At 34.6% G+C, this 124,527-nt stretch overlaps 3 protein-coding genes across 11 annotated transcripts; 1 reads left to right on the plus strand and 2 right to left on the minus strand.

Moving 5' to 3' along the window:
- Positions 1-231: 231 nt before the first annotated feature.
- Positions 232-21,229, plus strand: LOC123549418 (borealin-like). Its single transcript, XM_045337500.2, has 10 exons — positions 232-382; positions 2,460-2,617; positions 4,349-4,443; positions 7,450-7,483; positions 8,027-8,132; positions 8,635-8,716; positions 9,477-9,556; positions 11,337-11,420; positions 12,007-12,109; positions 13,650-21,229. The coding sequence occupies exons 2-10, from the start codon at positions 2,476-2,478 to the stop codon at positions 13,767-13,769; spliced, it is 846 nt and encodes a 281-aa protein (XP_045193435.1). The 5' UTR covers positions 232-382; positions 2,460-2,475; the 3' UTR covers positions 13,770-21,229.
- Positions 21,230-26,195: 4,966 nt separating this feature from the next.
- On the minus strand, positions 26,196-90,951 carry LOC123549417 (b(0,+)-type amino acid transporter 1-like). Of its 8 annotated transcripts, none has more exons than XM_045337491.2 (14): positions 90,861-90,951; positions 78,226-78,315; positions 64,336-64,608; positions 50,368-50,469; positions 41,064-41,327; positions 40,403-40,528; positions 38,733-38,832; positions 38,395-38,439; positions 36,724-36,847; positions 34,555-34,658; positions 33,859-33,955; positions 33,024-33,173; positions 32,331-32,499; positions 26,196-31,378 (listed from the first exon to the last, which is right to left on the minus strand). In XM_045337491.2, exons 1-14 carry the CDS (start codon positions 90,934-90,936, stop codon positions 31,311-31,313), a joined length of 1,788 nt encoding a protein of 595 aa, XP_045193426.2. In that variant the 5' UTR covers positions 90,937-90,951; the 3' UTR covers positions 26,196-31,310. The 8 variants fall into 8 exon arrangements, with proteins under 8 accessions (XP_045193426.2, XP_053401373.1, XP_045193430.1 ...); XM_053545398.1 differs by lacking the exon at positions 90,861-90,951 and adding an exon at positions 90,692-90,816 and having other exon boundaries at positions 78,226-78,317; XM_045337495.2 differs by lacking the exon at positions 90,861-90,951 and adding an exon at positions 90,078-90,262.
- On the minus strand, positions 59,620-61,582 carry LOC128557640 (uncharacterized). Of its 2 annotated transcripts, none has more exons than XM_053545400.1 (2): positions 61,075-61,582; positions 59,620-60,796 (listed from the first exon to the last, which is right to left on the minus strand). In XM_053545400.1, exons 1-2 carry the CDS (start codon positions 61,164-61,166, stop codon positions 60,187-60,189), a joined length of 702 nt encoding a protein of 233 aa, XP_053401375.1. In that variant the 5' UTR covers positions 61,167-61,582; the 3' UTR covers positions 59,620-60,186. The 2 variants fall into 2 exon arrangements, with proteins under 2 accessions (XP_053401375.1, XP_053401374.1); XM_053545399.1 differs by having other exon boundaries at positions 61,322-61,579.
- Positions 90,952-124,527: the final 33,576 nt, after the last annotated feature.

Raw genomic sequence — 124,527 nt, forward strand, 5'->3', positions numbered from 1 at the left:
TGTACAAATTTCTGGCCGCGATAAACCATTTGACTTGTTACTTTCTTTGTAGGGGAGGGCCGATCGCTAATGTTGTAAGAACTTGGGCCCAACCATTTTGCTTTTCAATGTTTCGTAAAGGTTTTGTTTTTCTGTATATACATGTATATATAAGCAATAAAATATTATTAAACATTACTCTCAACATGTTAAATATATCTAATAATGATCAACGTTACACATGTATTAATATGTAGTATCTAACGTGTGGAAGAGTCTAAGGTCGACAATGTTTGCAACATTTCGTCCCATTTCAGATCATTTCGGTACTCATCTGGAAACCAAACATCCTGGACGCTTTATATTTTTTCAAGCGTTTGTTCGTTAGGCGGCTTGTTCAAATGTAAATATTTGGAAATATTTTATTGACCTGAATATATCTTATAATCAGCGGGAAAAGTTAACTAATTTGATAACGTGTTTGAAGAAAACTTTTTTATACTGCCGAAGAATGTGTTAATGCCCAAATACTCTTTAAGTGTTTCGGTATGTTTCCCATATTTACGGACCGGGTGGGGTAAAATCTTGAGAAATCCAGGGACTGAGGGAGCAAAAGAGCTGTCAGGAACATAGCACAGGCACGAGGATCGGACCTGGGATGAAAAAAATATAGCCAGACAGATAACAAAAACCCAGTTTTCATCCTAAATCAAGCCAAAATGAAAAAATATGAGGATTTATCCCTTATTCTAACACAATCAGATTCACTTTCCTATAATTTAAACAAAGAAGGCTGAAAACAGTGAATTATTATACAACAATTCACTGTTCTGATGTCACAATCATTACGTCATGGCATCAAATGGCATAGCGGCACGCCGGAAAAGAAACCGATTGAAAACGGGCAAGCATTTAATGAATGCTGTCAAGGATGTACTTTAAAGGGGTGCGACACCTTATGTACCAGTCACTTTATGTACCAGACACTTTATGTACCACTTTGACACTTAGTGTACCACCTATATATTATATAGTAATTGTATCTTATTGTGTAGCACTGTCAATATGTGATAATTACCTGTGAAAACAACTTTGATTTAATCAGCTCAAGTCCATAGAATGTTGTTAACATTTCTATGTGCATATAATTTTACCTTATTAATTATGACAATTAACATTTAAATTTAGTAAAAAAACATTTCAAGTAACATAAAATAAAACATTTTTATCAAATCAAAACAAAAATGATCATCCACTATATAATATATATGTGGTACATAAGGTGTCCAAAGCGGTACATAAAGTGCTGGTACATAAAGTGTCTGGTACATAAAGTGACACATTCACTTTAAAGTCGCTGATAACGTGTTCGAATCGAAATAATATATATATCTCATTTAGTGATTTGCTCTTGAATAAAATCATTGTCGTTCAGATGCGTATTATTATATCACTCGGGCTGCACCCTCGTGATATAATTCCTTCGCATCTGAACTCCAAACAATGATTTATTCAGTGACAAATCACTAAATGAGATATATTATTTCTTAAACAACGTTATTAGTGTCGGCCTAAGGATCATGAGGTCTCGGGTTTGAGTCCCAGTAGGGTCTTTGTTATTTTCTGTCCCAGGGCAAAGAGCTATAAAAATAAAGAGATCGGCAACTTGAAAGGCATATATATATATATAGAGCAAATCTCGCCAACATCATGCGAGAACTGAATGAGATCTCGTTTTACCGGTGTATGAAACAGACCGCAGAAGGATAAAAATTTGTGTCGTGGAAAACTTTCTATCAGATCGTTTGTTTATAATGATAATGGTGTTATTAGCATTAACATTTTCTACACAGGGAAGGAATGAATTTATGATTAGAAGTCTGAGAAATCAACAGTTGGTGTTTGAAAATTGGACCCGATTCGGTTTATTACGTGCCGGCTGTATCGCCAACTGGTGTAATAATTTGATAAGCGTCTGTTGATTTGATCACGAGTGATCAAGTCGGCAAACGTTTCAGTAAGAGAACGCGGTGACACGAGCTTATGCAAGATTATTTCCTGTTGCTATTCTGTGTATTTTACACTTCTTTGCCCAGGGTTCACTTTAATGGTGTCAGAAGTGTTTTATAGACTTGTATGGTGGGCATGGAGTCAAGTTTCATTCTAGAGAGCTGGTGAGTTCCGAAAAGTAAAGTGGGAAAAGTGTGGTGATAGTAGGTTTATAGGCCACTTCCAACAGCCTTGCTTTTTGATTAATCCTTCAGTGCCATCTATCTTACTGTTCATCTAAGCACCGCAATTAGTCTGGTGCCCTACATGAAGTGGTTATCAATCTGTAACGAGTCTCAAACCTTGTATTCACCCACATACATCTATAAACCTATAACTTACAGCCTTGTCAATTATGTTGCATGATTACAGAAATTGCCTTATTTTTGTACATCTACAGTAAGCAAGTGCATTCAATTATTCAATTTCAGTTGTACTATATTAACCATGCCACGAAAAAGACCAACACGTGCTAAGACTACACGTGCAAAGCCAAAGTTAAATGACACAGATGAAGTTGTTAATGGCATGACAGCTGAAGAAAGAAAAGCAAAACTTGCAAGCATTACCAAGGACTTTGACTATAATGGTACGTAAAAAGATGAGATTTCCTGTGTATTTTAATACATAACACCATGTCGTAGGCTTATCATAATATAACAATAGTGAACTTGTGCATCAACATATCGATTTGTTATCAGTTCATATTTAAGAATGTTTGTCATTGACTCATTTACATACTGCTAATTTGTTAAATGAGAGTATTTATTATACTCGGTAGTTAGTAAGTTACAAAATGCCTTGTTGCTAACTTATAAATTTCATTGAATTTGCTCATTATAATATTACGGTACTTGTCATAGCAACTTGTATCTTCATGTCCCTTGATTTTGTTCATATAAACCCCCCGAGTGCTCACATGCATGCTTGTAGCCCTATCCAGTATGGTGTGTAATGCAACAAGTTATCATACTTTAATACATTCTTTCACCTGTAATACATAATATGTATATGCACCTCTTTTTCGATATTGTAACAGTGCTGATTTGAAAAGGCTTTAAAAGTACTAGCACACTTCTTACTACAAGCCTAATATTCTGTTACAGTTTATTCCATCAGTATCTGATGTCCTTTGACAAGCGCAACCTATTAAGACTGTAGTATACCCACAGTCATGGTTCAACACTGGGTATCCAATCTATAGCGTTATGTTTTACGGAAAATGAAGTAACAGTTTGTTGATAATGCTCCCTAATATAACAGATACTTCTATCTGGATAACTACTGGGGTGAACCAAGATGTCCATGTTATGAATCACTATTTGCTAATCATCCCTCCACTGTCTTCTTCACTTATTGCTCAGTACCTCAGCAAGATACCTGAGCTCAGGCTTATCCAGATATAACAAATTATGTTCATTCACTACTTAAATCATTCACTGTAAATTCTCATATATAACTATATGATTATAAACCAATCATTATTTAGGAGTCGTTAAATACTACATGTATGTAACATCATATTTTGTTGAGATTATGCACATATTAAAACAACAAACCCACACCATGTTTAAATACAGAGTTAGTGGCTTTGGTGGGATACTAATTTTCTCATTCTAAGGCACAAGTTCCACAATGATTAACAGAGCAGCATTGGCTCTCCCTTGCAAGTGCTCAGTATATGACAGAATTACTAATTTTCTCTGAGCACTGTTGTATAAAGCAGCATTTTCTTTAAAAGTACAACCAGCTGTGAAGCTTGATTTCTAAATAATGTAAATCAGGGTTCAGATTTAGCAATATTTTCTACAAGTTAAAATTAGCTATTGCCTTTTTTGTTGCTAGAGCTAAAGTTAAACAATTATATTTAGTTATTTTATAAATATTTTACTGGCCGAAACTTACATTAGATCAAAACAGATTCCCCTCATGAACACCACACCTTCATTTTTACTCATGGCAAATATTGCAATTATATGGTGTGTTAAGTATTCAAAGAAATTTTTATCATAGACTGAAACAAAGCATTATCATGTATTAATTAGACAAGTTAAAACTCGGTGTTTATTTCCACTGATTGCGGACTGGTGCCAGGGCCTTTACAGTTGGGGAAAAAAAGCATTGTAAAATTTCTAAATTAGGAATTGTTAAAATGATACATTTAAAGAAAAAAATAGTCATAGATGCATAGATACATATAGTTAGCATATTACCTTGTGTTTCAAATGTTTAAGCTTTCATATGTACAGTCTTGGCTGAAACATCAGTCTGAAGGCTTATTTATTGCCACTAACTTACTGGTATTGTCTGTTTTCTACAGTGGAAAATATCTGCACCCAGTATGATGAAGAGCTTGAAGCTTTACAGTCAGAAATTGAGAAACATTTCTACCACATACGTTGTAAACTCTCATCTGTAAGTAAACTATTATATTCTTGTGTTAGCTTGTACTTATTTACAAACAGCAGGTCAATGAACATTACGTTCTTTATGTTACCTTACAGGGGTTTTTTTTATAAACAAAAGTATGTTGCTTTGAAATTGAGCATATAAGCATAAAGATGCTGACAACACAAAGTTATCCCATAATTAGTCTTGAAAAAGTTCTGTAAGAATGACTAAGATGTTGAGAGTGTTGTCTGGGTCACAAATGCCAGCATCACTGTTCCAAATGTTGGCAGACCTTTAAGTAATTTGAGTAACAAAAGTTTTTCATGTCCTTTAAATCTTAGAAGGCAGATCAATATAAGTAGATATGAAAGCTGCATGAATCTTGTACACTTTGAGATTTTGTTTGATGTTTTTCGATGTACTGGACAGAACACGTACTCGTGGGTTATATAACTTAAGGATGTCTGTAATGGAATCCTAAATACAGTAATGTTGTAATCATAGTGATCAGCATTTTCATAATTTTTAGCTCGACTATTCGAAGAATAAGTAGAGCTATCCTACTCACCACGGCGTCGGCGTCACACCTTGGGTTAAGTTTTTCTTACCAGTCCACATTTTGACAAAGTCTTTTGAGATAAAGCTTTGAAACTTTCAACACTTGTTTACCATCATCATGGCCAGTTATAGGCAAGAGCACATAACTCCATGAAGGATTTTGACTGAATTATGGCCCCTTTTGACTTAGAAATCATGGTTAAGTTTTTTGTACCAGTTCATATTTTGACAAAGTCTTTTGAGATAAAGCTTTGAAACTTTCAACACTTGTTTACCATCACCATGTCCAGTTATAGGCAAGAGCACATAACTCCATCAAGGATTTTGGCTGAATTATGGCCCTTTTTGACTTAGAAATCTGGGTTAATATTTCGTACCAGTCCACATCTTGACAAAGTCTTTTGAGATAAAGCTTTGAAACTTTCAACACTTGTTTACCATCACCATGTCCAGTTATAGGCAAGAGCACATAACTCCATCAAGGATTTTGACTGAATTATGGCCCCTTTTGACTTAGAAATCTGGGTTAATATTTCGTACCAGTTCATATTTTGACAAAGTCTTTTGAGATAAAGCTTTGAAACTTTCAACACTTGGTTACCATCACCATGTCCAGTTATAGGCAAGAGTACATAACTCCATCAAGGATTTTGGCTGAATTATGGCCCTTTTTGACTTAGAAATCTGGGATAATATTTCGTACCAGTTCATATTTTGACAAAGTCTTTTGAGATAAAGCTTTGAAACTTTCAACATCTGTTTACCATCACCATGTCCAGTTATAGGCAAGAGTACATAACTCCATCAAGGATTTTGGCTGAATTATGGCCCTTTTTGACTGAGAAATCTTGGTTAAGTTTTTCGTACCAGTTCATATTTTTTGTAAAGTGTTTGACATATGGCTTTGAAACTTTTATCACTTGTTTAGTATAATAGTCTCTATCTGTAGGAAAGAGAACATAACTCTGTCATCTATTTTGGCTGAATTATGGCCCATTTTGGACTTTGAAATTGGTTCTGTTTCCATACAAGTCCATGTTTTGTCAAAACTATTTGACATATGGCTTTTAAACTTTGAACACTTGTTTATCATTATGATTTCCATCTGTAGGCAAGAGTACATAACTATTTTGACTGAATTATGGCCCTTTTTAGCTCATCTGATTTTTTGAAAAAAAAATGATGAGTTATTGTCATCACTTGAGCGGTTGTCGGCGTCGGCGTCGGCGTCGGCGTTGCTTGGTTAAGTTTTATGTTTAGGTCAGCTTTTCTCCTAAACTATCAAAGCTATTGCTTTGAAACTTGGAATACTTGTTCACCATCATAAGCTGACCCTGTATAGCAAGAAACATAACTCCATCTTGCATTTTGCAAGATTTATGGCCCCTTTTGTACTTAGAAAATATCAGATTTCTTGGTTAAGTTTTATGTTTAGGTCAACTTTTCTCCTAAACTATCAAAGCTATTGCTTTGAAACTTGGAATACTTGTTCACCATCATAAGCAGACCCTGTACATCAAGAAACATAACTCCATCTTGCTTTTTGCAAGAATTATTGCCCCTTTTGGACTTAGAAAATCAGTTTTCTTGGTTAAATTTTATGTTTAGGTCAACTTTTATCCTAAACTATCAAAGCTATTGCTTTAAAACTTGCAACAGTTTTTCACCATCATAAGTGGACCCTGTACAGCAAGAAACATAACTCCATCCTGCTTTTTGCAAGAATGATGGCCCCTTTTGGACTTAGAAAATATCAGATTTCTTGGTTAAGTTTTATGTTTAGGTCAACTTTTTCTATTAAACCATCAAAGCTATTGCTTTAAAACTTGCAACTGTTGTTCACCATCATAAGCTGACCCTGTAAAGCAAGCAACATAACTCCATCCTGCTTTTTGCAATAATTATTGCCCCTTTCGGACTTAGAAAAATCATTTTCTTGGTTGAATATTATGTTTAAGTCAACTTTTCTCATAAACTATCAAAGCTATTGCTTTAAAACTTGCAACAGTTTTCACCATCATAAGTGGACACTGTACATCAAGAAACATAACTTTATCCTGCTTTTTGCAAGAATGATGGCCCTTTTTAGACTTAGAAAATCACGGGTAGGACAATATTTCTATTATACAAAAAAAATCAGATGAGCGTCAGCACCCGCAAGGCGGTGCTCTTGTTGGACTTTGAAATTGGCTCATATATTGCCATTTAGTGCAAGACTTATCGATCAAAGTAATACAGGAACATTGTTTGTCTAATCTATTTATTTCTTTTGTCTGAATATCCGTAGAAATATTTTGACACCATTCTTCAATCAATTCTTCGAATAGTCGAGCGCGCTGTCATCAGACAGCTCTTGTTAGACAAAGTCTTACTTTAATGACTTTACCAGCCTTCATTGTATGTACTCCAGTATGCTGTTGTAATGTAAAATGTAACCATTTTTAAATTAACAAGTATTTTTTTACCATTCAGATGGAGCTACAGCTAACTGTAGAGAAGTACATAGGTATAACAAGAATTAATTAATAATTCTTTTTTATAATCTCTCCTATTACTTTTAAGCTTAATTTTTTATACTGATGAGCATTCTTTTCCCAAGTAATCATCTTAATGAATATTTGAGCCATGCCATGGGAAAAGCAACATAGTGGCTTTGCGACCAGCATGGATCCAGACCAGCCTGCGCATCCGCGCAGTCTGGTCAGGCTCCATGCTGTTCGCTAACAGTTTCTCCAATTCCAATAGACTTTAAAAGCGAACAGCATGGAGCCTGACCAGACTGCGCGGATGCGCAGGCTGGTCTGGATCCATGCTGGTCGCAAACCCACTATGTTGGTTTTCTCATGGCACGGCTCATTTTATGTTTTTAAATTAATGAGAATTCTATTTAGATTTTAATACGATACTTTGTAAACAAACTTAACAGCTAACTTTTGATAGTGTTGCTGTTATTACGAAATTGAAATATCAATAAAAATGTATGTTAAAACTAATGGTGAGGCTACTAGATATATAAAACAATGTTATCTTTGAAGTCATTATTCTTCAGAATTCACGCTTTCCGAGGAAGAGGAGAAGCAAGACACAGTTACCATGCCGATGAGTAGAACAACAGCTAATATACCATCATCATTACAAAATAGTAAAAATGCACTGTAAGTTTTTGAATTCTAATAGTAAAGATAAACTGTCTGTGTTTGAAAATAAATTATAGATATACACTGTAACTTTTTGAAAACTGAAAGTAAGAATATACTGTAAGTTTTTGATACTGAATTTAAAACTGTACAGAAAGTTTTTGAAAACTAATAGTAGAACTACGCTGTAAGTTCTTGAAAATTAGGCTTGTTTCCTCTTTTTTGATGAATGCAAGTTAATAAAAGCAGATATTTATGGCTTTATTGAAAAAGTTTTAAAAAATCTGGGTTTAATCAAATTCTACATTGTAGAAAAAAATATAATCCGAACGTGCAAAACTGCCTTAATTAAAAAATTTAAGAAGTCTATTTGAAAATACTGATATTTCAAGAATGATAGAAAATTATGAAATGTTTAGTTTTAGTTGTCCCTTTTTTTCTAAAGAATATAAAGTTATGAAATACAATATTTCCAATTTATGATATTTACATGTGTATTTCTGCTATAACATATGTACAGGAGTAAATACAAGTCCCGACAGATGATCGAGACTATACCAGAGGAGGGAGGTTCAGGTGGACAACAAACTACTACTAAACGGGTAAAATAAAACATTTGAGCCGTGCCATGAGAAAACCAACATAGTGGGTTTGCGACCAGCATGGATCCAGACCAGCCTGCGCATCTGCGCAGTCTGGTCAGGATCCATGCTGTTCGCTAACAGTTTCTCTAATTGTTATAGGCTTTGAAAGCGAACAGCATGGATCCTGACCAGACTGCGCAGATGCGCAGGCTGGTCTGGATCCATGCTGGTCGCAAACCCACTATGCTGGTTTTCTTATGGCACGGCTCATTTAGACATTACACATATTCTATAAGGACCAGTAATTACATTTCCTGTAGGCGCCATGGAACTTTTTTTATGAAAATAAATAATGTACACAGTACTGTTGTGTATATAAAACAGCATTTTCTCGAAAAGTACATCCATCTGTGAAGCTGGATTTATTATTAATGAAAATATGGCTGTTCTTGAAGTGTAATAGAATGAATAAATGCCGACAGTTTAACAGAATGAGTTACTGTAGAGTAAGTGTCAGCATTAGATAGAACATGTAGATTCTCAACAGCGTAACAAACAGAGTGTCAGCTTGCAGCCTAACAGAACTAGTAACTAGTCTCCTTTACGCTATACTGAAGTATAATTTCTAGACATTACTTGACTCACGCTTGATAAGACTAACCTAAATGGCAATATTTTTGCATTAAAATAACTCGTTACTGGTAAGCAAATAGGTGAAGCATCCAGTGTTATAGATTTGTTTTGTTTTAGTTAATCTATATATGTGATTGTTTTACAGCAAGGAAGAAAAAGAGTTGCAGCAAATAAAGGACAGGGAGTTACCTTCAATGCTGAACCTTTATCTTCAGCTCAGAACAAGTAAGTAATACAATAATTGTTGTCAGATTTCACTGTAAGTATTACAGTAATTGTGGTCGTATTTCACAGTATTTCATTAATTGCTGTCAAATTTCACAATATTACAGTAATTGCTGTCAGATTTCACAGTAAGTATTACAGTAATTGCAGTCTGATTTCACAGTAAATATTACAGTAATTGCTGCCAAATTTCACAGTAAATATTACAGTTGTTGCTGTCAGATTTCATAGTAAGTAATTCAGTAATCGCTGTTGTATTTCACAGTAAGTAATACAGTAATTGCTGCCATATGATATTTCACAGTAAGTACAGAAATTGCGGTCTGATTTCACAATAAGTATTACAGTAATTGCTCTCAGATTTTACAGTAAGTATTACAACAACTTCTGTTGTAATTCACAGTAAGTATTACAGTAGTTAATGTTATATTTCACAGGAAGTATTATAAAAATTGCTGCCCTATTTCACAGTAAGTATTACAGTAAATACTGTCAGTTTCACAGCAAGTATTATAGTTGTTGTCAGATTTCATGGTAAGTGTTACAGTAGTTGCTGTCAGATTTCACAGTTAGTGTTACAGTAATTGCTGTCAGATTTCACAGTATAACAGTAATTGCTGTTGTATTTCAGTTAGTATAACAGTAATTGCTGTCAGATTTCACATTAGTATAACAGTAATTGCTGTCAGATTTCACAGTAAGTATAACAGTAACTGCTGTCAGATTTCACAGTAAGTATTACAGCAATTGCTGTCAGACTTTACAGTATTAAAAGTTTCATGTTATGTGATATCAATGTTGTTTGTAACATGTGTGTCAAGCGAGTATATATCTTGAAATTAAAGGAGCATACCAAGTCTAAGTTTTTAATGGCAATATCATTTTTTTTCTTTAAACATACTGGTACTCATCATCAGTGTTACCATACCAGCATATAATACCCATTTTGTAGTAGTAGCAAGAGAAGCTCATTATAACAGAAACACTTGGTAGCAAACAAACAAAAAAGTCTTACTTATATTACACTGTTGAACTACTAATATAATATAAATACACATTTACAATTTAGAATATTTCTTTTTTGTCCTTAGTCTCTCATTCAGTGTGATACATTTGTAGTTAAAACTTAATTTTACAACTGTACATAGTTGTCTGTCCTTAATCTATCACTCATGTGGTAAATCTAAAGTAAAAGTTAAATTAGCGACATCTTTACATAGTAGTTAATCCACCATCTCTCATTTGTGAGGTAATTTATAGTAAGCGTAACTTCACAACAAACTTTATTTTCAATTGTACATAGTAGTTTGTCCTATATATCGCATTTATGTAGCAAATTTATAGTAAAACTTAACTTTGCATAGTAGGTTGTTCTTTGTCTCTCCTTTTTGTGATAAATTTTGTGGTAAAACTTAACTTTTCAGCAACTTTACATAGAAGTTTGTTCTCAGTCTCTCATTTGCTTGGTAAATTTATAGTAAAACTTAACTTTGCATAGTAGTTTGTTTCAGTCTCTCATTTGTTTGGTAAATTTATAGTAAAACTTAACTTTGCATAGTAGTTTGTTTCAGTCTCTCATTTGTTTGGTAAATTTATAGTAAAACTTAACTTTGCACATAGAAGTTTGTTCTTAATCTCTAATTTGTTTGGTAAATTTATAGTAAAACTTAACTTTGCATATAGTAGTTTGTTCTTAATCTCTAATTTGTTTGGTAAAATTATAGTAAAACTTGTAACAACTTTGCATAGTAGTCATTAATGCAAAGCATGTTATTTTCAGTTTCATCACCCCAGCAGCACAGAGAAACTTTGCAACCACAGGTTGGGGAGCTACTCCACTAGTCACACCAAAGTTTGATCCCAGGTAAATCTTAAAAGCTTTCTAATTTTTTCTGAAAAAAGAAACCAGATTCAAATTTCTGTATTTGCATAAATTATATGGGATAAAGGGCACTTGTATAACAGGGCTTCTCTACTCGTAGATTATTTCTACACTTCCAGTAACAATATGGTTTCTTTTTTTCACAGTTTATGTCAGAAAAGACTGAGAAAATAACCAGAAAATTATATATTTGTATATGCTTATGTATGGAACAATCTGTTTTAGTTATAAAAAGTTTCGTCATACAGAGTTAGAACACAAATGAGATAAAAAAAAAAAAAGACATTTTTACCATAGTGTTATTAATGATAAATGAAAAAGACTTGCATTGAGTAGGTTCCTTTTTTTTATTATTCTGCTAGTTTCGACCTTAAATGGTCTTTATAGAAAATATGAACTACAGTTACTGATGTACAAAATAAGTTTTTATTCACTTATTCAAACATTTTGGTTTTGATTGGGAAGAAAACTAATTTCAAGGTCATAAAATCAGTGTAAATGTTTAATGTGTAGATCTGCATTGAGCTTACATTACAAAATATACACTTCTTAATGTAATATGTTACAGGTTGCCAATCACTCCAGCCAATTCACGCAAAGTGAAACCAGGTGAAGTGGCCATGTCTCTTGCAGGCAGCCCTCTCAATGTAGAAAGCACTGGCAGAAGTAAGGTATGTATTATCTTTGAAAGTATACATAGTAGATCTTTAGATTGCTTTTGATGCCATTGTCTAGGTAAGTGAAGCTTTTGATGTAAGGTCTTGGTTTTAACTTTTACCATGCTAAATTCTAAAATCGACCGGTCGATCATTCAATTTGGGCAGTACCACTTATTATTTGAAGGGATGGTCACTGAAAATTTACTGACTGACTGAATAGCGATCAGTGCAGACCATGATCAGCCTGCACGGACGTGCAAGCTGATCTTGGTCTGCACTGGTCGCAATGGCAGAATCACTTGCCGGCAGCAGGCTAAAGGTTAAATTTCATTGCTCCTCGGGTTATATGTTACATACCCTGCCAATGCTATTGATTTTGCTTTCAATAAACAAGCTTGGTAAGGCTTCCAAATGACTGAATGATAAACCATGGTGAATCAGACAAAAAGCCGCAAGAAGGCGTTGGTTGCCTAAATTCTAATATGCTCATTGAAATACTATGATGAAATTTGTTCACAAATTTATTTATCCTAGTAGTATTGAAGACCTTGCATGGTTATATGACATCAATGTTTTGTTTCTGCTCTGTGCGTCAACCAGTGTTTTATTGCAGAATACACAATGCTTTACCTTCTTTATTTAAATTACAAATGAATTGAAACGTTAGAATATTCAATTTACAATTGACATAAGTGTTTTGCTGTTTTCATAACTGGAAGGGCGATATAAAAGTAATCAAACGGTATGTCAGTCACTGCTTTACTTGGCCAGAGTGTAGCATGAAAAACATGCAAGTGATTCACGTCAGACATGAAATGAGCCACGCCATGAGAAAATCAACATAGTGGCTTTGCGATCAGCATGGATCCAGACCAGGCTGCGCATCTGCGCAGTCTGGTCAGGTTCCATGCTGTTCGCTAATGGTTTCTCCAATTCCAATAGGCTTTAAAAGCGAACAGCATGGATCCTGACCAGACTGCGCGGATGCGCAGGCTGGTCTGGGTCCATGCTGGTCACAAACCCACAATGTTGGTTTTCTCATGGCATGGATCAAATATATTTAGGTGGCAATGAGGAGGAGTGCAGTGCTTAAATATGACGCTTACGTCACTTATTGGTGACCAGTGCCCGTTTTCAATTTTCTTTATACTTTGGAGCATGACTTGAGAACTATGTAAGGGATTGATTTCAAACTTGGAATATAGGTAGATGGTAATGAGGAATACTGCAGTACGCAATAATCATAACTGAAACACTGTATTTCTTTTAGTAATGTGCCTTCTTCATATTTCCTTGTCCACCCATTTTTCAATTATTAATTGATACATAGGTAGCTTATGAGAAGATTAATATTAAAAGGGAAATGTCCTGTTCAAACAAAAATTTGGGTAATTTCCTCTATGTTGGAATGTAAGAAGGTTGCGATAGACCTATTCTGTATCATGGATACACCAGAATCGTATATTAATACTGTTAGAAGTATTAGAAAAGAATAAGAAGCAGAAGAATAATTTTCAGTTTAAAAAAAAAAGAATAATTTTGTTAATTTCAGACCCTGGTGTTAAACAATGGAGAAGAGATAGACATAGAAATTCCAGATCGTGCCAACATTAACAGTCTCATGTCAACCCTGAGAGATATCATGAAGAAAGGACAGGATGCACAAACATAATTTATATACATGTCTTACTGCATTCAATTCATTGTTTATATGTACAGAATGACTTTTATTTTATTCTAATATGTGATACTTAGGGGAGAAAAAAGAGATATAGCATATGGCATGGAACATTATCCATGAAATTTCATGTAACAAAATGTTCAGCTAAGAGCATTTCTGCTTAAGTTAGTAAAAGTGTTTTCCATGAATTTCTGTATATGGTGATAAATAAAAATACTTCTAGAATATGGGTTAAGAAAATCAAGAGTATAACTAAGAATACTGCAGATGATGCAGTTTATCCCCTATGTAAGCGAAAACTTCATTTGCAAAGATCTTTTTTTTTCTGTTACTTTTTTTGTAATGGCTGGTTGGAAAGCCTGAACCAGTGGTAATCATGATTTGTATTGATTGCTTCTACTTGATACAACTGTCATAATAACATTGTGCCGCCTTATTGGTAATGACGTTGCCTATAATCATAGATGAATAATGTTCATATTAGGGATGGGAACGAATATTCGAATATTCGAAAATCGGTCGAATATTCGAATATGAAAATCAGATTCGAATATTCGTAAATTATTGTATTTTTTTTTCCAAAAAAAGTATCATTGATTTTGGGCAATATGAGCATGCTAATTCTACAGAATAAAACCATGTCATGTTTGTTTATCGAGTATCAAAAGATGTCCAATTAAGAAGAAAATAGTTGGCAGGGCCATCGTTACGGATTAACAGTTTACAACAGGCGTCAATGTGTCAGATGCATGTCAAAAGATGTCCAGTTAACAAGACAATTACCTGGGTTCATCGCTACAGATTAACAGTTTGTATTAGGCGTGAATGTGATATCTTTTTTATCTTTTGTTCATTTTTATTGGCGCCTGTTTTATGTAACAAGTTGTAGAATTTTTTTTTTCGAAAACAATACCAAACTTGTAGATATTGCCGATCTTTTCACAATATTTTGTACGACGTTTCAGACCATCCGCAGAATCGGTTTTCATCCGCAATCGGCCGTATTCGAATTAAATTTTGAAGTACTTTATAATAAAATCAAGACATAGCATATGATTGATGCATTAGTTCATGTTGAAGGAGGTTTAAGTCTGCCTTACTTGCTTTTTACACGACGATTTTTACACGCCGATTGAAAAATTTCAAAATGGCGGCGGTAATACAACAGTGCGTCACGTGTTTAAATGGGACGACCTGCTATTTTTAAATAAAATTGCGACGGTCTAAATTATAACCGTTTTGATATTTTTGTATCATTTTGAAGCTAAAACACCGAATTAGTTAAATATGTTCATGATTATACTGACAGAATCGTGAAATAAAACGCTAGGATCGGCGGGTTTTGCTAGGTAGGATCGGGTTACCCGAAACAAACATTTGTTGGTCTTATTACGTACGATGATCCACGCTTTAAACAAATGAATACGTTGTGTATATGCCAATCACTTAATAAGAATTTAAAGCTTCCATTAAAATAAACCGAATATTCGAATATATTCGAATAAGGCAAACCGAATATTCGAATATTGATTTCAGTATTCGTTCCCATCCCTAGTTCATATACCTGTACTGAAATCTTTTGTTTGAGCAGCACCATGAGAAAACCAACATAGTGCGTTTGTGACCAGCATGGATCCAGACCAGCCTGCGCATCTGCGCAGTCTGGTGAGGATCCATGCTGTTCGCTTTCAAAGCCTGTTGCAATTAGAGAAACCGTTAGCGAACAGCATGGATCCTGACCAGACTGCGCGGATGCGCAGGCTGGTCTGGATCCAACCTGGTCGCAAATGCACTATGTTGGTTTTCTCATGGTGCGGCTCATTTCAGTATTTACATTCAGTATGTCCTTATCTGTCATATTTTCATATTACAGCAAAGTAGGGTCAGAAATAAAGATATTAGAGCACTTTTCCGGGTATTTATTGACCGCTCCTCGTAGATTCAGGTAATGACATGGTACCTTAACTGATACTTTTATTACTTGTCCTGTAGCAATGTAATGTGAACTTATTAGCTCATCTGATTTTTTGAAAAAAAATGATGAGTTATTGTCATCACTTGAGCGGTTGTCGGCGTCGGCGTCGGCATTGCCTGGTTAAGTTTTATGTTTAGGTCAGCTTTTCTCCTAAACTATCAAAGCTATTGCTTTGAAACTTGGAATACTTGTTCACCATCATAAGCTGACCCTGTATAGCAAGAAACATAACTCCATCTTGCTTTTTGCAAGATTTATGGCCCCTTTTGTACTTAGAAAATGTCAGATTTCTTGGTTAAGTTTTATGTTTAGGTCAACTTTTCTCCTAAACTATCAAAGCTTTTGCTTTGAAACTTGGAATACTTGTTCACCATCATAAGCAGACCCTGTACATCAAGAAACATAACTCCATCTTGCTTTTTGCAAGAATTATTGCCCCTTTTGGACTTAGAAAATCAGTTTTCTTGGTTAAGTTTTATGTTTAGGTCAGCTTTTATCCTAAACTATCAAAGCTATTCCTTTAAAACTTGCAACACTTGTTCACCATCATAAGCTGACCCTGTACAGCAAGAAACATAACTCCATCCTGCTTTTTGCAAGATTTATGGCCCCTTTTGGACTTAGAAAATATCAGATTTCTTGGTTAAGTTTTATGTTTAGGTCAACTTTTTCTCTTAAACTATCAAAGCTATTGCTTTAAAACTTGCAACTCTTGTTCACCATCATAAGCTGACCCTGTACAGCAAGCAACATAACTCCATCCTGCTTTTTGCAATAATTATTGCCCCTTTTGGACTTAGAAAAATGGTTGAATATTATGTTTAAGTCAACTTTTCTCATAAACTATCAAAGCTATTGCTTTAAAACTTGCAACAGTTTTTCACCATCATAAGTGGACACTGTACATCAAGAAACATAACTCTATCCTGCTTTTTGCAAGAGTGATGGCCCTTTTTAGACTTAGAAAATCATGGGTAGGACAATATTTCTATTACACAAAAAAAATCAGATGAGCGTCAGCACCCGCAAGGCGGTGCTCTGGTTTTACAATGTCATTGGCTGCATAACAGTTACTGTTTGTTTTGTTCAGGTTGCTTTGTCTGAAAACTACATTAAATATGTAAGAATAATGTACTACCTAACTGCTTTTCATCATTAGATGGGCCTTAATGGGGATTTAAAAGAAAAGATTGAAAAAAAAAAACAGCATTGGAAAAGTATTAAAGTCAAAACCAAATAGTTATAATTTAGACCACAGCTTTTAAAATAAAACACTTATGAATGATGTTTGCAATCATAGAAACATTTCTTCCTGAAAGTATTTAAGAATTAGATAATACCAGAAGCAAACATTGTTATAAAACAAAGTTGATGTGTTTTTAACAGCATTTTGATATTAAGTGCAATTCTTCTCATTGTTACTATGTGTTATGGCAATTAGGAAAAATGACTTGTGTCAAGTTATTTTTAGCTCGACTGAGGAATGGTGAGAGCTATTCTATGTTGACAACACAACTTGTTTGAAGTTTTGCATGCAAGAACATATGTTCATAACTGTTGCATGTATTGGATTGAAACGCTTAACTGAATAGTTGAGCTGTCTGTCTAATTGGCAGCTTTTGTTTAATATTGTTTCTCAGCAAATGTATATGTTTTGTTGGCCAGTCTTTTCATAATATGTATCAGCTCAGATATCAGATTTTCAAAACTCAAAATCACACTATACTTAAAAGATATTATTTTTGTCTGAACCCTAAGGTCATAATGCAGTGACTATATACATGTATGTAACAATTTTGAAACATGTCATGGAAACAACATGATTTTCATGAATATGATCAAATGTAAATAATAGTTTTTATCCTGTTTGATATTAAGTAATTTTAACTGAATTTTTAAAGTAAAGAAACTGTTTTATTCTGATTCATTTACTGTTGTCAGATATAGTTACAGTTATACAAAAGCCTTTTAGTTTTAGCTCACCTGTCACGAAGTGACAAGGTGAGCTATTGTGACCGCTTGATGTCCGTCGTGCATCGTCAGTCGTGCTTCATCCGTCAAAAATTTCTAAAAAAATCTTCTTGAAAACCACTGTGCAGAATTACACCAAACTTCATAGGAATGATCCTTGGGAGGCCCCCTTTCAAAATTGTTCAAAGAATTGAATTCCATGCAGAACTCTGGTTGCCATGACAACCGAAAGGAAAAACTTTAAAAATCTTCTTGTCCAAAACCACAGGGCCTATAGCTTAGATATTTGGTGTGAAGCATTGCCTAGTGGACCTCTACCAATTTTTTTCAAATCATGACCCCGGGATCAAAATTGACTCCGCCCCAGGGGTCACTTGATTTTACATAGGAAAATCTTAAAAAATCTTCTCAAAAACCAGAAACCCTAGAGCTTCGATATTTGACATGTAGCATTGACTAGTGGACTTCTACTAAAGTTCAAATCATGACCCAGGGGGCTCTTGATTTTACATAGATTTCTATAGGAAAATCTTCAAAAGTTTTTAAAAAATAAACCAGAAGGCCTAGAGCTTAGATATTTGACATGTAGCATTGCCTAGTGGACCTCTACAAAATTTGTTCAAATCATGACCCCCGGGGTCAAAATTGACCCTGCCCCAGGGGTCACTTGATTTTACATAGGAAAATCTTCAAAAAATTTCTAAAAATAAACCAGAAGGCCTAGAGCTTTGATATTTAACATGTAGTATTGCCTAGTGGACCTCTACAAAATTTGTTCAAATCATGACCCCCGGGGTCAGAATTGACCCGCCGCAGGGGTCACTTGATTTTACGTAGGAAAATCTTCAAAAAATTTCTAAAAATAAACCAGAAGGCCTAGGTCTTAGATATTTGACATGTAGCATTGCCTAGTAGACTTCTACAAAATTTATTCAAATCTTGACACCCAGGGTCAAATTGACCCTGCCCCATGGGGTTACTTGATTGTATATAGAAAAATCTTCAAAATTTGCTAAAAATAAACCAGAAGGCTTAGATCTTAGATATGTAACATTGCCTAGTAGATGTCTGCAAACTTAGTTCAAATCATGACCCCCGGGGTAAAATTGGCCCCGCCCCAGGGGTTACTTGATTGTATATCGGAAAATCTTCCAAAAAATTTCTAAAAATCATCAGTTTGACATTTGAAACATGTAGCTCATATTACTCAGGTGAGCGATCCAGGGTCATCATGACCCTCTTGTTTGTTTTAATACAGAGAAAAAAATGGTAGAAACTATGGCAAAAATTTGCCAGACAGGCAACAAGCCTTTATACATTCAGTAGATGTGCTTTGTTGAGGTAAAAACCTTGTGTGGAATCTTTTTACAGCTATTTGCAATAGATACTGTTAAACCATTTAATTTCGTGGGCATAAAATTTCGTGGTTTTGGTCAAAACGGCAATTTTGTGGGGATGTGAATTCGTGGATTTCAACTTTTGAACATAAAATAAATGGGAATTTTACTTGTTCGGATTTAATTTCTTGGATTGACTCAACCACGAAATCCACGAAAATTAATCCCCCAAGAATATTAATGATTTCACAGTATGGTAAAAAAAAACAAAAACTTTTTGTTCATTGTTTTGCATAATTGTCAACTTATTGAAATACCAGTTATGTCATTCACTGCATGTAATTTCGTATTTAGTGTTTATGCCAGGTTGTCACTATTTTCTGTATTGAAATAATACATAATTCCTGTAGCACATTGTATCTGTGCTTCTATATGTTTAACACTTGCTCTTTTGTATTGATTTACTGCAGGTCACTGGTTATCATTGCTTGTTTTACTAAATTATTTTAAGAAATTACTTCTGGATTTCTGCTGCATGTTAATGAAGGATGGGCCAAACTTGTTGCTAGTGTACACAAGTCCTAAGGGGTGAAAAATGGATTTGAAACTATTTTGGCACCATTTCTCCTAAACCAGTAATCTTACTTGTTTCCTGTTTACCTGCTGTCTTAGAATTTTGCACACTGTTAGTTAGAGTGAGAGGCAAGCAAGCCATATTGTTGATGTCAACTACACTGCTCCGAGGTAGGGGGATTGATACAAGTTTGATCAGGAGACCTCGTGGGACCAGTATTGGTTTCTGGGTATAAATTCAAGTTTGAACGCAAGTCTCTTAGAATGCAGTTTTGCTAGTTGTCAAAATCCTGCTTGGAAGCAACCAAAGTTGGGTGCTTTTAAATTGTCAGCTTTATAGCCGGGGTCATCAGTTTTTCCAGAAAGAAGACTCCAAGTACCTTAGTACCTAAAGTTTATTTAAAAATACCTTTGTATATAACAATACTTAGACAATGGAAGTAATAGAAGGGGTAATGTGATAGAAATTTGGTGATATTTGCTGAAACTAAGAATATTTTAGACATTTTGATTTAAATTGAGATGTAGGAATATCAGCATAATATATGCCTATTTGAATGACCGTCATTGATTGCCTACAAGATATATCACAATTTATTTTAAAGGAAAGAATACTTGTATGTGAACTGTAAAGCATTTTACTTCACATTGTAATTCTTACTCTTTCTTTTTTCACGAGCCGTAATCTGTTATTAAAGCCATTAAAAACACAAGCTTTTTTGTAAGAAATTATAGAACCGTGTTTTAATATGCCTGCAGAATAATTTTAAGGGAGTGTGCTTAAAGTGATTCTAGGTGACTGGAAACTAGTTTGTTTTGAATATATTAGAACAGGTTTCTGCTATATATCATTTCCTCTGTGTGTCTTTTTATATTAAAAAGAAGGATAAAATAAGAAAGCATTTTTTCCTAGCACACATGGTGCAAAATATTAGGTCAATATGTTATTGTTTTAATATCAAGACACAGCAACAAGGTTAGATGTCCCAAGGTATGATTTTGGGACTGTGTAAATGTCTAGTAAATTATTTTTTGTGCCTAAAAACCAATTTACAGTTAATTGTAACACCGCACTTTCATATTTACTTAATTCTATACCACTTTGATATAGGATTTCGATGATGAAATTTTATCAATATGAAATAGAAGATCAGATATGCTAGCAGTATTTCTCAGTGCAACATTAACTTTGCTATGATTTAATGAAAATAAACATTATTTCTTATATAAGAATTTGCTGCATTTCATTTCCTATGTGTAAAACATTTAATTCACATGTCAACAATTAATAAAACTCTAGAATTATTTAGTTTTCATTATTTAATAATTTGATCGAATATGGATGTAAAACAGTTTGGAATAATTTACTTTTATATACCTGTTCAATTTTTAATGTAACATTCAACTTGTACTTGAATGATAATAAGTGTATATTGCCTGTTTAACTAAATTGTACAAGTTACTGTCCAAGTATTTATTTCACTCGTAGAAAAAAAAACATTTTCTGGTTATGAAAGAAATATTAAATCTTTTTACCAGTACATACATAAACATTTTAGAAATAAAACAGTAACATGATTAAATAAAGACTCAAACAGTATTTTGTTGTACCTATTCCCCCATTCTTGCACATTGTGTTAGTGCTGTTTGGACATTAAACAGTAAGAAGAGGCATATACTTGTTTTTCAGTGGATTAAAAAAAAGCATCGAGGCCTCTCAAACACTGTAAAAAATATAATTATTAAGGAATTTTTCTAACCTGCATACTGGTTGCTTGTTAGGTGGGTTCAGCACAATTGGCTATATTCGTTTTCAGTTTAAAGTAGGCAAAGGTTTTGAACTCTTTTTTTTGCCCCACCAATAAAAATGGGAGTTGGGGGCATAAATTATGTTGTTACTCTGTTTGTGTGTCTACCGGTATCTACGTTTGTTATGCATTGCGAGGTCAAAGATTTAGATGTTTGTATGCGCACAAAATCTTGTCCGGCTTATAACTTAGTTGTGTGCTGTTGGGATTTTGAAGTAACTTGCGACAAATAACCAACAAAATAAGATGTTGTGTCACATGTAAATCCAGAACCCTAGCTCAAAGGTCACACTAAAGATTGAAGATTTTAGATGCTCTGTAACTGTTCCATGCACGGATATTCTAATAACTTAACATAAATATTTAGCATAGGACATGTTGCACTCATACCTCTATTCTAAAAGTCAAGGTCACACTTAAAGGTAAAAGAAATTACATGGATGAATGTTCAAGTAATTAAGCAGAAACATTCAACATAACTAGACAATTTGTTATATGCAGGACCTACCAGAAGACCCCAACCTCGAGGTCACCCATTAAAAGCCAAAAGTTTTACGTAGACCCCTAGCTCAAAGGTCAAGGTCACACTTTCAGGTAAAAAATTTTACTTAATACTGTAAACCTAGAAATGGTTTCACTCTATTTAAGATAGTGAATTTCACAATCGGTGCTTCTCCGCAAAGGTTTGTAGTTGCAAATCTACCAGCTACCATGTAAACGCAAAAGATTGTAGTTTTCACTGGCAGTCAATTGCAGAGCTACTTCCTGATACACGCATGTGTGTTATATAATTACTGAAAAAAAGGTTTTATCATGTATAATAATTTCATTTAGATTTGTAGGTTTTATAGTTGTTAAATAAATCCCATAAGGTTTTATATATATAAATAAAAAACAGCAGCAGTAGATAATTCTGATTGACAGGTGAAAACCAAACTTATGGCATATCTAAAAGTAGCTATCGGAAAGTCGGACAGGTTTTGCAATTTTAGCTCTTGTCTTGCTGTAAATGTACATATTTCTTTTTCACTTTTACGCCTGACTTTGCAGAATGGATTGAAGCGTCGGTTTCACTTGTTGACGGTTTATATGATCAATAGGATCGTCTTTTGCACTACTTAGCTTTTCATCCATTTTTGTCGGCATAACAAAATTCCGTATAGACATATTGGACTGATTTCATGTACTAGTATACAGTGATTTGTGATTGCCAACAGCGTATTTTGGAACATGAATTTCACTCACAATCAGAGCGTAGTAGATTGAAAAATGTGTTCAGGATAACTGACCAGTTATTTGTGCCTTACCTATAATTTTGCCTGCGACTGTTTGTTAAGTAAAGCTATTAAGTTTTCAAGTATTTCGTATCCAATGTATTCGGCAAATATTTGTAGCTGCTAAATTGTCTGTCGTCCTAAAAACACAAAAATAGTATTCGCGAACGTATCTAGGGTTACAGTATTTCTTTTTCAGTTTTTAACTTTTGAATTTTTGTCAAGCCCGCTTGCGGTAAGCTTGATATAGTCGTCACTTTTGGCGGGTCGGTGTATGTGCGTGTGTCCGTCGGTCTGATTTTGTCCGGACCATAACTTTGACATCCATGGACCAATCTTGTTTATATTTGGCATGAATGTTTACCTCAATGAGAAGGCGTGTCGTGCGCAAACCTCATGTTCCTATTTCAAAGGTCAAGGTCACAGTTGGAGGTCAAAGGTCAAATTGAAGTTTGTCTAGAGCATTTCTTCTTCATGCATGGTGGGATTTTGATGTAACTTGGTATGAATGTTCACCATTATGAGGCGGAGTGTCATGCACAAGAACCAGGTCCTTAGGTCTAAGGTCTAGGTCACACTTGACAGCTGGTGGACTCGACATTCTGCCCGTGGGCATACTTGTTTTACACATAGATGAATATTCAAATAACTTAGTACATTTACAATAATAATAGGATGTGTCGAGTGCAAGACCCATAACACAAAGGTCAAAGATACTGTCTTCTTTCTTGTATGACCTGTAACTTTTATATGCATATAAGGATTTTCAGATAACTTAATACAAACTTTCACCATAACAAGACTTAATCAATTAAAGGTGAAATTAATGTGTACTGGTATATTTCTTTTCCAGTCCATAACATCAATATACATGTTCTATTATCAAAATGCCATCTTCCTAGCCCTGATGTAGAATATTGGGGCATCTGTACCTTATGGATGCATTTTTAGTCAAAAGATATATTGGCGACTCAAAGCAGCCAAAGAACATTTGTATCAGGCTTTTACCGTTGAAATAGCCAGTTTATTTTGCAGATATCTTTGCAATCATATGAACATTAAGTTGTGTCTTAAGACATAGTTTAGCACCACCACTACCCATCCATATCCCCCCATTTCAACTGCAGATTCTTCCACTTTACAACAGAATCTGATGTTACCCTAAGATCCCTTCATCTTGTCAAGAGAGTTTCAAAGTTACGGCAAAGCCAACTTAATGCACCAGTGTTTAAAATATGAAGTATATCTAAACAAGGCTTTAGTAGTTGACTTAAAAGTCCAGTTTAATTTGAATTGTACCCTCATTACACAGACAAGGGGCATGCTCGATTTGGTGTTCAGAACAGAATCCTGTAGTATTATGTTCCACTTCCATAAATCAAGAGAAATTGGAAAAATGTTCTGCTCTTTAAAAATTAATCGGGTGTAGTAAAACGTAACAATGATCTCAGCTTATCTAGCTCTGATGGAGGGGCAAGTATATATCTTGTTATACCAACATTAATTTTGTATTACGCTGTACAATTCTACAGTTTTCCATCTTGCTGGATTAATAATCGGGCAAAGAACAGGAGCTCATATATGTATATGAAATACACTACTAGAAAAGGGACATTTACCAGTAACCAAAAACAGAAATCAAATTTTATGGCCACTTTCCAATGGGAAGTGCATAATTATACAGTTATGCCACCGAGAGGACACTTGCATATTCCAAACAAGAGGACCATGATGGTCCTGAATCGCTCACCTATCCCCACATGACCCAGTGTTGAACTGAGTATGACGTCGTTATTTCTATTATTTGTCATAGTGACCTAGGTTTTGAGCATATGTGACCTAGATATCATCAAGATAAAAAATTCTGACCAATTTTCATGAACTCCATTGAAAAATATGACCTCTAGAGAGGTCACAAGGTTTTTCTATTATTTGACCTAATGACCTAGTTTTTGAAGGCACGTGACCCACTTTTAAACTTGACCTAGATATCATCAAGGTGAACAATCTCACCGATTTTCATGAAGATCTCGTGAAAAATATGGCCTCTAGAGAGGTCACAAGGTTTTTCTATTTTTCAACCTACTGACCTAGTTTTTGACCACACATGACCCAGTTACGAACTTGACCTAGATATCATCAAGCTGAACATTCTCATTAATTTTCATGAAGATCCATTGAGAAATATGGCCTCTAGAAAGGTCACAAGGTTTTTCTATTTTTAGACCTACTGACCTAGTTTTTGACCGCACATGACCCAGTTTCAAATTTGATCTAGATATCATCAAGGTGAACATTCTGACCTATTTCCATGAAGATCTCTTGAAAAATATGGCCTCTAAAGAGGTCACAAGGTTTTTCTATTTTTAGATCTACTGACCTAGTTATTGACCGCACATGACCCAGTTTCGAACCTGACCTAGATATCATCAAGGTGAACATTCTGACCAATTTTCATAAAGATCCCGCGAAAAATATGGCCTCTAGAGAGGTCACAAATTTTTTTCTATTTTCAGACCTACTGACCTAGTTTTTGACCGCACGTGACCCAGTTTCAAACTTGATCTAGAGATCATCAAGGTGAACATTCTGACCAATTTCTATGAAGATCCATTGAGAAATATGGCCTCTAGAGAGGTCACAAGGTTTTTCTATTTTTAGACCTACTGACCTAGTTTTTGACCCCACGTGACCCAGATTCGAACTTGACCTAGATATCATCAAGGTAAACATTCTGACCAATATTCATGAAGATCTCTTGAAAAACATGGCCTCTAGAGAGGTCACAATGTTTTTCTATTTTTAGATCTACTGACCTAGTTTTTGACCCCACGTGACCCAGTTTCGAACTTGACCTAGATATCATCAAGATGAACATTCTGACCAATTTTCATGAAGATCCATTGAGAAATATGGCCTCTAAAGAGGTCACAAGGTTTTTCTATTTTTAGACCTACTGACCTAGTTTTTGACCCCACGTGACCCAGTTTCGAACTTGACCTAGATATCATCAAGGTGAACATTCTGACCAATTTTCATGAAGATCTCATGAAAAATATGGCCTCTAGAGAGGTCACAAGGTTTTTCTATTTTTAGATCTACTGACCTAGTTTTTGACCGCACGTGACCCAGTTTCGAACTTGACCTAGATATCATCAAGATGAACATTCTGACCAACTTTCATAAAGATCCCATGAAAAATGTGACCTCTAGAGTGGTCACAAGCAAAAGTTTACGGACTGACGGACGGACGCACGGACGACAGACGCCACGCGATCACAAAAGCTCACCTTGTCACTTTGTGACAGGTGAGCTAAAAACTTGCATGCCAAGCTTTGTTCTAAAATATCTGAGACTTTGACAGTGAAGTACCTAAAACAATACTACTTTTTTACCGCATCCCTGACCTAGTTTAATCTCATTTTAAAGTGGAAAACTTCAATGAAAGGGAAAAATGGACATAATAAGCAAAGAAAAAATTCAATATGAAACAATTTTATTTTTTCTATTTAAAACAAGCAAATGTGGAAAATTACTTGTGACAACAGAATTAACATGAAGGCCATGATGGCACTGTAACGCTCACCAGAGTCAAGTAAGTTAACAAGAAACAAGAAAGCCACACACTAGTCCCGCCCACAGTTTGAAAGCCACACACTAGTCCCGCCCACAGTTGTCACTATTTTGTTGACAAATTGAGATGCTTTATAACAATTTTAGCACCCCAAGGAACACGACTGGTTTAGGGGATAGCATCTGAAGATTGTTCTGTTTTTAGCTCTGAAGGCTGTCTTACGATGTATCAGAATTATTTAAACAAACTTCTTAAAAATATCTTCCAAGGAACAGTTCTGTAAAACTATTTTAAAATCAGGCAAGCAGTTTCTGACTAGATTTTCTGAAGTTTCATTACATATATATATTTAAAAATGGATAATCTTGGTAGCAGGTCACCAAAAGAACATAGCTGTAATTTTTTTTTTTTAAGACATTGCATCTGCAGTTTAGAAGACATTTCAATATTTTCTATTTTTCCCTTTGGCAGCCCTTGAAAGAGGACCATCCAAGCAACATCTTGGGTAAGTTTCATCAACTTCCACAACACGGTTCTTTTAGAGATGTTGCTTCAAGAAAATAGTTACAGACCGACAGTGAGTGACCACAATTTAATAGCTCACCAAGAGCACACTGTGCTCCAGTGAGCTAAAAACAGCAACAAATTGTCAAACACAAAGACTGTGAAGAAAATAAACAGACTTACATTCATATGCAAATAAATAAAACTGTACACTGTATGAACTGAATACTGTTAGCAAATATACATGGCGTAAATAAGATGATTCAATGATTCACACATATATAAACATATTCACAATTTAAAGCCATCGTTTTGATTACCAGTCAAAACATGAATGATCTTGGATAAATATGGTAGCAATCTTGTCACTGGTTTGTAGGAAGTTATATTTTAAAGTAAGCCGCTGATACATTCAAAAGCTCATTAATATAAAGTAGGCTCAGATTGTGATACCATTTCGTTGCAATGATACAGTTTTGGTTTATAGTCCCAAACAGATGTATCATGGGGACATGAACTGATTGGTTTCATTTCGTAGTGAATTTCATCATTGCTTTAGGATTTATAGACATGATAAAACCATGAAAATGAATTCTAAAGATAAAACATGTAATAATTTCTGGTATATATCTGAAATTACAGCCATTTGCTTGACCAATCAATGGTATCACATTTAACAATCAGTTTTACAACTGCAAGTTTCACAATCTTAATGGTTACACTCCAGAAAGGGAAATCATCCGATATTGTAAAATATTCTGTCATCTCTTGAAAAACATTACATTCTGACTTGGCATAATATATTATTTCATTCCCATATTTATCCAAGATCAACATATTGGTATATGGTTTTATTTTTAGCACCAAAAAGACCTTTTTAATGCTATTTATTTGGCAAGTGACAACAGAAAAGTCAGATGATTCATTTCACAGCGCATGCATACTGGTACCTTTCACATCTCCTCAGTTAATATGTGTAAACAATATGTATGTCATCTCAGTGAATCTATGCAAATTACATGGCATCTCAGTCAGTCCATTTAATTTACGTATCATCTCAGTAAATTTGTGTAAATACAAGTTGTCTCAGTAAATTTGTGTTAATACAGGTCATCTTAGTAAATTTGTGTAAATTACATGTCATCTCAGCAACTTTGTATAAATTACAATTCAACTTGGTAAATCTTTGAAAATTACATGTCATCTCATTTAATCTATGTAAATAACATGATTGTCATCTGGGTTTATTTGCGTAATTACATGTCATCTCTGCAAAACTGTGTAATTACATGTCATCTCAGTAAATTACATGTCATCTCTAAATTTGTGTTACTACATGTTATCTCAGTAAATTTGTGTAAATTACTTGTCATCTCTGCAACTTTGTATAAATTACAGTTCAACTTGGTAAACCTTTGAAAATTACATGTCATCCCATTTAATATTGATTAATATCTATGTAAATAACATGATTGTCATCTGGGTTTATTTGTGTAAATTACATGTCACCTTGGTAAATCATGTCAATTCAGAGAATTTATGTAAATAAAACTCAGATTTTCTGTGTAATTACATGTCATCCCAGTAAATTTGTGTTATAACATGTCATCTCAGTAAATTTGTGTAAATTACATGTCACCTTGGTTAATCATGTCAGTTCAGAGAATTTGTGTAAATAAAACTCAGATTTGCTGTGTTATTACATGTCATCTCAGTAAATTTGTGTTATTACCCGTCATCTCAGTAAATTTATGTAAATTACATCTCGTCTCTGCAAATCTGTAAATTACAGGTCACTTCAGTAAACCTGTGTAAATAAGTAACCGAGAACAGAAGAATCTGCCTCTAATGTACTGAATATTTATATGTACCAAATGTAGCTCCAGGTAAAACTATTATCGCTTGATCACATACTTGGGCTTGGCATCAATACAATGTTCTTTTATTGTACTAAAGAGATAAAGTAAAGCTTCCCCTGTCATTAGGAATGTATAAAAGGATTGAGAACTAGATATAAAACTATCATTATCTTAATAAATACAGCATGTATTAAACATCAAAGCCTTTATAAGGAAATCACCGAGTTCTACATGTGGTGAATAAACTGTTTCCATGGCAATATCAATATACCAAACTATACATATATACAGAGAAAGTTCACATATACAATTATTTTTCCTGTAAGAGCAGCAATATTAGCATGATCAGGGAAAACATACTAGTATAATTAACTTGTGATTTTATTATGAAATGAAGTATGAACAAAATAAAGAAATGCTGAGGATATCAACATACACGGAAATCAAATGAAAGACATTTATACAGCACTGTTTATGATTGGCACTGCTAATGTTCTTTTACACCGGCACATTTTAGGTATCACAGATATATACCTGTACAACAACATTTATCAATATTTACATATATTTTCAATCAATCATCACCATGTGAATGCATATGTACATACATATGAGAAAACAAATCAATTTCTCAAATGATAAATCATATTGATTGCACAGAAGAAAATCTTGTACAAACATACAACATGTATAATATACAACTGTCATTTTTGTTTATTTTATGGTTTTACATCACACCGGTACAGTTCAGGTCAGACGGTCACTGTCCAGCTTTAACTTGTTGATGAAGACTGTAGGTGCCCCTCCAGGCATTGTTGTCACCTGGGTAGAACCACCAGGCCTCCACAAGCCATCTTGATGGCTTCCTTGCAAGAGGACATGGGCTGTAATTGAACTCTTAGTGGCAAGTGATTCCAAGTTAACCGAGCACTAGTCCCTGTTTATGAAACACATATACAAACACACTTTATGACCAGAACATTATGAAAAAGTTCACTAGTCTACAAATATGTACACATAATTACTACCGGTTCACCTCTTATGATTAATTCTCATACCTGCACACTATATGATCGCCTCGTGTTATCATTGTACAAAATACGCTCTTTCTTAACATTACGACTCCAGTTTTTCTTTGAACTGAATAATGCTTATTTAGCATCACTAAAATGAATATCACAGAATAAATATCTTTAATGGCAACCTAGAAAAGCATCACACCTAAATGACATTAGATTATGGTGCACAAACTCTAGCACCAATAACGCCCATCACACACCGCAACAACAGGTTTATTTTACATCTCACTTGAACATTTATTCCGCAAACATATGATATACAAATTAAGATATGCCTGTAAATATGACGTCTCATAGGACATGAAAATAAAATATGACTGGAAATATGTACTCCAATATAACTTTAAAATACAACTGGAAATATGAATTGAGATGTAACTGGAAAATATAACTGGAAAAATGACTGGAAATATGAATTGAGATGTAACTGGTTAATATGACTGGAAATATGGACTGACATGTAACTGGAAAATATTACTTAGAATAACTAGAAATATGGTTCCAAATGCGACTTAGCAAAAAAAATTGTTAAATCTTATTGGAAAATAATAGGTATGTTGTATGTGATACCACTTGAAATGACTGGAATAATGGATGAAATATCTGGAAAAATCTTACTGGAGATATATCTGGAAAATCTTATTGCAAAACGACTGAAAATGTAGACTGATACATGACTTGAAAATATGATTTGAGAAATGACTGGGAAATATGAGATATGACTGCCAAATATACTTAAAGATATGACTAGGAAATATGACTTCTAGTGACAAGCAGGTCACTATTAGCACAATATAACCAAAATAACCTGTAAACCAGGTAATGACTGATACATAATATACATACAAAAAAATTTCATATCTCTTGTGTGTACATATACAGTACAACCTCTCCAGAGCGGCCCTCTCTTAAGCAAAAACCTCTCTTATAACAACATCATCAAAATTTTCCTAAGCTGAAATATACTATCAAATTTACCTCTCCAGAACAACAACCTCTACATAAAAGTCAATATTTGTATCTCCAAAAGGGTGTTGCTCTACAGAGTTTGTACTGTACAGATAAAAGTAGCAGAACCCTGTCATCTTTTAAACCCAATCTTATACAAAGTATATGATTTCTGTGTAACATACATCAGTTCAAAGTACTGACGTCATGTTTCTGATGATCAATGGCATTTTTGACATACATGAATAGAATGCATAGAATTTTCTATCAGTGAAAAAAGAAAAATAAACAAAATTATAAAAGAAAAACAGCCTATAAAACTTAACAACAATAGAATGGCAATGAAATATATCAATAAATATGGTAACCTGACATCAATTCAAGAGTCAGCAGTCAAATAAAAAACAATTATTATACATGTGGCAAATACACTGGTTTAATTCTGGTGATCTAACTCTCTCTCTTTGGAATAGGTTGACCGCTGATTTCACCTGACCTGCGCAGCAAGTTTCCTCCCTGAAATGTCTGCTGCCATTTCTTGGTGGGGAAATGCTGAACTATATGATTTTTAGCTTTGAGATCTCGTCTTCATTATCAGAATATAAATGTCTAAGATGACGAGGCTTTTTATCATTCGGCAGGTACAAACTTGCTTGGCGCAACCATTAACACAACTTGCAAGAAGTAAGTAACTTTATCTGGAAAAAAGAAAGAAAAAAAGATTAAAGATTGTCTTCTATACGTTGTACAGGATAGCTAAATATTTACAGTGAGAATAAGAATAAATCTGAACTTTCATATATAATCTTGACATAAATCAAATCTAAATTTCTAACTACTATGAATTTGTTAAGATTTTATACTATCCAGTACCTATAATTTTAACCTGGGAAAAGTATCCAGAAAGGTCATATTCTAATGGTTATTGTTTGTTTTGGGTTTTACACCATTTTTCATTAGTAACAGTTGGCAGCTTACCTATCTAGTGATTCTGGACCAGTTCTTACCTGTTCTCCATAAGTAGCTGCCGACTTCTCCACATGAATCAGAGGTGGAGGACAAATGATTTCAGACATGATGTCTTTTATATAATGGTCAGAGAACAAACGCCTAACCCGAGGATCAAACTCACGACCCTGTGATCCATAGATCCATCTGTGCTTTCCCTAATGAGCTAAGATGGCGGATCTACTAAAGGTAAAGCTCTAGAATCACTTCATCAGAGAAGTTGTCCATTTTATATGGAGAACATGCTAATACTGTTTACCACGATGAAAAAAATACATATCATAAACATGAATCTATGGCTAACAAAAACATTTCCATAAAACATCCCAAATCATTTGAGCCGTGCCATGAGAAAATCAACATAGTGGGTTTGCGACCAGCATGGATCCAGACCAGCCTGCGCATCCGCGCAGTCTGGTCAGGATCCATGCTGTTCGCTAACAGGTTCTCTAATTGCAATAGGCTTTGAAAGCGAACAGCATGGATCCTGACCAGACTGCACGGATGCGCAGGCTGGTCTGGATCCATGCTGGTCGCAAACCAACTATGTTGGTTTTCTCATGGCACGGCTCATTTTCTTTTTTGTTCTTGGAAATCCTTTAATAAACTAATGGGATGAAAAAACTTTCAAAGCACACTTACCCATACCAGGCAACCGTTTTTTGTATACCACAAAAGGAATATAGAACACAAGTCCACTAACTGAGAATAAGAAGGCATATAAGAATTCTATTCGTGGATCTTGAATGATTGGAGCTACCACCAGATACACTGAGCACAGAAATACCAATATAGGTACAGCTAGAGGAACCTGAAATTTCCAAAAAAAATTTAACTTGAGATTATCGAGTTTGTGGCTAAAATCATTTGTGAATCATTGTGAAATATGTGAGCTATATTTGGAGTAATAATGCGGATTTAACTATTTAACAAACTCCTTAATTTAGTAGACATTCACTTGTTTGACATAAATTTAACTAGAACTAGGACACTTGTGCCCCATGCCCGTCACTGTACGCGCATTTTTGACTAAGTCAAAGGCCATTTGCTGGTCTGGCTGTGTGAAATCCCAATTTAAACACCAGGTGCACAATTTCATATGCTGAATAACAATCCTGTGAGGTATGATGACCCAAGGTCAGCAAATCGAATGGAAGAACAGATGGGCACATAAAGGAAACCTAAGTGCCCCCTCAAAAATCTGGGGGGGGGGGGGGGGATGGGTGGGGTCACAAAATGTTTATAGCTTTAATAATACTGAATCATTGCAACAAGTTGTATAAGCTCACAGAATGATGTCTGTCTAAAAGCTGAAATAGAAATTGTTTTTTTTACCTTATATGGTCTTTTCCTTTCTTTTTGTGTACATCGTAGAACAATCAATGACAACATTGTCAGGCCATAGAAAAACCAGGCAGTAAAACTAAAGAAATCTATCAAAGCAAATATTTCTCCAAATAGCACCATGGCTGCCGCCAAAATTACCTAAAAATGGACAAAAATTACAACCCATTACTTTTCATTACCATCTTAATCAGTCTTACAAATGGGGAAAAGAAAACTAATCTATTTCTGTGTGTAATTAATTTGCTTCTACGTCTATTCAACTGATTAGAAATGACACAGCACTGAAACAATCGACTGCAGGAAATGATTAGTCTGCAGGTTTGTTATGCCACAATGACTATTTCTTTTGTTTGTTTCAGCGAGATAATAAAATACATCACTGATAAAAAACTGATTCTTTCACCATTCTTAAGTACCGAAAATTTCACATTTATTTTTGGCTGGTATGGAAGTAAATTTCACCGTGAAAGAACATAGTTATAAGTACACTTCAGTGAAAACACAGATGTATATAAATACTTACACATAGAAAACCTCTACCATATCAAAATGAAAAAGAAATTTAGAAATCTTACAGAATCCTTTAATTTTTCAATACAGATAATGTGACATCATGACAGTGTGACCTCATGACGCAATGTATGTGACATTTTTCATTGAACTGTAGCAATAATACTGAAAATATTCAAAATTTGCACGAAACAAATAGCTTTTAACTGGAGTTTAACACAAAATGGTCTTTGCTTGCAAAGCACTATATCTCTTCAGCGGGTTCGGTTGAAAAACAACTATTTGCCGAATATCAAAATAAGTTTATACTTACAGACACGACAAGTGAGGGTAAAGGAGTATATTGTTTAACATGGATATATGAGAACACTTCAGGCAAATGCCCCTCCCTGGCTGCTACATACATTACTCTGTAAAGAAAACATGAAAAAACTCAGCTGTTTTGAATCATAAATTGACAAAATCCCAGCTGCCACGTCTGGTTGGTAAGCTAACAGCAGTTTAGGAACAGTTACCAACTGCCTGCCTGCTGCTTGAACTTAAATGAGAGATTTCGGTTAAAGGTAAATGTGTACAAGACAAAATGTTCGCTGCCCTTCAAAAAGGGGTGAAACTATAATAAACAGCTAGTTTACCTTCTCGCATAGAAATTATCTCTTGTAGCCTGTTTCATAAATGATGTAATTCCACTTTGTTGTCGATAATTAACAACTGGTAATGTAACTTTAATTAATAATTCATTAAGTTTGTTCATTAAGAGGTACATATTCACTTCCTTATGTCAATGAGTCCACACCACTTTCTCAACAATAATTAAGCTTAATGTTTAAACCACATTAATTCATACCATGTGTCAAAACATTCCTTCATCTAACATCAACCTCTTCAACCTTCTTGTGTTTAAATTACAACATGAAAACCTCTACAAACCACTAACATTTACAGATCTACTTCACCAGTTACAGTATAATTTTCTCACCATGTATAGAAGCAATAAGCATAGACTTACCTTCCACCTGTAAAGCAGGTACCGTTAGCACCACCAAAAGCTGACATAATTACTGATATAGGTATAATTATAGCTGCTGCTCCTAGCACAAACTCTCCCCAGGTCTGTAATGTAACAAGAACATTTGAGCCGTGCCATGAGAAAACCAATGTAGTGGGTTTGCAACCAGCATGGATCCAGACCAGTCTGCGCATCCACGCAGTCTTGTCAGGATCCATGCTGTTCGCTTTCAAAGCCTATTGCAATTAGAGAAACTGTTAGCGAACAGCATGGGTCCTGACCAGACTGCGCGGATGCGCAGGCTGGTCTGGATCCATGCTGGTCGCAAAGCCTCTATGTTGGTTTTTTCCATGGCGAGGCTCATTTATAGAGTTAAATAAGACCACTATGCATGCACGTTGCACAGTGATATTACAATTGTGTCGTTGACATAACCATTAGGCTGAATCTGGATTGTGAAAATTGGAAATCTAATGTGAGTTTACAAAACTTAGTGTAAAATCACTCAACCTGTGAAAGTTTGAACCCATTTTACCCAGTAAATAAAAAGAGTGAAACATATATAATATTCTGGATTGATATAAAAGACCAATTTTGTATGTCCCTCATTCTGACAAGGCATAACAAGAGTGTCACAAAATATGGCCTTCATCGAACTTGGCCTTTTTCAAGGGGCATAATCCAAGAGTGCCTGGGGCGATCTGGGTGGTTATCGTACTTGGCCGAGATATTATGCCCACAAACATTGTCACCAACTTTGGTGAAGATCGGATGATAACTGACTTAGAGTGCGGACAAGGCTAAATTCGCTGTTTTTTGAGTAATTCAAGGGCCATAATCCAAGAGTGCCTGGAGCAATTTGGCTGGTTATCAAACTTGGCCGAGATATTATGCCTGCAAACATTGTCAGCAAGTTTGGTGAAGATCCGATGAAAACTGTTTGACTTAGAGAGCGGACATGCTTTGTACGCCGACTGCCCAGCTGCTGCCACGGGTGTTCACATAATACGCCCCGCTCTTTCAGAGAGGGGTGTATTAAAATGACCAACCAATGAAATTTTGTACCCATTTCACCCAATGATTAAAAGGCTCTGGATCTAAAAATAAGAACAATTCTGGATGTCCCCAAATTCGGACAGGACATAAAAATGTTTAATGGCAAAGTATTTACTATACTGCAAAACTTGTATATACAGTGCATTCGCGATGCTACAAATCGCAATTTAACGAAATACTGGTATACTACGAAAAGGTGTTGTGGTCCCGGCTGCTTTTCTTCTTATTTCTATGTTACAAAGTTGCGGTTTTACGAAAATCCGCTCCTACGAATGTATTGTTATGCCCTTAAAGCCTGTTTTCAACTTGTTTTAGTTGCGATTTTACGAATACCTGTATTGTCTAAGTTTTCACACCTTCCATAACGGCGTGAAAACACTTTAGAATGGAAAGTGTCCCTATCATTTAGCTGGGCGTAAACAGTTATTAAACTGTGAAAACGTAGTAATTAAATTCGAAACACATACGCTGTACACTATGACACAAGTTAGTGGTTAATTCTTTCTCCTATAACTATCAGATCGGATCGCATGCCAGTCACACTTGCTTCGATACCTATACGTCTCAAACAATCACTGAATAAAGAAAATAAAAAATACTCAAGTCCTGATCGTCTATATATTGTCACAAACCCTTGGCTTTTGGATCGCGATTGTACTGTATATATAAAGACTTAGCTTGGGAGAATCAAAAAGTGGTTTTCATGGTACTAAGCCTGTATTCAAACTTTAAAATACATTGCAATGTTTAAATACGAAATGAAGCCAGTGATCCTTAAAGCCAGTCTTTGTTCACTTGTGGTCTTTATTCCAGGTTTGACTGTATAAATTAACCCTTATCATGCTGGACATGACTGATTCTGCCATTGCGACCAGTGCAGATCATGATCAGACTGCATGGATGTGCAGGTTGATCAGTGCAGTGCAGATCATGATCAGCCTGCACATCCATGCAGTATGATCATGATCTGCACTGTTCGCCATTCAGTCAGTATCTTTTTGGTATGCACCCCTTTTAACTGTTAATGGTACTGGCCAAATTGAAAGATGGACAAGTTCATTATAGAAATTTAGCAGGGTCAGGGTTAATTAGGTAACAGAAACATGAACTTACTGAGGCTACAGCAGTAGAAATGAGGATGTCCTGTTTTGATAGAACTGTGAAGTATGATATATTGATGAGGATATAACATACTGTCACTAGGGGTATACCAATCATAATTGCTCGAGGTAAATTTCTGAAATAGACAAAATTACTATATCAAGATGTATGTACAGTACAGTCTTGGTGTCACTGTGAGCAAGATGAGTTAACAAAGCAGTCACACTAACAGTCGTCACAGAAAACATTCAGCTGCATACACAGACTCAAAGTTGTTACTTTATCACGACTTAAAAAAACTTGAGCTTTATTGTAAAATTTATCTCCAACTATTAAGTGATTTTACAGAAAAATAGATCAGTCAGGCAATTTATATCCCCACACAACCTATTTTCAAACACAACCTATTTTCAACCGCCTAGGGCTTTGTATGATAAAAATCTTTACAAGCCAAATTTATCAGCTGTGATTGTTTCACTGTTTACAGCAGAGACAGAACATGTTAGGAACCTATTCGCCTTCAGTTTCGGTACTTAGAAAATTTTATAAATTCCATTTATGTAGCAGTACTATGTTTTCATGAGGTTTTTCTTATTACAAAAAAACCTGCATCTTTCCTTGCCTACTACCTATTCTTGCTTAAGCCAGTATCAGTATTTATATATCTTTTGCACTAAATGTTTATTGCTTAACACATGCTTACTGCCAGAATTGTGAAGCATATTATTATTAAATTATTTTGACAATGCAATCATGATGCCTGTCCTTGCAACATTTTTTTTTCATTTTCTAAGCAATTTGAAATATTTGGAGTGTCAAAAGCTTAGCAATTATATAATACATTGTCATATGTGACAGCTATCAATGTAGCAGATGTGACACCCTGGTTCTCTTGAGTAATTGAGCAAATGATATAGTTCTTTAGATAATGCACCAACTTCTGGCTGCCATTTACTTTACCCTACCCCCTGTAATTTAGGTGCCAATTTAGGCAAGTGTACCTACAGTATATTGATCTGCAATGTTGGTTTTAGTGTTTGTTGCCAGACTTGAATTTTGGGTGTATTATGTTTGCCATGTTGTAATGAAACTACAGTAAAAGTTTAGTGCTGTTTCATTTTGCTGGAAGGAAAATACCACCTGCGGTTGAATTTAGGTTGTAAATTTTCAGCATGACTTCCTACTGATGGCTTTCAAAATCATCCTGCCAGGGATTCAATCAGTTAGAAACTTGAAACTTAAATGGTATGCTTTTATAGCACTTATGCTGATAGAAAGTGTTAGACAATAAACCAAAGATTTGGACTTGCATATGTACAAAACTGCACAGAAAACTTGTTAAGCGGTTGAAAACTGGTTGTGCCGGGATACAGCTATATGTTACACATCACCACACATATGCAACTGCTAACAGATGATCACAATTGTAAAATCAAGAGCATCAGTTTTCAGACAAAATATTTAAAGGAACATAACACATCACTGGACCAAAATGGCAATATTTTACCTTGTTTTGAGGTGGTACAAATGTTACCTTCCTAGAAAAATGGAAATAAAATAATGAACACTTAACTACCTAAAATTTGTTTGCAAGCGAACAAAAAATAGTTACAGGGCAAATGTGAAAAACAGAAGGTCTCCATCCTGTCAATCTCCATCTCTAAAAGTGCATTAATAACTTACTTATATGGCTGTCGTATTTCTTCAGTAACATAGTTCAAATTGTTCCTGAAAAGAAAACAAACTGCAGGTGTCAAAACAAACTTAGTTCAGGTTTTAGTCTAATTTACTTGCAATAGACTCTAAAGTCTTCATACATGAGCGGGTTCAAAAATGTACCTTAGTTGAAAACACTTTATTCTCTATATAACAACAGCTTAAACAAACTTACTGATGTTCATTTACAAATTTAAATAGTAATTTCTTAATGATGTCTTTTCAAGGCATATATTTAACTTGCAAACATTCAGATGACTACTGCAGCTAAAAGCTGCTTTTTAAGAGCTATGTTTATAACATACCAGCCATCATAGGCCCAAAGTCCGTCATAAAATGCAAGGGCTACCATAGAAACAGAGTCTGTGGTTTCTTCAAATCCTGTATTCAGGTGCTCAGTATAACCTGAAGTTAAACACATAAAAACTCAGCTTCTTTGCCAGTAAAATATACAAATATCATCAGGCCCAAGGTCAGTTATAGTATTTTTTTTTAACACTTTGTTTATTAAAACTATTTGTTACTTTGAGCAAATTCACAGTACTGTATTACATAAACACATGTAGCACCATTACATATTAATATGACACCCAAAGTTAAAACTCATTAATTTGATGTTAATACCATTATCATAATAATGTAGTAGAAATTTCAAGTAAACTGAGTAACAATGAATATGTTTAAATGTTTGACACTGACACTGAGCTGTGTAATTAAAGCAGTTGTCTTGACGAATGGAATATTCAACCAAAGTTCCATAAATATACTTCACAGGAAAAAGATGAAATGGACATGGAATCAGACTAATAATACCTGTCATGTGTTTACAAATCGGAAAGCAATATCTTTCCTCGGCCACCTGGGCATGGGCGGTAACTTGGCTGATATTTTTTCATGCATATCGTACATATAAATTTTTTCTGACAGATTATTTTTCTTGCATATGTGTATTTTAAAACTTATAGAATAAATAAAACAAATAGAAATACATTCTTTGTAGCATTCTTTCTTATAGTAGAGTATGTGCACAAAGGCAGGAAAATAATAGCCATAAACAGAAGTGATGTCATGACGTTCAGTGACACACAATAAAGTTCCACTTTAGTTTTATAGTTTGTAGCGTAACATTATGTTTTTTCGTAAAATAATGCATTTTGAATAGAGAATTCTAACACGACCAGCGAATAACCTACAAACATGTAGAGCAAAATCTATCTAGGGCTATTCTGCAATAAACCACTCGCGTGCAATGACGTCATCCGATCCAATTGGGTAGCATGGTCGTAAAAAGTAGTTACCATTTTTTCTAACGCTTTTGATACTAGTATGTCGTGTTAGAATCGAAATAACAAGTTCCCAAGTGTGGTTTATTGTAGAATAACCCTAGTCTTTCATTCTTATGCGAAACAATATATCACTCAGGCCTACAGCCTTCGTGATATAATCTTACGCGTAAGAACTCAAAACACAGGTTGTTCTACGATAAACCACACTTGGGAACTTATTATTTCTTAAATATACTATAAGAAAATGAGAGAAACCATCGAGGTACCTAATTTTTCGTATTTTCGTAAACAACATATAATCAATGCATGAATTGTTGGTTGTCATTAACAGCATGAGAGTCATCTGACATGGGGGGGTGCCAGATGGGTTTTGCCACCATGAGAAACGCCAGTCTGGTGTGCAAGAAAGATTTCTCTGCCTACATGAAACCCAAGGCTTAAGCAGATGTCCTTCATATGACATCCTGACCTTTGGCCAGAATTATTGAAACATTCTTGAAAAGATGAACAGTCCTCTCAAATTTCATAAACAGCCTTCAAGGGGTTTAGAACATATGCACTGGACACAAAATCTGACGGCCAACTGTACAAGCAACATGAAAACTATATCTTCCACAGGGTATATCAGTAACTCACCTCTGACACCTGGTATTTTAAAAGAGTTATCAACAGACTATAACGTTGATTACCTTGTGAAAGCATGTAAGCACCACCTCCAATAATAATGGCTATAGCAAGTAATTTCATAACCGTGAAGAAGTTCTGCACCTTGGTTGCTAGGGATACACTGTATGCATTGATGAATGTTATTAAAACTGAAATACAAACAACAAATTTTTTTTTATGATTTCTACAATAATAAGATTCTGATAAAGACACAGCAAGGTGTCCATTATAAAACATTTCATTCCTTATCTGGAAACAATATGGGATGATGGATAGCACTGGTGATCAGACATTGCTTATCTGTGATACCTGCCACTTTAAGTCTTGTTGCTCAGAGCATATTAGAAAATTTCTTGGCACCTTTGCCCTTGGCCTTTGCTGGCTAAATATCTTCTTCCCTGTCTCTGTTGCCCAAAGTCCTACAGTTATTTACATGATAAAATGTAATTCAAAATCTTTGGTGACCCCTGTGTACCCACCTATAACCAATAGCTTAACTTTATTCTTTGGAAGATATTGAGCAGAAACCATAAGTTGACATCGCCTTTGCCCAATGACAGACAACAATCTTATATCCAGTAGTTTTTTATACATAGTTTAAAACAGAGAGTACAACTGATCAACAAGATGTGTTACTGAATCAAGTAAGTTATTCCAATAAAACTGTATTTAAAAAAAACTTACATAGGCAAAGAACTGCTACAATTTTCACTATCATATCCGTTGACCCGCACTGTCCCCAGAACGGCTCCACCACATACACTGCAAAACTCATTGAAGTCACGCCAAACAATGCTGGTTTAAGGATAAGCACCGATGTCCAAGCGAACAGAAATGACGGTATAGGTCCAAGTACACGATGCAGGGGACTAAATGCTTCTTGTAGGTATGCATACTCTGCTCCGGACTTCGTGATCATGGTTCCAAGCTCGGCATATGATAATGCACCTATAAAACAGAAATGAAATAGATATGAACATCTACATCAAGGGTTAATGTATGTCAGATTATGAAAAAGCAGGAATGTATTAATAGAAGCAATCAACCCATAAGCGACTGAGTGTTGCCAAATTATGAAAAACAGAAACCGAAATAATTCTCTTTTTTTTTTTCTTAATTTATCAAATATTTGACCGAGCGAAAAATGACAAAAGCAATGAAAATTTGCCTATGCAAAAGCATCTTGTTCAGTGCAAACACTTGTACTTCAAAGTTTATATCAAATTCCCACCAAACAGAATATTCTGGAAAAAAACTAAATGAATCACCTGCACTTAATTACTTTAATTATTGTATATCAAGCACACAAACATGTGAATGACCTTTAGTTACTAAAATGACAACAAACCTATCACCTTTCAAGTTTTACCATGATTCCTTTTCTGGAGGAAGAACCCAGTTATAAACAATCTAAACTTCTATTAGCAACTGATTTCAGTACAAACAATATTCATTCAAATTTTTTATTCCTCTGTACATGTTGATTTATTAGAATACAATGTCATGTACTTGTAACTCAAACTAACTGAAAAGAAATGCAACCACAAGATGCTTTTACATCAACAATTCAATGCTGAATTTCAATCGAAAACAATACATGTTTGGTTAATAATTACTGGTGAAGAAAACTGTTTTATTTAGCAGTGTGTATACTATGTGACCCCAGCAATACTATGTTGAAGCCTTAAAATGCGACGTCACCAACGATGAGTACAGGAGTTAATCAACTCAATATTATAAACATACAAGGGACGAAAACAAGCACTTTTATGAGAAGTATTATACACTGATGACGATTTCTTTTTGTTCTTATTAACTCTGCAGGGGAGGGGGTAGGGTTCTGATGTGTGTGTAAAACGGTGAAATGTTTAATCACGCGTGTCATGTAGCCGCTCCACAACAAATGAAATAACTAACTAGCTAAGCAATGGAGGACAGAATGACACGGCTGTAGTATAAAACCAACATTGAAATTTCCAGAAAATTTTTCTTTGTTCAATGTTTTTCCTTCCCAGTGAAAAAACAGAACAAAGTTTTGGAGACCAGGCCGCGAAGTCAAAAATACCCAATGCTTTAAACGGTTAGCCGAACTGCGGGGAAATCTGTTTTGTTTATCCTTCCCAGTGAATAAACGCAACAAATCAATTTAGAATTTTGCATTTTTTCTCTCTGATCACATGTTGAACAATGTCTTCCCAGTGACAATGCACAACCATCAGGAATATATTTTCAAGTTTTAAACCCTGGTCATGTGCCGAAACTAAAACACCGAGCCGAAAGAACAAAGTTTTTCTTCACCTTTCCTTCCCAGTGAAAAAGTGAAGAAAAGACTTTCCTAAATTAGCCACATAGCGTCACTCCATTTTTTTTTAACAAATGATAATCTGCTTGTCGTCTCTAGAAACATTGTCTGCTCCTGTAAATACATAAAATTACATAACAAATAATTAAACACACAAAATGGCGGCAACCCGTAGGTGCTGTCCCAGAAAAATTTATGTATGGAGGGCGAACTGGCATTGTGGAACCTTAAAATTCTTGATAACCATTGGACTAAGTTCAGGGCCTTAATTCTACAGCTAAACACATCTCTCCAAAAACACGGAGGCTGGGCTAGCTGTTAACAACTGTCTCCAAGGTAGATAATATTTTATGCCAAATATGTTAAATTTAAATTATTTGATGTAATTCATATATGCTTTTTTTTTCCTTTTCTTTTTGTGTTTCGAATATTTTTACTTGGAAACAGTTTTTAATCACATCAGAAGGGAAGACTGGGCTCAGACCCCTGCGTGTCTCTCCACCAATACAAGGAGAGGCAAGACAGGTGTCCTACGGTTTGACAGGTCATTATGGGCCCGGTTCAGACCACTCTACCAACACCATATAATCTACATGTATATCTAGCCAGTGTAAATAATACCACATAATTATGTGCAAGAGATAAAAATAAAACTGGTCACATCTAAATATATATTTTTTCTTTGTTTTTGCACTTGTTTTCATTATAAACATGCCTAGGAAAAGGTGTTAGTGTAACACAAGGATATTAAACTTTTTTAAGTAACATTTACAAAAAGTATAAACTAAATTGTGTTTTAAAAGATATATATATTTTTAATGTACTAGAATATTGTATAACGGCAGAATAATACTGTATTGACTAGCTAAAACTGAATAAAAAGAGGTAATTTTCCACCATGTGTATAAATATCTTTGATGCAGAAATAAGTTAGAATTATTACTGATTGAAAAGTTAGTTGCTATTGTTAAGGAAAATTAAATATCTGTTCTTTTGGGGATTTTTTTTTTTTTTTTTTTTTTTTTTTTTTCAAATTTTCAAATGAAAATATGAAACAAGAAGAAACTGGGACAAACAAAGGTTGTGCATATTTGAATCAAATTTGGCCTGATGCATGCAACGTTAAGCATTTATCAATGTGAAACCCGTCTGTTGAGATAGACACATAGAATGATACATCTAACATGTCCACATTTGACAAGATCTATCATACCTGAAAACGTCTCGAAACAAAAAAATATTACAAAATGAATGACAATAGGTATTATACCTATTCTTTGCATCTATACGCATTGTATGCATGTTTGTACTGTGTAGCCATCAAACGCATCATTTGTGACTTCAGTACATATATCTCACGTGTTTAGTTTGTCTGCTAACAACTTTACTTTAAAAAAAAAAACCTAGAATTTTGACTGTCACTCATTTATCAGGTATTTAATTTACTATCAACATTTTATAAATCAACAATATTCTGTTAAAGATAGCTTACTGTTACAAATCAAAAACTTTAAATCGGCATCAATTTTTGTTTTTTAGAATTTGCAACTGTTTTTTACACGAGATATACTCAATAAAGAAGCATTCTAAAGACTCGTCCCGGCAACATTTTGAATTCTTTCATTTTTTTTTAAAACAGCCTGCATGATGACTTCCTTTTTACTTAAACAAAACTGATATCTGCAATGTTTACACGAGCAGCAATTTTGAGTTTTATCATAAAATGAGTGACAATTTTGCTTTTTTCTGCTTTTGAATTTGGTTAGTTATCACCGACCTAAAGTTGGTCAAATGCTAACTAAGGGAGGTAATGCTAGACCTTGCCATTTTTTTTGAGGTTATATAATATAAAGAATAGGGGGTTGAAGAAGAGAACAAATGTACATCTCAAGATAGAGGTACACATGTTCGCTTTTCCAGTCCCGCCAAAATGACATACGTACATACACTCTCCGTTACCAATTTTCATATGGAGGAGATATCCATAACTTCTCAGACTCCAGGTACTCAAGCCATTTTTGCTATTGTCATAAAAATACTTATTTTTTATGTAAAAAAAAATGATGAACAGTGGACTTTTTATTACATTATGCAATCTACTTTCTAGTTAAAAAAAAGCTTCAGCGAAATCAGGTAAAACTTAATTTTAAAGTACCAAATTTATGAAACAATTCTTGGCAGTATAAGACAGAATGTACCAGAGGAAAAATGGGTGCATACAGTGTCATATAACTGGTGTGTTTGTTCTTCTATGATCCTATTCACAGAATCTTCTGAACTTTTATTTCTAAATCTCAAATCAATATTACATGGTTTTTGTATTTTTGATTAACTGCAAAGTTTTTAATATATTCTCTATGAGGTGTACCTAGATATTAAGATATGCCATGTACAAGAGAATTTAACTATTTATATATTCACTATGAGGTGTACCTAGATATTAAGATATGCCATGTACAATTAACTATTTACTGCATAGAAATATGAAGTTTATAAGGTAATTAACTCTGGTAAAACAAGGTTTTGTCAACATTGTAAAGATTTGTTCACCTTGGCATACCAGACGTTAAATTTTTCCCTTTAGTTTCAAGGTAATGCAGCTCTGAGACCTTATAAATTGTAAAGTTTTCAGTTTTTGTTTTGAATGTTACATTTTGTTCCAAATAGCCAGTACCACCCTTTATGACTGCGTTTATGTTAATATCCATTGAAACCTAGGTATCGAGACAGATACAAATCTCACAAGTCTCAGCCCTCCCGTTAAAGTCTGTTATATCTAAATTTAGTAATAATAAATGAAAAATTGTCACAAAAAACAATATTTTTTACACATTCAAAGCTGAAAAATCTACTAGAGAAATGAAGGTAAATTATGGTTTTGGATTAAGAATAGCAAAATGACTTGAGTCTGTGTGTCTGCACCGAAATTTGGAGAGGGGTTGATCAATTTATTCAATGAATACTTGTGCTGATTTACAATAGGGAATGCCAAGTTGGTCTCTCCATTTTGTTATTTATGGAACAGCCCTTTGCACCATAATATTCAAAATTTTCAATAGATCCTTGGCGTGGCGTGTAGACTTGATGCTGCCTGAAGATCGCCATTCCAGAAACATCGGACTTCAGTAACCTGTTCAAATAAGAGCATAATGAAACATACATGAAAACGGGGAAAAACTCCGAAAGCTCCCCAGAATATAGAAAAAAATAATTTTCTCAAATTTTTTAAAATATTTTTTTTTTAAGCAACACCTTTCAATGTAATAAAAACTCTGTACGTGAAATAAACACACACACACACACAAGCAAAAAACAAAGAGGCTCTGGCGCTGGTTTTGGATAAAGATATAATACAAACAATGAATACATGAAGGATCTGGGAAGTAGTTTCATGATATATATGCATATGGGTATTTTAGACTGCAAGTGTGTTAGGTAAAATAAGGTGGATAGGATAAAAAAAAAACAAGGGTAGTGTTTCAATTTTGTACTAAGAAAAACATCACCAATCATATAACTACTGAAAGTTTTAAACAATCTTCAAAGACAAAAAGACAGGGACAAAAATGCGAAAGTTTTTTCATAATTATCTGCTACAGAAAAATCCCATTCCCAATAGAAATACTGGCAAGCTTCACTCAAGAAATCAACTTGTTACATTCTAAAATAATATATTACATATTCTTAGTACACTATTTCATGGAAGTCAGACTTATTACTGAATAATCTTAACTTTGGTCTGACACATTTGTTATCACTGTCAATGAAAACACTTTAAAGCTTTCAACTGTGATGATTAAAATCTAATTTATTCTAATTAGCATGCCAACTTTCTTACATTTCTACATATTTGTACAACTGAGTTATTCTTAAACAATGACGGATGCATACATTTTCTCTGCTCTTCAATTACTAACAATTTAAATATCACATTTCACTTAATAATGAAATTCCTGAACAATATATTACTTGATCACTGGCTTTTTTTAGTCTTTCAGCATTAAAAAAAACAACAAAGAAAATATACAATTATCACCACAGAGCAACTAATATATTACCCCTCACTTTTCTCTTCACTCGACCCCTGTACCCCTTCTCTGGCCCTTTTCTCTTAACTGGACCCCTGTACCCCCTTCTTTTCTATGCCCAACGTTTATCATAAAGTTGAGAAAATATGGCAGTTTTTGTAGCTGACGTAAGTGCATTTAAAACATTTATGGGGAGAGTAGAGAGAAACAAGAGCTGTCAGAGGACAGCAACGCTCAACTATTCAACAGCCTTGTCAATTGAATGAATACAAAGGTTGAAAAAGGGGCATAATTTAGTAAAAAAGCAAAACAGGGTTATGGAACCTGCATAGTGCTTATCAGCTCATGACAGTGGACAGGTGTGTAAAGTTTCAATCCATTCCCATTAGTGGGTACCGAGATACCAGCTTACATATAAGAATTTAACCCAAAACTCCTAAGTTGAAAAAGGGGCATAATTTTGTAAAATGCGAAGTAGAGTTATTGACCCTTTGCACTGCATGTCATATCATGACAGTGAACAAGTGTGTGAAGTTTCAATCCTTTCGCATTAGTGGATACTGAGATACCAGCTTACATACAAAAACTTAACCAAAACTGCTGTCAAAAAAAAAGGGGGCATAATTTTGAAAAAAAAAATGGATAGAGTTATGGGACCTGCTTTGTGCATGTCAGATCATGACAGTGAACAAGTGTGTGAAGTTTCAATCCATTCCCATTAGTGAGTACTGAAATACCAGCTTACATACAAAAACTTAACTATTTCATTGCAGTCATTATGTTTATTTGTTTACAATTGTTGTTTCTATCAGACTGAATTGCAAATGGTAATCTGCCAAAACTTTCATATGGCAAACAAATTGAAAATCATCAACAAAAAAAACCACATAAAATGTACATGTTTCATTACAGTATTATATTTACAACTTTGAACTGTCTGGGGTCCTGGAGTCCCTTTCCTGGTTTTGAGAGATATGTAAAAATGAAAATTCTTAGTAGCATAATAAACAAGTTTGTTTTTTTCATATGCTTTTTTTATGTTTTATTTTCATACAAAATATAACTCTTTCTGTGGTTCAGTGATACACTGCAAAACCTTAAAATTGCAATTCTCTTAAGTTTGATTTAGTTTTATCTGACAGAGTAATGGCAGCTAGGTATCCATGATTCTGTATCAATTATGTTCCTCTCCAGTAATTGATAGCTGTCTCACAAGAATCAGTGGTGGAGAATAAATGGCTGTCACACATACTGTCTTCTAGCTGTCACATCATCATGGAGATCACTTACATTTAGCCAGGGGAAGACACTCACGATCTATCTCACCATTTATAAGAATTGTGGTCTACTTCAGACTGAACAATACTGTCTTTCATGCTCAAAATGATGTGACCTTGACCTTGCAGACTTGAAAATAACGCTTGTCATGACCTTAACCTTTAGTTAACACAAAATGATAGATTCCTGTACTTAAAGATATATTCAACTTTAATAGTACAATATAAATAATTATGTTTACAGAATTAAACAAGAAATTCACAAAATACAATTTCAATGTGGCTTTTTTTTTTCACATCATTTACAGGTGAACATACTTCTGCAAACATAAACTAAAAAAAAAACTGAGATCTGAACAAAAACCAGGGAAAGAAGACACATTATTTTGGAATAACAGCAAGTCTTTCACTAAACCAGATAAATGGGTTATATGAACAATCACAATATAGAATAGTGGTACACGAATAGAGTTCTGGAATACCGGCATAGTCATGCAATATCTTGTACAGGAAGTTCATGCAGTACTAACGGCTTACAAGAAAAACATGTTTTCATAATTGTACAAAGTATTAAGCATATAAAGATAAAAGACATTTTTAGCACAATTACCTCTCAAACGGCAATATAAAGCCTTTCAAAAAAGTACCGGTTTATTGTATATAACCTACCCACATTTATACTCGATTTAATAAAGGTAATGAGGCATGTAATCCATTTCCAATTTCCAATAAATTAGGCAGATTTACATACACTTAAGACTTGCATAACTGAAGGTTACTATGTCCCTAACAGTCCAATGATCGATATGATAAATTAATAGATATGTATTTTGTTCAGCTGAATGCATTCTTTGAACAGTATTAAATTCCTTTAAGTGCAAGTCTTTAACATCTTTGTAAGTTTGTGGTGACACAGGTAGCTGTGTTTTGACTCCCTACCACAATTCAGGGCATGCAGTGACTTTGCAGCTTTTAATAATGAATGAAAGCTGCAGGTGTCCTCCTGGCAACATTTCAGGCACACAGGGCAGCTAGGTATTACCACCACCCTAGAATCAAGCTGAATGGCTTTGTCATAAATAATCAAATGTTTTTAAGACAGAAAAGGATACGAACATGTAAATAAATTTCAACTCAGTAAACCTAAACTTCATAACAGTTAACATGACTTTCTAAAAATAACCAAGTTTCATCAAAATCTGTCAAGGGAGGCTTTAAAAAGTCTCCTGTTTCAGAATGACTTTCAAACAAGTAAGAGGGACATGATGCCACCGAGGCACTCACTTGACCATGACCTTTTGACCTTTAATATATGTAATGGCACACTCTTATGAGAGGTCCATTTAAGGATGCTACAGAGCTGACTGGAGACAAATAAAATGGTTCATGAAAAGTGACTGTTTCAGTCTTTTTTCCTAATCTTCACTAAAGTTTGAATATACTTGAGAAAGATCCATTCTACATGATGCTATAGACCAAGTTTGATGTTATTCTGACTAGTAGTTTCAGAGATGTTTAGTTGCAGGATGCTACACTATCCACCTATACCACTGCTAAAAGCTAAGCCAAAACACTTTGTTCATGTGGGTTATACCCTTGGTTCAGGTGGACTAAAACCCCCAATGCACGTGGGCTGAAGCCATTGGTGCACATTGGGCTAAAACGTCTAGGGTTTCTTCAGCTGTCTCAGACATACCGGTAGTTAATTCAAGACATTCAAATTATTGATCCATACAGTAACATGATATATTTATTGACCACTTTCAAGGGCATAATTCCAGTTGCAGATTGTAATGTATATCAGATACAGATGACTGCCTTTTAAACTGACTCTTTGATTCTCGACTATGACATTAAGAGACTTTCATGAATGTAAACTTTAAAATATTTACATTTGAAAAATACTTTCATTCTTAAAATTACTACAACCCTGACCTTTAAATCTCAAAGCAAATTTGCTTTGATGTCTTAACATTTTCAAAAAGTTAATCTTAAAAAAAATACACATGGTAATATTTTATTACAATTAATATATACTCCAGGATAAAAATAAAAATCATCACAAAAAGACATTCAGTAAGATAAGATACTCTACCAGTTTCCTTTGCACCACAGTGTTGACAGTCCACATAGAGCAACAGATTATAATATACTGTACTTGGTACATATTAGCATGCAGCAGGCTACCATATTTACAAACATACTGTATACAATGTTTAGTTCAATTTTTCCCTACAGAAATTTACAACATATGAGTAAGTAATATAGTGGTTACAATCTCACTTTAGTAGATTCTACTACCATTTTACATAAGATTTTAACAAAGTTGTAACAAAGAACTGGATTAACATGTGAAGATATAAAGTAATGATTTATCTTACCCAGAAGAGCCAGTACACCACATAAACACCATACGATCAGGCTTAGACCTACAGAACCACTGCTCTGCAGTACACCTTTCGGGGAAATAAATATACCAGAACCTGAAATGAACACAGAGAAACAAACTATAAAGAAAGGGACAAAACACAGTTCTTGAATACACCTTTTGGGGAGGTAAATATATCAGAACCTGAAATGAACATATAGAAACAAACTATAAACAAAGGGACAGAACCACTGCTATGCAGTACACCTTTTGGGGAGACAAATATACCAGAACCTGAAATGAACATATAGAAACAAACTATAAACAAAGGGACAGAACCACTGCTATGCAGTGCACCTTTTGGGGAGACAAATATACCAGAACCTGAAATGAACATATAGAAACAAACTATAAAGAAAGGGACAATACACAGTTCTTGAATACAACTTTTGGGGAGATAAAAATGCCAAACCCTGAAATGAACAAATTGAAACAAACTATAAACAAAGGGGACAGGATAACACTTCTTGAATACACCTTTCATGGGATAAAAATACCAGAGCCTGAAATGAACATTTGGAAACAAACTATAAACAAACTGGGGGCATGGGTATGAAAGATAGTACGAAACGATATAATATACAAGATATAAGAAAGTGTGAGAAAAGTTATATCAAAGTGTGAAAAAGAAGTGTTGTGAGGCAGTATAGGAAACAATATGAGATATAAGTAAGTGCGAGAAAAGTAAATAAAACAAACTTTCGAGAGAAGTGGTGGGGTGGGGGTATTGAAGAAACCAGTAACCTGAGGGATCTGATGTAAAAATAAAATAGATAATGCTCTATTGACTTTAAACACATGCAAACATGAGATTGGATCCTTTAATTTATTGTACTCCCTTGAAAACCTTAGTAAATGAACCTATGGGAATTTTAATAACACCTGGAGATTTGCACTTTTACGCACATATTTATAGAGGGGTCTATATGAAGTCTGCATCACAGTGTAACAATTAAAACAATACAAAAATGGTAACAGCCTAGCTTCTCTTTCACAGAAAGGCTTGGATATTAATGTAAGACAGAATGATATTTCTGTTCCTATACAAATAAACACAGGATTTCCTAGATTAACTAGAAAAGTGCCACAATCAGCAATATATAATTTTTTGGACATGAAAACTCCATCACCAAGAATAACTGTTTCCAGATGAGCCAGCATTCTAGTACAAAACCTCAGTACTTTTAATCATTTTCTTCAACAGTTTTCCCCCAAAGAATCTGCCTTCACAGGTGTGTTTGACCTCTAAAATAAATTCCAAGTAACCTCCCCTAGGCATTTCTAATGGAACAGTGCTTGGCACATGTACCGGTTTGGCATGCTGACATTCACATAAAATAGTACTACAATGTTGGTAGCCACATTTCAGTCAATTTCATGCGGTCTGTATGAGATATACTTTGACTGTTACTACGTTTAGCAACTGCTGTTCATTGACCTACCGGGAATTAATCTCATAATTATAATATTATGTCTTGCATCTTTTTCATATATTTAAATGAAGTTGGAACTTTTTTTTTTACAATGGATGGTAGGAAAAGTAGACTGTATTCTTGTATTTCAAAATATGTCGAAAATGATTAAACAACTTGAAAAAATTTAAAGCTGTTTTAAGTAATATGTTATATTCTGATAAAAATGGTTGATAATTTAAGAAATAGTTTCATCAGTAGACAGTATTACTACTTCCAAAGGGTTACAACACCTACATCTGAAAAATGTATTTGAAATGTGTGCCGTTGCCATAAAAGTTCAATATTAAAAGTTGACATTTCCCATCATACTGAACTTGAAGGCTTCAATATCAATTTTTAAATATTTATTTATTTTGTTGGGTTTAACGTCGCACCGACACAATTTTAGGTCATATGGCGACTTTCCAGCTTTAATGGTGGAGGAAGACCCCAGGTGCCCCTCCGTGCACTATTTCATCACGAGCGGGCACCTGGGTAGAACCACCGACCTTCCGTAAGCCAGCTGGATGGCTTCCTCACGTGAAGAATTCTACGCCCCAAATGAGGTTTCGAACCCACATCGATGAGGGGCAAATGGTTTGAAGTCAACGACTCTAACCACTCGGCCACGGAGGCCCCCAATTTTTAAAAATGCAAGTGTAAATGACAATGAATGCTTCCCATCCCAGACTTTTGCCTGAATTCTTTCGCAAAGTATTATTACATGTTAAAGTGTCGTACATTATCTCATCTGCAATTCATACTGCTTTCATATTATTCGCATGCACATTTCTCGATGCAAATCTATTTGGTTATTAACCTATAAATATTCAGAATTGTTACCTATATTTTACACAACCTCTCATGAATTTGGTAGATAAAAACCACTAAAATGAGCACAGACATCGGAAGATTATCACTCTATAACTTTTGTTATTCCTTGCGCTGCCAATCAAGCCATCAAGTTCGTCTCTATTTTCATACCATGGAATTTACATATCTCATAGGTTTTCAAAACAAATGGCCATCAGCATCAATTAGAAACAAAAAACAAGCCGAAATTTGTTTGCCAAAAAATGTTAATGCCTTTCAATATCAGTGATTGTTTGAATAGCAAGGCAGGCACCTGCTGAACTGTGAAAAACAGATACCATTTTTTCTGGCAAGAAAGGAATGATAGCTCAAGCGATAAAATATCTCGATACCGATAAAATATCTTGATACCGTTTTACTATTCATTACATTACTGCACTTATATTTCTGGAAAAACTGTTTATTAATATTTGTGTAGTATTGTTAATAAATTTTTTTTTTTAGTATTGTTCAAGATAGTTCTGCATGTTTGATAAACCATAAGTAATGTCATAACGTCATTTATCCGGATAACATAGAATAAAGTCTGGACTTGGTATATACGGAAATGAAAATTGTTTCATGAATTAATAGTAACCTGTGAGTACATATATTAAAGTGGCAACGTTCCTGTCTTTCTAAAGAAAAGATAATAATGAAATTATAACATTTGGCACGTAAAATAATTCCAAATTATGTCTTAAAATCAGTGTGTAATATGCAGATCTCTTGAATTATTTTATATATATATATATATATATATATATATATATATATAAAACAAGCACATGGACCTATACATTTTTATTTCACTACATTATAGCCAATATGTTTCTTTACAACTGTGAGAAGTTTCATTAAAATCTACATTGTAGAAAAAATTCTATTTACGAAAATGTTATCAAAATTCGGATTTTCCCATACACATCCATTATGAAAAATTGTGTAAGGTCCAAATCTTTTAAATCAATCTAGCATAAAATTGAGGACACGACCCTATCTTTATTATTCAGTATATTCTTTAAAGTTTTGAAATATCTAATTCTACATTGTAGAAAACATTTGACCCAATATGCAACACTACCTTAAGTAACATGTTTATGGTACTTTAGTTTCTATCAACCAATGGCAGTCATGAACAAAAATTAGGAAATATTATCATATTCAATTTTACTAATGATAAAAAGAGTCTGTTTTGGTCAATGACCTCTAAGCACGCCTAGAGAATGAAAATATATGTATTGTTCAGTTCCCAATATAATTATTAACAAAAAACACCTAGGTGGCTTTATGATTGAGATAAATGGATTTGTATCCTCCACTCTGTTCTCTTCATGCCTCCAGGCACCATTGACGTCATTCAGAATCTCTCTACAATCAATTCCTATTCCCAAAATACCACTGACTTGTAACAGACACAGAGAAATGATGACAGTAATTTTCTCACCGCCAAACCAGAAATTCCTCCCGAAGCTTATAGGACAATTAGATTTTGCAGTAAGGCCAGTTATAAAGCCATTACCACTCACAGCAATACCCTTTTATTTCATTAGCAGCACTCAAGAATTAACAGGATCTTTGTTTCTTGGCACATTTTGCTGCATATTGAATAGGTACCGACTCTATAGGTTTTTTTTAGGATTTTTTTTTTTTGCAGATAGAAAAGTTTCATTAGCCAAACTTTTATGACACAGATACTTAATTACCGAAAGTTTGACTCCCTTACATTTCTGATGTATTAACAAAATTATTCTATTAAGGTAATGGACCCATAATGGTTTGCGTGACATTACGTAATGTCCCGATCCTGCTTCGGCATTCTTCAGCTGCTAATGTAGCTAGATCAAGTAACCAGACTGAGAATGTCGAACCCCGTTATGGAGAATATCTAATAGCATGGAAATTGCTGATATTCTCATTACGGGTCCATAACCTTAGTCAGTTTTATGGCCAAGCACTTGTGCAGCAAAATATGGATGCTTGAGTTTGGGTAGCTAGTCTGGAATCCGTTTTCTGTACTTTTAAAAGTGGACTGGAACAAAGGAATAGGGCTTCACTCTACAATCAATTCCAGTTCCCAAAAATAACACCAGCTTGAAGCTTACTCCCTTTTAAGTATTTTTTTCTGGTGAAATATTATTCTACAGTGAGAAAAAAATAAAATGAGAGGCAAGAGAAATAAGCAAAATAAGCAAAATAAGCAAAAGTGAGCATCTAGCTAGAAGTACAAGAATAGATAAGAACAATAATACAGGATCCAAAGTACAGGCATAAATGCCTGCAGTGATCATTATCATCTGAAAAAGAGAACAGGTGTAAAAACAGTTGAATGAACTAAGGTATACGGAGTAAAAAACAACAAATGATTATAATTACAGTTAACAAAAGCTACTTTAGCAGCAAGTAGCAAGTAGTAACCTGTTTATATTTTTACATGATGCACTATTATTCTTGCTGTTGAGAGCTACCGTAGCCCGGCAGGCTTAACTTCACTTAATGCAGGAGATACGGTAGTAGGATTTGAAAATTCCACAAAATTGCACTGAAACTAGGATGAGACAAAATTATAAAAAATACAATTTTGGGAAATGTTAAGGAAAAGTAGAACGAATATATTACATTTACTTAGAATTTGTACTACATATACATCTATAACTTCATTGCATGTTTTTTTCAGCCTGCCAATTTAGTTGCTTTCATCATAAAAAGGAGTAAAACTTCGGTTTCAGGACACTAAATTTTAAGGCCAAACTGGTACAAGTTGTACACATAGTGATACCTGTCCCTTATTATCTGCAAGTAACAGACCTAAAAAGAAAACTGAGGTAAACAATGGTGGTGAGAAAAGCGTTGCATTTCCCCTTTCTTTTTTGCTAACCTGATCTGAATCTAGATGGATGGATAACTGTTTCTGTTTTGACTGACTTTCAATACCTTAGGTAAAGGATTTTAGATCCAGCTGTCTCTATGGAGCAACGAAAATCGATTCTAGCATTCATTTATTTTACAGAACAATACACCTCTAGATAGTTCCGAAGTGCGCATGCGCATACTCTTAGTTCAGCTAGAGTTATCCTTCTTTATTATCGAGTAAAAAAAATACAACAATGGCTTTCACCTGCGCTGTTAAAAATTGTTCTAACGGCGGATATTGGCTAAACAAGTGGAAGAAGCAGCTTTGTACTGTTTGTGGCTGTCTTCATAGTGAGAAACATTGCAAATGCAATCCTCCTTTCAGGTAAATATCGTATCTATTTTCGAAAAACTGGTTGTAAACACGAAACACGCGGTGGGTGGGGTAATGCGGAAATGAAATTCTTCCGTCTACTTTCTTTGTTAGAATGCATAATTATCCGGTACAAGTATTATATGTTCACTTTTTTTAAAGACTGTCGTGTATGACATCGTGCAGTATCAATATTTTATCTTGGAAATGTGACAAAAGTTATAAATCGGATCATGTTCCAGATGAAATTTTACATGTCAACACATAATGTGAACAATTTGACCTGCATGACGTACGTTTTTATTTTAATATGATGATGTCTCTGGGTGAAAAAAATGTGTAGCCTGACAAAGACTGGTGCCCAGACTGGCCAAAAACTCGAAAACAGGACCAGGCAAATGCTTTACTGAGCCGGTCTCTTACAGCTACATCATCTCCCAATTTTATAATAGAAGTATCTAGCCATCTGGTAACCAGAGGCCTAGTCTGCGTTCTAACCGTCCGGTAACCGTCACCTACTGACCTAGCCCATCCGCTTTGGTTTTCCCATCTGTCCAGTAATCAATCTATCAGTGAATTATGAATTTTTCTGTTGGAATTTTTTTATGAAATGTCATCAAATAATTATTTTTTTACACCAGAGCGTTTACTTGTTGAGAAATAGAAATTTAAAACATATATCTAACTAAGCATAGTATATGGATGAGTGTATATATTGCTATGTTTTGCAAGCAGAATTTGATAAATTAATTTATTACACTTCAATCTCAAAATAAATTTTTTACCAGACTGCTAGAAGGCTGACTAGGTTACGGTTAATGGACGGCTACACATTTCATTTCATAATTTAGTAATATACCATGACTTCCCATGTATTGCGGAGCATTTATGGTCATGACCCAAGTTAGGCAAAATATGCAAACAGGTGAAAAAATGGATGTGCTACCTAATAGGGACTCAAACCCAGGGTCTTTTGCTTACAGGCTGAAGGCAAATGCTCTTATTGACTCAGCTACCCGGTTGCTGATGCATTTTCTTCCTTTTTCAAAATTAAGTCATGAAATGTGAAGATGTAGATTACCTATTTACTTAAGTTTTCATATTTTATTTGTGTAAGGACAAAGTGTATATTTCTTTTTATTTATTTTTCAGGCTTTTCAGTTTTCCGACTCAAAAGAGAAACCCAGAGGGACGCCTGAGATGGAAACAACTTGTAAATCGAACCAATGGCAACAAAATGTGGTCACCCTCGAAGGATTCAAGGGTCTGCAGTAAACATTTTCTTGAAGGGGAACCAACGCTACAGAATCCTTTTCCAACTCTGCATTTGGGGTACGATGGATTTGAGTCCAAGGTGAAAAGGATAATGTTCTTTAGAGATGAAAGTGATTCATCATGCAAGGTCACTTACATGACTGTGGATGATCCACAATACACAGCAAGTCCCTATCACCCTGATCCACCGGTCGAAATGCTATCATTAAAAGTTGAGTTTCCGTGGCAGCTCACTCTGTTAGCTGTGATAAATATGCTGTTACAGACACTTGCAATTGTTAATAAACGACTTCAGTCTGTTAAAAGTGAAAACACGCGTCTGAAACAAGAAATTGCACTCTTGAAAAGAAAACGTTATGTTGACAGTATTTTGAAGAGCGATGAGGATGTGAATTATTTTACCGGATTGCCATCAAAATCAGTCTTTGAGAAATTCCATAAGGTTATAGCCCCATTGGTAAATAGGCGTTGGCTTGGAGTGAAAGGTGGACTACAACATGTAAGGAAGTTTGCAAATGAACCAAGCCGGTTTGGTCCAGAAAGAAAACTGTCATCCAGGGCCGAGTTTTTATTGACTTTAATGCGCCTTCGTCTTGGTCTTTTGGGAAAAGATTTAGCTGTGCGATTTGACATTTCTGAATCACTTTGTGGAAGGATATTCCTTGCTTGGCTGCAAGTTCTTGTGGCTTGTGCACCAAATAGTGCTATTGTTTTCATATCAGCCGCTTACACTGGACGAATGTCAGACAAACAAGTCACTTTAGATAGTGGGTTTCTGGACCATATTCCACAATATTCTGTTATAATGGCCGATAAAGGCTTTAACATAAATCATGAATGTGCCATGCGAAATATCTCTCTGTATGTTCCACCAGGTAGGAGAGGACAGTCCCAAATGCATGAAGCTGCAGTGAGAAAAACAAAAAAAATTGCAAACACTAGGATTCTTATAGAACAAGTTATTCGCCGCTTGAAGACTTTTAGAATCATTCAAAGTGAGCTTCCTATAACACTTATATCCCATGTAGATGACATTATCAAAGTCTGTGCTGGAATAAGCAATACAAAAGGGCCAATATATAAGTAAACTTTCTGGTTTGTTGTGTTCAAAATTAGTGATGTCAGAATGCATATATATCAATGAGGTCATGACACGATTGCCTACATTGTAGTTTAATGTACAACTGCATAATGCAAAACTGTTTTAACGGATTATATAGCGAACAGTAAGGATCTTGATCAGACTGCACACATACATGTATGATATCTGCTCATGACGCAGTTCATTTTGTAAAAAGTGTTATGGTCTACAGCATTTATTATTGTAAATTTTAATTTCAGACACCATTGTTGTAATATGTACAACTGCATAACGAAAAACTTTTTTAACTGATTATATAGCGAACAGTAAGGATCTTGATCAGACTGCACAGATACATGTATGATATTTGCTCATAACGCAGTTCATTTTGTAAAAATTGTTATGTACTATAGCATTTATTATTGCAAATTTTAATTTCAGACACTGTCTATATTTATCAAACTCAGGTTTATTGATTTGAAAAATAAAACTGTCTAGTTCATGTTTTGTGATAATTATTATAATCCTTTTTAACTGTTACCAAGGGAAGATTTTATTGTTTCGGTCGAAGAATTTTGGTCTTGTTCTAGTACAGTAAAACCTGCTCTATTGGTCACCTAATGGTGACACTGGTCCCTGGACGTTAACAAAAGCGAAATAAAGAAATAATGCATAATAGGCTTTAATATCATGCAAAAAAGAAGGAACAATAAAATATTTACAATCAGCATTATCTGAAATCCAGATTCTATTCAATTTATGAGTTCCTTTTCTGCCTTTTTTTCCTGAACATTAGTCATTACATATTTAATCTATTTTCAGTATCACTTTTTTCCTGTAAAATTCTGTGAGTCAGGAGTCTGTTAATAATAAAATTGTCCCAGAACCAAGATACATTTTGAACAATTTCATTAAATGTGGTGGAGTCAAAATTTATTCTCAAACTCAAACTTCCATGGTAGGTAAATATATACAAGTCACAAAAGTTCCTTTTAGTTATACCCATCTGTCCTTGAACTTGGTAAAAATAGGGATGGTTTCTTTTTAAGGACATTACACCGTCTTTAACGATAAGGTAAGGGACATTGTCGGCTGATGGTTTGTTGGTCTTTAATAGACTCTGGGCATTTGACTTCACAAAGGCCATCTCGCAACAAACACAGGACACGAATAGTCTGGCGAAGCTGCCATGAATGGCCGATCCTTGTCTAAATTATCCAGAGTCTGACGACTGGAACCTTTTATGAACCTTCTTCATTTCAACTGGTAATTTCTTTTCGCAACGGTTCCAAAGAAATACCGTGCTTCATGCATGGGTTTGGATGCCCTCGGTTGTTCCCATTACAAGTTTTATCACAGATGTTGGGTCCTCGGAGGAATCTTTTTTCAGAGACGAAGCGCGCTTACATATTCTGTGAAAATTGCTTGCGGTGACACGACCTCTGCGGTGCTCCTTCCATGACTCAGACTTACTTTGCGATACTGTGTCTCGATTCAAAGAGTCAATCTCGTCTTGCGTGACACACATCTGTTTTTTAAATTCAGCTTGTTTTGCACATTCAGGAATATCTAGAGATTCCACTCTTTTGCTTAATTCATTTAAAGTTGGTGGTAATTTTAATTTAACATTTTCAGCTTCAGATGGATTTTTTAACTTTTTCTTATTCATAAGAAGCATGAAGCACGAGTTTGGCATATCTTCGGCTAACAGTTCTTTCAATTCATTCCTTAACTTTTCACCGTCTTCAACTTTGTTTTGTTGGCTCTTATTCAATGGTGTGAAGTTAAGTTTTTTTATATTAGTCTCATTTTCTTTGTCTTTGTTGCGTGGTAGTTGTGTGTATTTTGCTTTCTTCCATGTAAAATCTCTCGCTTTTCCCATTTTTACGGTGGTTTTCTTTTTGGAACAGTCCATTCACAGGCTTTGCTTGTAGAGGTTGGACGCGTCATTCCTGTCTTGACAGCATATTCCATTCTGAAAAGGACACCGGCAATATGGTTGCACGAACCCATCATTCCAGCTGTACATGAACAATACGCATTTAAAACTTGACCGCCTGGTACAGTGTTCTTGTCCTTTCGTATCACTATCCATACATCGTACGCTTTGTTATTCACTGCTTGAGATGGAGTGACCTTTGATTTGATAATGCATTTGTCAGAATGTTCACCTAAGTCATGATAATGTACTTCTTTTACCCACTCACTTGAAAAGTACCTGTACGCTTTGCCTTCTTTATATTCATTCAGCAAACGTTTCATTAATGTTTCTGGGTTTTTGGTGTTTAAATAGTCAGAAATGTCAGTGATATATACGGATGGCCATTTAGGACGACCAAGCTTTTCCGTCAACCAACCATTTTTGATCGAGATCGGATCGGGTATAATTTCCCCTTCTACCACTAGCTTTCCTTGATATTCCGCAAGCAAACGTCTTTGCTCCTGCTCTGCACTCACATCCACCGTAATGTTCTCCTCCCAGCAACAAAAGGCTCTGAAAAAACAAAGCAGTTATTTAGTCATGACTGACTTGTTGTTTTCTTCACAAAACAATAAAAAATCTACTTTCGTTTTGTATTCATGACATGTGTACTTTCGTTTTCTATTCATCACATGTTTAAATTTCTACTTTCGTTTTCAATTTCATGAAGAAAAAAAGTGAACAACGCGTGACAAATCAGCTAGTATAATTAAAAAAACGTTTACTTAAATCCATTTTGTAGCAAACAATCATTTTACACAAACAAACATTGTATTTAAAGAAGTGCATACATGTCCAGACTCCCAATATATACAGTACAATGTACATGTAGGCATTCCTTCGACGGCATGCTAAAACTCCAATATTTGAAGTATTCAGTCATTCAGATTTATCTTGCATACATTCAGTTCGGGAAGACATAATTACACTATGTTTAAAACATCATAAAATGACGTTATTAAACCACACAGAACTGGTGTGTACTTAAAGTAGTTATACATATAGACATCGTAAACTCGCTTGTCAGTTTTGACTTACCTTGCGGCTATTTCGTCAAAATTTCCTTTGATCGATTTATTTCTCATTGATAAAAACACCCGTAAGGCGTTCGTGGACCATAATTTAAACTTCTCAAGCGTCATATCACTTAAATCTGCCATTATCAAAGTCAAAAACCAACAAATTCTACAGAGTAGCTTTCAACACTTCATTAGGCAATATCCAATATGGCGGACTATTGATTTTTTACTCGAACATCCGGGTACTTGATCGTTTATCGATCGAGCGCTCGAAACTGTCTAGACGTGTATTATTTATTTGTGGGAAACTTTAGTTCTATAAACATCTTGAATAACCAAGCGAATATAAATGCATTTTAAATGCCCACTTAAGTGGCAGCCGCCAGTCTTGTATTGTGGCCTGGAGTTTTACCAGGTTTTTATCATAAAAAACATCAGAATCAGCAGGCTGAAAATGTCATAGTGCTATTAAATACATCCGCTCTACACTTGCCTGACATTTCTCAAAATTGGCCTTTTTAAGATTTTCTTCTCACCGATTTGTGGAATTTTCAAATTCACTGTCCCTTAGCCCAATCATTATGTACAGTCTTAGAGGCCATACAGCAGTTTAATAATAATACAACGAAACTCATAAAAATTTAATTTTAGTTTATACATGGACAGAGCTTCAGAATATAATCCTTGTAATTACATAATTGTATTAACAAGAGCTGTCGGATGACAGCGCGCTCAACTATTCGAAAAACTGATACAAGAATGGGGTCAAAATATTACCATAGATTTTCTGAAAAAAGAAATAATGTATTAAACACAAAAATGTTCCTGTACTTGTGAATTTTTATTAGTCTTGCACTAAATGGCAATGTGTGACCATGATGGCAAATATGTTATGTTATATGTTAGGCAAAATATGGACTTGTATGAAAAATTTAACACAATTTCTAAGTCCAAAAAGGGCCATAACTCAGTCAAAAAAGTTGACAGAGTTATGTACTCTCGCCTACATAATAGAAATCATGTTGATAAACTAGTGTTAAAAGTTTCAAAGCTGGGATCCGGACATTTGCCCCCCAGGACATTTGCCCCCCAATAAAAAAGTGGACTGCTGGACATTTGCCCCCCAGTTGAAATGATAGATAGGACATTTGCCCCCTAGTGCTTATTTCTGAAACAGACATTTGTCCCCCAGTGACTTTTTAGGAACTTCGTACAAGACATTCTTCATATTTTAGGGTACAATATCTTTGTTTTATACAATATTGTAGTAGATAATAGCCAAATTAACAAGTTCGAGTGTTAAAACATTGCACTAATTAAGAAATTATAACGCTGTTATAAGCACTTTTATTACTCAATAATATGCTATTATTTATCTTAACACCTAAAAGTAATAAACATATTTATCAAATTATAATTAATAAAACAGTTTTTTTTTTTACTGAAAATTGCCTTTTAGAGTAATTTTGATAATAAAACAACAACAAATACAGTTATATATACTGGCATATTGGACAAAAATATTGGGGGGCAAATGTCCATTCCAAAAATAAGCTATGGGGGGCAAATGTCCTATCTGCCATTTCATGTGGGGGGCAAATGTCCAGTAGTTCATTTTTTCATTGGGGGGCAAATGTCCTGGGGGCAAATGTCCTACAATCTTCAAAGCTACAGTTCAAATAGTTTTGACAAAACGCGGACTTGTAAGAAAACCTGAAAAAAAATTCAAAGTTCAAAAAGGGCCATAATTCAGCCAAAACAGTTGTCAGAGTTATGTACTCTTGCCTACAGATGGAAATCATGATGTTTAAAGTTTAAAAGCCATATGTCAAATAATTTTGACAAAACGTGGACATGTACGAAAACAGAACCAATTTCCAAATACAAAAATGACCATAATTCAGCCAAAATTGATGACAGAGTTATGTACTCTTGTCTACTGATAGATACTATTATAATGAACAAGTTATAAAAGTTTCAAAGCCATATGTCAAACACTATACACAAAATATGAACTGGTACAAAAAATTTAACAAAGATTTCTAAGTCAAAAGGGGCCATAATTCAGCCAATATCCTTGATGGAGTTATGTACTCTTGCCTATAACTGAACATGGTAATGGTTAACAAGTGTTGAAAGTTTCAAAGCTTTATCTCAAAAGACTTTGTCAAAATGTGGACTGGTACGAAACACTTAACCAAGATTTCTAAGTCAAAAAGGGGTCATAATTCAGCCAAAATCCTAGATGGAGTTACGTACTCTTGCCTATAACTGGACATGGTGATGGTAAACAAGTGTTGAAAGTTTCAAAGCTTTATCTCAAAAGACTTTGTCAAAATGTGGACTGGTACGAAAAACTTAACCAAGATTTCTAAGTCAAAAAGGGGCCATAATTCAGCCAAAATCCTAGATGGAGTTACGTACTCTTGCCTATAACTGGACATGGTGATGGTAAACAAGTGCTGAAAGTTTCAAAGCTTTATCTCAAAAGACTTTGTCAAAATATGAACTGGTACGAAAAACTTAACCAAGATTTCTAAGTCAAAAGGGGCCATAATTCATTCAAAATGCTTGACAGAGTTATGTACTCTTGCCTACAACTGGACATGGTGATGGTTAACAAGTGTTGAAAGTTTCAAAGCTTTATCTCAAAAAACTTTGTCAAAAAGTGGACTGGTACGAAAAACTTAACCAGGGTGTGACGCCGACGCCGACACCGACACCGTGGTGAGTAGGATAGCTCTACTTATTCTTCGAATAGTCGAGCAAAAAATGCAAGCTTTTTCTTGTATGTACACACACACAATAGACAGGTAAATAAATATTTGCAACTATTAAAATTGGCATCATGTGCCATGCCAAATAATGGAAAAAGTTTTTGAAAAAATTGACTCAAACACATAACTTAAGGACATCAACTATTTCTTCACAATGTCACCATCTGAAGGGTGTGTCAAACAATTTTACTAACTGTACTAGAAAATTGTAAAAAAAAAACTGTCACGCTTAAATTAGGAAAAGCCATAAGCATACCTATCATGGTTCCAACTATGAGAGCCACACCAGAAAGTAGTCCGACTCTTTTCTTCATCTGCATCAACTCCATGTCCACTTTGGGCTCCCCCGAACTTCCCGAATCACTCGACATGGACGAGTTTTGGGACCCTTGCCGCTGTAGCAGTAACTGGTCCCCTATATCTCCATTAGGTACCTTCTCATAGCCAAGCTTTTTAAGGTCCCTAAGCTCTATGTTCTTGATGCCATTTCGCACCGGCTCCTCTTCAACCAGCACGCTGTCGTTCATAACTACAATATTCATATTAACCATTCCTAATAGAAATTTTCAAAATATGTGTCGCCACAATCTTTTCTATTTTTCACAATGTTACAAATATTTACTTTCTACTGTAAAATAAAACGTTTTGATAAATTTTGTGTCTCTTCTTCGTTTGTATCATCAAACTCTTTGTTCTTATAAAATAAGACAATCCATAATATTATGCAGTGGCTCCATCAATAGCAACCTTATATTTCATTCTAGGACTAAATAAGCAGCTGTTATTGTTCTAAGGTAAAAAGCAAACAATTTATCACCAGTCTCTTAAAATTGCAGTCAGATTTTATCAGGTACTAACAGAAGTCCATCAATTCATATCCCTAGCAACAGAAATACGCTGCTTGATATCATATTGATATTTTTATACAAATGGCATCCTCCAGGGAGATTCCAACTCAAAATCCTAGCCAACACGATTCTAGGCACTATAACAAAATAAAATCTAGATTTTCAACTGCTTTTATTCACACTTAAATATCACCTTTAAAATACATCAAATACCATTTCACTTAGTATTTTTGTTCCATTCTATTAACTTAAATGAATTAAAAATGTTATACATGTTACTCCCAATAACTTAGATATATTCCATTTCCTATACTGGAAAAAAAAAAGCACAAGCTAATACATTGCTCCTGATCAGAAAAAAAATATATTGGCCGTGAAGATAATGGAAAGAAGCAAATCAGGGACTATTAACTCTGACATCCCTAGACACCATAATAACAGACATCTCCTGGAGAAATAATAGGCTCCCATATTAACTCAGCACACTGCCTTATTTAATATTCTTACTTATTTCAATATGCCAGATTTATTCTATGATACTGTATTGATATATATTCTCACTGATAAAGCTGATTGGTCTAAAATGTGTTTAACTGACAGCTTACCTATGGGCGTCAACCAACATGCAAAACTGTCTAGTTAATTGCACGTGCAAAGGCAGTCATTATCATAATTATGTATTTAAACCGATTTATAGCTCAATAACCAATTTATAGCTGGAAGAAACCTCTGCTCTTTCTGCACTAAACATTGTAAAACAGCTACTTGAATCAATGAACTCAGTAAAATACAGAGTTCAAGAGGCAAAAAAATGTGCATGCATCAGCAGATGATACAAGATCCACCCCATTACCGAGACTGATCAAGAGTACAGACAAACTTTCTTATCTCAAACTCGACAGGACTGTCAAAATTTGTTCCAGTTATCAAACAATAATGATGAGTTTGAGCGAATGGTGATGTTCGAACTATCCGAGTTCGTGGGAACCAAGTTCGACTGTAAATGCTTGATCAAGAGTTAACAAACCGATTTATAGCAATAATAATTTGATCTTTGACCTCCAAGAGTGACCTTGACTTCTGGTTATTACTATTTCTAGTTTGACTGAGATATTCATGTCTCTAAGCATTTGTAACAGCATATAGCTACAATATACATCAAACATTAAGGATGGTCTGCCAGAAAACCATCATGTGATTAATCAAATGGAGAATAAATCTATAATGGCATTAAAGATATGACAATGGTGGAAACTATCATTCTATTCTGGAATTATCTGACAGAGGAACATTTTTATACTGAAGGTGCTCATTTGCCCTATTGTCTGTTCGGTTTCAGCATCTTTTTCAACAACAGAAATCTTATGCATACATCGTGTTATATATCATTTTCTGTCGCCAAATAAAATTTATTCCTTATATAGAAATAATCTGTAGGAGGTATTAACTAAAACAAACACTGTAATAATGATTTTCCCTCTATATAAAGCAGTATTTGGTATAAATAAATATTTACTATTGAAATTCCAATCAAGTTGATTAATCAAAACATGGAAATGTCATGTTCATTTATACCTAAATATTGCTGGCAGCTTGTTTACAAGATGTAGTTGACATTCAAGAAAGAATACCTAAAACAAGACAAGAATTTTAAACAGCTGAAATCACCGTTAAACAGTCTCGCCCTAATTTCCAAAAGAAAGAAATAAATCATCTGTAAAAGGCATCTAATTTATCACTGGGAGAGTTCCATCGATCTGAGGCTCCATTAGTCAGAAAATCTATGCTTTCAATCCAAAAAACAGTTAAATCATGACAACTCCATATTATGTTTGACAGTTGATTTCTTTGTCATTTCAAAAGCATTTAAAGACGTTTTGTTCCTTTTGAGACACTGTTTTTGTACTTTACAAAAACTTTAGGTAGATACTTTGCAAGATATCACATACCAGACAGCCCTATAGGCTATAGCTAAAGTATACTTTACAAATCAATTTTTTACGAAAAGTCTACGACTTATATAAGTAACTGACCCCCAAAAAACTTTTGTATTTCCTTTTATTCAACTCTCAATCATATTTTTAAAAACTGCCTCGGTAGCCTAGTGGCAGAGCGTCCGCTTCGAGTGCGGGAGGTCGTGAGTTACAAAATGCCTTGCAAACAGCCTCGGAGGCCTAGTGGTAGAGTGTCTGCTTCAAGAGCGGGAGGTCGTGGGTTGATACCCGGCCGCGTCATACCAAAGACGTAAAAAATGGTACTAGCAGCTTCCGTCGCTTGCGTTCAGCATTAAGGGATTGTACTAGGAATGGTCATGTCCGTTCACCTATAATGTGATGGGTGGGAACAACACAAGCAATCATATTTTCTTTGCTTTCAAGAAAGATTATAGCTTCAATGTATTTGATCGATGACAATACCAATTTTAAAGTCAGATTTTTGTTTTAAAAACTGATTGTCAATTTTACAATTCAAACTTTATGCAGTAATAATGACGATCACAAGTTGTTCACAAACATATTACTCAACCAAGAAAATGATTTTCTAAGTCCAAAAGGGGCAATAATTATTGCAAAAATCAGGATGGAGTTACGCTGCTTGCTGTACAGGGTCAGCTTATGATGGTGAACAAGTGTTGCAAGTTTCAAAGCAATAGCTTTGATAGTTTAAGAGAAAAAGTTGACCTAAACATAAAACTTAACCAAGAAATCTGATATTTTCTAAGTCCAAAAGGGGCCATAAATCTTGCAAAAAGCAGGATGGAGTTATGTTTCTTGCTGTACAGGGTCAACTTATGATGGTGAACAAGTGTTGCAAGTTTTAAAGCAATAGCTTTGATAGTTTAGGATAAAAGCTGACCTAAACATAAAACTTAACCAAGAAAACTGATTTTCTAAGTCCAAAAGGGGCAATAAATCTTGCAAAAAGCAAGATGGAGTTATGTTTCTTGCTGTACAGGGTCAGCTTATGATGGTGAACAAGTATTCCAAGTTTCAAAGCAATAGCTTTGACAGTTTGGGAGAAAAGTTGACCTAAACATAAAACTTAACCAAGAAATCTGATATTTTCTAAGTACAAAAGGGGCCATAAATCTTGCAAAAAGCAAGATGGAGTTATGTTTCTTGCTATACAGGGTCAGCTTATGATGGTGAACAAGTATTCCAAGTTTCAAAGCAATAGCTTTGATAGTTTAGGAGAAAAGCTGACCTAAACATAAAACTTAACCAGGCAACGCCGACGCAGACGCCGACGCCGACGCCGACAACCGCTCAAGTGATGACAATAACTCATCATTTTTTTTCAAAAAATCAGATGAGCTAAAAATGGTACTAGCAGCTTCTTCGCTTGGCGCTCAGCATTAAGGGGATAGTACTAGGACTGGTCAGCCCGGTGTCACTATAATGTGACTGGGTGGGGTATCATGCCACATGTCTACGGTGTGATATTCCAGTGAGGCAGCACTATAAAGTTGGGCATTGTGCTCACTGCTACAAGTAGACACCGTCGTTTATATAACTGAAAAATTGTTGAAAGACTTTAAACCCGAACACACACACACAATCATATTTTTTCCTTTGCTTTTCAAGAAATTTTAGCTCTCAATGTATATGATCGACTGACAATAAAATTTTAAAGTCAAGATTTTTTTTTTTTTACATAAAATCATGAAAATGTCCACACTTCTTACAATTCAAAACCAATAAATGCAACCGTAACTAAAGTGCCGATCACAAGATGTTCACACCATGCAAAACTTTTGCACCTTCATCACAAAATTAATGAATTTCATATTATGTCAAATGAAGTAATGTTAGTAAAAAAAACATTCTCACTCTGAACCTTTTACACCATGTGAGCCAAATCTTGTTACATGTTTTGTGCCTACGCAAATAGTGCACATGCAAGAGTTTTACATCAGGAGTAAACATTTCTTGTGAATGCGTCGAAAGAATTTCATGCCTTATATGGCATTTACATTTGGACATTCACTTTTGAAATGGCTATTTTCTTAGGTACTGGTACCCATTTTAAGACGATTGTCTTCAACTTTCATCTTTACCAGGAAATTAGCAAAAGAGCCCCTTTAAATAGAGATAGAACCTAACATTTTCATTGATAGAAATACATTAAATAAAGTCTAGAAATTGATTTCCAAGTCCTTGAAATTAACAAAAATGATTTCACAAATATGTAATGTATGATAGTTTTGCTAATATCAATAACAGAAATTTTAATATTTAATTCAAAGTTGTGATCCGCAAAGAATGTCAACTCTTGCCTTGGGCTAGTTCTTTAATAGCAGACTATTATTAGTTTACTTCCCTTGCAATTACACAATAGAGTGGAAAATGAAAACGGTTTAAGACACAATATTATACATTTTTGCACAACAAAATCTTAGGATTTATTAATATTGTTTGATTTACCCCTGCACTGGTTCTATGATTTTGTCAACTTACTTATGGTAAAAAATTAACTTTTAACAAACCATGATAAAATGAAATACCAGTAGTAATTATAGTGCAGATAATACAGTTTTGCTTGTATCAAAATGTCACAATAGAAGCACTTTTGTAATACAGAACACCTGGTAGGATTAGTAAAGGTGCAATTATATTGATCTCTTTTTCCTATGCCTACTTTAAAGATGGTCATTAAAAACAGGTTTCACTGTCCATTATGTGAAAAGATTACATAAAAAAAAAACTGCGAATACAGATGAACTTCCTTAATCTTTTCATAAATCTTTTATTGTCTTTCAAAAGTGAAAAAAAAGTTGCAGTTGGCACAGAAAGTGTAATAAAGATAGAGAACAGTGGCAAAAATAAATCTTGCACCTTTTAAAAATCTCTACAATAAATCTTAGTCAGACCGCTGCAAGATAACTGCACAAGAAAGTAATAGTTTTTTTCGCAAAATTTTTTCTCATTGCTTACGAAAGCAGAATCTCTTTAAGTTACTTAATAGGAATCCTTCAAGCATTAAATAGGTAAAAATTGGTAAAAAAAGGAGAAAATTGTGTTGCTGTTACAGTATGCGTTTCAAGTCTGTCAAAACAAAACTGTTGTAACTGCACATCGTAAAGAGGAAGATGCACTTACTTTTGCGCCAATGTGAAGATTTTATTGATATAACAGAACAACAACTGTTCTGCTAATTAACAATGATTTGAAGTGACTTGCACACCCCATTACTTCACTTATCTTAGTTATTGCATATTTCTGTGGAATCTTAAGCAGCAGCAACAGAACTTACAGTTTTTCTCAGTATTTTCATTATAAGCACTTTAGACTATATGATAATTAATAATTTAAAGCACTGTTACAAAAACTTGTTCACACATCCAAAATATTTCAAGTACAATATAGTTTTGAGAACTATTTTCCCATCAAAATGTTTGATTTATACATATAATATTTTCAGAAAATCTTATTGCAATATAAGTAAGCAGATGGTATAAAAGTATTGAGTACACAATAGTCATGAAGAAAATACTATTTAAGTTAAACTGATTCATATTTGGGAATCTTTATACATGTAATTATATCCCCATGATGAGGTCCGAAAATGATTTAGAACTTTTTGTATTTTGTTACACTGACCCAGTTCTGACAGCAGATTGTGGAATATATCCCAGCTGCTTCTCCACACAAGAGTTCAGGAGAAACACAGACCTTCCCCAAGTCGGCTAGAGGTTTTGAACCCAAAGGGACAAGGAGTAAGTGACCTGAATTCAGAGACTACAACTAGCTGCTTATATACATTTTTCTGCAGTACATTGAAAAAACGAATTCACAAGTCAAATTACCACAATGTCACAATGCCATTAAAGAGCTTCTTCTTATATCATTATTGACAGCAACATTCAAAACCTGCGTATATCATTCTACTAAGACATTTCTTTGGCATAATATATATCCAAGATGTGGTCACATCTTTATACCAATCATTTGGCACCAGTGTTCTGATTGTATCTTCCTATGTAAGGAGCACAGTAACCTATAAAACTCTCTGCAGGACATATTCTATTTAAACTATTCACAGAGACTTACCTGAATTTCTATCTTAGTCTGACAATCTGCCAGTATAAAGTGGAACACGAACAAAGTTTCAATATTTCATAAACTAATGTCAAATTTTCAACATAATGGTTGTTTCAGTTTAACATCACACCTCCACAATTATAGGCGACTTAGAAGAACCTAGGTGCCCGGAACTGGCCCCCATGCATTATTTCATCATAGGCTGGCACCTGGGTAGAACCACTGACCTTATGTAATCCAGCTGGATGACTTACTCAAATGAAGAATTCAATGCCCTGAGAGAGGCTCGAACCCACACTGATGTAGGGGAAGTGATTCAAAGTCAGTGACCTAAGCAATGGAAGCGTCGTCTCTCTCCAAAGAGAATTTTAGATAATAGAATATTGTATCTAACTTTCAAGATACCTTATTATATTCTTATATGCATAGTAAACAAAATATCAAAACGGGAGCACAAATGACGTCAGACCTGCTGTTGCATGACATATCATCATGACAAGATAATATGTTTTTCTTAAATCTTGGAAATCTTGGTAAGAAATATGTAAATTTGGTCTGAGACCTGTGGTTGCCAATGATCAAGTGCCAAGTCTTACATCAGTTCTGTCACATAGTGATCAATTCTGTCTCAAACAAGTCACAAATTGCCTGACAATGTCATGTTTCATCCTAAGCGCTCCTGTTTCTTTTCAGCTTCAATTTTCCCCAGTGCTTTGATTGATCAATACTGAATATTGTCCCAAGTAAGTCAGACAGCACTAATGAGGCCAATCCCCATCTTATAAGTATATATATCATAGAGATCTGATAGGTTATTTATGGGTACAATTTTGAAATTAGCCAATGACATGGCTGTATTCTGTGTCTGGTCTTAATTTATAACCTTGAACACAGGTCTTAAAATGCATATTTGTGCAGCAAGACCCTGGAGATGCTAGATATATCAACTAATGCAAGTAAAAAAAAACCCGCTTTCTTACATTTTCCTGATAAGGTTGAAGTACTTTTAAGCCCTTGTTATTTAAAATTTTTTAACTAGATTAAAGAAATGATTCCACATGTTCATTCTGGTATCAGACTGAGTATGTACAAAGGTTCAGACATAACATTTGAGATAAAATTCAAGCACTTTTCAAGGACTCTTTTCCTTTTCTGGAAACTAAATCTTAAAATTGTTATCAATTTCTTGCAAAAACAGTGTTTTACAGTAGAAATTGAGATAAAATGGGTTCATTATCTGCTACTTATGACTGTGGAATACCAGAATTAATAAATGACTGCATGAAATACCATATTCTCTTAAAAAATTATCTTCATTTCTTCTCTTTAATGTTTACAGTCAATTACTCTTTCAACAAAAAAAGTTATTGACTAAACATTCTTCAATTACTGATGAACAAACTTCAAGCATTTTAAATTCAAGTTTTTTTCTTTCGCAAATTTTAGTCATTTTTTAAAACAGTTTTTAAAGACTTTTCAAAGTTTGTGCTTACCCTGTGTATAATACATCACCCTCCCCCCTGCCTCCCGACGACAATCTACGATTATGTCACCGGCCAATTAAGCTGCCAAGCTGTTGATAATTAAACTCAATAAATATTAAAATGTATCTCCTGTTTATTATAAGCCTACACAGCTACTGACATCATGAGCAATGCTTTTTTTATGCAAAAAACACAAATAAATAAACTAAAGTATTTAAGTATTCGAATGGTGTATACTTAAGTACTGACTTCAAATTGAACAAGTCCCAAATGGTACAAACAAAACTAATCAAGAGCACAAAATTATGAGTCAGTAAAAAAATAGATTTTTATAAAAATCTTTAAGTCGGAGGACACGACAGAGTTTCAAAAAAAGGTCTTACCATTAAAAACACTCATTAGGTCCCTGAATAAGTTCTATCACTGAATAACACAAAATATAGTTTTAAAAATTTACCTAGACCTTATAATTAGTTGACATTGGTATTTAAATGTCAAAACTTTATTTGATCTCTCATTGAGTATGTCAACCCGCTCCAACCCAATTCTGACTTTAAATGGAAAACATTTCTCCTTAGGCACAGTGAAGATGGTAACAGTCAGGTTGTCCGCCCATTTACAAGCAATTTTTAAGTTTTCAATATCTTAGTGGGCCATTCATGAATAGGTAACTAGACCTTTCATTTCATGAAATTTTTTGTGGCATAAATTTGGTAAAAGTGCTGTTGAAGTGAATCACTTTCAGGATTTTTTGATGAAAATTAATTCTGTTTAAGGGCTATCAAATGAAAAACAGCATTTTGCCAAAGTAAAATTTGGCATAAACTTTTTGCCTTATCAATGTTTGTGCACCATAAACAATGATCCAAAAGATGTAACATGCTGAAATGATGACAGAATTTCAATATTTTAAGGGTCATAATGCCTTTGTGGCTGCCACATTTTTTGTTATGAACAAAAAATATACTACTTTCTGTTAATTCTTACTTACGTATTTTTTCAAAGGTTTGTCTATTGATTAACAATTTGTCTTAAAAGTATTATTGAATCCATTGTTTTCAATTACTTCCCTTTATGACTTTTAAATATGCAAGTTTATGTGCAATATTGAAAGTGTTCATGTGATTATACGTATTCTCTATTTCGACTACTGCTCTATCTATTCTTGACATAAAATTAAAAGCAAAATGGAATCTTTTGAACAAATTATGAATGGGAATTTTACTTGTTCGTTTGGATTAAATTTCGTGGATTGACTAAACCATGGAATCCACGAAAATTAGTCCCCCACGAATATTAATGATTTCACAGTACCAAGTTCTGAGAGGTGCTGCACTAAAGATATTAAAAGATATATAAGGAAACCATTATACATCTTATATTGTTCAATGCTTCATTGTGCTGACTAAGCAAAAAAAAAAATTGTCATAATAATTAAACTGTGTAGTGTGTAGCTGACAGCTGTTTCCTGTGCATATCATTACAAGGTAATAATCAATGTGCTTTACATTTCAAAGTTATGATTTTATAACAAAATGAAGATTGTTAAATTAAATCCGAAATAGCATCATGAGTATTTAAAAGGCATAACATCGGGGAAAAAATTACATTTATTTCAATTATTACCCTGTCTTTAGGTAAAAATGTAAAACCGTACCTTAAATTTGCATAATTCTCTACCACAGAAATTCAATACAAGAGACTTCTTATGTGAAAACAATTTCTTCAGAAAAATATATAACTAATATGAAATTAGGTGCTACCTAAAAGGCAGAGCTCCCTTGAAAAATCACGAGTGCCCCTTAAAAATTAAAGGAGTGGTGTTGGAATTGTCTGGAATTATGGATTCGTTTAGGAAGTTTATGTTCTATTAGATCTATTAAAATTATAAGTATTAATGATAATTTATGATTTCTGAATGCATGTTTTCGACTGCATCAAATTTAATTCTTGACATGATTGTGAAGTACTCGAAAGATATTCTGTATATAATTAAAAGAAAGTTCGATATAGATTAAAATCTGCACCAAGATAAAGAGAAAAACACGTATATGAATAATTTCTGTTATTCTTATTAAAACGTACTGCATCAACAATTTTACATAAATTATTATCATACTGGAAACCAGTCACAAATGATAATCCCTTCAAATTGAAAAGCTTCAAACCTAACAGAATCTCATTAGTCCAATAGCCAAAGGAATTCTGTATCTTTGCTTGTGAATGTTTGGCAAGTTAATGTTTCAATTCCAAAGTTATTAAAAAATAGAATTTACGTAATACTGGAAATGACTATTGTAATTCTTTTAAATGTCATTATTGTCAAATTTTGGTTCTTTCTGAAAGGAAGAATGATTGTGGCCAACTTTCAGTCAAAAATACAGCTATAATAAACGCATGGTATGGGAAAATTACAATCATTTACATTAATGTACAAAGCTTGTTTTAAACCCAAAAGACTAGCAATTTTTAAAAATTAATGATCAGAATTTTACATAGAGAAAAACAGTTTGCCGAAATTCTCGAAAAATCCTGTTTATTTACTGAAGTTCTAAGTTAACATTTCTATGGTTAACATTTTAGCACTATAGAATAGGGATGGTGCTAAGGACCTTTTTGATGTTTATTGATAATTCATCGCGAATAGTTTTAGTTTTTTTGATAAACTCTGGTCAGTGATTTTAAAGCTAACGGACGAAATATATGCGAACGGGGAGAAGAGCATTATTTGCTTCTCACAGTTCAATGCCTGTATATTTTGATCCTAAAGCTGTTTTTTTTATAAAGTTGTGTCTACTTACTACTGCACAGGCACTACATTGGAACCTGACATCAAAACTAAACACTTGTTCAATTTCACATGAATGACTTTAGTTATACAATATTTTCAAAACTCATAATAATACAAAAGAAAAAAAAAACTGAAATAAAAAAAGGAATAGAAAAAAAAAGTCTGGTCCAGGTGAGGTTCGATCTCACGACCTCTAGTTTTCAACGCGAACTCGCTAACTACTACACCACTGTGGAGTTATGACGTCATCATGACAAACATAAGCATATATTAGAAAGTTCGGTAATGACAGCGTGAGAAAAGTCGTTTCAATATGAAAATATTGTAGATTTTTTCTATTTTATTTCTTTTTTCTTCCTACAAAATGTTTTAAGCTCTAAATTTTTATTATCAAACGCGCATTTACATTTTTATTCAATATTCAAAGCAGTAAGCGAGACGCTTTTGTCAACCGTAAACAGTAAGCGTCTACTGACGTCTTTACTGATTAATTACTATGTGCATAGAGCACATGAAAAAATCCGAACAACACCGAATTTTCACCTCGATAGTATACACATTTAGATCTCTCTATTCGTTTTCTTGTTCATACGTCTAACCGTAATGCGACGCTGATGGCGCCGCTTTGCGGCGCCAGTAGCTCTGCTATTAATATTGATCAACAAGACCTACTGGAATTTGAAATAAAATCAATTAAAACAGGAAAATCCAATCATAGTATTCCAAAAAACACATTTAGTTCATATAATGTAACTCAAAACGTAACAATACCTTTAATGGAGCCAATAGAGCAGTCATATACATAATCATAAATTTATGGTAACTGAATGGCTAGACACATTCATTACCACACCTTAACAAAATAACACTCAAAAGTACATATTTTAAAAAATATCGCCACAATAAACACATTCAAAGGAGAGGAAAAAACTGCTTATTGATCAACATATGTAAATTCACTATTGACGTATTACCAAAATATGCAAAATGCAGATATGATTTAAGTGGTTTGTGGTTTTTATTATTGTCAATACAATTGTATTACCCATCCATTATTCTATAATGAAGAATGCATGGCTTATAAATTTAGAACGCATGATCTTCATGAACAGCACATAAACTGTGAGTTACAGCTGAATTTAAGTTTAAATTTTCCTAAATGAAGCGTTTTGAGTTGTAACAATACCATTGCTTTATTCAATGTATTTCTCTAGTAATTTGGGGGTTTCATTGTAAGGGCTAGGGCATGGGGATTTCTCCCTGCTATAGTGGTCTGAAGCCCGGCCTACTTTTTCTATAGCATGAGAGGACCCCCAGACCCTACTCTACTTTGCGACTCCCAACTTGTAGTTTAATAATAATTAATGATACCACTGTAGTATCCTGTATTTCTATTTACAATATTTTCTGTGTACTCCTCTAGTATCCTGTATGAACAGGATACATGTTCACTCAAGTGGTGTGCCTACATTTACATTAGGGTCCTAATTTGTGACCTTGTCAGTCAACACATGACTCTTTGTGCAGTGCACTTCATGCTTTTCATAAAGTTTCATTCAAATCCCTGAAATTGTTTGAAGTTAAGCCGAGACATGACTAATAATCATACAGAGAGACAGAAAACAAAGGAAAAGCTTGTTAACACTGCATAAATGCTTGGACTGAGTAGCTTTGTTTTGTCACACTGACACAACTAAGGGCACATGGTGACTTTTCCAGTTTTTGACATAACTTTGTGAAAATGCAAAATAGATTTATGGAACATAATTATGCATTCCCTGTCAAACCATCTCAGCAAATACTGTATTCTTGGGTTTTAACATCACACCAGCATAATTATAGGTCATATAGGGACTTTCCAGCTTTACATGGTGATCGATAATCCAAGGTGCCCCTCTGTCACTATTTCATCACTGGCAAGCACCTGGGTAGAACCACCTACCTTTCGAAAGCCGGCTAGATAGCTTCCTCACATGAAGATTTCTACACCCCAAGCCAGGTGTTCCAAACCCACACTGGTGATGGGCAAGTGATCAGGTCAGCAACCTTAACCGCTCAGCCATGGTGGCCCCTTGGACTAAGCAGGTGTTTCATACTGACATAAGATCTTTCACACTGAACCCACTTTTGCCTTTAAGAATATATACCCTTCACATTTACCCAACTTGCAGTACAAACTGACACTGCACCAATTTTCGTCCTTTCAAGCAAGCAGAACTTTCACTATTGTAACTGTACCTAGTTTTGTCTTTTAAGGCAAAAAGACCTTTCAGTCTGACGCCATTTTGTTTAGTTTTCGTCTTTTAGAACAGTAAGACCAATCACACTGACACTATACTTGCTTAAAATTTTTTTATACTGACATGTCTGTTAGAGCAAGCAGGTTTCTCATATTATACTGACATGATTTTTACTGCTGTCTTTTACAGAAAACAGGTATTTCATAATGACACAAGTTTTACTGCTAGCAAGTCATATTTTCATACTGACATTAAGTTTTACAGCTGTCTTCCAGAGCAAACAGGTTTTTCACACTGACATGAGTTTTACTGTTGTGTTTTTTAAGAGTAAGGAGTAATATTTCATATAAGCTTCATACTTACTTTTGTCTTTTAGGGCTAGTAAATCACTTGTCAATATTAAATTTACTTACCTTTGTCTTTTTAGGACAAGTTCTTTTAATTTTTCTTTCGAGGAAAGATGGCTTCGCATGTATTGGCAGGCACGTTCAAGAACCAGACTGTCTATTCGCAAGAGCTAGGCTAAGTTAGCCAAAAAGGCGGCTGTATAGATCTACATTATTTCTCTCTCTGTTATGGGGGCTTTCTCTCGCTCAGTCCCTCTGGTCAGATCGGTCCGTGTCTTTACCAGTAGACTGAGTGAGTGCCTTTGTCCTAAGTAAAGTGCCACTGATTTTGTTTATCATGAAAAGGGCGCTATATAAACCTACAGACTAGTAAAATATACTTAATTTATACTTACTTTTGTCTTTCAGGGCAAGTAAATCTTTCATATTGACACCGTCTTGATACTCAGGTAGTTGGGTATGGCTGATGTCTGAACAATCAGAACCTGAAAGTAAAACTCAAATATAGTACGTATGCGCATTAATTCACAGTTGTACAATACTACCCTAAGGCCATACCAAATTGATATGTCGTTCGTCGGAACTACCGCATCAATAGCTTCATTCCCGAGAAAAAAAAAAAAAAAATTACTCGCCCGCACGTACATAAAAATCTTCGAAAAAAATTTTTTTTTTTTCGATTACGCGGTCCGGAATTATAACGGCAAAACAGGTTTTATCGCTGTTTTAATGCGTCAAAAGAATATTGATCGGATTTCATGCATCCGTAATACATGTAGCTGATGATCCAAACTCAAAAAGTCAGGAATTATGGTGTTGTTCATTATTTGTTTTAAATCTGGAATGTCTGTGTTAGTGCCACACATGGCCTTCGATGTGCCGGTAGGTAATGAAATAGGCACATTCTACTTTTGTTCAATACAGTGAAAAGAACGAAGCCCGACTTGTCAGACGTGCACGGGGATGCAGTTAAAAATATTTGGAAATATTGTTCAGATATAAAGTTTTCAAACCATTTGTTATCAGTTGTTTAATTCAGCATGTTAGATCTGGAGCCCAAAGCTGAGGCCAACTACTATCTTGAAAAAATATTTGTTCACAGATCCTGACCCACCTATCACATTGTCTCGGCCCAAATCTGTTTGAACGTAACTTCTTTAGTACAGCAGTCAGATATTCTATCAAAACGCATTTAGTCAATTTAAAAATTGTTTAGCTTTTCAAATAAGTAGTGTTAATATGAAAATAATTTCAAACAAAATCTGTCCTTTTGTAACCCCAGTTTTGCCTGTTTGTACACATGACGCCAGGATATATTTAAAATTGGCTGTAAATTGATTGAACGAAAGAAACTGAAAAAAAACAGACTTCCCCAACTCTAAATTTCAAGTTCAGTCAAGGCACAACAACAACACATTTAAGGGTGGCCATATTGGGATCATTCTTTGTCCGTCTGTTATTATTTTTGCCTGAAATGAATCTCTACCACAAAGCTTAAGCTAGCCTGATCATGATCCGTTAAGAAATTATTCCAAAGGGATTCGAGCAATGTTGAAGCATCTGTATGCCCAACTTCGTTTGGTCTCACTGGTCAAGTGGTTTATTACTTCCCTGTCACCTCTATGGGTTGGAGTTCCACTAGGGGCACAATTTGTTCATGTGTGAAAGCCATCTAACTGTGTTTCAGAGGAAATGTTATTCCACACAATCATGTGCCTGTTTTGTCTTAAATATTCCTCATTCTTTGCCATTAAATAGGCACGTCTTCAGATTAATGTAGAAAAATCAAAATTAAAAATAAGACACTCATTTCTTACTAATTAAAATTACAAAATAAAAAAAAATAAAGTGATTCAGTGAGTTTTGGCAAGAATTTATTTGCAAAATCATTCATGTAGTCTTTAAAACATATAGAAAAGCTATATACAGTGTTACCCACACTGTAAATGTTTGATTTCTGTGTTATTTCTAAAGAAATGTTAACTTTATATATAATCATAACCGCCTCCTCAAGGGTTCAAGGTGGGAAAAAAAAATAAAAAAAAGCCCGCTCGCTCCATGTAAAATCTACCCGCCTCTGAAAAAATCAAAATTGAGAAAAAAAAAAATAAAATAAAAATTTCGCTCGCCCGCTCCTATTTTTTTTGAAAATTTTCCGAAGAACTATTAATCAATTTGGTATGGCCTAATATTTTGGATATTACTGTCAGTATCCAGTAAAACTAGGAAGTAAGAATATTCAAATATTATTTCAACAAAGTACTTCCAATAAATATTTTAAACCTTGTTTCCATCGATGCTGAAAAATAATAATTTGCCAAGTCAATGAGACTTACAAATCAAGATTCCCGTTAAAGTACAATATAGTGTACACTTATAATTAGACTTAAAAAATATCATGCCGACCAAAATACCGCTATAAACCACAGTATGAATGTAATTCGCAATGAACGACCCTAAAATATAGTACCAACATAGTAATAATCGCTCTAGTGATGACCTCTCCTAAATTCCCAATGTAATAGGTATAATTACATACATTTTCTGCTAAATTATTTTAATTCCATGTCCTTAACAGGATTTTCCTGGTTAATTAATAACAGAACAGAATAGAACAGAAGTTTTTTTACATTCTGGTTATAATTAAGTGAAAGGTAGTGATAATTAGCAGGTGTTCTCAATAAAGGGGATTTTGACAATATGCTCTTACTGTAATTTTGCAGGGACGCAATATTCTGTAAGATAATTATTCTAAAAGCAAAATAAAAATAATAGGGTGAAAATGGCACTGCATGCCTACCTGTATCATTAATGCATTGGAACTGCACTAAAATAAAAGCTATTTCCTAATATCCAGTTTTGTATACTTGGAAAAAAAAGAAAAATATATAATAAACTATAATTGTCATACCAGATAAAAGCTATGAACAAAACAGTCAAAAAATTACCAGGAAAATCTGCATTTAATCTTGATAAGGCAAGCTTATCTTTAAACATTTTTTATTTCCTGTAATAGAAGATTATGCACATTCAATTTATAAAAATAAACTTAAAGGCCTTTTCAAACCAGGTCAATGTACTATGGTACATAATAACTTCTTTCAAAAATAACTACGGTAACTGACTAACTGCAGTGACTGAACAATTAACTGATATATCATGCAATAATTGACATACATTACATTTCTGAACGAAAAAAACATTTGCTTTTATTTGTATTTTTTTTACAAAAGGTCAATTTTATTATCATAATATCAAATACGCTTGGTGACTAAACACTTGATCAGGATAGTAAAATAATTCTAAATGTATGTAAAACATATATCTGGCTTATATTACTTTCTTTTAAAACCTAGTTAAGATTCATCTTAATGTCACAATAAATCTAGCAGTTTAAAACTTCAAATTTGACAAGATCCAAGATAACAAATTATCTGAAATAAAAAAAAAAAATGGATAAATTTTTCAAAATTTGACAACAGAATGACAAGTTTAAATAATGTTATCTCTTTCATAAATTATAAAGTATTCTTACCTTTATTCCCAAACAGTTAAGACACACTGTATGTATTGTTACCTAGCTACCACCTTACTCAGAAATTGGACATGCGGTATAGCTCATTTCTCAAGGTTATATGAAAGTTAGTATCAGCTATATAAGCAGACAATCTTAATGCATCAGTTGAACTAATGCTTTTTTGGGAACAGCTTGAATGATTATCTAAACAACAATCTACTGAATATTTCTATCAAGCCAGTAACAAAACTGAATTGCATCAGTTCGATTATGATGTTAAATGAAGGAAACTTGCATCATTTCTAACTGTGCGTGATAGCCAGCACTTTGTTCTCCATTATTTCTGAGACTGGCACAAAAATATCTCCGATGTGCCCACCCAGAATCAATAAAATGAAGAAATTTGTTCATGCATAATTTTTGATACTGCATGCATGACAATAAACAATACATTTTCAACCTTTTCAGTGTAACTAAATATCTGAATCAATACATAAATACCCGTGTACAAAGATTAACATTTTACCAATAGATACAATTAATCCTTTTTAGACACTGTCTACTGAGTTACATTTTTATAATAAGTGCTTTAAATAATGATTTAATCTAGACAAAAACCCAAACCTTTGAATCCCGAATCCGACGTGCTACTCCTCTGCATAATTAAATCAATATCTGCAAAGAATTTCGCAACAAAGGAAGAGAAACGTTGTAAAACAAGTCTGCGAGGGTATGAATTCCTTTAGCAACTGTGTTTGATATTTAAACGCTAAGTATATTGCATATATACATGAATTAGTTAACTGATCAACTGCCAAATATTTAGTTTAGGTTATAATGTAAACTATAAACCATTCACATTTCGTTTGTAATCTCAGCAATGATCGGATTGATTTTTTTAAAATCTGATCTATTAAGGTCAGTCGTAACAATTAATTATTATACAAGTAGTCTTTAAACGTGGTTAATTAGATTTTGATCATAGAAGGTATTTGTTTAAAACTGAAACGCTTATTTACACTTATATGGGCTATCAGGGTTTAATAATTGGTAGATTTTCACTGGTTTGATTGAATACTTTATTTGATAAACATAATAAATATCAGTGCTATTGCATCATATTTGTCAATGAATTACACCAAACATAACATATTTAGCAGCAATCATCAGAAATGCAATTTCATAACAGTAACTAGAGATGCTTTTGAGAAAAGCGCATGTCTCCCACAACTGCCCCATTGAAAAATGTCTAGTTTCTCTAGATGGCTTTGATGAGTGGACCCAATCAGTAATTCAAGGGCCATAATTCAAAAGTGCCTGGGCGGATTTGGCTAGTTATCGAACTTGGCCGAGGTCTCATGGTCAAACACATTTTGTTCAAGTTTGGTGAAGATCGGATGAGAAATGTTCGGCTTAGAGTGACAAGCTTTGTGACAGACAGACAGACACACACAGACTGGAGTAAATCAATATGTCTCCCACACCATTGTGTGGTGGGAGACATAATTACTATAACCTCCCTTTGCCTATCTTGGTTGTGCAACCAAGACAGATTGAAAATAAAATTTAATGACCTAATGCCTTCTGGTTTGGTTGAAACAACTGGAAATTATATTAAATCAAAACAAAACTTTTTCAGTACTTTCGTAACTGGAGTAATTACAATACTTTTTATAACAAGAGCACCGCCTTGCGGGTGCTGACGCTCATCTGATTTTTTTTGTGCAATAGAAATATTGTATACCCATGATTTTCTAAGTCTAAAAAGGGCCATCATTCTTGCAAAAAGCAGGATAGAAATATGTTTTCTTGATGTACAGTGTCCACTTATGATGGTGAAAAACTGTTGCAATTTTAAGCAATAGCTTTGATAGTTTTATGAGAAAAGTTGACTTAAACATAATACTCAAACCCAAAAAATGATTTTCTAAGTCCAAAGGGCAATAATTATTGCAAAAAGCAGGATGATTATGTTGCTTGCTGAACAGGGTCAGCTTATGATGGTGAACAAGTGTTGAAGTTTCAAACCATAGCTTAGATAGTTTTAGAAAAAAGTGACCTAAACATAAAACTTAACCAAGAATCTGATATTTTCTAAGTCCAAAAGGGGCCATAAATCTGCAAAAAGCAGGACAGTTATGTTTCTTGCTGACAGGTCAACTTAGAATGGTGAACAAGAGTTGCAAGTTTAAAGCAATAGCTTTGATAGTTTTAGATAAAGCTGACCTAAACATAAAACTTAACCAAGAAAACTGATTTTCTAAGTCCAAAAGGGCAATAAATCTTGCAAAAAGCAAGATGGAGTTATGTTTCTTGATGTACAAAGGTCTGCTTATGATGTGAACAAGTATTCCAAGTTTCAAAGCAATAGCTTTGATAGTTTAGGGAAAAGTTAGCCTAAACATAAAACTTAACCAAGAAATCTGATATTTCTAAGTAAAAAGGGGCCAAAAATCTTGCAAAAAGCAAGATGGAGTTATGTTTCTTGCTATACAGGGTCAGCTAATGATGGGAACAAGTATTCCAAGTTTCAAAGCAATAGCTTTGATAGTTTAGGAGAAAAGCTGACCAAACATAAAACTTGAACCAGGCAACGCCGATGCAGCCAGCCGACGCCGACGCCGACGCCGACAACGACGCCGACGCCGACAGCCGACAACCGCTCAAGTGATGACAATAACTCATCATTTTTTTTCAAAAAATCAGATGAGCTAAAAACAACAAACTGTGTTTCTAGCAGGGCTCGTACTCTATGTGATGGGTTTTTTTGTTCCTTAAATAAATCTCTAACAGAATATATGTAAATTACCAAAGTAGATGGAAGTTGAAATTGAATATCTGACATGATTTTTAATAGTCGGTATTATAATGAAATTTTTGAAACCTGACCCGTCTTGACTGTGTGTTCCACTAACCTTATTCTCTTTTATATCATGATTTAATCAAGGTATTTTTGGACATTATATCTGGTGCAAAGTGTTTTATGAACTATGGTCTATAGTGTTACAAAACACATACTCGTATAACCTGTTGGAGATATATTCATAGAAAAAAGGCTGTTAATTTAAATACAAAAGTATTGTTAGGCCAAACCCAAAATATACTTAATTTTCAACACAAATAGAGGGAATTCAAAATGTGATGTTATATTCTCCTTTTTCTTCTTAATTTTACAATGTATGTCTGTTAGATTTAACTCCAATAAGATGTTTTTTCTATAGAAAGATTTATACATTATTTCATAGCAAAAAAAGTCAGGTTTAATGAAGTTCTGTAATTTAAACTGTTACAACACTGAACAGAAGTTACGGCTTAACATAATAGCCTCACATGCAAAACATCTTCAACCAAGGTGGGACACTGCCATTGCTGACTCCATGCTTTGAACAGTCCGACTAAAATGCTTTCACATGAAATTATTCAAAATTTTTAATAATTATGTCATAATCAGAGATAAAATTTGATCCAAATATGCAAAGTAATAGTTCCTTCAATTTAATTTTTCATAATGCAATCTTACATTAGGAATTGTCCTAGTCATTTCTATCAGTATGACATCTTTCTACAACTGTTAAAATTTTTACAAACTGTTATTAAAATTACAAAAAACTCTAGATTAGACATTACAATAACCTTAAACTTTTTTCTACTTAACAGCGAAGTTAAATAATAGTCTTACCGGTTAAACCAGTATTGAATGGCTGATCCATATTATAAGAATTAATTTCACCAACTGACCACAGAGAGGTTCAAAACTTGTTTGACAACCAGTTCAGTTATTACCTCAAAACTGGTAAGACAAGGCTTTCACAAGTAAAATATTTGTTAACTGTCACTGCCATTTATGGAATATGAACTTATTAATGGTTTTATCACGGATTTTTTTTATCATTTTACCCATTTATTATCAAATGTCAGATATTCTTTACAAAGAAATAGATGTCATAACTGTAGGATTAACCTTTAGCCTGCTTGCGGCAATTCATTCTGCCTTTGCGACCAGTGCAGACCAAGATCAGCCTGCACATCTGTGCAGTCTGATCATGGTCTGCACTGTTCGCTATTCAGTCAGTAAATTTTCAGTAAACACCCCTTCAAATGATAAATAGTATTGCCCAAATTGAATGATGGACCAGTCCATTTTAGAAATAGAGTCATGACTGTAGGATTAAGGCACTTGATGCCATCATTTTTTCTGCATTGTTTGCCTTAAATAAATCTAACCTTTCCTTGAGAACTTGTAACCCTCAAAGGCTCTTAGATCTACAAAGGTACTATAGTCTGTGCTCAGACCCTGTGTTTTGTTCACAGATGCTATTCAAATTTTGTATAATTATGTCTCTTTTCTTCTCAAAACACTAGATAATCATTGGTCAGAATATTTAAGAGAAATTATCTAAAAAATTTAAAAAGATTATCTAGTCGATAGCCAGACTACAAAGGTACTTAAAAATGTGGTTTTATAGCTTGCCTTAGTACCTGCTAACATGGGACATTACTGGGACAAGTTTACTATTAATGTATATTATATACTCATCTGTCAAAAGTGAGATGGAAACAGCCCAGTTTATTTGGACATGTATGGAAGACTAAACAGATTAATATTAACCTTTACCCTGACAAATCTAAAATGAACTGGGCCATCATTCAATTTGGGCAGTACCACATATTATTTGAAGTTCACTGAAAATTTACTGACTGAATAGCAAACAGCCCAGACCATGATCTGTCTGCACGGATGTTCAGGTTGATGCCGCAAAGGCAGAATCACTTGCAGCCAGCAGGCCAGAGGTTAATATCCTTACATTTTAGTCTGATTATTACATTTAAGAATTCAATTCAGTGGGGAAATCAGCATGATTTGCTTTGCCTTATTTAGATTAGATCCGCTACTAGATATAACTACTCAGACTGGTGTAGTGGTTCCGTGGTGGCTTGTCACATAGGAGGCTGGGGTTCAATACTTCAACGACTCATTTTTTTCAGTGAAATTTTCTGAGATGTAACCATATTCATTTTTTTTTTAAATGTGATCATGTAATTATATATTCCCATTATTATGGACAGATCCAAAACTGCCAATCATTCATGTTTACATAAAACAGACTGTCCAATCAGGACTGTCAAATACGACTCATCTAGTTTACACAATAGACCACCTGGGTTTTGTTTGTGATACCGTTTGTGAGCACTTGACCTTGGCATGAATAGAATAACAATAGAGGGAGGAGTTAGATGAAATTTATCAACAAAAACTGGAACTGTCCATTGTCGTGTAAAGATAAATTTCATTTTCATGCAAAATGCCATTCCTAATGCATTGATCACTAGTGGTAATTTTCACCAGCTGTGTCAGTACATTCCCGAGTACAAACTTTTCTAGCCAAGGATTAGATACAAATATAACTTATCTTATCTGCAGTGTATACAGCACATTGATTGTGTATTCTATAAAATATTTTATATTTATCTGAAAAAAGTTATTGTAATGTGCAACAGACTTCCATATTATTTCATTTTATCTATATCTCATAAGAAGGTATGCATGTACATAATGCTGTTAAAGATGAAAATGTACAGAAGTGTGACTCAAACAGATACCAAACCCACACTCACAAAATTGCTTCTACTTACCTGTACTATCACAGCTTTAACACTAAAATTAACTTGAGCTTCTTTTGAGAAATGGCAATAGTTGTCTCCCACAACTGCCTAATATCATCTAAATAGCAAGTCATTCTTTATATACTGTTTACTCACTACAAATATACCTTTGAAGAGTAAAAAAGCTGATTTTGGGTAATTCAAGGGCCATAATTCTGAAGTGCCTCGGGCGATTTGACTAGTTAATGAACTTGGTCGAGGAGTTATGGTCAAAAACATTTGGTTCAAGTTTGGTGAGGATCGGATAAGCAATGTTGACTTTGAGCGCTGACAAGAGTAAAAAGGCCGATTTTCGGTAATTCACGGGCTATAATTCCAAAGTGCCTAGGCTGATTTGACTAGTTATCAAACTTGGCCGAGGACTTATGGTCAAACACATTTTGTTCAAGTCTGGTGATGATCAGATGAGAAATGTTCCACTTAGAGTGCAGACAAGAGTAAAAAGGCTGATTTTCAGTAATTCAAGGGCCATAACTCCAAAGTGCCTGGATCTATTTGGCTAGTTATTGAATCTGGCCAAGGTCTTACGGTCAAACACATTTTGTTCAAGTTTGGTGAAGATCGAATGAGAAATGTTCGACTTAAGAGTGCGGACAAGATTTGTGACAGACAGACACACACACACTGACTGGAGTAAATCAATATGTCTCCCAAACCACTGGTGATCAATCACATTTAAGCAACACTTTATGACTTTCGTTTTCTCTGTTATAGTTAGTGCACTGCTGTTTGTAACCCCTCAGAACTGTAGCCACATATACCAAATCATCTTTGGTCTAAGACAAAAACAATATATATCTATCTCTTTTGGCGACTGCAACTGGATCCAGAAATGACGTCATCAATATGGCGATCTAATATGAAATAGTTAAGTACTTCTAAATAATGCAGAAAGGCTTATAATATAATGTCAGATATCATGTCATTAAATGAGCTGATTTGGCATTTTAAAGGTTTATATTTGCACCTGAAAGAAATGACAGCGCGCTCGACTATTCTCAGTGCTTGATAGTATAATATAAGCTATGAGTAAAACTATAACATTACAATAAGCATATTCTAAGTCGAAAAGGGGCCATAATTCAGTCAAAATGCTTGACAGAGTTGCCTCTTCCTTTTTACAGACTGGGGTCATGATGGTAAACAAGTATGCAAAATATCAAAGCAATAACTCAATTAACTTTGAAAATATTTGGGGTGGTACGCAAACTTTAACATTTGTGTGACGCTCACGCTAACACTCACGCCGATGCCGGGGCGAGTAGGATAGCTCCTCTATTCTTCGAATAGTCGAGCTAAAATACATTTAATCCATTTTACCAATTTAATTTGTACCCCTTCAACCCATCTAATTTACAACCAGAGCTGTCGGAGGACAGCAACGCTCGACTATTTAACAGCCTTGTCGCTTGAATGAATAAGAAAGTCGAAAAAGGGGCATAATTTAGTAAAAAAGTAAAATAGGATTATGGAACCTGCATAGTGCTTATCAGCTCATGACAGTGGACAAGTGTATGAAGTTTCAATCCATTGCCATTAGTGGGTACTGAGATACCAGCTTACATATAAGAATTTAACCCAAAAACTCCTAAGTTCAAAAAGGGGCATAATTTTGTAAAATGCAAAGTTGAGTTATTGACCCTTTGCACTGCATGTAATATCATGACAGTGAACTAGTGTGTGAAGTTTCAATCCTTTCCCATTAGTGGATACTGAGATACCAGCTTACAAACAAAAACTTAACCAAAAATTTCTATGCTGAAAAAGGGGCATAATTTTGTAAAAAAGCAAAATAAAGTTATGGGACCTGCTTTGTGCATGTCAGATCATGACAGTGAACAAGTGTGTGAAGTTTCAATCCATTCCCATTAGTGAGTACTGAGATACCAGCTTACATACAAAACCTTAACCAAAAAATTCTAAGTCGAAAAAGGGGCATAATTTTGTAAAAAAGCAAAATAGAGTTATTGACCCTTTGCACTGCATGTCATATCATGACAGTGAACTAGTGTGTGAAGTTTCAATCCATTCCCACAAGTGGTTGCTGAGATACCAGCTTACATAAAAAAACTTAACCAAATCGGGACGCCGACGCGGATGCCGACGCATGGGCGAGTCCAATAGCTCTACTATTCTATGAATAGTCGAGCTAATAAAATTTTACATGTCACTATTACCTCTTGATATTCATTACTTTCAATAATATAATACTGTGAAATCATTTTTATTCGCGTAGGACGAATTTTCGCGTATTTCGCGCTAGGACCGACGCGCGAATTTAAGACCGCGCTATTATTATTTTTTGATTATATTTTTCCTTTCTAAAGTTGAAAATGCGCGAATTTAAGCCCGCGCGAAACAGTCCTTCTTCACGTTTGCGCGAAATTTCATGCCAGCGAATTGAAATGATTTCACAGTACACAATCGCTAGTTTGACATTTGCATTCGATTCATGTTGGGAGAACCAAATGAGGTAATAATATTTTTACAAACTTTTCCGTCTAAATGTATAATTAATACCAAAAATCTTTTTTAAATATAATACACTAGGTTGTATATCTTCGTTAGGCAATATTTGATTGGGCAACCTGGATGAGAAAATCAAAGTTTACAGTGAAAACTCATTTAGAACAAGTAATTGTAAATGATCACAATGTTAAAGTTCCAAACAAATTCATTACCGGGTACTTAACCAAAGTCTGAAAACAATCACCTTTAAGGTCAGTGTACTTAAATTAATACTTTAAAATATGTCAAAAAATGTTAAGATTAAATAAATTCCCTCACATGCAATGTTAAAGCGCTTAAAGGTTAACAATTTAAATCGCATTTGAATGCATTATCAGCAAGATTAAAATTTGATTAATCTTATTTCAAACACTTTCGGGTTACCACTATTGGATTCAGTGCGGAGAGTCATACCCATTGTGCTCATCCCCCACCCCATTCCAAAACCTAAAATCTGCCAAGCATATAAATTTAAGTTTTTTCAGCAATTGAAAGCTAAAGACATGACAAATTTTCTCCTTGCTTCTCTTGCACATCATCAATAATTATAATTCATACCAATATTCCTGTATATATGCTTGTTCCTCTATCACATGCTCCTTATAAATATTTCAGTGCAACTTAATAGCATAACACATGCTTTGCTAATACCACAGTAGTGATATTCCTATCAAAAATTGTAAGTTTAAAATGTTTTGCTTCCGCTCGAAATCATTATTACAGTTCAACCATTTGTAATGATCCTGGCAACAAACAAAAGTATTATTTATTCAACAGGAAGTGAACACTGCAAAACTCACATTTAACTCTCTTTGTATAATAAACATTGTAAGTACAAGAAGGTCAGGCCAACCTTCTAACCCAAAATCCTGGATCAGCTCCTGGATTACCACTTATCCATATTATGAAAATAACTCTTGCTGTTGACTCAATAATATATTTTTGGACTACTGTTTTCTTTACAACTTTCATCTCAATAGACAAAGATTAGTATTTATTAAAATAGAAATTCTGGTCAACGGACATGACACATTATAGTAATCTAAAGTCAAGGTGAAAGACAGTATGGAAAAACAACAATATTTGTAAACTGGCATAGTATTACAGTATTCTACATGTTTTTCATCAAAAAAAGGAAAAAAGCAATCAATGAAAATAAATCTTCACCAACCTTTTTTACAATAGAACAAGAAAACAGTAACACCCACACTTCAGACACTTTAACAGATCATAAGGTAAGCATGGCGGCCATTTTCTTTCCAAGTTGTTACAAGCTATAGGAAAAATGTTCTCTAGGAATTCAGGATAATCGGAATAAATGTACAACAGCTATATATTTACCAATACTTCCTACACAAACCGCACTTGCTTGCCAGCTCTTGATGTAGTTCCCAATAATCAAATCAGACTCTGACATACAGAACAGCAGTAGATAGTGAATACTAAGACTTAATTACTCTTGTGAAAGCTGTTGATATAGAAAACTGAGCGGTAAAAGAAACTGGTAAAACAGAACAAGAAGAATAAACATAAACTGCACACTTTAAACTAATGAAAAAAAAAAATGAAAAAAATATTCAATCTTAGGATAAATTTGTTGGTTCAGTATATATAATGTTCAAATAACCAAAGACTTACAAATTACATGCAGGAAATCACTTTTTATATACTTGGGGTCAAATACAAATATACCTGGGTTTATCAAGTACAGAGACAATAATGTTGCAATAGCCAGGAGGTAGGATACACAAAAGTCAGCAATAAATTCTGTCTTTATACACACACGTAGGCAAAAACTGAAGCATGGTTAAATGCACGTAGGCACACACACACACACTGGGAATAAAGCTACACACAGGAATGTTCACATCCTTATCACTATATAGAGGTCAAAATAAAATGATTATTAAGATATTTAACAAATATTTAAATAAAACTGAGAGCATCAAGGACACAGGACACATATCACTTGTCTTTCATTAATCACATACCACTGATATAAATAAACTTGTCTGTCATCAAATCTTACCGGTATATATATTAGGGAACGCAGAACCTGATATATAGACTGGCTGCCTGGCAAACTATTCTTATATGTGAAACTATTTTTTTATACACTTTTTATACAAACAGAAAAATTGGATGTATCAACATTCTGAAAAAGATAGAAGTTTAATTCATCATCAAGATTATATTGTCCAGCAATAAAAGTCCCCAACTAGAAGGGAATTTGTCAAATTTGCTGCTGCAGGCACTGAAACTAAACTGAAGAATTTGCTTATTCCCAAAACAACTCGTCATAATTAAACTAGGTTTCATATAAAAATCTTTAGTTTTAAAGGTACCAAATAAACAAGAGCTGTCACAGGAGACAGTGCGCTAAACTATTTCAATGCTGGATAGTGAAACTGGGCACATCTGAGGAAACTAGAGCTGTCACTGGAGTGTTTAATGACTCCAATTGTGGATGAAGATATTGCACAATAGCCTGAGTCTATGTCAAAAATATCAACTTAATGTAATAAGAGAGGTAAAGATAAAATGTATCAAAACACTATATAAGTATATCCTAAGCAAAAAGGGGCATAATTCATTAAATATTGGTGCCAGAGTTATGCAGCTTGTGTCATATAGTGTGGGTGATGATGTTGAACAACTATTTTAAGTTTGAATCAAATCCATTCAGTAATAACAGAGACACAGTGAAAGTGCATCAAAACTTTAACCTAAAAATCTAAGTGAAAACGGGGGATAATTCATGAAATATTGGTGCCAGAGTTATTGCCCTTATGTCAGATGATGTGGATGATGATGTTGAACAACTATTTTAAGTTTGAATCAAATCCATTCAGTAATAACAGAGATAGAGTGAAAGTGCATAAAACTTTAACCTGAAATTCTAAGTAAAAAGGGGAATAATTCATGAAAAATTGTGCCAGAGTTATGCATCTTGTGTCATATGATGTGGGTGATGATGCTGAACAACTATTTTAAGTTTGAATCAAATCCATTCAGTAATAACAGAGGTAGAGTGAAAGTGCACCAAAACTTTAACCTGAAATTCTAAGTAAAAAGGGGGAATAATTCATGAAAAAATGGAGCCAGAGTTATGCACCTTGTGTCATATGATGTGGGTGATGATGTTGAACAAGTTTGAATCAAATCCATTCAGTAATAACAGAGATAGAGTGAAAGTGCATCAAAACTTTAACCTGAAAATCTAAGTGAAAAGGGGGGATAATTCATGAAATATTGGTGCCAGACTTATGGCCCTTATGTCAGATGATGTGGATGATGATGAGGAATAAGTATTTCAAGTTTGAATCAAATCCATCAAGTAATTACAGAGATAAGTTGAAAAAAGAGAAAGTGCACCAAAACTTTAACCAAGGTGGGGATGCGGAAAGGCGCCGACGCTGACGCTGGGGCGAGTAGGATAGCTCTCCTTATACTTCGTATAGTCGAGCTAAAAAGCATAAATCTTTAAAAAAGACTACAAATTTTGAAATATACATCTAAACATTACGATAGCCATGCAATATTCCTTTCAAGTTAAAACATGTGCAGGGTAACAAATGATTTTTTTTGTATTTTCTTAGACTGACATGGCTGGTCATTTTGTCCTACTTTCGTGTTTATTGTTTTTCCGTAACCGATCGGAGATTCTTCGGGATCATATGATTTTATAATTAATTCAAACGAATGTCCGTTTAAAGACACTCCACAAAATAACTGTATTTTTTGTTTATTTCCACGATAGTAGTTATACATGGTTTGCATGAAAAATATGAGACATACAAGCTTTTAGTTTTAAATTGACAGTGACATGTATTAGGCCAAGACAATGTGTTTAGTTTATAAAATTTTATTGAATTAATGTAGCAATATGTACATAAATCAGTGTTTGTAGGTAAAATTCAATCACATTTTGTTTCTAAAGTGTAAGATACTATTCATCTATATTCTTAAAACTATTCTGAAAAGAGACTGACTAAATAAGTTTGCAGATCAAGTTGTGAAAACACATTTATTCAGGAAGGGCCTAAATTGTCCACCCGAAAACTTGTAGTATAATTGTATACAAGTTTAGCTTTTAAAAAAGCTAGAAAGTGGCTCGCTTAGCTCTTGTTCTAACAGGGCAGTTATGAAGCACAGTGATATGCCAGTGAAAATTATAGGGTCTGTGATGCCTTGATAGGTCAGTGGTAGAACGTTTATTGTGGGTACACAGGTTATGTGTTCAATGCCTGAACGTGAGCATTTTACCAGAAATTCCCTTGCTTTTTGCTTAGCATTAAAAAGAAAACCAACTTCCTCTCTCTTGTACATTCATGGCGATGGATATCATATAGCGTAATATAAGTTACAGCTATGGCAATGAGAAATTATGTCTTGCACATCTACAGGTTTTTGCGGGAACCTCAAGTGTAGAGAGTTGCAAAAACCAAAAAATTTAATGAGAAGAGCCGAAATGGAAGGAAGGGAAAAAACGAAAAATTAAACAAGAAGAACCGAAAAGGAACGAAGGGTACTGTATTCTGTGTTGATAACGCCTTGAAATTTTGCCTTATTACTATTTCAGATCTTGTCTACATAGTTCTGAGGCATATATTCATTCATTTTTTCCAGAAAAGGAGCAATCTGAATCTTTCTGCATAATTTCAACAACTTCAATAAGGGACAGGCAATCGATGCATTTTCTACTTGCATAGATTGGTCCTTTGCGTGTCATTGAGCTTCATTGTGTTTATTAATATAAGATGGTTCCGGCCTATGTGGATTACATGACTTTTTCGTAAACCAGCTTTCGATTTGTCACTTTTTGTAAGCCTGCTTTCGATTGGACACTTCTCGTAAAGGAAATGCTATTTTGTTTTCTTGGTTGCTGGCTTGCATTTGTAATGAAAGTAAAAAGCTGACAGCCAGGTTTAGGAGATGTTCTGCCTTTTAGGTAGGCTTAATAGTAAAATCCTATCGTAATACTGGCCCGTTGAGACAAGCCAGCATTACCTGTTTTATAAGAATGATTTTCATGAAGTTTTTGTGAGTTACAAAAATGTTGAATTCCCTATGCTATGTTTGTAAACATCACGTTATCGTAAATTATAGCCTCGTTTCGGAGCATTCTTCCGAAAAAATCCGAAGATGCGCGCCAGGTTCGTAGGCAGTCGGAAAACATACTTTCGGTTTGAAATAGGCAAAAGGTTTTTGTTTATTTGTTGGTTATTCTTGAACATATTCACGACTATTTGGTCAGATCCGATACAGTATGTGTACATACTAATAACAAAAGTATAAAAGAAAAGAGGACCAAATGGGCCTAATTCGCTCACCTGAGGCAGACTTTGACCTAATTAGATCTTGCTTATGACAAAGTATTAAACTTAAACAAGAGGGCCATGATGGCCCTATATCACTCACCTGAGTACCATTGCTTTAACCAAAGGCAAAAAGAAAGAATTCTTACAAGGTACCGATATGTCAAAATACACTTAAAATTGGAGGTACCATCCATGTTGTACCACAGAAAAGTGGTCTTGGTTTTTTCCTACGGCCAATAATAAAAAAGTTACTAAATAAGCTATTTATAGTAGCATAAAAGGGAAGTAATTAAAAAAAATTATTGTAACCGAACAAAAGAAGGATCTGCCAAACAAGAGGGCCATGATGGCCCTATATCACTCACCTGTTATCATTGCACTTGAGGACAAGAAGGTCCTCAGAAAAAATATCTAAGTCCAAAGGACAGGAACAACAAATGGAAGAAATTTAACCAAAAAGAAAAAAAAAATTCTTACAAGGTACAGATATGTCAAAATACACCTAAAAATTAGAGGTACCATCCATGCCATACCACAGAAAAGTGGTCTCGGTTTTTCCCTACAACCAATAATAAAAAAGTTACTAAAAATAAGCTATTTATAGTAACGTAAAAGGGAAGTAATTAAAAAAAAAATATTGCAAGTGAACAAAAGAAGGATCTGCCAAATAAATCTGTTAACATAAATGGAATTTCAGATCAGTATCTTCATTAGTTACGGAGATATACCCATTTTAATTTGAAATAAAGGGAGGTAATTGGACATAAAATCAGTCCATAGTTATCTACCCTGATTGGCTCAGTCCAACTAATGACAATAATGAAATTTCAAATAAGTCCTATAAGCACTTACTGATATAAATCCATTTTGATTACAATCAGGGGAGGTAATCAGATATAAAATAACTCTGGAACCTACGATTGGATCTGATCTGTCATGGAATCCAAGATTTATTGTTGTTGAAGATATTTTGGAAGTTTGTATCAAATAAAACCATAAATGAAGTCTCTATATGGCTGCAAAAGCCAAAATAGCCAATTTTGGACCTTTAAGGGGCCATAACTCTGGAACCCATAATGGAATCTGGCCAGTTCAAGAAAGGAACCAAGATCTTGTGGTAGTACAAGTTGTGTGCAAGTTTGGTTAAAATCAAATCATAAATGAAGCTGCTATTGTGCAGACAAGGTCAAAATAGCTAATTTTGGCCCTTTCAGGGGCCGTAACTCTGGAACCCATTAAGGGATCTGGCCGGTTTTAAAAATGAACCGAGATCTTATGGTGACACAAGTTTTGTGCAAGATTGATTAAATTCAAATCATAAATGAAGCTGCTATTGTGCAGACAAGGTCAAAATAGCTGATTCTGGCTTTCAGGAGCCATAACTCTGGAACCCATAAAGGAATCTCGCCAGTTCAAAAAAGGAACCAAGATCTTATGGTGATACAAGTTGTGTGCAAGTCTGGTTGAAATCAAATCATGAATGAAGCTGCTATTGTGCAAACAAGGTCAAAATAGCTAATTCTGGCCCTTTCAGGGGCCATAACTCTTAAACCCATAACGGAATCTGGCCAGTTCAAGAAAGGAACCAAGATCTTATGGTGATACAAGTTGTGTGCCAGTTTGGTAAAAATCATATTATAAATAAAGCTGCTATTGTGCAGACAAGGTCAAAATAGCTAATCTATGGTGATACAAGTTGTGTGCAAGTTTGGTCAAAATAAAATCATAAATTAAACCACTATCATGCAGACAAGAAATTGTTGACGCACGCACAGACGGACGCACGGACCGACGACGGACGAAGGGTGATCACAAAAGCTCACCTTTTCACTATGTGACAGGTGAGCTAATAAAAACAAGAGCAATGCAACGCAAATGCAGAGCAATATTCACACAAAACAAAGTCATATGACCTTTGACCCCTAAGTGTGACCTTGACATTGAAGTGAGCCATCAGAAACATGCGCTCTACATATCGATTCAATGAGGTGAACATTTGTGTCAGGTTTCTTTGAAATCCATCAAGGGGTTCAAGAGTTACAGAGCGGAAGGGAAATTGCTAACCAACACACAGACAGACAGATGGATACAGAGGCGATAACATAATATGTCCCTGTGGGCGTATAAAAAGGAATCGAGATTTTATGGTGATACAAGTCGTGTGCAAGTTTGGTTAAAATCAAATCATAAATGAAGCTGCTATTGTGCAGACAAGGTCAAAATAACCAATTTTCACACAAAACAGTCATATGACCTTTGACCCCTAAGTGTGACCTTGACATTGAAGTGAGCCATCCGAAACATGCGCTCTACACATCGATTCAATGAGGTGAACATTTGTGTCAGGTTTCTCTGAAATCCATCAAGGGGTTCAAGAGTTACAGAGCGGAAGGGAAATTGCTAACCAACACACAGACAGAAGATGGACACAAAGGCGATAACATAATACGTCCCTGTGGGCATATAAAAAGGAATCGAGATTTTATGGTGATACAAATTGTGTGCAAGTTTGGGTAAAATCAAATCATAAATGAAGCTGCTATTGTGCAGACAAAGTCAAAATAGCCAATACCTCTGGAACCCATTAAGGGATCTGGCCAGTTTAAGAAAGAACCGAGATCTTAATGTGACACAAGTTTTGTGCAAGTCTGATTAAATTCAAATCATAAATGAAGCTGCTATTGTGCAGACAAGGTCAAAATAACTAATTCCAGCCCTATCAGGGGCCATAACTCTGGAACCCATTAAGGGATCTGGCCGGTTCAAGAAAGGAACCAAGATCTTATGGTGATACAAGTTTTATGCAAGTTTGGTTAAAATCAAATCATACATGAAGCTGCTATTGTGCAGACAAGGTCAAAATAGCTAATTTTGACCCCTTCGGGGGCCATAACTCTTGAAACCATAATGGAATCTGGCCAGTTCCAGAAAGGAAGCAAGATCTTATGGTGGTACAAGTTGTGTGCAAGTTTGGTAAAAATCAAATAATAAACAAAGCTGCTATTGTACAGACAAGGTCAAAATAGCTAATTTTGGGCCTTTCAGGGGCCATAACTCTGGAACCCATAATGGAATCTGGCCAGTTCAACAAAGGAAGCAAGATCTTATGGTGATACAAGTTGTGTGCAAGTTTGGTAAAAATCAAATTATAAATAAAGCTGCTATTGTGCAGACAAGGTCAAAATAGCTATATTTGGCCCTTTCATGGGCCATAACTCTGGAACCCATTAAGGGATCTGGCCGGTTCAAAAAATGAACCGAGATCTTATGGTGATACAAGTTGTGTGCAAGTTTGGTTAAAATAAAATCATAAATGAAACCAATATCGTGCAGACAAGAAATTGTTGACGGACGCATGGATGGACGGACAGACGACGGACGAAGGGTGATTACAAAAGCTCACTTTGTCACTATGTGACAGGTGAGCTAAACAAGAGCTGTCCGTAAGACAGCGCGCTGGACTTTTCTCAGTGCGTGACTCTGAATTAGAGCTTTGCCAGTAAAAAAAATTCCAAGTTAAAACGGGGCATAACTCTGTCAAAATGCAAATCAGAGTTATGGGGATTGATTCATCTGGTGTAGATTTTGATGGTAAATAAGTATTTTAAGTTTCAAGTCAATAGCTTTGACAGTAACAGAGATATTTGACTTTAATAAATATCAAAACCTTTAACCAAAAATTCTAAGTTAAAAAGGGGCATAATTCTGTCAAAATTCAATCAGAGTTGTGGGGATTGTTTCTCCTGGTGTAGACTTTGATAGTAAATACCTATTTTAAGTTTCAAGTCAATAGCTTTGATAGTAACAGAGATATTTGACTTTATCAAAAATTTTAACAAAAAAATCTAAGTTAAGAAGGGGCATAATTCTGTCAAAATTCAATCAGAGTTATGGGGATTGTTTCTCCTGGTGTAGATTTTGATGGCAAATAAGTATTTTAAGTTTAAAGTCAATAGCTTTGACAGTAACAAAGACATTTGACTTAATCAAAAACTTTAACCAAAAATTCTAAGTTAAAAAGGGGCATAATTCTGTCAAAATTCAATCAGAGTTATGGGGATTGTTTCTCCTGGTGTAGACTTTGATAGTTAATACCTATTTTAAGTTTCAAGTCAATATCTTTGATAGTAACAGAGATATTTGACTTTATCAAAAACTTTAACCAACGGCGACGCCGACGCGAGCGCAATAGCTCTACTTTTTCTTCGAAAAGTCAAGCTAAAAAGAATCATTTATTTTTTTTTTATTTAAAATTAAAAAAGACATTAAAAGGTTTTTCTATTTTTAGCTCTAGGGGCCCCTAATAGAAGCCAAGTGCCCTCATTTGAACAAATTTGGGAGAGGACCATATAATTATGCTACAGACTAAGTTTGATGAAGATCCATCAAGCGGTTCATGATAAGAAGTTGTTTAAAAGGTATTTTCTATTTTTAGCTCTAGCAGCCCCTAAAAGAGGCCAAGTGCCCCAATTTGAATAAACTCTGGAGAGGACCATATAATGATGCTACAGACCAAGTTTAATGAAGATCCATCAAGCGGTTCATGATAAGAAGTTGTTTAAAGGTATTTCTATTTTTAGCTCTAGCAGCCCCTAAAAGGGGCCAAGTGCCCCCATTTGAACAAATTTGGGAGAGGACTATATGATGATGCTACAGACCAAGTTTGATGAAGATCCATCAAGCGGTTCATGAGAAGAAGTCATTTAAAAGTATTTCTATTTTTAGCTCTAGCCAAGTGCCCCCATTTGAACAAACTTGGGTTATTAGCTATTTTGACCTTGTCTGCACAATACAGGGGGTCTAGCTAGGTCCAATTCTTTTGGGAGAAATCACTTCTCCCTCAAGCTGATTTAGGGAGAAGTTGGGAGACTTTAGGGAGAAGTGGGAAGACTTTTCCTAGTACCGCAATGCTGTTGAGTGATTCGAAAGGTGGCTGTGATTTTCTTGTTTCTAGATAAATATCATTGATGTGACAATTCATTTTCTTAGTTAGATCATTTCCCATACAGTGTTTCATTACAAAATTCTGAAAAAAGTCATTTTCAAAATTCAAGCCGATGCTGTAAATGTAACCTGCCTAATTTTGGTTAAATCTTGTATGAATTGTTTAATTATTAACACCGATTCACCACCTCGGTGAATGTCAGTATCTCATTCGAGTAAAACTGAAAGTAAACTGTGTAAATGAGAAATACATATTCAAATCAATTCATCGATGGATTTTCAAGGAACTGTTACACATGTTTGTTTTGATGCATTTGTAATAGCGTGCGAGTGTTGAAATTTCACATAACTTGGTGGAACACAGTTTTCAACGATTGTTTATTTTTATTTCTTTACAAATGGCATTCATTTTCAAAGGGGGACAACTTTTTCAGAATATTTTCAGTACGGGACAGTACGGCAGAACATGTAATGGTCAGGTAAAATATTGGTAACGATGTTGTTCGTTTATAAAATATTTCTGTGTTTTGGTGATATACTCCTAAACCTTAATACATTACATGTCGTTTTTTTATCACAGATAACAAATAATTGTGTACAATATTCCAATTAATCGCATGGTTAAATAGCATTACTTTCTGTATAAAACATTGTTCTTTTGCTCTTGAACATGTTGACAATTAAATGCGAAGTGTCAAAGACATAACCGCAGCGCTAATTGGCGACAGGTGTATCGGATAATTTGATTCGCTTTCACACTTCTCGGGAAAATCTCGGAAGTACCTGAAGTAGGCGGAGCTTAAATTATGCTTTCGGCGTGTTTGTGTATTTCAACACTCGTTATGACACTGTGCAAACTGTCAACAGTCCAGGTAGCAGTAATCAGCGAGTGCGGAAATCAAAGAAAATTTGGCAACTTGCATTTCGCTTTGAGGTTAGATTTGTGCGAAGTTTGAAGTTCCAAAGCACCTATTTCGCTCAAGTCGCCCACTCGCGAGAGCCCTGCAATAGCAGCTTCATTTATGGTTTGATTTTTACCAAACTTACACACAATTTGTATCACCATAAGATCTTGCTTCCTTTCTTGAACTGGCCAGATTCCATTATAGGTTCCAGAGTTATGGCCGCTGAAAGGGCCAGAATTAGCTATTTTGACCTTGTCTGCACAACTGCAGCTTCATTTATGATTTTATTTTAACCAAACTAGCACACAACTTGTATCACCATAAGATCTTGGTTCCTTTCTTGAACTGGCCAAATACCTTTATAGGTTGCCAATTGATGGCCCCTGAAAGGGCCAGAATTAGCTTATTTGACCTTGTTTGCACAACAGCAGCTTCATTTATGATTTGAATTTAATCAAACATGCACAAAACTTGTGTCACCATAAGATCTCGGTTCTTTTATTGAACCGGCCAGATCCCTTAATGGGTTCCAGAGTTATTACTATTTTGACCTTGTCAGCAAAATAGCAGCTTCATTTATGATTTTATTTTAACCAAACTTCCATACAACTTGTATCACCATAAGATCTTGGTTCCTTTCTTAAACTGGCCAGATTCCATCACTGGTTCCAGAGTTATGGCCCCTTAAAGGTCCAAAAGTTGCTATTTTGGCTTTTGCAGCCATATAGAGACTTCATTTATGGTTTGATTTGATACAAACTTCCAAAATATCTTCAACAACAATAAATCTTGTATTCCATGACGAATCTGTCAGATCAATTCGTAGGTTCCAGAATTATTTTATATCTGATTACCTCCCCTGATTATAATCAAAATGGATTTAAATCAGTAAGTACTTAGAGGACTTATTTGTAATTTCATTATTGTCATTAGCTGGACTGAGACAATCAGGGTAGATAACTATGGACTGATTTTATGTCAAATTACCTCCCTTTATTCCAAATTAAAATGGGTATATCTCCGTAACTAATGAAGATACTGATCTGAAATTTCATTTATGTCAACAGATGGACTTGGACAATCAGTGAAGATACATATTGACTGAATTTATGACAAATTACCTCCCTTTATTTTTTTATCTAAATGAATACACCTTAGCAGCTTCTAATGAGATTGGTTTGAAACGTTATTTATGTCTTCCATGGTAAGAAATAGTCATATTAGATAACTCTTGATATAACATTTATCTATATGAATACTTTACTAATATATTGTTGTATAGGCTTGTACTCTATATCTTCTATGCATATACCAATGCGCCATGATTACCTCCCCAGATTTTAATAACGAGCTGTCGGAGGACAGCAACGCTCGACTATTTAACAGCCTTGTCGCTTGAATGAATAAGAAAGTCGAAAAAGGGGCATAATTTAGTAAAAAAGTAAAATAGGGTTATGGAACCTGCATAGTGCTTATCAGCTCATGACAGTGAACTAGTGTGTGAAGTTTCAATCCTTTCCCATTTGTGGATACTGAGATACCAGCTTACATACAAAAACTTAACCAAAAATTTCTATGTTGAAAAAGGGGCATAATTTTGTAAAAAAGCAAAATAAAGTTATGGGACCTGCTTTGGGCATGTCAGATCATGACAGTGAACAAGTGTGTGAAGTTTCAATCCATTCCCATTAGTGAGTACTGAGATACCAGCTTACAAACAAAACCTTAACCAAAAAATTCTAAGTCGAAAAAGGGGCATAATTTTGTAAAAAAGCAAAATAGAGTTATGGAACCTGTGCAATGTAAGTCAGTTTATCACAGTAAATAAGTGTGTGAAGTTTCAATCCATTCCCACAAGTGGTTACTGAGATACCAGCTTACATACAAAACCTTAACCAAAAATTTCTAAGTCAAAAAAGGGGCATAATTTTGTAAAAAGGCAAAACAGAGTTATGGAACCTGTGCAATGTAAGTCAGTTTATCACAGTTAATAAATGTTTGAAGTTTCAATCCATTCCCACAAGTGGTTGCTGAGATACCAGCTTACATACAAAAACTTAACCAAATGAGGACGCGGACGTGGACTCGGACGCATGGGCGAGTCCAATAGCTCTACTATTCTATGAATAGTCGAGCTAAAAATGGATTTATCTTGGTAAATATTTATAGAACTCATTTGAAATTTCATTATTGTCTTTAGCTGGACTGTGGCAATCAGGGTAGATAGCTATGGACTGATTTTATATCAAATTACCTCCCTTTGTTTCAAATTAAAATGGGTGTATCTCAGTAACCAATGAAGATACTGATTTGAAATGTCATTTGTGCCATCAGATGGACTCGGACAATCAGGGTAGATAACTTTTGACTGAATTTATGACAAATTACCTCCCTTTATTTTACGTAAACGAATATATCTCAGCAGCGTCTAATAAGATTGGTTTTAAATGTTTTTTAAGTCTTCCAGGGTAAGGAATAGTCGTGTTAGTACAAAAATGCAGCATTTGAGCCTAGGACCCTCAAACTTGGTATGGAAATTGGCCCTGACTAGGTCAAAAGGGGCTGTTACAAGAAAATGTTTATCCTGATGATATTTAATGTGTATGCCTATGTGCTCTATATCAAAACTTGATCATATCATTTTGAGCAATGGTACTCAGGTGAGCGATACAGGGCCATCATGGCCCTCTTGTTAGCTCTAGCGGCCCCTAAATGAGGCCAAGTGCCCCCATTTGAACAAATTCGGGAGAGGACCACATAATAATGCTACAGACCAAGTTTGATGAAGATCAATCAAGCGGTTCATGATAAGAAGTCATTAAAAGGTATTTCTACTTTTAGCTCTAGCAGCCCCTAAAACCCTAAAAGGGGCAAAGTGCCCCCATCTGAACAAAATTTGGGAGAGGACCATATAATAATGATGCTACAGACCAAGTCTGATGAAGATCAATCAAGTGGTTCATGATAAGAAGTTGTTTAAAGGTATTTCTATTTTTAGCTCTAGCCAAGTGCCCCCATTTGAACAAACTTGGGAGAGGACCATATAAAGATGCTACAGACTAAGTCTGATGAAGATCAATCAAGTGGTTCATGATAAGAAGTCATTTAAAGGTATTTCTATTTTTAGCTCTAGCCAGGTGCCCCCATTGAACAAACTTGGGAGAGGACCATATAATGATGCTACAGACCAAGTTTGATGAAGATCCATCAAGCTGTTCATGAGAAGAAGTCATTTGAAGGTATTTCTATTTTTAGCTCTAGCAGCCCCTAAAAGAGGCCAAGTGCCCCCATTTGAACAAAATTTGAGAGAGAACCACATAATGACGCTACAGACCAAAGTTGATGAAGATTAATCAAGCGGTTCATCAGAATAAGTCGTTTAAAGGTATTTCTATTTTTAGCTCTAAGCCAGTGCCCCCATTTGAACAGATTTGGGAAAGGACCATATAATGATGCTACAGACAAAGTAACTTGGACAACAGACGCTGGACCATCCACCCCATACTAAAAAAGCATACAAGACCTCTGTGAGCAGGGTTGGCATGGTATTTACCGGTGGTAATTCCTGTACCGGGAAATACTCCTAAAAATTGCAAAAGTGGGAAATACTGGGAAATACTCAAATTTTCAGCAAAAAACAGTTTATTTTGACAAAAAAAAAACACAAAATATCTGTTAAATAACTAGCATTTGCATGCACACATACACTATGGCAAAAATCATATTATATTCCACTGTCAGACCCCTGGTGACCATGAAAGTTCCTTCATCACCAGTCCAATTCCTCTTTGGACCTTAACATGCGGAAGCAAAACACCAGTTTTGCTGCTTTTTTCACTCCAAGTCAATTTCTAATTTTTGCTTGAATGACAGCAAAATTAGAAAACACTCTCTCAATGCCACCAGAGCTAGCTGGCATAACCAGAAGTTTTTTTTTGCTAGTTCACAAAGTTCCAGACACACAGTTTGTGATCGTTCCACAGCACGCCACCACACTGCTGGCTTTGTGTTGTTGATAGTGGCTTCATGGAGTAGAGTTTGTGGTATCTCTGAGCTTTGGGTCATGTAGTTCAACAGATCTGGTAGAAGTTGTTTTGAACCATCATCAGATTCTATGATATCATAAAAATTCCACACAGGATCTTTGGGCTTTATATTAATGCTAACTGTCACAGGATGAAAAGCGGAATGAAGTACTTTTGAAAAATAAAAAGCAATTACATATATTTTGAGAAAGTGAATAAATGCTCAGAAGTTTGACTGATGAATTTCTTTCACTGTTTTGTGAAATCACAATGGTGGGAATTATTTTACAGCAAAGTATTGTTACTTTATTTGCAACAAACATGTGCAATAGGATAGTTAAATATAGTGCTTGGGGCTATACTGTATATTCTGTATCATTATAGAATCTGTCAATAATCCACCAATTAGCAGTAACACCTCCCCTGTATTTTGGAGTGTATAATTGGACTATTTGAAAGGAGTGTAATCTTGTCTGAAGTTAGTATGATAAAATTTTTGGGTCAAATTTACAACAAATGTAAGGCCTGAAGAGTATTCCCCAGTATTTCCCGCCTGTCCCGTGGTACAGTATGGCACCCATGGTAAAAAACTCTTACACATGATATAACAAGAGCGCCGCCAAGCGGGGCAATATACGCCCGAAGGGTTACATCAGAGGATGGGAGCAAAATTTAAAGAACTTGACTGTTGAAGCCTTCATGCAAAAAGTTAACGTTGTGACTAACGACCGGACGGACAGTTGAAAACTAATATGCCTCCTTTGGGGGCATAAAAACATGTATATTATTCTATAAAACCATTGTCAATTTACTCACATATGTACTGATTTCCAGAAAGGGACTGTATGAAGGGGCCACACTTCTAGACAGTTCAGCGCCTTTAAAAACTCACCATTTTTAAAAAGCTACTACATGTCTTCGTTTTGATGACAAAATACACAGAATGGCAACTGGCTGTAATATCCAGCATGGAGTTAAAATTTGTACCTTTAAAACTACATTTAAAATACATGTTAGCTTTTAAACCAACATAAGTTTAATGTGAAATAGTGTTAAGACACAGAGTACACGTTTCTTACCATCAAAAGAAGCGTGGTCGTACGGTGATAATTAATTGACCGATGAATAATTGCTTTCGCATACAAAATGGCGCGTGGAGAATGCGTCACTTCCGGTAAACGAGATCTCATTCAGTTGTCACGGGATGTTGGCGAGATTTGCTCTATATGCCTTTCAAGTTGCCGATCTATTTATTTTTATAGCTCTTTGGGTGGTGTTAGCAAATTTGCCATAAATTATTGATTATGTAATTAATTGTAATATTTCTTGATGTATTTACTACAGAATATATCTTTTCATAGCACAATGGTAATTTTAATATTTTAAATTCTACAACTTATTTGTGCTAAAAAGTCAAATCTAAATCCACGGGAACACGAGAAACTCTTGGTCCTTTTCTGTGGGTGAGGGTGGTATCATATCAGCCCTTTTTTATGGTTTTGGGGAAGGGTGGCGGGTCCTTTCAGAAGGGGAAATTTGCGTCGTAAAATACCAAATTGGGGAATTTTTTATATATATATATATATATAAAAAAAAACAACACAGATTGAGTAAGATCAAGGCCTCCCCTGGCTCTTTCACACTTTTAGCCATGACTTGAGCCAATTGCAAAATCTTGGGACCATTTCATACCCTAAAGTGCCAGAATTAGAAGCCATTATTTTTTTTTAATCTCTATTTCATTTTATACTTTAACCAAGCAATTTGCCCTTGAACCATTTCATCCTAATATCACATTGAATCAAAAATAGTTTTTAATCTTCTCATTAAAATGTTTAAATCATTTTTCAAGAACACTTTCATGTCAAAGCTAAAGTAATTGCTCAATGTATGAAATTATTCCTTTAATAGTTTGCAATTTTTGAATTATCTCCCTTTAATGGGCATTTTTTACTACTTAGATGTTTATAAAGCATTGATATTTAGTTCTTTATTTTTGGCCTTTGTATTTCAAACTTAATATAAGGTCATTTATCAAAAATAGAGTTGTCCTTTTTTATTTTATGACTTTTAAAAAGCTTTTTAAATGCTTTTAATTACATTATATATAAATCTCAATTTACAGTCTATTTCATACATATTACTGTATAGCGAAAATACCACCTAAAGGTATGATTAGCACTTTGTTTCTTCACTGAAATTTAACTAACGCGAGCGGAATTGGGCGGACCGAAATGTTTACGCCTAGACTGAAATGAACGCGATTGAAATCTTCGCGTCGGCTGAAATGAACGCGACTGAAATCATTTCACGATCGCGCAAATTGTTTGTAAGCCGTTCGACTTAACAATATTTCAGATTTTTTCGTTCATTGCTTCCGCGAATCGGCTTGTTATTAGATAAATATATCCGCGAATCGGATTGTTGTAGATAAATATATCCGCGAATCAGAAATTCTGGAAAGTGAAATTCCCGATGACCGACACTAACGGTAATATCTGAGATGTTCCGATTGCGGCGTTTCTTTAAGCGGTGTTTTGAACGCATATTCAAACCTATTAATCCATCGGCGGTGGAAATTTTCGCTGATAAAAACGACTTGCATTTGGGGAATTTTTTAGTGCAGTTGGGGATAAAAGTATATTATTTTGCCTGGGGAATGGGGCCGAATTTCGGCCCCAAAATCGGCGTAAAAAAAGGGCTGCATATACAGTAACAAAATAATTAAATGGGATACATGTAATTTCAGTAACATTTTATGACTCCATCTGAAAGACAAGTGAATTTTCTACAAAATAACACCCAAATGCTGTTTATGAAATGGTTAATCTGTTACTGGGAATAAAAACAACCCCTTAGGCCCCTGAGAATATGAGAAAACAGGATATACATTCATAAAATGTCAGCAAGTAAGTTTATGTAAACATAAATTCATTATCAGAGATGTAATCATTACAAATACTTTGTACTTGAAACCTGGAACAACTGATACGGGGACTGGAAACCGGCATTTATCTTATCTTATGCTGTCGTCCAATCGAAGCGTATGCCGTAGGTTATTCTGTTATTACTCAAACACTTACGCCTTATAGTTTAACTCGTCCTTTCAGTGAAAATCTGGGAAAGCATTTGTTAAATTTTTTGTTGAAAACAAAAGTTCTGCCATGAAATTATTGCCTGCATCTGTTTTTAAATGGAAAATATCTACATTAATGTTACTTTTATCCCTGTGAAAATGGCTAAATCTAGACTTGTCATACCCAGAGAGAAAGATGTCGTTTTTTACATGATATTTGCCTTGTTGATTCAGAGTATTTAGAACAAAAAAATTACGATATATTTTAATGAAAATAGCAAGTCAAAACTGTAAACTGTTGCCTGAAAATATTTGTTTATGATATTGCTCTGTTCTTCACCATTTAAATGCGTGTTAAACCTAGATGATTTTCTGCAGTTTTATCTAAAAGTTCGGAATACTAAATGTAAATTCGTTGTCGGCCTTTATTTTTAAAAAATGTTATTTTAATTTAAATACATTGTATTTTTCACACATCAGTTTTAAGATTAAATTTATTCAACTAATTTTTGGAGTTTCAGCCCTTTTTTTGTAAATTTGGGGAAGGGTACCAGGTCCCTTTTGGAGGGGAAATTTACATCGCGAAATCATTGTTTGGAGGAATATATTTGCTGAAAAGTTGTTAAAATCAGGACTGAAAATCAAAACTAATTTCATTTTTTTTTGCATGGGGAATTTTTGGCCAAGGTGGGGAAAAAAGTATACTTTTTAGATTGGGGAATGGGGCCGAATTTCGGCCCTAAAATCAGCATAAAAAAAGGCCTGAGTTTAAACAACAATTTCGTTTGAAACATTCCCTTCGTTCAAGAAGAATGTTTGTTTCTGTATGCGGTATGTAGAAATCTGACATTATAAACAATAATTATAATTATGGCTCTACAAGATTAAGAAAAAGTGTCAGCTTTCTGTTATTTTCCATTTTTTTTATTCAAATCCAACAAAAATCGGCCCTTTGATAAAGGTTTGAAGTTACGTGGTAAAATATTTCTTCAGGGAAGTGAGCTCGAGTTAATTCATAATAATTAAGCATATCACCACATGCAGTCGCATGCTGTTTTTGCTTCAGAATCCCTTTAGATCAATCTCTGATCATCTAATTATCGCCACTTAAAGTGACTGGTAAACCCTTTGAACAATAAGTGTTATAGCTCCATGATTAACATGAGGTAATATGCTAATTACACGCTAATCGATAGTGGCGAAAACAAAATATCGATCGCTAACGACTGGTCGATATTTACAGGTATGGACGACAGCATAATACAGATAAATGTATTGATTTATACGGAGTTTCTACTCCCCGTATAAGATCTTCCTGTTGAAACGTGCTATTATTTGGACTAGGAAAAGTGTGTTTCCCCTGAGAAAATAATATACGGAAGCATGTGAGTTGACTGTTCCTTTATTTGTTTGTTTTGTCCTTGTGTGTTTGCTTTCTGTGTGTGTTGATCGTGTGAGAGTTTGGGGAGGCTGCGTTTTTATGAACGTGGCTTTCCCTGTTGGATATTCTTCCTTGATTTTTTGTTTGAATACGAAGAGCAACATGTTACCATCGTTTTTTGACAGTGCGGCTGACGTGAAGTGCACACGACTGGCTACCTGAAAATATTTTGCTACTGAATGTCACTTTATAAATCTGTAAATATTGCTTTACCTTCTCCTATTTACATTTAGCGCCGTTCGAACTTCCTGTTGTCTATTTAAAAGACCGTATACGGTATGCTCTGTGTCCGGGTGGCATAAGATACGAAATGGACGTCATTTCATGAAATGGACATTTAAGTTCATTATTTATAATAATGTCAGTATTCATGTAAAATTACAACCTATAAGCTTTCTATAGTATTTGACCGACATAATCATCAACTATTGTAACGGTTGGGAAAACTTGAATGATTTTTAACATGGCAAAAAAGCAGAAACATATACAGGTTTTCAAGTGCTACTTACTTAATTACTTAAATGTGTTAACTTTGACTTAGTCACTTAAACAATATTCTGTGGAAGAATTTTCTAAAATTGTTGCTCAGCAGTTAATCAAAACGTCTGTTAATGAATGGACAAATATAAAAATGGTGCCTGTTAAACTGGAAACGTATTTTAGTTTCAAAATGTCATTTGGCAAAGAACATTATTTGTCAGTACTGAATGATTTTAATCTGCGTCCAATATATTTTAAATTTAGAATCAGTGCTCATAATTTACATGTTAAAACTGGCAGGTATAATAACATTAAACGAGAGGATAGATTTTGTTCTACATGTAAAGTTATTGAGAACAAAATGCACTTTTTATTACATTGTTCAATCAACGCCAGTCTTAGAATTCAGTTATTTAAATTAGTACACAAGCTAAACAATCATTAAGATAAGATAAGATAAGATAAGATTCATTTTGAGTCGGCAAGACATTTACAAATAACATAAGCTCTGAAGAGCTTTTTTAACCGACTATATAACAAGTGTATGTTAACAAAAGTAAATAAGCTACAAGTAAGAAAGATAATTTACAAAATAAAATCTATGAGAAACATGCTAATCTTACCAAATTTGGTTTAAAACTGCTTAAAAAGATGAAATTAGTTACAAGTTGACCAAAAATATGGGGCAAAGGTGCCACAGTTAAGAAATATCTTTAAAAAATCAGAATATCACTCAAATCAGATTTGAAAGTGCCCTGATTAGCATCTTTTTCATAGGGTAAATCAATAATCATTAAAATGAACATGATTAAAGGTGGTCAATCACATTTAAACAACATTTAATGACATTTTTTACTTTTTGTATATTCTGGTAGAGAATTATTTAAGGAACAAAAAGACCGATTACATAGGGTTAGATTCCTATTTGAAATGTATATTTTATTATTTTTATAAAATTTTGTAATTACTCCCCTTCAATATGAAAGTATATAAAAAGCTGGGTATTTCTTTTTATTTCGATACAATGTCTAGTTTTACATTTGCATTTGATAGACATATCGACTATTGAACAATCTGAACCAAAATGCAAGTTTTAAAGCTGTGTGTAGCTTCTGAATATATTTATTTCCAATCTATCTTGGTTGCGCAACCAAGATAGGCAAAGGGAGGTAATAATAATTTTTTAAACTTGCGTTTCTAATGAATTCCATCTAAATACATAATTTTTAATGCAAATATTTTACAAATATATTACAATATCTCTAATATTTATACATTTCCTTAGGCAAAGTATGTTTATCAAATTTATACTTATGATAAAAAAACTCTATCTTGGTTGGGCAACCAGGATAGGAAAATGAAATTTTAAAAATACCTCCAGTGAAAATCTAATTTGTATTAAAGTTAAGTGAACATAAATGAGTGTAAATGATCAGATGCTAAAGTTTCGAACAAATCCGTTACATGGCCAAAATCTGATTATCCACCTTTAAATAACATAGGAATATAGATCTGTATTATGGTTAAGGACGTATGCTAGAATTTGGTGCGAAAATTTTCCCAATAACAGAATTTCTTCAAACTTTGGATATTGAAGGACAATCATCTAAGAAACAAAAAAATGCAATAAAAAATCATAGGTCACCGGATTCGAAAAAGAGTTATCTGCCCTTGAAAACGGCATTTCCCCCAAAAATGACGTTTTCAAGGGCAGATAACTCTTTTTCGAATCCGGTGACCTATGATTTTTATTGCATTTTTTTTTTGTTTCTTAGATGATTGTCCTTCAATATCCAAAGTTTAAAGAAATTCTGTTATTGGGAAAATTTTCGCCCATCTCATATACAGTGAATTCTAGCATACGCCTTTAAAAATTTGCTTTGTTTAATTAAGAATTTGCATACAGACATGGCATATAAGCTCTATCATTAGATTTTCCAATAGACAGGCAGGGTTGCAAGCAACAAGGTACTTCATATTAAAGTTAATAGGTACACAGACATGTTATTTTAGTTCTATCAAAGGGATGTGATTACAATAAACACAAATGAATACAACATAAACTAAAGCAGAAATACAACATTTGAGAAACAAACAGAGGTAGGTCTCAATTACATACTAAAAAACATTTAGCTACAGCAAATTCAGGAAGACAAAACTCACACTCCACACATCTACAGTAGACACAATAGCAGTAAGCAGACTACAAAGGCAAAATGAAACTCAGTGCTTGAAAAAAATATATATATAAAGCGGCAAAACTAAAAGACAAAAATAAAAGGAACAAAAGCAATCTTAAGCTTGAGAATACATTTAGCCAAGCATGCACTTAACTTTATGCTGTGTCTGTGTTATGAAACCCCCCTAGAGCAGGAGGTACATTTAAATACTGTGCCATTCCATGACTGAATAAGGGTTTTAAATTGGCTAAAATTAGAACAAGATCTAAAATCATCTGGGAGAGAGTTCCACAACACAGGAGCAGCATATCTGTAGGAGTGCTTACCATAAGTTGTAGAGTTAACTCTAGGTACCTGTAAAATATTAGAATATCTAAAGTTAATGGAAGAATTTCTTTTTACAACTAAATCAGAGAGAACCACAGGGGCAAGACCATTTAGGATTTTGAATGTTTCAATGGCCATTATACGCATTCTTCTTATATGTAAGGAAGGCATTTTAACTTTATGTAATAGATCAGAGTAGGGTGATGAAAAGTCATCGTAAACAAATCTCAGTGCCCTTTCTTGCAGTTTTTCCATTTTCTTGGTACTGTTTTCAGAACAAAAATGCCAAGCCATTGGACAAAAATTAAAATTTGATAAGATAAAAGTGTGGAAAATGGTCAATTTGTTGAGCTTGTTTAAATTTTTGCCTATTCTTTTAAGGATATTCAATTGTTTACCAGCTTTCTTGCAAATGTAACCAATGTGTATCTCAAAATTAAGTTTATACTCGATATCTATACCTAGGAGTTTTACAGTATCTTCACAGGTTATGCTGCTATTGCCAATTTGGAAAACAGGATTTTTAAGAAAGGATTTCTTGCCAACTGCCATAGCTTGGAATTTGTCTGGATTTGCTTGCATTTTGTTCACTCTAAACCAGTCAATAATGACATTACTTTCATTTTTAAGGACCTGAATAACTTCACTGAAATTTGGAGAATGGAACGACAGAGTATTGTCATCAGCATAATTATAAAGAGTGCTGTTATGGATAAAATAAAATATGTCATTTATAAAAACATTAAATAGAAGGGGACCAAGGATGGAGCCTTGCGGTACTCCTTTGCTTATACTTGCCCAAGAACTAACAATATTACCAATTTTAATTTGCTGTTTACGATTTGATAGGTAAGACTGAAGAAGGTTTGAAGCCGGCTCTGATAATCCATATTCGGTTAATTTTGACAATAAAATTTCATGGGGCAAACAGTCGAAAGCTTTTGAAAGATCCATTAAAATTGCTGCAACGTATTCGTTATTATCAAGAGCCTGTCTCCAATCCTCCAACAGTCTTAAAAGAGTTGTTTGGCAACCATATCCTTTTCTGAAAGCACAAAGGAAATTATCAAAAATATGATCAAAATAGACAGTGAGCTGTTCAGATAAAACTTTTTCAAAAATCTTTGATGGAATAGGTAAAATACTTACTGGTCTATAGTTAGTTTTGAGTAAAGCATCATTTTTCTTAAATAAAGGAGTGACATGGGCCTGTTTTAATTTGTCTGGGAAGAACTAGTGGAAATAGAAAAATTTACCAAGTTTGTGATAGGCTCTTTGCCGAATTTTAATAGCTTCACAGAGATTTTATCAGCACCAGTAGCTTTTTTACTATTAAATTTGTCTATAATCTTGGCAACTTTAGTATGATTGGTATGCTCAAAAGTAAAGCTATCCGGTTTAAATTTTCTTTCTTTGATTTTGTTTAGACTTGGATGGTTTTTTGGGTCAAAAATATAATCCTTACCAATATCTTCAGCCACAGTAGTAAAATAATTATTAAAAATTTCTGAAACTTCCAAATTATCTGAGACCATTTTTTCATTTTCATTCAATATTATTTTAGGCTTTTCAGACAAACATTTTTTTAGACATATATGGTTTAGACATATATTCTGTTACGTATGACGATCAGAACCTATTTATGTGGATTTTATCCCAAGAAAATGCATCTTTGATTGAGGCTACTGCTTCTTTTTTACTAGACAGCTTTAATATCAGAAGAAATCGACAGTTAATTTGTTATTAAAAGACTAGTAGTACATTCCACCGATATAAATGTTGTGTGATGTACATGTATTTTAAGTGTGAATGCTAATTCTATTAATATTGTGTTTATATTGTGCATTGCCATTGGCGAATATTTACTGTTTATTTAATTGTGTTTATATAATCAAAATTAATCGTATGTTTCACTTTTATGACTTATGTTTACATTGTACATTTGTGATTATTATACCAGAGATGGTCCGTAATTGGAAATAAAATATTCTATTCTATTCTATACAGCGTGAAAATTTACACCAAAAAGTGACCCTGATATCGATTCACAGTTATCGGTTTTAAGAAAAAAATAATGTAGCTACAGCTTACATGTAAACGTTAACATATTAGATATTTTCATAATTACATGCCGAATTTTTACTCTCATTTAACACGGGTGGTAAACGCGCAACCCAATTCCCACTGGGAATACGCTAAAAATGGGTTGCGCGACTTCCGGTGCTGGTGTTGCGCATCAATATATACAAAATCGAGGTAGGTGGGTTTTTGGTGTTGTAAATAATGACACATTTACGCGTGTTTTCGAATAAAAGCAAAATGCTATTCGACACAAAAATGAATAAAGATCATATATGTGAAATACCAACTTATTAATTTAAGAATCAGCTCTGTTATCACGAAAACTCTGCTGGCTAGAACTGTCAAAAAAGCATAGAATCATGAAAAATGCAAATTTTCTAATTCTTGTGCCATATTTCTGGAAGTGTGACGTTTCTAATGATCAAACATGTGTAAAACAGTCATGAATATTACATACACTTGAATGAAATGTTGCTTTTGGGAAAAAGATTGGCAAAAAATAATCGGGAATGGGGATGCGCCCCGGGAATGGAGTTGCGCGTACATTATATACATTATGATGTATACGAGCAACCCCATTCCCGATGATTGTTTGTAAATTATGTCCCCATAAGCAGGATTTGAAGCAAATAATTTTGATATTCGTTACTTTATAACATTTGAGTTATCATAAAAAGCATCAGATGTCCTCAGATTAGGCATATGAGGTCAGAAACTTCCATTTTTGTTGATTTCATATTTTTTACAAGCTTCGTGTCGCCTGAGTTTTTGTGATATTAGAGCCGAATCATAAATTACAAACCAGATATTTTACACACATGATGTATTATCATATTTGTGTCGAATAGCATTTTGCTTTTTTCGAGAAATTTTATTCTTGTCTCGTACTAAGCAAAATCATAACTTCACATACCTCAATTTCGTCTTTTTTTACGCGCAACACCAGCACCGGACGTTGCGCAACCCATTTTAAGCGTATTCCCAGCGGGAATTGGATTGCGCGTTTACCACCCGTGTTTAAGGGAGAATCTCAAAACATTTTATTAAGCTTATTAAAGCCACGCTATCAATAAGTAGTTTTTTCTTTCGAATTGCTGTTTACATCATGCTGTAGTAATAACACTATATTAAGCTATAAAATTTAATGTTTCATCCTAAATCACTTGATTCTTCAAACTCAAACATTAGTTTTTGTTTCCTATAATCAGTTAACACTATTCTGTTGATTATTTCCAGAAATTGAAAAAAAAACAACACTAAAAAGGGAGGACAGTGTACTCCATACGCCCTATTTCCAGCAGCTTGCTGCAATTTATCCTGATAGTTAGTCGCTTGTGGAGCTGGATCTTTTTGCTGCATATTCTCCTACTACTAGCAGAATGAGGGACTTTTCTTTTATGGACAATCACGTGTACATTTCAGCTCACAAGAGCATAGTAGTGAGCTCCGTTTACGATGATCATTGGATGACCGTCGTCCGTCCTTACACCACCAGGCATTCACAATTATTTTTATATTGGCATCTTTTCCTTAACCACCGAGCCAATTTGATCACATTTACAGGACCGAATGTTTCTTGGTTGAAGTCCGTTTAAATTGCTGGAAAACTCCAAACCATGCATGCAGAGTTTAAAATTTCTTTTCCTCAAAAACACTCGAACTGTTTCAAAATAATTTTACATGCCTGTTCCTTGTTAAACCTGCTAACAATGTTCCCTCAAATGATAACCAAATATGTGCGGATAGGTTTCGCTTGTATACTTATATACTGTATACTTATATCTTGTAGAGTGGAACCTTTGAGAATCTTCGTGTCAAAAATTGCAGTCGTAGAGAAATGTTCCCTGGTAGACATTTAACCATGTTCTTTCAGATCATTTTGTTACGTTAAACATGGCCACTAGGGGACGGTTCTCTACATAGCAGATATCTGCAGCGGGAAATTAGAGAATTTTCTTTTAAGAAGCTGAAAGGCTGATTTTCAAAAATAATTTCATGGAAATATTTCTTTGGTAACCGTCTGCCAAAAATTCGGTCAGATTATTTATTAAAAACATGGCAATCAAGGGACGGAGAATGACTTACTAGTAGATTAAAACTATAATGAAAACATGTGGGAATATTAACGTCAGAAACGGCAAGTCTTATTACCCCCACCCTTCACATTATTTCCAATAAACAACCCCAACATTATCTGCTGCTTATCAATGATTATGTAATATTAATTAATTGGAGGGCAATAAGGCATGAACGCATTATTAAATAGCTGGCCTTCTTAACTCTATAAAATTGAAAAATTTTCAAATGCTCCACACACATCAGAACATATTTTAAATGTATGCCTGTAACTTATACTTTCTTGAAGAATATTGTCAGTACTGAATAAAAATCAAAAGAAAAGTTGGGGTTATGTTTGATGAAAGAAAAATATTTTCAGTCAAACACACAAACTGCAACTTCAGCTAAAAAATGAGACCCCAAATTGTAGTGGTAGTGTATGACCTAACATTCCAAGACAAATTATGTCAAGCTATCATTCCATTATGAGAATGCTTCCTAAATGTCAAGCATAGATCTGTCATGTGATTTCAGAAAAAAAAAGTGCAAAGAAAATATAGAAAGTAGTAGTAGCAGGAACAGCAGCAGCAGCAGCAGCAGCAGCAGCAGTAGTAGTAGTAGTAGCAGTAGTAACTATATGATAATAATTAACCACTGGTATGGTGAAAACACGATAAATTGGTTTTACTGAAACAATTCGCGGGCCATTGTAAAAATAATGACAATCGTGCTGGAACATGATACACAGTCTGTGTATGGACTTCAAATTAGTTTATCCCTTCAAGGTATCCGCCCTTGACTGCCTGTTTGATATTTATCCTTGTTTTTTTTTTATGCGCACAACTGTGTTGTTTGTGCCGTGTGGCGGCCGTAAGAAAAGTCTCCCCGTACATTCAATCAATGGTTTTCGTCCTTCTAAACTCTCGGCCTCTGTCAAGATGAGGAGTATTTAATACCATGTTGAAGGTTCTGTGTTCACTGACATTCGGGTCCATTCTAGTTATCCCGTCCTATTGTATTCTGAGACCTCTAGGTTTTTTACAAGGTTGTGTTTAACATTTTCACTTGACGAATTGAAACTGATGACTGTTCTACCCGAACGGCACATTTCACAGAATGGTATTTCATAATTATATTTCATGAGTACATACAGCAGTTCCGATCCGAAATTAATTCTTTCACCTCTTCGGTTACACTCTGCATCTTCTGTACATCTCACTAAAACAACAGTACGTTTTTAAGAAATACACCATCTATCAGCCTTTCTCCGTAACAGCTACATTCTGCGTAGTCATTTTATTTTCCACGTACTAATTTAAATATTCCAGCTGTTTTTCGTAATAATCTACGTATTTGTCTATCACCTTTAACCTCTAATATACTGAAGAAAATAAAACATATAAATTTCCGCAGAGGGTACCGTTCTATTAACACGTACAATTAATTCTAATTAAGAGGTGCGGATGTTGCAATCATTTATTGCACGTGTAGGTCTACAATTACCTCAAACATTAATGTCAGCACTTTTAATGTGACACTTAATTCTGACGTTGATAGAAATACGTCCCAAATGATATATATGTACTGACTTGAAACGCACTTCAGTATGTTGGCCAAACTGGGCGATCTTTAAAAATTCGATGCGTAGTACTACATTTTTTATAACAAAACTTTCGTAAATCTGGCCATATTTTTGATCAGATAACATTGCAGCTCGTATATGATATAAATTCCACATCTAGTTTTAAGATTAAAGCCAGACATTTAGCAGAATTCGAATGGATTAAAAATTTACAGTCACCGTTTCCGGTGGGCTTAAATGATAATATTTATCAAGAAGGTAATATATAGAGGATATTTGTTTGTTTTAATGTAAGATCGAAATATATTTCACCGAGTGAACACTATATAATGCAATATTTTCACGAGTGGCGCAGCCACGAGTGAAAATGTAAATTATGGTGTTCACGAGTGAAATATATTTCAATCGTACACTGACACAAACCAATTTTCTATTTATTTTATGCATTTCAATGGTTTATCCAGTTTGTCCGCGCAACATCACGTGCATCGCATCATGACGTCATAATATCGTGACGTCAGAATATCTGTAAATAGGTCTACATGTATTATGTTTCCTGATTTCTTTTACATTTATAGAAATCTATATAAATAATATAATGTAAATATTTATGATCCTGTCCTTGTTTTTATACATTTATACCTTTACTGTACTGAAGAATATTTTTCAAGGACTTTTCTATCATCTATAATTCATATTATTTCGCATTCAAGTGTAGAATCTAGTTCCGTAGATCTCTACCAGTGAAAAATAAAAATGATATTTTCACTGTTTCAATTTTATTTCACTGATAAATTTCAGTACTTCACTGAAGAGCATAAAATCGATATCTTTTCTATTTTAATATCAGGAAATATAAATCAAGGTCTCATGGAATTAGAAGCCAATATATCTGTTGCAGACCTCGATTTCATGGATTTAATTCTTTCAAACTAGTAGACATTCTTGAATGCTTTCTCGTCTCACATCTTTATCTGTTCAGTCTCTTAAAAAACTAGACGAGGAAGCGGACCAGTAGATCTACGTTATTCAAACAGATCCGTTTTACACTATATCATATCTTATTCAAAGTTACACACAACACGTTCTCCGTCCACATATTGACACTCAGTCAGACCATGAGAGACATTTTCTTAAAATTTATTCCCTGAATAAATGTATCGACTTCATTGATGTACCCAGTATATTTCGTGATAGACGTGTTGACCATTGATTCTGTGCCTAAATATTTCAGAACTCCGAGGTTACTATTATCCGTTATAAATATATTTAAAACACTTGTAAGAAATGTTTTATTCAATTACAATAAAATTGTTTGCGACCTAGATGGCAAACTAATACCCCTTCTTACTGCAAATGTAAAATCTCAAAATTCTGCTATACAGATGCCGGTCATGTCATCACTGGTAGTTTTGATATTATTAAAGACAAGCGTATTCGTAATTTATTCTTTAAAGGACCTAAACGTAGAATTCCTTCAACTATTGATTTTGATGCTTGTCGTGAATCAGACTGCGGAATCCATCGAACCTTTTTGTGTTAAATGGTGTCGTCGTGAAAATGCTGATCCAGATGCATTAACGTCTTGGAAACGAAATATTTTTAACATTGTTGATTCTCGTATAAAATTTTATCAAACAAATGAACCTTTACTTCAACCAAAACCCAAGTTTACTTTAAGACAATCAGAAAAAGGAAATCAAAGAATTCCAGTATGTCTTAGTGTGTCTTAGTACCAGCAGACAAGGCGGCCAACAATATTATCATCATTTGACGCCTTCATTATATTAATGTTTTACAAAACGAACTAAATAGCACTAAAGTTTATATACTGAGTCCTTCTGTTGAAAAAAAATAAGTCACTGATCACATCGCAGAAGTTTCTAATTTAAAAGTTCGTATAGATGATCGACAAATTAAACTTCCAACCATGTACTGGATTCCTAAATTGCATAAACAACCATATAAAGCTCGCTACGAACATCGCTAATTCAAGCTCTTGTACCACTACAAATATTTCAAAACCATTAACATCATGTCTAACAGCTGTGAAAGCCCACGTGAAAAGATACTGCGACAAAGTATACAAAAACTCTAAACACTTATTTTGGTCGATTAAAAATTCTGGCGAAATCCTGGATAAAATTAAAATTAATAATTACAAGGTATCTACAGTCAGGTCAGTACATACGATTTTTCTACTTTGTATACCACTTTATCACATAATTTAATAAATGACAAAATAACTGCCCTAATTCAAAAGACTTTTGCCAGGGAGAATGCTACATTTCTTGCTTGCAATTTCGAAAAAAATCTTTTTTTATTAGCAGTATTATTAAACATTATACAATGTGGACCTGATACGAAGTTTGTAAAGCACTTTCCTTTTTATTGAACAACATTTACATCAGGTTTGGGAATGCAGTTTTCAGACAAGTAATTGGTATTCCCATAGGAATAAATTGTCCACCCCTTGTCGCAGATTTGTTTTTATATTGCTATGAAAAAGACTTTATGTTGAGCCTTTCTCCAGATACGCAGGCAGACATTATAACTGCATTTAATAATACATCACGCTATCTGGATGATATTCTTAATATGGATACTCCGTTTTTTGGTCAATTGGTGGATACTATTTATCATAGGGAGCTTCAGTTAATTAAAACTAACGGATACTGATGCTTCATTTTTAGATTTAGATCTCTCTATTTATGACAATAGGGATGATTTTAATTTTGGTATTGTAAATTTCCCCCATTTGGATGGTGATGTACCTCAGGCTACAGCTTATGTGGTATATATTTCTCAATTATTTCGGTTTTCCATAGCGTGTATTTCAATGAACGTAATCAATATATTACAAGTAAACTTAAGCAAGGTTACCGTTATTACAAATTGCGTAAATATTTTGCTAAATTTTACTATCTTAATTCTGATTTGGTTTTAAAATTCAATAGTAATTTAAAGACACTTCTGCGAGAAGGTATTTCAAAGCCCGTTTTTATGGGGATGTGGTTTACAAACTTCGTAAGATCTTGGGTCTTGGTAATTTTCCAACTGCATTTGGTAAAATTATAAAATAGTTTATTAAAAGAGGTTACGACCCAACTGTTTCGAGACAAACCGCATGCTTAGTGTTCAATCCGTTTACAGTTGGACACTACGCTTCCCTCTTTGTGTCTGACGGAAGAGGGGAAGAATTCTATGATAAGCAATTTTTAAATCCCATCGGGACTGAACTGTTTTGATATCCGTCTTCTGGCCTGTTTCGTCGGGCCCTTAAGGATGTTTCTCTTGATGCTCTGTCTTCTGCAAAGGCACCGAGTTCATACGTTTTTGGTTCTTAAGGTTTGCTTTTAATATAATTATACAGGAGCATATTAATGTTTTACATGCCATGCCTTTTTGTTTCCATTACGTGTGTTAGAGGTTTACCTGGCGGGGATTAGCTTTTTTTAATCTGTCCCGTGTCTTTGGAACATGGTGTGGTAAGAGTGAGGTTGGGTGGGCACCTTAAACCGGTTTAAGCTCCCCAGTGGTGTTTTTGCCACTGACCGTTCTAAGGCGTTGTCCTCCTGTGTTCCTTTATTTGTTCGTTTAGTCCTAGTGTATCTGCTTTGTGTGAGAGTGTGTATTGGTGATTTTCCTTTGTGTGACTTTTGTCACAAAACTAAACATATCAAGCATTTCAGTAGTCTATTTTCCATTTAAAGCACATAAACAGTTAAAATCTTTTTTCAAAACTACCATAACATTTCACCGTTTCTCAAGTCTTTGGAAAAACATATACTGTTACAAGAACAGTAAGTAAGTCGCCTTCAAGTTCAGCTTTTTATCACAGTAACTACATGACAAGCCATCCGTAGTACACCAGTCTCTTACCAGTTCAATTACTTTAATAGTAAACTCAGATGTTTTCCTCATGATAAACCGACTTTAAATCACTTGCCTCTCCCCGGTTGGCATAAGGAAGGTCGGTGGTTCTACCAAGGTGCCCACCTGTGATCGTGATGAAATAATGCACGGAGGCCGGCACTTTAAATTAGGGTATTCCTCCACCACCAAATCTGAAAAGTTGTGATATGACCTTAACTGTGTCGGTGTGACGTTAACACGTCCCCGCACATACACACACCAAAAACAACAACAACAACAAAAACAAGAGCTGTCTTCATAAGATGACACATGCCCCCGATGGCACTTTAAATGAATAGTTATGGCCGATGTTCGAGTTTAGGACCTTTGACCTACGGAGCTGGGTCTTGCGCGCGACACATCGTCTTACTGTGTCACACATTTATGCGTAGTTATTTTAAAATCCATGCATGAATGACAAAGATATGGACCGGACACGCCCATCAATGCACTATCATGAAAAAAGACATTTAACATCTAAGTGTGACCTTGACCTTTGAGGTACGGACCTGGGTCTTGCGCATGACACGTCGTCTTACTGTGGTACACATTCATGCCAAGTTATTTGAAAATCCATCCATCGATGACAAAGATATGGACCGGACACGCCCATCAATGCACTATCCCTTAATGTCTAAGTGTGACCTTGACCTTTGAGATACGGACCTGGGTCTTGCGCGCGACACGTCGTCTTACTGTGGTACACATTCATGCCAAGTTATTTGAAAATCCATCCATCGATGACAAAGATATGGACCGGACACGCCCATCAATGCACTATCCCTTAATGTCTAAGTGTGACCTTGACCTTTGAGATACGGACCTACTGGGTCTTGCGCATGACACGTCGTCTTACTGTGGTACACATTCATGCCAAGTTATTTGAAAAACCATCCATCGATGACAAAGATATGGACCGGACACGCCCATCAATGCAATAACCTTTAATGTCTAAGTGTGACCTTGACCTTTGAGCTACGGACCTGGGTCTTGCGCGCGACACGTCGGCTTACTGTGGTACACATTCATGCCAAGTTATTTGAAAATCCATCCATCGATGACAAAGATATGGACCGGACACGAAAAATGCGGACAGACCGACAGATTGACAGACCGACAGACTGACAGACCGACAGACCGACGGTTCAAAAACTATATGCCTCCCTTCGGGGGCACAAAACACATGAAAAGATCAAAAATAAAGAAATAAAAATATATCATTAACAATCTACATATCACAATCTAATGATATTTATTTATTACCTATTTCTATTTGACACAGGGTGAGATGCATATAGTTATGATTGTAGGGATAATACGGTCTCGGTCACAAACAATCCCGTGGGCTTCTGCAGACGTTAATACACAAAACAAACGTGTATTGCCGCTATTCTTGCATAAAAACATTACACGACAACTAAATGCATTGTTTTCATATACATGTGATGACTTTACGATTCCGGTACATTTTTTAGTTACCATTCGGCTGTTCTTGGAAACGGTAAACATGTTTTAAATATCCATAACCAGGGCACACATATCAACAACACTACCAAAAGCATGATTTGAAGGTTTTTGAGCATCTTATTTTTATTTCTAGTTATTACAAACGTTAGATTACCCATAATTTTGCATATTACTTAAAAATTTGATTAACAGGAACACAATTTTAAGAGTAATAACTTTACATTCGAATTATTTTGAGTACGAACACATTTCAAGTACGGATGAGTACGAAGGTAGTGACTAGCTTTCGAGGTTTATTATATGAATTCTACGAAAAATCAGGTAAAAACATACCGTCTGTTACTAACAAAAATTATTAATATACGAGGAGTGTTCGATATGAATTGCTTATTGTCCTCTAGCTTGATATCCACGTGGGGCACGATAAAAACCATACTTACCTGTATAGGGTTATTCAATACCTACACAACGGTGTATAAACGTACATGTTAGACTAAGTGTAAGACATAAAATTTGCCATTTGAATACACGCAATCATTGACCACTGTAGTAAATATGGTTGGTAGAAGCGTCGACAAGAAAGATGAAATACGGGCTTACATCAAAGCTCGCTCAAAACTTGGTTGTTCTTTGAAGCAGCTGATGACTGAACTTGCTACTGCTTATGGACCTTCTTGTGTGTCTTATGACACAGTTCGGCGGTGGAAAAAGAAATTTGAGTCTGGTGTAGAGTCCATCAAAAATGCACCGAAATCAGGTAGGCCAAAATCTGCATCTCGTAAAGAAATCGTTTCCAAAATAAAGGAAATCATTGAAGGAAATGCCAGATTTACAGTTCGTGATATTGCACGAAAGGTAGGCATATCACTATCAACGGTTCACCTTATTTTGAAGAAGCATTTGAAAGTCAGAAAGCTTTCTGCTAGATGGGTGCCACATCTGTTGACTGATGAGCAAAAGAGGCAACGGGTTAAAGTGACCAAAAAGCTGCTTCAAATGTTTCCAAAATATGACAAAAAGCAGTTTGCCAATGTCGTCACAGGTGATAAAACCTGGGTCCATTATTTTGAGCCCGTCAGAAAGGTTAGCAATAAGATCTGGGCCACTAAACACAGCAAACGCCCAATAATTGCCAAACGTTCTTTGAGTGCAAAGAAGGTTTTGTATGCAATCTTCTTCTCTGGTGAAGGAGTCGCAATAAAAGT

The sequence above is a fragment of the Mercenaria mercenaria genome, chromosome 6, assembly GCF_021730395.1.
Source record: "Mercenaria mercenaria strain notata chromosome 6, MADL_Memer_1, whole genome shotgun sequence".
Lineage (NCBI taxonomy): Eukaryota > Metazoa > Mollusca > Bivalvia > Venerida > Veneridae > Mercenaria > Mercenaria mercenaria.

Bases quoted from the DNA above. Each gene is read 5' to 3' on its own strand.
- LOC128557640 (XM_053545399.1), bottom strand. From the start codon at position 61,443: ATGGCAGATTTAAGTGATATGACGCTTGAGAAGTTTAAATTATGGTCC. The intron at 60,797-61,321 runs GTAAGTCAAAAC...TTGTTTTTTCAG, and splicing joins TTTGACGAAATAGCCGCAAG to AGCCTTTTGTTGCTGGGAGG.
- LOC123549417 (XM_045337491.2), bottom strand. From the start codon at position 90,936: ATGTCAGAGTCTGATTTGATTATTGGGAACTACATCAAGAGCTGGCAA. The intron at 41,328-50,367 runs GTAAGATAAATC...TCTGTTTTATAG, and splicing joins TGGTGTACTGGCTCTTCTGG to GTGCATTATCATATGCCGAG. The intron at 33,956-34,554 runs GTAAGTCTATGC...TTTTCTTTACAG, and splicing joins ACCTGCTTTACAGGTGGAAG to AGTAATGTATGTAGCAGCCA.
- LOC123549418 (XM_045337500.2), top strand. From the start codon at position 2,476: ATGCCACGAAAAAGACCAACACGTGCTAAGACTACACGTGCAAAGCCA. The intron at 8,717-9,476 runs GTAAAATAAAAC...ATTGTTTTACAG, and splicing joins AACAAACTACTACTAAACGG to CAAGGAAGAAAAAGAGTTGC. The intron at 11,421-12,006 runs GTAAATCTTAAA...AATATGTTACAG, and splicing joins ACACCAAAGTTTGATCCCAG to GTTGCCAATCACTCCAGCCA.